This window comes from Eublepharis macularius, chromosome 5 (assembly GCF_028583425.1).
Source record: "Eublepharis macularius isolate TG4126 chromosome 5, MPM_Emac_v1.0, whole genome shotgun sequence".
Classification (NCBI taxonomy): Eukaryota; Metazoa; Chordata; class Lepidosauria; order Squamata; family Eublepharidae; genus Eublepharis; species Eublepharis macularius.
Window position 1 is genome coordinate 74,849,461 of NC_072794.1, and position 119,028 is coordinate 74,968,488.

Sequence of the window (119,028 nt, forward strand, 5' to 3'; positions counted from 1 at the left end):
ATTGAACTGTGAATTTCCACCACTCATATATGGTATTTTTATTCCTAGTAAACAGGATACTGATATTCTCAACAAAATCCTGATAGTATTTTGATGTAAACCCATCCTTTTTTGAGAGATTTTATTGCATCTTTAACTTCATATTCTGTAATAGTCATATCTAGTTATCTAGTTCTTTCCTGTCACCCTGTGTTAATTTTCTATTATTTATATCTCTTTATAAAACTTATTGTGGGCTCTGTGTAGTATATAATTGTTTATAATGTTTTATAAATTCACTCATAAGTTATCAAAATGATCAAATGCATGTTTTAGAAAATAAGAAACTGAACATGTTACAAATTTACTCTAAAGTTGCACAGGCTTCTAGAATTACACCAGTTTTCAGATTTCATGGGCTTCAAGATTGCACTAATTCCCTAGTTAAACAAACCTTCAGAATGCAAAAAACCCAAGATGGCTGAACCCTCAAAACTGCACAAACTCCCAAATTGTACAAACTTCCCTTATGTTGCACAATCTCTTAAATTCTAACTTGCAGTTAGGTAACAACTACAACAACAATAACAACATTTGATTTACGTTGGTGATCATATCAATCCAACTAATGTGCAGTGTTCTCTGTGCAGAGTATACACAGGGTTATAGTGTATATGATGTGTTTAAGAAGGAAACCACAAAAGGTTAAAGAAGCATAAAATCTCAGTGAAATCACTAGGATGGAAGCTAATTAAATGTTAGGTAGGCAGGGCTTTTTTTCAGCGGGAATGCGGTGGAACGGTATTTGAAAATACTCGACAATAGTGCATGAAAATATTATTTCAAAGAATCCCATGTGTTTCTTCCTCATTTCCCTCTTGAGAGTTCCGCCACCTCTTTTCCCAGGAAAAAAAACCCTGTAGGTAGGTAAATGCAGTATTTCAAGGACAAAAATGGCAAGGGGGTGATACTAAATCCTTCTTCCATCAAGCACATTCCCAGGTAGCCTTCCTTTCAGGGTATTAATTAGATCACAGACTGTAGGGGGAGGAGGAAGGTCAGTTGCCCAAAGATTCCCCATGTTCATTCATTCACAGTGTCAATCCATTTCCTGAACCAAGCCAGAAAGTTTCAGCATTGCAGTACCAGTGTCCAAGGACTCACCAACATGTACGTCTATTGACCCTGACAGAAAATACTGCTTTTTCTGTCCACTGCTTTTTTCAATCCACACTGCATCAGATTCATTCTTGCTGTTAACCCTCCCTCTATTTCCAAATAATATTTTATTCAAACAAACGCATCTTTATTTTTACCCAGGGAATGAACAATAAACATGACTCAGAGACTACTGGTAAAGCTTGATGTGCTGAAGAAGTATACAATGAAAAGACTGGCTAAATATGAAAAGCTGGAGGTAAGTATAATACCCCCAAAGACAATAAAGGCCTTTCGGTCATGGATCCAACATTTCATGAATGCAGTCATGGACTCAACAGTTCAATCCTGGATCCAACATTTTATATTCAAAGTCTTGCTGAAGCATGGCATACCCACCTGATTTTTAATGAACAGCCAGAAGGCTATTCATTGTTTAATGCTCTAATGTAAACAAACAAACAAATACTCATATTCTAATAACAGCAAAGCAAAATGTTCCATACAATTATTAGAATTGCAGGATAGTACTGAATGTTTGTTCTTGGCCCAGCTGCACCCTCATAGATACAAGGTGGAAAGGTGGCAGAATCAGTAGCTGTTCTTTGATATTTAGGATATCAGAGTTTTCCAAAGATCCTCAAATTGCATACTTTTTTTACTTGTACATATTGGGGATATTTGTTAGTTAAGGTAGGCCCTTTTTGCACGGGTGATTTTTGCTGGTTTTGATACCGTATCTCTTTGGATTTTCTTCCAAATTCTGGATGATTAACTCCCCCTTCAAATTTCAATGCGGAGTTTCAAAAGTTCTCTTCCAAGTTTTCTGCCTGCACTTTTTTTGTTCAGAGAGAAAAGTCGAAAGAGAATCCTAGAACTTCTGCATTGAAATCTGAAGGGAGAGTTAATTGTCTGGTATTTGAAAGAAAACTCAAAAAGGTATGAGGCCAAACGCGGCAAAACTCACCTGTGCAAAAAAGGTCGTAGTGAAGTTGCAGAATCAGGAAAGCATGGAATCCATGTGTGGTGAAATACTCAAGCCAGTATATTGCAACAGATAAAACCAACTTTTCTTGAAGCTGATTCACATTCGCTTGCATGTTTGTAGCAGTGGAAGAAAAAAATAAAAACCTAATCTAAACAACACTATTTCCTATTACAAGTGGCCAGCTCATCCAGTTGCACATGAATGGAAGTATGAAATTATGGATGCGTCTCTGGCATGCTTACACAGGTGAGCTCTGCAAAAGCATCTTGCTTCTTGCAAGAACATGAAAAGAAAGACAGCAAAGGCACAGAAAGAGAAAGAGGAGTCAGAGAGAAGCATCTGTTTCAGACAAAGAGAGGCTCCACACATATACACCATCTGGTTCTAGTACAAAGGGGGAAATAGCAAAACCTCCCTCCCATGTACAAGAATGCTGAATCACTTCTATTCCAATAGCATACTCATACACCCCAGGTCCTCATGCAAACCTGATACAGCTTGGCATTCATCATCAGTATTAGAATATGTATGTAGTTTCAGGTGGGTAGCATTGTTGGCCTGCAGTTGAAGAACAAGATCTGGATCCAATAGCTATTGGACCCAGATATTGCACTTGTATGTAGGGGCCTTAAGACTGTTCTTCCAGAACTGGTATCTTTTGAGGAGGAGTTAAGTCTTCTGGTGTTGATGTGAACTTCCATTCTGGTTGCTTCAAGTTTTTGGTTATGTCAAGACTGGTGTGTTGCTTTGACACTGGCTCATGGTTGACAGAAACAAAGTCAATGGTCTTTGTGCTTCTTGTGAAGTGAGATACTACTGTGCTGATATCATTTGCTATGTAATTTGTTTCTGCCCTGAATTTTTTGCAGAGCAAGATTATAGCCCAATTTTTATACATAAGTTTGGGGTAGGTTTGCCAGGTTCCGTTACGCTCCCAGCAGGAGGGGGAGAATATGGTACTTACCTTCTGGATGTTACTTGCTTGCTTCTAGGAAGTGACATCATCACACAAGGCAGGGAGTGCAGGCATGCTTCACAGTGGGCTGATTTGGGCTCCAAACACGTCAGCCCATTTGGGGCCTAAATTGACCCACTGTGAAGTGCGTGAGTGCTCTCAGGGTGGCACAATGATGTCAGTGACATCTTTGCACCAGCCCTGGGACCATGCCCGAAAGACCCATTCCCCTTCTTCCCCTGCCAGCCAGGTAAACAGTGGTGGGGGGTGAGAGGTGGGAGCAAGGGATCCCCGCTCGCATTGGGGAAATGGGAACCCTAGTTTGGGGTTGGAATGATACGTATGACACTGATGTGCAGACTATGCAAATTTTATTTCTTGAAAAAGATTTGAGTTTTGGCTCCAGGTGCTCTAGCTGCATTGCTGCAGGCTGAACTAGGTCTTCCCTAAATTAGGGCTCTTGTGCATGTTGCCTTAATGGTATTATTATTATTATTATTATTATTTCTCTCTCTACAGTGATAGCTAAGCAGTTTCAAGCTCAAGTTGTGGTTAGATTAGGTAGTGAATCATACTAATCAGTTATAATTTTAAATTTGTTTTCATGGGAAGGAAACTTGGATTTTATCGTCTGTTTAATGAAAATATATTTTGTTATGTGTATGGTTTCTGTATGATCTTTTGTATTTTCCTTCTGTGCTAAGATTACAATGGCCTATGGCTATGAGCAACTGATGATGCTGTTGACATAATTTGTTGCTATTTTGCAGGGGAACTTACAGACATAAAGGCAATCCAAACACCAGAATAAGTCAAAGGAATAATTAAAATACAGCCTTGAAATATATGTTGCACCACCATAAGCTACAACCTTGCAGTGAGACACAGGAGTCAATATAAATCTTGTTATGTGGGTCTTCATACACACATAGTATATAGTGTTGAACAAAGACCTGGGATCTGGGAGTTAAATCCCTTCTGTAAGATGAAGCTCACTGGATGATCTTGGGTTAGTCAGTTTCAAATATTTACAGTTCTTAAATGTGAGAGGTTGGTAGATCCAGACTTAAGTTATTTAAAGCAAAGTTCCTTCATTGATTTTACTTTACAGCTTAGGCGTACAGACTTTTACACAGCACTCTTTTCCTTTTACTGCAGACCCAGGGTACTCTGCAGAGTTAAAAACCCCTTTCCAGACACTGGACAGCAATTATTCTTCCACTAAAGACATAATCCTGTTCTTTTGGATGAAGGGCAGTCTCCTTTTAATACCCACTTCCTGGGCCAACCACATGCTCCCAGTTCTATCTTGTCTGAGTAATATTAGTGCTGGCTTTCCCACTTTAGTTCTTCAATTAAAAGATTTTTATCAACCGTAAGCTGTCACAGTAAGGGCAAACTTTTGTTTTCTTTTCCTCACACAGAGGAATCTCAGTCTGGTCAGATTCCAAGCATCAAATAAATAAAGTTTTTGTGAAAAGGGTTTTTTTCTGAGTATGAAGCCCAGTCAAATAAAAGAAACTCTAAAATATATCCTTGTAAAGACTTACCCAAAAGTGAATTACTTATATCACAGCCAATTCAGTAACTTGCAAGGATGAAAAACCATTTCCACACAATCTATGGTTGACAAAAGGTTCTCAATTAGTAAAGAGCTAATCTTTTATTTATAAGACTGAACTTCCTTAATTATATTCAGCAGGGCTTCACACCATAGCAAGTAAAAAACATACTTAAAGACACCACATTAATTACACAAAGCCAGAAAAAGATTATTATAGTCAATTTTTGGACACATAATAGATGTTTTGAATGTCTTTGTTTTTGAACAGAGTTGTAATAATAGTACTACCCATTTGTATCAATGTATAAGTGGATTCATTCACAGATATAATACACAATTTGATTTAATATAATTGTTTAATTTCTTTTCCAATTCATTTACCAATGGTTTAATCATAGTGCAGTGTTATTTTTGCTCTTTGCTGCTAAATTGGCAATAGCAGCAAAATAGACAAAGTTAGGATTTCTAATAGTCCCCACCAAGTGTGGAGTATTCTGGGCATTTTTGTACCAGTGCTCACCAGCTCTTGGAGGGGGGCAGCTCTCCTAAGTCCTGAATGGGCAGTTGGTAGAAATTGGTATGATCTTATACATAAGTATTGCTAACTTTTTAAAAACAAACAAACACAAATATTTATTAAATTAGCATATTATCAAAGGTCCCATAGAAATAATTTTTAGTGTTGAAATAGATTTATTGAGTGTTAGGTATTGTTTGTTTATTGAATATTGCATTATAAACAATGTTTTAGTATAATAAGTTAAAAGAGAAGGTGTTTCCTTATGTATTCTATGAGTTCTTCTAATGCCTCTGTTTCTATGATTTGGGGGTATGATATAACAGGTGCTGTATTTTGAAAAATAAAGCTTTTAAAAAACAAAGTTTGTCTTAAAAAATATTTCTGCCAGCCTTGTCATGTTCATTTTCAGTGAAATCCTAAGTAGTTAGACTAGAGTAACTCTGCTTAGGATTTCACTATTAGTGTGATAACACCTATCCTCTGGGGTATGAGGTAAACAGATTTGGAAAGAACAGGGTGAAAGATAGCAAAAGTTGATCTTTTGCAGCTCTGGGAAGGCCATACTTTTTCTGGGAGGGGTTAGGTTAATGCTGCTTTGGGATTAGTGACACTTCCCTGCTTGCTACCTATTCAACCTGTATAATTGTAAATAGGCTGGTATCAGTAATTCATAACTCTCTAGTGCTCCTTCTTTTCCTGAAAACTGACCTTGTAAAGCTTCTCTGGAATTTCCTAACTCTTGAGAACTGAAACATATATACCAATGGAAGCTCTGTCTGCTTTTTTTTTTTTTTTAAACAGAGCCGAAATCTTGGGAAAGTACATTTAAGCCCGTTTGTGAAAACTCCACTGACAGTTGAACTTAAACTGGATTATGAATTGTCTCCTGATAGAAAATCAAGATTTTTAGCTTCTACTGAGTCTGACTCTAGTCACATTTCAGCCTGCCATCAAGAAAGGTGGGACTACCTCTCTCGTTTTGACTGGTATTTCTTGTCAATTATTAAAATAAAAAAAATTTAAGCTTCTTATGTTTTGAATGGCAATGACAAGTGGGGGGTGGATAGGCGAGTTACCAAATGTTGCAAAATTGGCCCTGTACTGATCACGCGCAGGAATTCCTGGGCTTTGTACATCAGTCATCATGCAAGGAAAAACTGCTTTGTCTAGGAAGCTATTTGGTCCTGAAAAACAAAGAGTAATCTCAAATTCCTACAAGGTAATATTGATCTTTTCCATTACCTCTTTGTTTCAATTAGCTGATTTTAGAATGATGTGATAATATTGCTTGTTTTAAATCCACATACATGCAGCACAGTCTAAATTTGTTTCTTTATATAGTTTAAATGAGTAAAATATTTTTAAGATTAGACTACTATTAATGCTGTATTTGAAGGGCAGTAATACAAAATTATTATGTCTGGGAGAATGACACAGCCAATCCTTCTCTTTGGCATGCTGTTTCTATGCAGGAACTTTTTTCTCGTGGACCATTCCTATGTGCAATCCTGCTCATGTACCATAAAGTGATAAAGTGTACCTACCACATGGCTCCATTTTGCTCCAAGTCTAAGGGTTACTCTACATGTTACTTCTTTTACGAGTTTCCCATGGAGCCAACCCAAGCTCTGTGCAGTCACACAGCAGCTCTGAGGAATGTCTTCTATACAAAAAGTATAGCACAAATGGTCTCAGAAATCTCCCACTGGGGGAGGAAAAGCTCTTGCCTTCTTTCCTCCAAACTTTTTTCCCCATGCAAAAGCAGTGCCGGGGGGGAGGGGTTGCTGCCACATGTGAATACAATACCTCCATTTGGAGTAGCAGAAATAAGGAAATGTCTCTCTTCTGTACAGCCTCTGCCTCTTCTGCTACCATTGCATTGCTTTGTGTCACCCTTGCCTCTGCTCATTGCCTGATACCTGTTACCTCCCACCTGCTGCTCAAAAGCCACAGGAGCTCCTCCTTGTTCTCTAGGTATCTGTGGGCCAAGCTACAAGTGATGAATGACACTTGAACGGCAAGTGTATTTCTCCCTGTTCACTTGCCCTTCACTCAATCCACTTGCCGTTCAAGTGTCATTCATCACTTGTAGCTTGGCCCTGTGTCTGTCCAGGATTTGCCTGTATCGTGTAATCATGCCTGGGTAGACACATGGAACTGTCTGTAACACAAATAGCCCTCTCTCATGGCCCTTCTCCACTAAAGCATGTGAGGTTCAAAGGAAGGAATAAAGACGCTCCTCTTATCTCCATGTGTGCATGGGAACTGACTCCCCCCCCCACTTTTTTAAAGAAAAACTTCAGGTAACATATTGAACATGAATTGAGTTGGAGTTTCCCCCAATAAAACTTTACTTGGGTGCATGTGTAAAGAGACCTTGTGTTTAAAGATACCTGGGAAACAATAAGGGTTAGCTGTTCTGGCTCTTGAGCAGCAGGTGGGAGGTAACAGGTATCAGGCAATGGGCAAAGCAAAGGGTGAGACAAAGCAATGCAGTGGTAGCAGAAAAGGTGGAGGCTGCCACCTGAAGCCACTGCCTCATCTAGTTATAGAGCCAACCCTGGCATTGATCCTGTAGCAGTACCATGTTGATTGACGGCACAACTATAGTGTAGTGGTCAAAGCAGGTCACTTATGTTGCATATTGGAGTCTTGCTGATTGAGGAAACAACATCCACATACCCACAACAGCTCTGTGTGTATACATGCACTTGTGGGGGAGGGGGAATAGATAATTCCATGAACACAAAAATGCTAAACAGAAATTGCCCTAAAACTTGGCATAATATTTTAGTCTTTTTTCTGCTGCTTTGTTAGCCAATTTAATTGTGGCCAGGTGTATATTTGTTTCCTATTACATTTAAAAATTGTGTTTGTTTTGGTATTTTTAGGCCTAGATCTGTGTCAGCAGCACATATAACTAGGAAAAAATCTGCTCTTAGGCCATCCAGTGCTCCAAACAACCTGAAACCTAAACCAAGTGATCAAAAAGGTACTCCTATTATTTTTGTTTCATTTATTTGTATTTAATTCATTTTAAGCCAAGAATCTAGCCGTTTGATTGGCCAAAATCGTGTAACTAATTTTAGAAACTAGTTTCACTGGATTTTTATTATAATGAAAATACCAGTATTCATTTTTTAAAAGTGCAACTTTCTTGTCCTCAGTACTTCAGAAGACAATTGGAAAAAGTGCAAGCAAATTCTGTAAAAACATTCAGATTCTAGAAATTACCCAGGCAAAGGCAGGACTCTCTCACCAAACCCAGGTTTTACTTTCTTTTATCCCTGTTGCCCTTTAATACCCCATTTCTGTTGTCTTCCTTCCTTCCATCTTTGTCTATAGATTTTTTTAACACTTTCAAAATATTACAGTTTGTTATGTGTCACAGAGGTGCCATATGGGCCAGAGTTTGGGGCGCAAGTCTGCCCTGGTCTGATAGTCTCAAATGCAGCTGTGTTCCTTCTTTCTGCCTTGGGATATTTTTAGAACATTGTGGTCTTTGGTGGTCAACTAAAAATTATGCACATTAACCTGGAGGTTACCTGAACAAAACAGAAGAAGCACACATAAATCTGCCATATCAAATCAGATCCCATGTCCATCAAGATCAGTACCGTCTGTCTACTCAGAATGGCAGCAGCTCTCCTAGGTCTCAGGCTGAGGTTATTCACATCATCTACTGCCAGATTCTTTTAACTGGAGATGCCAGGGATTCGGCCTGGGAACTTCTACATGTAAAGCAGAAATTCTTCCACTGCCCCTCCCCGAACAGACATGCCTAGAAAAAAATGCTGTAATGATGGGGGGAAAGCAAAACAAGCTCCAGCTGAGAAGTAGCACTTGCAGAAGACCTGTTTAGTTGTTAGAACCAGGGCTTTTTTTCAGGGGGAACGCGGGGGAATGGAGTTCTGGAACCTCTTAAAAATGGTCACATGGCTGGTGGCCCCGCCTCCTGATCTCCAGACAGAGGGGAGTTGAGATTGCCCTCCGCGCCGCTCAGCAACTTGAGCATGCAACTTGTGACCTTCCTGATAAAACTCTCACTGTTTTGTGTGAACCAGGCAATGCTGGTATTTTCCAGCTTTAGTACATGTAGTTATGTACCCTAAAAAATTCTGTGTTTCTTTTCATGCATACCAAAACTGGAAAATACATGTTGCTCTATTCACACAAAATGGTAACTATACATGTCAAGGGATCACATGTAGCATGTGTAGCATAAGCTCCCTTTATACAAACATACAATAGCAATAGTGATGAAAGTATTTGGAAATAGATTACAAGCACCTTAAATGTATACGCCATCTGTATAATTCTGGATGGATGAATCAGATTTCCTTCCCCGCCCAGCTCTTTTGAGCAAGAGGTGATAAAACAATTAATTTCAATAGACGTTAACAAACTCCAATTGCCCCCAAGAGCTAGATGTAACCTAAAGCCAACAACTTTTGAAGCAGCATTAAAAGGACTCACTGCCACGTTCAGAAGGATTTTATTTTCCTTTTAAAAACATTTCTGTTTTAGATTTTTGTACCATCCAGCCTGATGAAGGGTTCTTGTGAACTTGAAAGCTCATGTGCTGTCATGGGACATTTGGTTAGTTATAATAAAAGGCATTATCGGGATTGTGTTCTTATTTTTGGAACTTTACCCTGGGACCCACACAGCTGCTAACAACTTCTGTCTACTGGGTAGTGTGACCAAAAGACCCAAGTCTCTGCTTGTGATGAGTTGAGCCTAAACAAAGCTTCATACAGTATTTATTTAGAACTGTTTAGAACTCATATAAATATTCAAAAGAGGAGGACTGGTTTTAACAGAATTTGTTGTGGTTTGAATCTAGACAGGCAAATTATCTCAGCTATTAAACAGAAATAAAGTATCTAAGTCCCCAGCCAGCCCTTAGTGGAACATATGGTATCAATTTATTCAATTTCTACTGACTTTACCTGTCAGTTGGAGAAAATCAAGATTTTTTAAAAAAACTGTTTTTCGGTTTCGTTTTCTCAGCCATGCCGGACGCTCCTCTCGGCTGGTCCGGGAGGAAACGACCGGGCACCCTGACCGGGCGGCTGATCTGCAAGGATTAGCCCCCAGGACTCCCAGGGAGGGAGCCAGGGTCCGGGACGCGGCGGGAAGAACTCCCCGAAATCAATGCGGGGAGGGAATTGCCCGTTTGTCCCTATGGAGGCCGGCAGATGTGCGCGGCGCCTCGAGTGCCGCCGGGCAACGAGAAACGGCAAGTAAAAGAAACAGGCGGAAGCCTGTAAACAAGCGAATCCCTTCTGTTCTACAAGCGTTTGTGAAGGAGAGGTTGATCTGAAGAAGACTCGCTCTTCCCCTTCGTGGAGTTCCAGAATTTTGTTGGCGCCCCCCCCCCCCAAAATGGCAGCAAAGAAGCAAAGTCCCGCTCTCGGTAAGTCAATCTCGGCCACCTTGCAGAAAGGGGAGTCGCTCGAAGAATTGGTGCGCAGGGCGGTGGTGAAAGCCATAAAACCCTTTGTTGACAAGCTGAACGAAACTGATCAAAGGGTGGGCTTAATTGAAAGCGAGGTGAAAACCATTAAGGCAGCAGCGGGGGGGGCAGAAAAGTCTGCTCTGGAAAGTGCATCACTTGTGAAGGCTACAAAAAAGGAGTTGAAGTTGGTGGAGAACCAACTGATCGGGCTACAAGTGGAACGAACGCAGACAATTTTGCGTCTCCAAAACGTGAAAGAGGAGGAAAATGAGGATCTGTGGGATTTGGTCTCGGAACTACTGGCGACACCCGCGAGGACGACTAAAGAAGAGGTTAAAAGCGCCATTTTGGAGGTCCGTCGGGCTTCTTCAAAATATGCAACAAAGCGACAGTTGCCTCGTGAGATCATTATTGACTTTTCAACTAAAAAGATTCGGGACACCATCCTATATAACTCATACAATGCGGATTTGGACTTTATGGGTTTGAAAGTCAAGATTTTGAAGGACGTTCCATTTCTAGTCCGGAAACGGCGTTTTAAATATAAAAAGTTTGCAGCTCTTCTGAGGGACCATGGAATAAAGTACAAATGGTTATTCCCGGAAGGAATATGGTTCAGATATAAAGATCAGGCCTATAAGATATTATCAGAAGATCAACTAAAGGATTTTGAGAATAAAAACCCAGAATTCTGCTGCACCAAGAACGAAGAAAAGGAGGAGCCGGAGGGGGGGGGGAAGAGGAGAGCATTGCAACAGCAGTTGCACAGAGAGAATTGCGTCCGGGACCCAGAAGGGGGAGGAAAGTTTAATCAGAATTTGAAATGTTTATTCTCTGTATGATTAACCACTCCATCATTATTCTATGGAGCTATTTTTGTATTATGACAGTATGAAGGGAAACATTGAAGTGTAGTGTTTAGTGTTTGTAGTTCATTCCCCCCCCTTTTTCTTTTTCCACTCCCCTTTGTCCCTTCCCTCTTCCCTTTCCTTGTGATAGTCTGGTGTAGTGTTTTGTAGTTATGAAAAATAAAAAAATTATAAAAAAAAAAAAAAAGATTTTTTAAAAAAACTCTATCACTTTCAGTGCAATCCTAAGCAAAGTTACTCCAGTCTAAGCCCATTGAATTCAATAACTCTGTTTAGGCTTGCACTGTAAGCCTACTAACTGCTCCACACGTCTTCATTCACTTTAAACCCAACTGCTTTCCCCCAAGTTTTCAGTTAGGGCTTTACAACAAAGCTGCTGATTCTTTCCCTTTTGTGATACCAACCAGATTTTTCACTACTCTGGGACATTTTATCTGTGGAGATACAGGTAATTTGATACAAAACACACTTTATTGTTCACGGCAGACAAGCAGACTTCTTAGCAAATTCCCTGTAATACTATCTTCTATGTCGAATCCTTATCTTATTTCTAAATTTAATTTACAGATCAAATAATAAGTTTATTGACCATATCAATGTATCTGAGAGTTCTATAGCTTGCCAGATAAAGATAGAATCAACCACACAGATGACATGTTTCCATGGAATCTAATGTAGCCTTTTTTATCACCCTGAGTGGTGGTGGAAAGTGCTGTCAGGTCATAGCTGACATGATGCCCACGCACCCACCCCACCCCACCCCACTGGGGTGTTCAAGACAAGAGATGTTCAGAGGTGGTTTGCCATTGCCCGCCTCTGCCTAACAATCCTGGACTTCTTTAGTGGTCTCCTATCAACATACTAATCAAGGCCAACCCAGCATAGCTTCCAAGATCTGATGGAAGTGGGCTAATCTGAGGAGTGGTTGTGAAATATGAGTGGTCACTTTTTTGTGTTCTGAGTTCTGGTTTTAGATTAAATCAGCCTAAGTTACACAACCTGTTTATTCCTTGATTTCTACATGCTTATCTGATTTACTCATTTTATCAGTCTTCTAACAACCCTTCTAAACACTCTCATGCAGTATCACCTGCTCCTCCACTTCTCCCCCATCATGCCTGTACAAAAGCTTAGCTCGACGCCCCTCCTTGTGGTAGCAATGGGTGGAACATCCGTACTGACACTTCACCCACAGTCAGCCTTTAGTTCCCCCTTTGAAGTAAGTTCATTTTTGATATGATTTAAAGAGGGAAACCCAGGAGTGCCATGATTCATGCTCTGAGCATCATGTTCTTTAGATGCAAGGCCTTCCTGCTCTCCATGCAAGAGAAAATCTTTATGTAGAAGCTGCCATGGGGAGTTCCTGTTTATAAGTGAAGTATTTTAATTAATTATATTTTAAAATGTCTCAGTGAAAGAACATATGTTAACTTCTGTGTCAAACCTCAGATAAGAGTCTACTAACCTGAGTTATTCTATGATAATAATGCTAAGAGATGCCTCTCACCTAATTATATCTCATGTAGCCAATGTGGTTTTTGTGTCCTCTTCCTGAATGTAGCTCTTATAGCATTGATCTAGAGGCTTCCCTGCCAGCTTGGTTTTATTTTTATTTTACCCCGAAATTTACCATTCCTTCCCATAATGACTGATGTTTCAGTCAGCTTTCCCCTGGCCTGCACTGGATCAAATGATTCAGTTCCCCTGTGGGTTTAAATGAGCCTGGTGGGGCTGGTTCCAACATGGGAAATGGTGGGGATTAAGACAACATAGCCCCCTACCCAGCACCATTGCCTCAATCTATAGTTATGGATCCTCACTGTCTCATGCAGTTTGACCTTGAGAGATCAAGTTTTCAAATTTCACCACATCTAAGGTAGGGTCAGCCACCTCCATGTGAGGCCTGGAGATCTCTTGGAATTAAATCTCATGTCCAATTACAGAGCTCAGTTCCCCTGGAGAAAATGCCTGCTTTGGAGGGTGGATTTTATGGAATTATATCATACTGAGGTTCTTCCGCTCCCTGCGATCCACCCCCAAATCTTCAGGAATTCCCCAACCTGGTACTGGCAACCCTAGTCTAAAGGCTTCTTCACACATTATAGCTTTTAGATGCAAACTTAAAATGAAAACATATGAATGAGCTGAACATGTTTGGAAACATGTTTGTTTTAATCATTTGTACTCCACCTATTCACATGGCTCAGTTTGGTTTAAAATCTATAATGAAAAAACCCCATATATCAATAACATTCAGAAGATGGCAGACTGAATATTGTAGCTGTTCTTACATGTATACTTATCAGGAAACCACCATGAGTTTGCTGTCAGACAACTGTGGAATTATCCTAAAGGAACTCCATCCTTATATTGAGTGCTTATCCCCTTTCCCATCAGCAAGATGATGTTGATGTGACAAAAATCTGTATTTTGCTGAAGGAATCAATAACTTATTCAAAATGCTGTTGTGAAATGAGGCAGGAAAAGAGACATTTGGGGAAGGATGACTTTTTACATATATGATGATGAAAGAGTGGACTGACAATGTTATTGTCTGCATGTAGCCTGGGAACCAGGAACCAAGTCATCCTCTGCTGGACTTCACAGTTCAATGATAAGGCATCTCCATCTCTTTGATGCAGGACCACCTTCCTATTATATGAGGGGAGGGCCAGGCTTGTGTGATCAAGATTCTTAACTCCGGATAGGCTATTGGACTTTGGGACAATGTGGGAATGATCTTTCAAAAGGGATACCCTTCCTTTATCTCTCTGTATGTGGGTGTTTGATTGCTCATCTGCCAGGACTGACAGGTGACTGTTGCCCTTCCACCTGTCTGCCGCCTTGTATCAGGCAGTTGTTGACATGCTGTTAAATTCCTCTTAGTTAGCAACCCTTTTCTACACTTTTCTTTCCTTAGCCTGCATCCTAATCCTTGTCTGCCTATTTCATATAGAGTTGTACCTTGTAGTAATAAAGTGATCTTTGATTAATAAGCATTGCAGTGATTCCTCTTGCACACCCAATGCTGCTGACCAAGTGCTACCTATTTACCTTGCAGCAGCTGTATCCCTGAGGCAGCTGTCTGGGATAGAGATGGGCATGAACTGAAAAAAAAAAACGAATCGCGAGGATCAAGGTTCGTTCCATCTCATGAACCCTGAACTTTAATGAAATTGACCCGGTCTGTGAACTGGTTCATGGTTCATGGTTTGTTGGAGCCCAGAACAGCCCCCTCCAGACTCAGAGAGCCCAAACTCGCAGGGAGTTTTCAGCAGACTCTCCTCCAGCCACCCTCCAAGTTTGGTGAAAATTGCAATCTGGGGCTCCGACTTATAGACCCCCCAAAGGAAAGTCCCATTTGATAAAATTGGAGCCATCAATGCCGATTGACTTATGGCTCCATTTGAAGTGATGGACCCCCAGATGTGACTAATGTCGGTGGCCACTCCCTCCTCATGGGCTTGGGGAGGCAGTTGGCTGCCTCCCTTCTCTGGGGCAGGGGGTTTGGCTGCCAGCTGGCAGCACCCCCCCTGTGCCCGCCCACACACCTCAATGGGCAGCCACCATCAGGCACAGGAGATGGATGATGTCGGTGGCTGCCCCCTCCTCTCTGTGGTTGGGGAGGGTAAGACTAAGTCCCCCAGATGGAGCCCAAGTCCCATGGATGGTGTGTGGGGTACCCCCCCCCAGGACAGGAAAAAGACTGATAGATACTTGTCCCTTGTGCTGAGAAGTGTTGCGTGACTGGCCGCCGACAAAATTCACCTACTGGACATGGTGGCACTGATGGACACCTCCCCCTCCTTGGGGGGAGCCTAGTCTAAGTCTCCTTGCAGGGACGGAATAGATGCCTCCCCCTCTTTGGGAGGAGGCTATGTTAAGTCCCACTGGGGTTTATTTGGGGGTCCTATTACCTCCCACAGCTTAGGATCTCAACAGCGTGAGACCCCTCCGACCTAGAAGACGTGGCTGCCAACCAAACAAAACCTGTGAGTCCCAACAATCGGTGACCTCCACTGTCTTGTACAATTTTATGCACAAAGCTGTCCCTCGTGCTGAAGAGCAGTGGCCACAGACATCACCCACCTGCTGGCCATGGTGGCATTCCCCCTAGGTTGGGAGGTGAGGGATACACTAAGTACCATGATAGGAGACCCTCCCACGGTCCTGTGCAGCTGTATGTGTAACATCTTGTGCTGAGGAACAGTGGCCACAGACATCACCCACCTGCCAGCTGTGGCGGCACTGATGGAACCCCTTCCCCCTGTTGGGGGTGGGGGTCGAGAGACCAAGTCCCATGGATAGGGGCAAGTTGCACCCAGAAGGGAAAGAGACATCAATCCCCCTTGCACGGGAGCCCTAACCCACCACAAAATAAAGAGATAGTAATAAAATCAAAAAGAAAAAACAATGTGAGCCCTTGGCCGAGGTGCCCACTTAGCTTGGCCCCAGAGCCAGATGCTGGCCCTGAGGCGGGGGTAGAGGTAGAGCCCTACCCTGCCACACACAGACACCTGACCTGAGCAGGCAGGACAGGTGCACAAAATAAAGAGATAGTAATAAAATCAAAAAGAAAACAATGTGAGCCCTTGGCCAAAGTGCCTACTTAGCTTGGCCCCAGAGCCTAGCAGTGGCCCTAAGATGGGGTGGGGGGTAGAACCCTACCCCCCCCCCACGGACACCTGACCTGAGCAGGCAGGCAGGTGCACAACATAGATAATAATTAAACCCAGAAGGAATGAGGAGAAAGAAAGAAAATCCAAGGAGGAAAAAAGGTAGGCTTCAGTCAAGCTAGGCCCCAGCCCAGAGCCAGGCAGTGGCTCTGGGCCTGGGGTGGGGTGGAGGAAAGAAGGCACCCCAGCAATGCCAAGACTAAACCTGAAGAGGCTTTTCAGTCTCTTTTAAACCAGCAGCAGCCAAGCTCAATTCCACTCTCCCCCTCTCTCATACAAATCCCAGCAACAGCTCCTCACTCTCCCACTGTTTGCTGAAACTGAAAGCACGAGGCCTTATATAACAAACGCTCACATAGAGCAGGATGAGATTGGTGCTTCCATGGCTACAGAAGGCTCGTCTCCCCCCTGCTCTTGCTGCCCATATAACAGAATGGGAGCTCCACAGTTGGAAAGGAGACCTGCCTATCAAGGTTAGGTGGGCTAAGATTGGGGTTTCCACGGCAACAAAAGGTCTGCAGACATTCCAGGCCTACGTTGCCTAGGGAATCAATTGATCGGTGCCAGCCTGTTTGGCTTCACAAACGGCTCACGACTCTGACGAATCGGGCCAAAAAGTTGTGGTGTTCGTGGAAAATGTGGCCCCAAGAACCGCATTTTCATGAACCACGAATCGGCCCAGTTTGTGCCAAAGTTTGAGTCATATTACTATTCGTGCCCACCTCTAGTCTGGGATAAGGAGACAATCCCATGGTATGTGGGACTGAGAAACTCAGGGTGGGGGCAAGACCAACAAAGTGAGGATCCAATGATAACTCTGCAGGAGGGACATTGGAGGAAAAGAGCATGGCTGCTTCCAAACTCCAGCCTTGCAGGAAACTGACATACTGCAGAGATGGACTGTGACAGCTATATTGTACAAATCAGAATTATTCCCATTTGTTTTACCTGTTCCATATATTTTTTAAGGGAAGCTGCAGACTTTAGATGGAGGCTTTGTTATCTTGAAGCTAAACCAAAAGCTAAAACCACTTCATTTCACCACAGAAGTTCAGAAAAGACGTGAAAGGACCTTAGATGTGAGTCTCCCATTACCAACATTTCTTAGTTATTTCCATTAAACAGTATGATGTACTGTATATATCATTTCTTGCGTTTGCTGAAGAAAGACCCTTTACTTTTTTCCATACGTTATTATGCTTGGGTCTAACATCTGATCTCCCGAGGTGAGGAGATTACAGAGGACATTTCAATGGAAGTTCTGTGATTGATTTCTTGACTTTCCCTTTTTTCATGCAGTTAGGAGTGGGAATGTTAATCTGAGCAGAAAAAACAGTTCTAGAGACAACGGACTGTTCTGGGTCACTTTATTGGGCTATGAAGCTTTGTACTGCTGAGGATATAGTCTTTTGTTTAGCATTCCAATACCTGATTATTACTCTCCTAGCAAAAAGTATACCTTGACAATGATTCTAAATTTAATTCAGGTATAGTACAAGAAGAAGATATTTTTAAAATCTTTATTTTCCTTTTGTGTACCTGCCTGGGCCTGCCGGCCTGGGCCGGCCAGCCTGCCTGCCTGCCTGCTTGCTTGCTACAGCCATGACTAAGTTCAGAGACTATAAGAATAGCAGCCCTTGTTTTTACAAAAACAGTTAACAGAGTAAAAGAGAACACTGCATGAATTCAGTTTCTTACCTACACAGGTACAGGCAGGAGAAGGATCAGTCTAATTGAAACTATTTTTTTATTCCAAAGTTTCCGTATTTATGTTTTCAAAAGGTTGTCTCTTGTCAAAATAATCTCTAAACTAACGGGCTTGTCTCACTAATTGGGCTCATAATCTTAACTAATTTATTGTTAACGTTCATATAGAATAGACAGTGCAAGCCTAAACAGGTTACACCCTTTTAAACCCATTGGCTTAAGTGGACTTAAGATGTAACTCTGCTCTGGACTGCATTGTAAAAACCTTGCAAGATTACTTTTACTCGTATATTCTTAGATATTGTGAACTAAATTTGTGCATGTCTCTTGAGATAGCATTGGCTCATATTTACTACTTTAATTTTAACAGAAATCTAAACACTGAAAGTTAGTGTGGTGTAGTAGTTAGAGTGTCAGACTAGGAGATCCTGGTTCAAATCCTTACTCTGCCGTGGAATTTTGCTGAGTGACCTTGGGTCAGCCGCACACTCTCAGCCCCTACCTTATAGGATTGTTGTGAAATAGTAATGTAAGCCACTTTGGGTCCCCATTGGGGAGAAAGGCAAGGTATAAATGAAGTAAAAATAAAATAAATGCAAGCATATAATTATTTATTGTCTATTAACTAATAAATGATATCTTCGATATGCTTTTCCTTTCACCTTGATAGAGTAGCATGCTTATTATTGCTCTAGTACTCCTTGAACTTTTAGTTTCCAAATAGCCTGCTTTCCATATCTATTAATACAGTTCAGACCTCTCTTAGAATTACCCAATAATTTATACCAACTTGGTTCTCTCTATTCTTGATAAAGCAGTAGACAACAAGCTTTCCTTTTACGTCTACTTCCTCAGGGGCCATTAATGGGCTAGATCAGTAACATTACCCTTTTCCTTTACACTACACCACTTCCATTTACCCCTCCTGATCTAAATACCTCCCATCCACATCTCCGTGACCCCATCTACGACCCTAACTTCCAACTCTAATGCTTCCCATCTTCCATAGAGAGCACCAGTGCCATCTTCCCTTCCTCAACTTTAAAGCCACCCTTGTCCAACTAGTTTTAGATGTCTCAACTTTGCACAGTCACCTTGGCCTATGCTTATTGATTTTATGTCATGTGATCAGCTCTCTAATTTGCCAATTAAGAAGATTGTTTTCATTTGGTCATATTTCATATCATTGTCTCTGGAAATGGCCTTGCGTCTTTACTCATATGATTGTTGTACAACTTTGTAAAACCTTATTGACACATGCAAATATTCCATCTCAACAACCAGGGTCACACAGACACTTCCCACCATCATTTACCTGCAGCAGCCATGAGACAGGATGGACATACAGTCATTATGGAAAAAGGTTGGAGAAAATAAATAATAAAAATTAAATGAATAATTATATATATATATATATAATGAATGATAAATGGCATCATTTGTACACCATTTTTGTTCAAGCAGGTGTTTTACATACATAATCTGAGAAACCCTGTCACACAAGTAAAATGTTTAGTTGTTCTTCAGTTTAAGGATCAGTACCAAGACTGCAAGACTATCTGTGGTGCCTATACTAAGAACTGGATTAGACCTGTTATTATCATATTATCCTTTGAATCCTGTATGTTCTTTGAAACAGTTTCTTGAGTCACTTTTCTTGATTCAAATGCTTATTAGCTTGGTTATAGTTCAACGTATGCACAACCTACAAAAATAAAGTTAGTTATTATAAAAAACTTTATTAAAAGAATGTGTAAAATACATTTCATAAATTGAAAAGGACGTTGTTAATCAAACAGAGAGAAAGATAAAACAAGGTGAGAAAGGTCATTTTTCAAAATTTGCTCCAAATTATTCCTTCTGTTGAAGTTCCACTCTAATGTTTAATTTCAGTGTTTCTGGTTTTCTGAATGTTGATTTAAACATTACAACTGCTGATAAATGTCTGCATATCTGTAATGGCACAGATCCTGTGCAGCATGTAGACCATTGGGGTATAAATTGTAACTTCTCCCCTTCTGCTGCAGTCTTCTATGCTTCCCTGAAATTGTACATACACGTGTCAGTGGATCCCCAGGGACACTCATGAGTTAATAAATTACCCACCATGCTAATAAATTACCCAAATGTACACCAGCCTGATTGCATGGAGAATGTCCACCAGTGTCAAGCAGTCACATGCATCACTCATAAATACTGCAGACTGTTCATGGAACTGTGCCATCTGAATCAACCCTCACACCCACCACTTAAGAACATAAAGAAGAGCCCTGCTGGATCAGGCCAGTGATCCATCTAGCCCTGCATTCTTTGTTTCACACAGTGGCTAACCAGTTACTTTGGAGGGCCTACAGCAGGGCATAAAGGTTGAGGCCTTCCCTTGATTTTGCCTCCTGGCACTGGAATTCAGAGGTTACTGCCTCCAAATGTGGAAGGTTCCCTTTGGTCGCCATGACCACTGATAGACCTATTCTGCATGAATCTGTCTAATCCCCTTTTAAAGCCCCCTGCAACTGTGGCTATCACTATGTGCTCTGATAGTGAATTCCATAATTTGTACTTGTTGAGCGACAAAATATTTCGTTTGTTCTGAATCTACCCATCATCTTCATTGGATGGCCTCAAGTTCTAGTATTTTGGAAGCCGGAGAAAAAGTTCTCTCTATACACTCTCTCTACCCCATGTTTAATTTTATAAACCCCTAGCATGGCCCCCCTTATTTGTCCCCCCCCCCCTAAACTGAAAAGTCTCAGACAATTCAGCCTTTCTTCATAGGAACAGAGTTCCAACTCTCTAATCATCTTGGTTGCCTTCTTCTGTATTTTTTCCAGTTCTGCAATGTCTTTTTTATATATGGTGACCAGAACCGCACAAAGTAGTTCAAACGAGGCTCCACCTTAGATCTATACAACGACATTATAATATTGGTTGTTTCATTTTAAATCCCTCTCCTATAATCCCCAGCACAGAGTTTGTCTTTTTTAATAGTGTGACTCAGTGAGTTAATATTTTTGTTGAGCTGTATCCACTAAGACCTCTCCCCCAGGTCTTTTTACTCTCTTTCTCTCTCAGCTTCAGCAAGTTCAGACCCCATGTACTTAAAGTTGTGTGTGTGTGTGTGCTTACATATCACCTTAAACTTACCTATATTGAACGTCATTTGCCACATTGTTGTCCCCTCACCCAATCTCTTTTATACTGATTCACTTCATCCTATTAAGTTCCCTATTACCTAACACATCTAAATCCTTCCTCCTGATACCACATTTTCATTCACGTATTAAGACCTATAATCTGTACCTATCTTGCTGGCCTACTTGGTTGCAACTAGAGGTGGGCACGGTCTGCATAACGGACCTAATTTTGCCACGAATTTACCCAGTTCATCGTTCGTGAACACACGGGCCGTGGGCATGTGTTTTTCTCACGAAAGCACCGAACTTTGGGGCTTTCTTTCCGTCTGTCCGTTGGCCCGTCATGCCAGGATTCCTGCCGTCCCCGCTCAATTTCCTAGGCAACAGTGTGGAGCCACCTTCTCCGTTTGGAACACACCAATCTTAGCCCAGGAAACCTTGATTGGCAGCTCTGTCAGCCAAACAGAGATCACCAGCGTTTCTGCATAAAAGACAAAGTGCACGAAGCCCCGCTTCATTTTGCTGGTGCGGGGACGTGAGTTAGCTTAGCAACTGCTTGCTGTGGGGAAGGGTTTTTTTTTGTGAGAGCGCGGCTTGTGCCTTAGGGCTTTGGGGCTTCGATTGCAAGAGAGCTTACTCTATTCTCCATTCCTGTTTAATTTTTTTCTCCTTTCAATTCTGGTTTTCTTGAGAGCACTTTTAAAAAAATCCTTTTACCACACTATTAGGTTACTCTGATTTCTTTCCACTTTCGAGTCCTTGGATTCTTCTGGGGCTTAATTCCCCCCCCCATCTCTTCCTTTTTTCTGGGTTGCCGGTGAGTTCTATTGTGCTCTGACCCCACCCACTCGCAGACCCACAGTAGGTGCAAGGCAGCTTTGGGCGCTGTCTGCTTGAGTTCTTGCCTTCTTTCCCCCACGTTCTTTCTTGGCTGCTGATGAGATGCAAGGGGGGGGGCTGCTACTGGCCTCTGTGAAACACCCACTCTTTGATGACTGGCAGCACGCTTTGGGGGGGCTCTCTGTTTCACTTCTTTCAAAGCCTTTCACTCCCTAAATAGTGGGTGACTTTGGGGGAGCTTTCCTGCCTGGCTTTTGAGGTGCAGGGGGGGGCTGCTACTGGCCTCTGTGAAACACCCACTCTTTGACAACTGGCAGCACGCTTTGGGGGACTCTCTGCTTCACTTCTTTCTAAGCCTTTCACTCCCTAAATAGTGGGTGACTTTGGGGGAGCTTTCCTGCCTGGCTTTTGAGATGCAGGGGGGGGCTGCTACTGGCCTCTGTGAAACACCCACTCTTTGACAACTGGCAGCACGCTTTGGGGGACTCTCTGCTTCACTTCTTTCTAAGCCTTTCACTCCCTAAATAGTGGGTGACTTTGGGGGAGCTTTCCTGCCTGGCTTTTGAGATGCAGGGGGGGGGGGGGCTGCTACTGGCCTCTGTGAAACACCCACTCTTTGACAACTGGCAGCACGCTTTGGGGGACTCTCTGCTTCACTTCTTTCTAAGCCTTTCACTCCCTAAATAGTGGGTGACTTGGGGGGAGCTTTCCTGCCTTGCTTTTGAGGTGCAAGGGGGGTGCTACTGGCCCCTGTGAAACAATCACTTTTTGACGACTGGCAGCACGCTTTGGAGGGGCTCTCTGCTTCACTTCTTTCTAAGCCTTTCACTCCCTAAATAGTGGGTGACTTGGGGGGAGCTTTCCTGCTTGGCTTTTGAGGTGCAGGGGGGGCTGCTACTGGCCTCTGTGAAACACCCGCTCTCTGACGATCGGCAGCATGCTTTGGGGGCTCTCTGTTTCACTTCTTTCTAAGCCTTTCACTCCCTAAATAGTGGGTGACTTTGGGGGAGCTTTCCTGCCTGGCTTTTGAGATGCAGGGGGGGGGCTGCTACTGGCCTCTGTGAAACACCCACTCTTTGACAACTGGCAGCATGCTTTGGGGGACTCTCTGCTTCACTTCTTTCTAAGCCTTTCACTCCCTAAATAGTGGGTGACTTTGGGGGAGCTTTCCTGCCTGGCTTTTGAGGTGCAGGGGGGGGCTGCTACTGGCCTCTGTGAAACACCCACTCTTTGACAACTGGCAGCACGCTTTGGGGGACTCTCTGCTTCACTTCTTTCTAAGCCTTTCACTCCCTAAATAGTGGGTGACTTGGGGGGAGCTTTCCTGCCTTGCTTTTGAGGTGCAAGGGGGGGTGCTACTGGCCCCTGTGAAACAATCACTTTTTGACGACTGGCAGCACGCTTTGGAGGGGCTCTCTGCTTCACTTCTTTCTAAGCCTTTCACTCCCTAAATAGTGGGTGACTTGGGGGGAGCTTTCCTGCTTGGCTTTTGAGGTGCAGGGGGGGCTGCTACTGCCCTCTGTGAAACACCCGCTCTCTGACGATCGGCAGCATGCTTTGGGGGCTCTCTGTTTCACTTCTTTCTAAGCCTTTCACTTCCTAAATAGTGGGTGACTTGGGGGGAGCTTTCCTGCCTGGCTTTTGAGGTGCAAGGGGGGGCTGCTACTGGCCTCTGTGAAACACTCGCTCTCTGATGACCGGCAGCACGCTTTGGGGGGCTCTCTGCTTCACTTCTTTCTAAGCCTTTCATGCTTTGGGGGGCTCTCTGCGTTGTCCCCTCCTTTGCATGGGCACCTGCTGTCCCCTCTGGCCAGGGGGGAATGGGTCCCCTGAATCATGCCCGCCTCGCGAAGGCAGGAAGGTGGTTGAGTTCTGTTGCTGATGCTGCTGTCATGTTTCTGTCCCCCCCTCTCAGGAACCACGCTGACCCATCCAAGCAATGTCTCCTGTCCTGCCCATCCCCCACATTCTGCAAAGGCAGGACGGCAGATCCGGTCTGCCTCCCACTTCACGAGGGACTCTCCTGTTACTGCTCCCTCCTTGGTTACATACACGGTTGCGATCGAGCAGCCAATTGTACCATATAGAGGTGGAGTCGGTTGTCGACGTGGCAGCTCCCCTGTCAACGGGACTGATGGGACCTCTTTCAGCTGGGTGGGAAAGTGTCATGCTGCAACTGAGGACCTCGGCGGCGAGGCAGGAAGGTGGGTGGGTGCAGTTGGGTGATGTCGGCTACTGTGCTGCTCTCTCTTTGGTTAGCCTGGTTGTGTGATCCCGCAGCCAAAGGATACAGTTGGTTAACAATGTGGAGGATCCACGACGGGACCTCTTTCAGCTGTGTGGGAATGTGTCGTGCTGCAACTGTGTGTGGACCTTTCCGGTGAGGCAGGAAGGTGTGTGGGTGCAGTCGGCTGCTTTTGGCTATTGTGCTGCTCTCTCTTTGGTTTTACAGCGGCCGACTGCATTGTGTGAGGATACATTTGGTTGACAATGTGGAGGCTCCCCGACGGGACCTCTTTCAGTTGGGTGGGGATGTGTCCTGCAACTGTGGTCCTTTCTGGCGAGGCAGGAAGGTGGATCTGCTGCCGCTGCCGCAATGTCCCTTGGTGGGACCCTTGGCTAAGGAGGACAGTCAGTAGCTGTGAGACCTTCCCCCTCCTCTCCCTCCTCATGACGACACGTAGTGTCCCTCGTGTCCTCCTCATGATGACACGTACTGTCCCTTCCATCCTTTCTGGCATGGCAGGAAGGTGGGTGAGGTCGGCTGCCGCTGAGTTTACACTAAGATGGAGCTTCAGGTGTGGTCACCTGGTAGCTGTGGGATCAGGCTTCCCCTGGGCAAATGTGGCCTCCTTCCCCCCCCCCTCGGTGAGAATACCAGCGCGCTCTATTTTGGCCTGTTGGGAATGGGGGGAACCTCCCCCTCCTCCTGACGACAAGCCCTGTCCCTGGTATCCTCCTCCTGATGACAAGCCCTGTCCCTGGTATCCTCCTCCTGATGACAAGCCCTGTCCCTGGTATCCTCCTCCTGACAAGCCCTGTCCCTCATATCCTCCTCGTGATGACAAGCCCTGTCCCTGGTATCTTCCTCTTAACGACAAGCCCTGTCCCTTGTATCCTCCTCCTGACGACAAGTCCTGTCCCTGGTATCCTCCTCCTGATGACAAGCCCTGTCCCTCATATCCTCCTCGTGACAACAAGCCCTGTCCCTGGTATCCTCCTCCTGACGACAAGCCCTGTCCCTCGTACCTTCTAAGTATCTCCTCTTATTCTTTATAAACTCAACTACTTCCATTATAATTTGTATGTTGACAAAACAGTCTAAGGCACGACTGTTATCCCTCCCATCCTTTCTGGTGAGGCAGGAAGGTGGATATGCTGTGAGGGAGGGGGCTGCTGTGCCCACATGTCCTTCCTTTGCTGACGCCGCCACGTTTGGGGAAGTGGGTATCATTGGTGACCATCCTGCTCCTGTGAGCGCAAGGGCCCCTCCAAGTGGGGAGGCTACTTCCGCTCCCTCCCCCCAGGCATGGGGGAGGGGGCTGCAGTGCCCGCATGCCCTTCTTTTACCGACACCGCCACATTCGGTTCAGTGAAGTGAGTGTTGTTGGTGACTTTCCTGCTCCTGTGAGCACAAGGGCCCCTCCAACTGGGGAGTCCGCTTCTGCTCCCTTCCCCCAGGTGTGGGGGAGGCGTCCGCAGTGCCCGCATGTCCTTCCTTTGTTGACGCCACAACGTTCAGTGAAGTGGGTGTCATTGGCAACCATCCTGCTCCTGCGAGTGCAAGGGCCCTTCTGAGGCTCAATCCTCAAAGTCCAGTGACAAGTAGGACAGTGGCCCAGGTCAGAGCCTTGCCCCTAACCCAAGCAAGCAGACACACCATGTCACTGAGGTGGGCCTCGTTGTCCACTGCCCAAAGAGGCTCCCTCTGAACAGGGTAGCATAAGTCTCCTTTCCTTGAGGTGTGGAAGACATCCTTTCCATCCCTCTCGTGCCTTCCATTCCAGCAAGGGGCCTTTGAATTGCTACATGATCTCCTGTTGTGGAGTTGGCTTTCACTGAAGTACATCCATTCATTTCCCATCATGGAGAGTTGGTCTCCTCGCCCCCAGGGAGGGCATCTATTGTTGATGCAGCCCCATGTAGTGGGTTTTGTGGGCAGCCACCCCTCCTGGACAGGAGCACAAGTCTCCCTCCTTCCACCAAGGGTGGCTAAGGGTCAGTCAGAATAGGGGAGGGGAAGTTGTTGTTTGTCTCTTTGGAAAAGTGATGATCGAGGAGTGTTACATGAGAACCCTTGGTGGGGAAAGTCTACTCAAGTGAAAATCTGTGGGAAAAACAAGGCCTTTCTTAATCGAACCGGTTCTTGAACCGGGCCGGTCCATTTAAAAGTTCATGGTCTGTGGTCCGTGGAAGTCCACGAACCCCAAACCAGAGGTCCGTGGCCGCCTCCTGGTCCGTGCCCGTCTCTAGTTGCAACTATTCCTGCCTGTAGCCACATCTTCTCCTCTTCCCCTTCATATGCTTGATTTATTCCAGCTACTTACTGTGAAAGGTGTTTTTCATATTATGTCTGCCTGGGGTAGGGGGGACCATATATACCACCCTGAGATCCTTGGGGAGAGGGCTGTAATTGATAGAATACTGTTTCTGATACATACAAAACTAGCTGTCATTTCAGGTGACAAAACAGACCCATCAAGTATTCAGATCAGCAATCAGGATGTTCAACGACTGGAGAAGGACAATAAAGTTAGATTCTGTACCAATGGACTTTGGTTATCATATGACCCACATAGAAGGTAATTGGACATATAGTGGAAATAATATTTCATGCTGGCTGGGAAATGAAGACAACCCTGAATATAAGATAACTCCCCCAAAAATCTTATACTCAAAAAGATTTTTATTGGACATTATGGTAACTTGTATGCAAATTTAACATAGCTCCCTCTTTTTGAGGAATACAAGGTCACAACTCCCTTCATACATGTGGGAGGTTGTGTAGATCTTTGGGTCTCAGCCATTAATTTAAGCCTGATTCCATCATATATGGAATTATACGGCACATATATGTGCCAGGTTCCTTCATTTTTAGTCAAGTTTATTGTATAAGGTGCCTCTTAATCATATGTATAAACCATATTTCCTCAGGAAAGACTTTATGTGACTTTTAACAAATGTTATATGTTTTGAATGTGTTGTGTAGCTATTTCTTTTCATGTAATCTATTGGAAGCTTTTAGCAAAGATATTTGTATTTTTATCACTAAGATCAGACCAGGAGGGATGTATTTTTAAGTGGATTTATTTTACATGAGCATTGCATAAAAAGCAACTTGAAAGTCTGTCAGCTTCTTAAAACATCTGTATATAAAACTGGCCATAATAAGAGTAATTGAATTGAATTGGTGTCTACATACTTGGTTGATATTATTTTAACACTTATCCTACATGAGTATCCAGGAAGTACAGGTTTGATGGACCCCTCTTCACTCCCCCATTATGATGTAGATTTTCCCACCAAAAGTCAGTTTGTCTGCTTTTGCTGAGCAGCCCTCAGTAGCGTGTTAATTTTTGTGGTTTGAAAGTCTATTAGTCTCACCCTGACAGTCAGATATAATTTTGGCTGTTTAGCCCAGACCAGGAACTTGATGAGAAGCAGAAGCCCTCTTCCTTTTTGTTGGAAATGGCACTGGAAATTGCATAATGTTCAAAAGGAAATAACTTTATTTAACAGGCAGGGATTGAATAAACATAGTCAGGAAATGAAAGTGCTGAGGTAAAATTTTGTTGGTAGTACAGAATACACTTTGAGTAGCAGGCAAAGTAGTTTCCTTGAAGTTTAGTTTCTTATATTCTTTGTTCTTAGCAGAGAGTGGTGTTTTACTTAACACTTTAGTTGCAGCAACAGTGTTTCTTCACAGAGGGTCCTACGACTGTTCAGGTTTCCTGGAGTTAGTTTAAAACTGTTTTCCCAGGGTTTTCCTCAGAGCCAAGCCCCTTTTAGAAACTGGGCAGGAATTAATTTTCTTCTCCTAAGAAGATATAACACTTCTTCTTTTGGCTTGAAAGGGAGTCTAACCTACTACCCAGTCACTCTGGCCAAAACACACTCCCAGTTCTAAGGTGTCTGTGTCAAGGGGGCTTCAGCTGACACTTATACTAAGAATTCTTAAATAGAATTCTTCTTCAGACAGTGATGTTAAGGCAAAAGTTTCCTCTTCCCTCATTCTAGAGGGAAACCTATCTAACCTTCCCTGTCAGACTCACTCACAAACTGTCTCTGAACAATCCTGTCAAAAACCAACTGTCAGCCCTTCAGCCAAGTTCTAACTGACCAGTCAGAGAGCAGGGAGCAGCCGGTGACTCAAACTCTCTATTCTAAGCAAGAGTTAACTGTTTCTCTCCCATTTCTCTGATTGCTGCATTTAGGAAACCTCCTTTCAAATGCATTCTGTCACAACAGGCATTACATTGTATAATTTTTCTCAGGGTAAGATTGAAGATTTGCATCAAATAAATTATAGAGGCAATTGTCAAAACAAAATATCCAACTAACTAGATATTGTTGATTGAAAAGTAAAGGTGTTTCAGGGTTAAGTAAAGGTAAACAGGTCAAGGGACAGGTATTGGACAACAGATACCTTCCTCTATTTTTAATCCATAGTCCTTATGTTTCTTTGTGGTATAAATGTCTTTCAACAAGGAGATGAAATACAGGCTCAGAAGTCTTTTTAAATTTCAGAATGTAAAAGGCAATCACAAAATAATAATACATAGGGGTAAATGAAATAATAATATATACATATGCAAAAGAAAACTCCCATAAATTTTCTTTTATTTCTTATTACATTGTTTAAGACCTATTTAGCTGCCATAGAAATCTCTTTGTTTGTCAACCACTTGCCTCAGAAAAAACTCTCCATATTTTTACCAGAGAAGGCAGAACCTTCTAGGTAAATCCAGCTTCTTTCCCCTCACTTCTTGGTGGTTTAAAGGACAATCCATTTTGTTTTGTTTTGTCATCAGGAAAAAATAATTTTCATATATTATTTTTTTGTCATGGATTATAAGTAGCCTGCTTAATACTGAGGGTCTGTTGGGATATGACCCTGTATTTGAAATCATGGAATGTCCGGTGTGGCCAGACCTTACGGTGACCAAGCAGCAGCGCTGTTTTCACAAGTTTCCACTGACAATACCATCTTTGACCATTTGGGTTTCATTGTGTGTTCTGCTCCATGCACAAGGACTTCAGCCTGAAGAATGCTATATATGTTGTGATTTCAACAGGTCCAAGCCTGCTTTGTATACTGCAATTTTGTAAGTGCATATTTTTGTCACTTATTGTATACAGTGGAAGAATGTCAGGTAGCTGAGGCTAATCTACAGTATTGTTCTGTGACATACACAAGGATTTAAAGATAATGTGCTTGTGTTTCAAATGTGATGGCTAAGTACCTAACAGGAGTCAGTAAAGTACACCAGTTCAAACAATAATATGAAATTGACTGGTGACTCTTAAGAATTTACTGCAGCAGAGCTGCAGAATTGCAAGAGCCAAAATCTGAAATTTCATGAGGCTCCAAGGTACACATGGAACTGCGTGAGTTCTGAGGTTGTCTGTGAGAAGACAAAATCCAGATATACATGACAGCTTTTTAACTATTGCAAAAAGGATACTAGCCGTGATGACTAAAGAAAACCTCCACATTCAGAGGCAGTGAACCTCTGAATACGAGTGCCAGGAGGTAACTTCAGGGGAAGGCCTCAGCCTCAATACCCTCTTGTTGGCCCTCCATAGCAGCTGGTTGGCCACCATGTGAGACAGGAGGCTAGACTAGATGGACCACTGGCCGGATCCAGCAGGGCTGTCCTTATGTTCATTTTTGTTACGTTTCCACATGATGTTGTTCTGCATTTGTGCACAGACCCTTAACAGCCCATTCCCTTCTAAAAAATCTGCTTAGTTTTAAACCTGCAAAAAACCCCAGTGTTTCCTGGGCAAGAAGCTATGGGCTCAAGCAGAGAACTCTCTTGCGTCTGAAGGGGAATCATAATCTAAATGCTTGTCATAGATGCAGAGGAGTTAGCCGTGTTAGTCTGTGGTAGCAAAATCAAAAAGAGTCCAGTAGCACCTTTAAGACTAACCAATTTCATTGTAGCATAAGCTTTCGAGAATCAAGTTCTCTTCGTCAGATGCCTGATACAGAGACTGGTCAAATACAGAAGAGGAGGAGAGAGAAGAGGCAATTAGGGGGAGGAAGGGGGAGGGTGCAATCAAAACATTCCTTTGCTAGTATATGTAAACATCTCCTTTTAGTGTGTGCATCAGTTGGCTTCAAAGGAGTTTGCCCTTTTAGTTTGTAGCAGCCAAACAGCTAGACCATCCAATTCCAATGCAGTATGGGCCTTCGATAACCACAGCTCTCCCTGCCAGATGCATCTAACAAAGAGATCTGTGGTTCCCGAAAGCCCACGCCAGGTGCCACTGAGCTCCCCCAGACCCCACCTCTGTAAAGGAAATCTGTTACCTGTGGTAATGTGATAACCATTCATAGTCCCTATTCAGTCCCAGCTTGACAGAGTCAAATTTGCATATGAATTCCAGTTCAGCAGCCTCCCGTTGGATTTTGTTTTTGAAAGGTTTCTGTTGAACTACAGCAACCTTTAAGTCTTTGATGGAATGTCCTGGTAGATTGAAGTGTTCTCCCACTGGTTTCTGGACGTTTCCATTTCTAATGTCAGATTTGTGTCCATTTATTCTTTTGCGTAGAGGTTGGCTGGTTTGTCCAATGTACAGAGCAGAAGGACATTGTTGGCACATGAGGGCATATATCAGATTGGAGGATGAGCAGCTGTAAGAGCCAGAGACAGTGTAGTTGATGCCATTGGGTCTCGGTCGAGAGCATTGGAGCAGATACGGTTGTAACATAAGTCTTGGCTGTAGACAATAGACCGAGTGGTATGTTTAGGGTGGTAGCTGGAGGCATGTAGATATGAGTATCGGTCTGTTGGTTTCCGGTATAAGGTGGTATTTATTCGTCCATTATGTAGTTGTACAGTGGTGTCCAGGAAGTGTACCTGTTGTGTAGAGTGGTCCAGGCTTAGGTTGATAGTTACAACCATATCTGCTCCAACGCTCTCGACCGAGACTCACACTTAAGAGATTTACAACAAGCATTTTTGGGACTACAGTACCCACCAAATGAAGTGAAGAAACAAATCAAAAAGGGCCAGACTAGTACCCAGAAACAGTCTACTCCAGGACAAACCTAAAGGAACTAACAACAGAACACCACTGGTTGTCACCTATAGCTCCCAGCTCAAACCCATCCAACGTATCATCAGTAAGCTACAACCCATCCTGGAAAATGATACCTCTCTCTCAGAAGCCCTGGGTGGAAGACCTTTCCTTGCCTACAGACAGCCCCCCAACCTTAAACGACTTCTCACTCACAACCATGAATCGGCCAGCAGAGTCACCAGCACAGGTACCAGGCCCTGCAACAGACCCAGATGCCAGCTCTGCCCCTATATCTACCCAGGGAATACAATTACAGGACCCAATGGCATCAACTACACTGGCTCTTACAGCTGCTCATCCTCCAATCTGATATATGCCCTCATGTGCCATCAATATGCAAATTTGACTCTGTCAAGCTGGGACTGAATAGGGACTATGAATGGTTATCACATTACCACAGGTAACAGATTTCCTTTACAGAGGTGGGGTCTGGGGGAGCTCAGTGGCACCTGGCGTGGGCTTTCAGGAACCACAGATCTCTTTGTTAGATGCATCTGGCAGGGAGAGCTGTGGTTATCGAAGGCCCATACTGCATTGGAATTGGATGGTCTAGCTGTTTGGCTGCTACAAACTAACAGGGCAAACTCCTTTGAAGCCAACTGATACACACACTAAAAGGAGATGTTTACATATACTAGCAAAGGAATGTTTTGATTGCACCCTCCCCCTTCCTCCCCCTAATTGTCTCTTCTCTCTCCTCCTCTTCTGTATTTGACCAGTCTCTGTATCAGGCATCTGACGAAGAGAACTTGATTCTCGAAAGCTTATGCTACAATAAAATTGGTTAGTCTTAAAGGTGCTACTGGACTCTTTTTGTAAATGCTTGTCAGTTACTCTTTCATGTGTTGATAAATGCAAGGGCCCCATCCCCTGCAGAAATTAACATATCAGGAGGGAATTGTCTGCCTTTTGGACAGAGGAAAGGGGATCACTGGAGGATGAGGATTTTTTTTAGATTGTAAAGGTACTGTGTTATTCCTATCCAGCATTATTCATGCTCATGTATTTTTTTAAGTGAGGGGTTCCTCAGAGGCATCTCTGCAAATACGTGTTTTTTTTAAAAAAAAAATTAAAAGAGAATGTTATTTCTATGTAGTGTTACACATGCTGCTATTCCGCCCACAGGGTGAATAAAGAATCAAGTGGTTTATGTGAGAACAGAAGGGGGGGGGGTTCAATGTGCATCAGGTATGTATGAAAGGGAAACCATGGCTAAAAAATTGAGAGAAAACAGGTAACATCTCCAAAGTGAAGGTGATTTCACACAAAATTGCATCAGCAACCAGACAACTACAGAAAAATCATCCCAGTGTGGAAACACCCAGAACAGTACAGTAGCTTAACAGAAGGTGTTATCTAAATAAATTATTTCTAGACAATGCCATTTTGTGATGACAAATGGTATTATGACCCTTTATTTAAATGCCAGATGTCTGCTTTTTATTCATGTTTGTTCTAAAGAAAAGACACTCTTTCTGAAGATATTTTAATGACTGAAGGAGAAGGGATTAAGAAGACTATTGTTGACTCCAAGGAGGAAGCTTTGAAAGAGAAGAAAAGCTTCATCCCTCTGAGCATTGAGGATGAAATTGAGAGACCAAATGCCAAAATAATCAGAGTTGACTTGCCAAAAACAAAACCACCTACTCCAATGGTAATATTTTGTTTCCTACCACCTTCACAACTTTCTTTATATGCTAGTAAGTTATTAATATGATATTCCATTCTCCATTTGAAACATAGGTACCAATTTCCAAGTTGCATGAATAACTCTGATTTTCATGATGTTATAAATTGATCACAGTAGTAAGATGCCTTCTGACACTTGACTAATGTGCATATGTCTAACCTCATGAGATGTGCCCGTTTTCATAGGAATATAGTTAAAGTGTTGCAGTATGCATTTCTGCATAATTTTCAACTGGTTCTATGTCATGTTGCAACTCAGAAACCACATTACGAAAACAATGGAAATTGACAGTTTTTCAGTGGTTTAGGTTCTGCAACCTTATCTAATAAAGCTACAGGAAGGATTTTGGAGTGTGATGTAAATCATGTCAGAAACAATTTCCAAGCTGGGTATAGAGGACACTGAACAAATAAGTGATGCAAAAAGAGAGAAGTTCTGATATACAACAGGAATTCCTTTTATATTTCATTTATTTTCTCCATAGATTGCTTTTCAGTTATTATAACCTCCAAGGCAGTCTCTGATAAAAAAAATTCAAGATTAATTTTAAAAGCCAGCATAATGCAGTTGTTAAAAGTATTCACCTAGGAGCTGGGGGACCCAGGTTCAAATCCCCACTCTGCCATGGAAAGTTGCTAGATGACCTTGGGCTAAATCATTCTCTCAGCCTAATCTACTTCACAGGGTTGTGGTGAAGCTAAAATGAAGAAGGGGAGACCAGTGCACACTGTCTGTACTCCTTGGAAGAAGGGTAGGATAAAAATGTTATAAATAGATGTCTAAAAATAAATCTAAAAATCAAAAGGAAAATAACAGCAACATCAGAACAATGAAAACAGGCATCAATTTCTGGAGAATACCAAAATATGGAAATAAACAGAAGTGCAGAAGTGAAAAGGGTCAGTCCCCTCTGTAAAAAGAAGAAAAACTGTGCCTACTGAACCTCCAAGGGGCGGCAGTTCTAGAGAATGAGACTGCCACAGAAAAGTTCTACTTCTTTTTGGTACCTGGTGCAGGGCTTCATTGGCGTATCTGAATGCAAAGAGGGGAGAGGGAAGAACAGTGCTGACTACTGCCTGCCTTGTTCCATCTGACTATTAAACATGTATGCTAAGAAGAGGTTTCAGGTTCTGAAGAAAAAGCAGTGGTGTGTATTCTGCCATGCTCTCATCCATGATCAAAGCCTTTCTCTGACTTAAGCTACTCTTCTGCTGACAAAAGAGCCATACTAAGATGGAGGAAGGCTCCTTAAACTGGAGAAATGCTTGAAGCTTTGCTGAGTGGAGTGGTAGGTCACAGACCAGTATTGTGATTCTTCAGCAAAATACATGTCATGTTAATAGGCGCTCAGCATAGCCAAGGCAAAACACAAACTCCTTTTTACTGGGAAAAAAGGCTGATGAACTCTAGTCCTTAAGCCTGACTTTTGCCTGTTGGCAGATATCTTTGTCTTAAGGACAGTTAAGACACACTATAAATAAATTGGAATATATCAGTTACTAAGGCTAGATACTTCTCCCTCCACCCTATGATAATAGAAGGCATTTTTGAATGACAAGAAGGCTGAGAGACCAGAATTCTGAAGAATTTTTCAAGGACTGGGGGAGATTGAAGGAATATTTGGAGAAAAAGTGGGACATGAAGGGGGAATTATGGCAATTTGAAAGTTATTAACTGGGAGAATTATTAGAGATAGGGATCTTTACCATTTAAAGTGAAGTTTTAATTATTGTTAAGTTTAAGTATTGAATAGATCTGATTTTAATGGATATTATTAATTTATTAAGGAAATACGGGATAATATCATATAGAGGGAATAGATAAGTAAGTAATAAAATAAGATATGGGTTGGAAAACTGTTAGAAGTCTGAGGAAAAGGGGGGAGGGAAAGGGTGGGGGGAAATTGATATTTAGGTTTTTAAATAAAAATTTTATTTGTAATTTGTACTCACCTAATAAAAATTTTCAAAAAAAAAAAAGAGAAGACAATAGAAGGCATTTTTGGACATGCTATCCAGGGATACTCCCAACCAGCTGCAACACCCTACACATCATCTATATCCATCTAGCCATGTCATTATTTATATATTGGAAGATCTTTTCTAATAATGAATGATTTTTAAAAAAAGAATTGATTGGAGGGGGAGGTAGCTGCTATAGCAGGAGGGAGAAGTGGGAAAAAATCCATACTGGGAGTAGAACTCCAGTTATAGCTCTGAATCCTGCCCTATATTATTTCTACAAATGACTATATCTGTATTCAACACAGTCTGATCACAGCATATGCGACTAAAGCTACAAATACTGAAATGCAGCAGGACCAGTGCAGTGACTGGGAATGCCAGGCTTACATGTTTAAAGCCCAAATTCCCACAGACGCCTGCTTTCCCTACCTGAAAGAATTTTGCAAGAATAAGAACCGAACAATTTGTGACCACGAAATGCTGCATTATATACAAACAACAGCAACAAAACCCTAAAAACAGCAGTGGGAGATGGATTTGAGCCATGGCTCAAGGAAAGGGGATTACCCTGTCTCCCCATCTCATTTTCCCAATCTGAGTCATTGCCACTCAAGGGAGGACTGGGGAAGATTATTTAAATCAAGAAAGAGACACAGAGGAGGGGAAGATTAAATTCCTCTCCTCTGTGCTACAATTGAATTTTAGTATTTTAAAAAATACAGAAGATCTTGACTGCAGATCTCTTACATCCTTCTTGAAGGAAGGGTAGATTAAATTTACATCTAAGAAATAGATGCTATCTTTAAACTATTCCAAGAAAAGTACAAGCTTAATTGATAATATGGTTTTCCTTAGCAGGGTTTGTATTTGATCTGATGCTATATATTTCTGAATTCATCATAAGCTGAAATCGCATGTGCATTATAAAGTGTCAGTTAATGCACTTTATCACCATTCACATGTCAACCTTTCCCCACAGTAAATGTCACTACACCCCCTTTCCAGGTAGTAAAGGAGAAGACACTGCCTTCTTGACTATCCTGAATGCTGGTCCAATAAGCTTCTGATGTAATCCCCTAATAACTCTGTTGTCACTAGAAAAGTCAGTTGAAGGTCAGAAAAGCTTGCCCACATATGAAAAGGGACTCTCCCAAACACATAACTAAACTGGCAGAGGGAGCAGAGAACTTAAAACGTATTTCAGATGCAACATATCACATACATGATCTCTGAGATCAAAATTCCAGGAAGGTTGAAATGCCTCTGGTCATCCACCTCCTAGCATGACCATCCCTATTTAGAAACCTGATGCAACAAGTGCATTTAAAAACTGCCTGCTTGTATTTCACAAGCACAGCTACTGTGGAAAAGAGGTTCAGACAAAAGTACTTTAAGTGGCATGTGTTATATCCTTCTGCTTAACCAATTTGGATGAAAGATGTTTACATCTCTCTCTCTCTCTTTCCCTCTTCTCTAGAAAATGAGTGAAACATGTCCTGTATTGTGCAACAATGAAAGATATCTACAGAAATTTATTTTGGATAAATATGTTGACCAGTATGGAGATAAAGCATCTCATGATGCACGTGTGGTGTTTACACAGGTGAACCCAATTCTACAAAACAACTATAATGAAACTCTTGCAATACTTCGAAGTCAAAATTTTGCTTCAAGAGTAGCAACAAAAAAGAAGAAAAAGCCCATATTGTTCAGCAAATCCCAAATCCTCAGTGCTGACATTTTATCGTGGGAGAAAAAATGTTGTACTTCCATGCATTCTAAAATTAGGAAACCAGTAGGGCAGAAAATGCCTGGAAGCTTCACTCAGGCTAACATATCTATCATGAAAGAAGCAGCAAAAGAAAGAAATGTTTCACAACCCATTCATAAGAAAGATGAATTTATAGTATGTGGAGTAAATCTTAAAGTTGATATAGGACATGAAATTGTGTCAACTGGTGGGATTTCAGGAACAAAATCCCAAATCCTGGACTCCTTGAACAAGCCAGTAATTCCTGCTGAAGAAGTCTCTAAGAAAAGAGTGGTTTATGTGGACTACATACCTATCTCAAAGCCAGTTAAAATGTATACTACATATGGTGAACTCTCTTGTCCTGACTCCTCTCTTCCAGTTAACGGTTTTTCAGTAATAAATGACTGTATTGAAGGCAAAGCAATCCAGAGAGACCAATCTGATATTAACCAGGATGCTTCTGACAAGAAAGCCTTCCTAGACAAAACTAGCGTAGATAATACGGCATTTTCAGGGTCCCGCTACTCATTTTCATTCGATGAAAACCGTGATATATCAAGCAGTACAATATCAACAATATCATCAAGAGGGTTTCAATCAGAATTAAACATGAGCTTTAAGACCCAAGAACAAAACCAGGAGTCCGTTATATCCTCCAGTTCTCAAGTTATAAGTATACCAACAGCACAATACGATGCCGGTGAATTCAACAGGGACCTGTCTATGCAGAGGACTACTGGTCATTGATCTAAATAGTGATAAGATTGAACCTCTGGCTGTGAAATGGATTTTGTGTTGTATGCAGTCCCTTCAGTCCTGCTAATAAACCTGTAGAAGAATTTATTTATTCATTTATTTAAAATATTTCTATATCACCCAATTGGACCTCCAACATGGCTTAAGAAACCATTTAAAATTTCAACATTAAAACAGCATTTAAAATAAAGTATATAAAAATAAACAGTTCAATTAAAAAAATATAAACACAAACACCCATAACCAAATAAGGGAGGAGGATCAATAAAAGTTTCTGGGGGAATGCCAAACAAAATGAAAGTCTTTACCCAATGACAGTAGACAATGATAGCAAGAGACTGACAAATCTGCCTGGACAGGGAGTTTCAATGTTTTGGCACCACAACCAAGAAGGCTCTTTCTCAGGTAGCCACCCATCTGAGAGTGCACCTTAAGCAGGGCCTCCAAAGATGACCAGAGTGGCCAGATAGGTTCATATGGAAAAACATAGTCAAGATATGCTGGCCCCAAGCCCTATAGGGCTTTAAAGATCAATACCAGCATATTGAGTTGGGCCCGAAAGCAAATTGGGAGCCAGTGTAGCTAGAATAGGACTGGATCCACCCCACTCCACACTCTGCCACAGCATTTTGTACCAGCTGTTGCTTCCAGACAGTCTTCCAGGACAACCCTGGCAAAATTGTTTAATGTGGTCTCCTTGCTGGAGGGAGGCCGTCAAATTTTGAATTCGGATATTAGCTGTGAGGCTTTGGGGAGCTTTTTTGCTGATAAAATCTTGTCTCTCCGCCGCGACTTGCCAGCCACAGTTGATTCAGTGAATGAGCTAGAGACCTCTTGGTCATCTTCCGGGCCAATATTTGATCATTTCAGCCCACTCTCTGGGGAGGAGATTGACAGGACCCTGTGATCAGTTATGCCCACCACATGTCTCTTGGACCCATGCCCATTGTGGCTGGTAAAGGCCAGTGCTGAGGAGCTGCGGTCCTCACTGGAGGCCATTGTTAACCTATCCTTAGGCTCCGGGGTTTTTCCTGGGCCATTAAAGGACGCTGTGGTGAGGCCTCTTTAAAGAAACCATCGCTGGACCCCACTGACCTGGTCAATTACTGCCCGGTTTCAAACCTCCTGTTTCTGGGAAAGGTGATTGAGCAGGTGGTGGTGGAACAGCTGCAGGGCTTCCTAAAGGATGTCTCAGCTCTAGACCCCTTCCAGTCCGGGTTCCATCTGGGACATGGCACAGAGACATTGCTGGTCGCTCTCACAGACGATCTTCGTAGACATCTGGATCAAGGTGGCTCGGCGCTGCTGATATTATTGGATCTGTCGGCAGCATTCGATACAGTCAATTACGATCTTCTGACTCACCACCACATCGATACAAGGGACTGCCTTACAGTGGCTTGTCTCCTTTCTCCATGGTTGGGGACAGAGGGTGGCGATTGGGGAGAAATTGTCATCCTGCCACTCTTTGGTGTGCAGGGTCCCACAGGGAGCAATACTCTCCCCATTATTGTTTAACATCTATATGCGCCCTCTTGCCCAGTTAGTGCAAAGTTTCGGACTTGGGTGTCATCAATATGCAGATGACACCCAGTTGTATCTGATGATGGACGGATGGCCCGACTTAGCCCCAGATATCCTGGAACATGCTTTTGCAGCCATGACTGGTTGGTTGAAGCAGAGTCAGCGGAAACTGAACCCAACAAAGACGGAGGTCCTGTACTTGAGCCATGGGGGATTAGGTCTGGGACTCTGGCTACCAGCCCTTGATGGGGCACCGTTAGTGCCAGTTCTGAGGGTTAAGAGCCTGGGGGTGATCTTGCATGCCTCCCTGAAAATGGAGGCACAGGTCACAGCAGTTGTCAGGTCCTCTTTTTTCCATCTGCAGCAGACCAGGCAACTTGTCCCTTACCTGTCAACCCGTGACTTAACTACAGTGATCCAAGCAACAGTCATCTCTAGGCTAGATTACTGTAACTCGTTCTATGTGGGGCTGTCCTTGAGCCTAACTCGATTACAGCTGGTACAAAATGCAGCGGCACGTGTTATTACGAGAGTGCCAAATAAGGTACATATAACACCGTTCTTACGCGAGCTGCATTGGTTGCCAGTGGAGTACTGGATAAGATTCAAGGTTCTGGTATTGACCTATAAGGCCGTGTGTGGACTGGGACCAGCGTATCTATGGGACCGTCTCTCCCCATTCCCTGGAGAACACTCTGATCAGGGGACAAACAGCTGTTGGTGGTCCCTGGCCCCAAGGAGGCCCGCCTAGCCTCAACTAGAGCCAGGGCCTTTTTGGTCCTGGCTCCCACCTGGTGGAACCTTCTGTCTGCTGAAATTAGGGCCCAGCATGACCTACTATTTTTTCGGTGGGCCTGCAAGACGGAGTTGTTCCACCAGGCATATGGCTAAGGCTGGGCCTCTGCCGGCCTGAAAAAAGGGATGTATAAAATCTTAACCCTCCCTGTGAAGCCTGTCCACCATCCTGTTTTAAAAGTGTTGTTTTTAATGTACATGAATTTTTTAATTGCATTTTTAGTATGTTGTTATTCGCCCTGAGTCCACTCGCGGGGAGGGTGGAATAGAAATCTGAAATAAATAAAACCCCATGTAGAGTCCATTGCAGTAGTCCCATCTTGAAGTTATCAGGGCATGTACCACAGTGGCAAGATTTTTGCCATTCAGAAAGGGCTACAGCTGGTTCATGAAGCTGATGAAAGGTACCTCCAGCCACTGTTGCTACCTATTCATCCACAGGAGACCTGAATCCAGAAGCACCCCCAAGCTACGGATTTGCTCATTTAGAGGGAGCACAATCGCATTCAGAACAGGAGATATCCTTATTCATGGGTTAAACCTTTCCCCCATCAGTTTTGTCAGGATTAAGTTTCAGCTTGTTATTTTATTTTTATTTATTGAACCAAATTTATATCCTCCGTTCCTGCCCTGGCTAACAAATTAAAACATACATACTAAAATCACATAATAAAATGATAAAAATCAACCCAAACACATCATTAAAACAGTTAAAATCAGAGATTTAAAAACAACAATTAAAACATTGGGTATGAAGGGGGATCACTGAGGGTATGCCAAATAAAGAAGTCTTCACCCACTGGTGGAAGCTGACAACAGAAGAGAACAGACTCCCTTCCCTTGGGAGAGAGTTCAGAGTTTTGGTGCCACAGCCAAGAAAGTCCTCTCCTGGGTTGCCACCCATCTAATCTCAGAAAGGGAGATCCACGCATGAGCTAGCTACGAGAAGACGTGCCTCTGACCTGCTCCACCAAGTTAAAAGATTTATGGCCCTAAAGGGATACTAAAAGGTAATAAATCGCTCGGGAGAGTTAAAAGGGTGCCTCTGATAAGGAGGAGACAAGAAAGAAAGCTGGAACGCTAAAGGGAAAGGAAAATTAACTCAGAGAAAACAGCAGCTGGGTGTGCGACCAGAGTTTCCTGCTGCAAGCTAACTATAGCTATATACAGACTAAACAACCAAATCATGGCTCGAAACATCCGAGAATTGTCAGAAAAGCTAACTAAATTTGAAGATAGAGTGACAAAAGACCTAGAAACCTTGAAAAAAGATACTGAACGGATAGCACAGGAGATGGGCGCAGTGAAAGAGATGGCTGAAGAGGCAAAGAAAAAAGCCGACATTAATGAGAGAAGGATAAATGAGTTGGCAAAGAACTTAGCAGGGCAGTCAGATCGTCAAAGACGGAGGAACATGATTATATCTGGTATTAGTGAAAAGATAACACCAAGGCAATTAGAAGAAGTACTTTGTCAGTGGTTCAAAGAAAATGGCACCCAGGTGGAGAGGGAGGAGATTGAAAGAGCGCATAGGCTGTTTAGAAAACAAAGAGGAGGAGAACCCAGACAGGTGATAATTGCTTTTGCAAGAGAAAAATTAAAAGATGGAGTCTTTAAAGTCCTTAGGAGGGTTAAAGACCTGAAGTTCAAAGGAAATAAAAGTTTTGTAACCCATCACTTCAGTCAGGGTACATTGCAGGAAAAAAGGTTGCTGAAGCCTTACGCACAAAGACTTCATAATGAAGGGATTGACTTTACATGGGGTTACCCAATAACCCTGATTGTGTATTGTCGAAGGCTTTCACGGCCGGAGAACGATGGTTGTTGGGGGTTTTCCGGGCTGTATTGCCGTGGTCTCGGCATTGTAGTTCCTGACGTTTCGCCAGCAGCTGTGGCTGGCATCTTCAGAGGTGTAGCACCAAAAGACAGAGAATTGTCTTTTGGTGCTACACCTCTGAAGATGCCAGCCACAGCTGCTGGCGAAACGTCAGGAACTACAATGCCGAGACCACGGCAATACAGCCCAGAAAACCCCCAACAACCAACCCTGATTGTGTTCCGAGATGGTAAGAGATATAGAGCCAGGAATCCAACAGAGGCGATTAAAATGCTTAACGAGCTGGGACTGGACGCCAGCAATTTGGAAGAGGATGATATGGACCAGGAGAGTAACGCAGACGCTGGGGACGGATCATCAAGGTCAAGCAGCTCCAAGCGGCCAAGAATAAACTCCCGAGACGAAAGAAGTTAAAGGGAAGTAACCACCCTATTTGGGCCAAATCTAACTAATGTTATAGAAGAATGAGGTGGGGGAGGGGGGAGGATGCAGGATCTCCAGAATGTGGAGAGAACGGGTGGAAAACCGCAGAAGAAATTCTCTTTCACAAGGGAGGGGGGGATGGGATTGGGGAAATAACAGAATAAAGGCTAATAAACTTCGGCTACGGGGGCGGGGCACGAAGTCATCCAAGGATCATGGCTAGATTAATTAAAATACTTTCACTGAATGTGAATGGCTTATCCTCAAATCTTAAGTGATATAGGCTAGGTAAGATGGCAAGAGAAGAAGCTATTAACCTAACGTGTATCCAGGAAACACACAAAGCTAAAAGGGATTCCAGATCACTTCTTAATAACCCAGGGTGGATAACCCTTGCTGAATCTAGAGGGACCAATAAAGCAAGGGGGGTAGCAATATTAGCTACTAAAAATTTGAATGTAGAGGTAGTAGATAAGCTGGAAGATAAAGATGGTAGATATGTATTAGTTAGAGGTAAAATAAATAAAACATACTTTACAATCCTAAACTTATACACACCCAATAGAGGTCAAAAGGGTTTTTTAAATAAAGTAATTAAAAAGGCTAAAAACATCATAAAATATGGGAAAAGTACCGTAGATAAATGGTGATTAAAGGAAGTATATGATGCATGTTGTCAAAAACCCACTCCTACCTTCTTCTCAAATAGGTTTAGAACTTCTTCCTTTATAGATTTCATTCTAGTTAAGGAATCAAGAACACTCTCTGTTGAAGCGGTTCGGACTTACCCAATTTGGATTTTGGACCATGCCCCAATAAGGGTGGAGGTGCACTTGAAGATGGATCGGAGTATGAGACCTTGGAGATATAATAACTTAGTAATGGCAAAAAAAGAGGATAAGGATTATATAGGAAAACAGATTAAATTATACTTTAAGGAAAACTGGAATACAGTAGCTACCAACACCCTGTGGGATGCAGCGAAACCAGTAATAAGAGGTTATTGTATAAGGAAAGAAATAGATATTAAAAGGGAGTGGTACCAAAACAGACAAAGGAAGATTCAGGAATTGGAAATGCTTCAACAACAACAAATGAGGAGGTATAACCCACAGGTGTAGATCCAAATAAAAGAATTACAAAAGGAATTAGATAAGCTAGATTCCATAACATTATGGAAAAAGGAAACATTAATTAATCTCAGAAAGTGGGGGCACCTGAAACAGGGCCTCCAAAGATGATCGTAAAGGTTGGGTAGATTCATAAGGGAGTAGGCAGTCTTTCAGATACGTTGGTCCCAACCCATATAGGGCTTTAAAGGTCAACACCAGCACCTTTAACTGTGTCATGAAACAGATTGGGAGCCAGTGTAGATGGGCTAAGGCTGAAGTGAAATGGTCCCTACAACCCACTCCAGTCAACACCCTGGCAACAGCATTCTGCACCAACTGAAGATTCTGAACACTTCTCAAGAGCAGCCCTACATAGAGCACATTGCAGTAATCTAATCAAGATGTAACCTGGGCATGAATCACAGTGGACAGATCTTTTCTGCCCAGGAGAGGCTGCTATTTCATAAGAAATAGCTCAGACACAGGCCTTGATAGGGACAGGAACTTAATGCTATGCTATTAGGTACCATCTGCTGATGTAGATATGTGTTTATTAGGGAGTTTCCACACAGATAAACATGCCATGGAAATTTGTCATGCTTTATTTCAGATAGATTTCATCTCTGTGCTCAGCTTTATGCTTGTTTAAGATTTTTCTGCTACTAATCTGTATTGTATCTGTTTCCTTGAATGCCCTAACTGTTCATCATTGTACTTTGCTCAGTGAATGTCCCAGCTGTTGATTATATTGTATTTTCACTCGCACTGTTGTAATCCACCTCGGCTCTCAATGAGAAAGGCAGACTATAAACAAACAAATAACCAGATGAAGCTGGAAAAAGCCACTTCTGGCCACAGCTGCCACCTACTTATCCAGCAGTAGGCTGGGGTCCAAGACCACTACAAACTACGACATGTTCTTTCATGGGACATGCAACTCCATTCAGAATGGATGACACCTTAAATTCCTGGTCAGACCTTCTGCTCACCAGTAGCACTTCCATCTTGTTGGGATTTTCAGTTTATTAGCCCACAACCACTCAAAAACTGCCTCCAGGCACCAGTTCAGGGTTTCTACACCCTCCCTGGAATCAGCTGGAAGTGCAAGGTAGAATTGAGTAATTATCCACATACTGGTGACAACCCAGCTCAGATCTCCTGATGGCCTCACCCAGTGGTTTCATGTAGATGTTAAAAAGCATAGGAGATAAGATGGGGCCTTGCAGAAACCCACAGCCCAAGGGCTGAAAACAGTCCCCAGCACCACCTTCTGAAACCACTGAGATGTCCAGGAGAATTAACACTCTCTCTATCCTGCAGGTCATCCACCAGGGGCTGCCAAGGCTGTTTTGGTCCCATAGCTAGGCCTAATCCATTCCAAAATTGCCCCAGGCACCAGTTCAGGGTTTCTACAGCCTCCCTGGAATCTGCTGGAAGCACAGGATAAAGCTGAGTGTCATCTGCATATTGGTATCAACTCAGCCCAAGAATTGCTTTGTCCACATTTGTTGCCATGTTCTAGTCCACAATAATTGCAATCAGTGGCAGAAAATATCTCATCAACTTAAATATATAATAATTTACTATTAACTATACAGTCATTTTTAGGATGAATATCAAGACTGGGCTTGAGCACGGTGGACAAAATGGATCCCTGCAGGACTTCGACCCCAAATGTCTAATTCAGCTCTAAAAAGTAGTCAGGGGGTCTGATATAGCTTGGAGCCATACTGGGGAATGGGTTGCTATTAACATTGCCTCTGTGCACTGTTTCTCTGGCAGGAAATGGTTTTCTAGGTTGCTTTAACCCTGGGTAGCGTAAGGAGTACAGGTAGTTTTATTTTACTTTATTTATGCTTCTTCTTTCTTCCCAATGGGAACCTAACGTGGCGTACAATCTTTTCCTCTTCTTCAGTTTATCGTCACAACAACCCTATGCGGAAATTAGGCTGAGTGTGAGTGACTGGCCAAGGACACCCAACAAGCTTCCATGGCAGAGTGGGGACTCGAACTTGAATCTCCTGGACTCTAGTCCAATGCCAGAGATAGTAACAGTATGTGCTGCTTGCGTGTTATGTGCTTTGCTTGCTGTGGATCCAAAAAAATAGCAGCAGCTGGAACACCAGTAAGCTGGGCAAAGGTTTACTATCAACCCCACCCCCCCCAGACACACACACACATCTTAGATTCTCCACTGCTGAGATAAGCCAGGAGCCACATTTCATCTAGCCCTATCTTTCTTGTATTGCAGTCTATTTTGAACAGCTGTGGATAGCATCAGATTAAAAGGCGAAGTATGAGCTTCTAAATCAATCAGCCATTGGTTGATTATGTATCAAAGGAAGCAGCTGTGTAAACAGATTCAGATCAATGGAATGATGGTTTCCCGACTAATTGTGTGCCCACATTATGGTCAGATATTTTTTAATTCCTCTTCTTGTGTTTGTTGTGAGTTGAAGCAGAGCTTTATTGAAAGTTGAAGAAACATTGTATCTACCACATTCATGATGCCTCCCAATCCAGTTACTCTGCCAAAAGAGGAAGTTGTTCTGTTTGAGCAATTTTTCTTTAGTTTTTTTTTTTTTAACCAGCTCTAGCCCACAAGGCTGCATGTGTCTGTCCTATCAACGGAACAACTCCAAGGGCCAATGTGCATGTCCTTGTGTCTCGCTGAAAGGCATGGTCTAGGAGTTCCATGCTTGAAATATGATTCCTAGTCACGTGCAGGCCTTAGTTAAATTAGGACTAGAGTGCATGGGGAGAGAGGCTTAACCCCCTCCCCCCTTTCCTGTCCTGAAATGGCTCCAAGGCTCGGCTGCTTGCCTGGTCGATGGCTATGCACAGCAAACGTTAGCAGCTCCTAGGGATGTATCAGATGAGGAAAACTGTGCAAGGGAGTGGGTTGAGCTATCTCTCCTTGTTGTCCCACTCAGAATTTGGCCTGCACTTATCTAGCAATTAATTGAGCACATCAGATTGGGGGAGGTGTGTGGCAGCCAGGTGGGTGACACAAGGCCTTTCTGACATATGAACTGGCACTCAGTCATGTTAGAGGTTATGGTATTTTATATATTTAGTTTAGCAATTTAGCAGAGTAACATATAGCAGAGCAATTTAGTCAGAAGCGTTTAAAGCCTTACAAACGTGCATTAATTAATCCTCAGACAAAATTCATAGAAAGATAGAACTTACAGTTTATTGTAGCAGATTTCTCCATAGCAATATCTTCTGGTAATAACAAGGGAAAGATCCTATCTAAAGAGTTACATTTTCTAGTCTAATACCAGGGCCTGAAACTAGGCAGCGAGGTTGTAGGTGCAGGTTTGCGGACAAAGAGAAGGGCTCCATGAGGAGCATGGTGGCTTTACATCTTTTCTCTTGGAAGAGCATGAGGGAAGGTGTGAAATCTCCCAAGAGGCACAGAGGCAAGAGGAGGAGTCAGTAGGCGTTCCCACCTTAGACAAGAGAGTGGCAGATTGCTAGACTTATACATTACATTCAAAGAGACATGCAGCACCCCCCAGTGTCCAAAGGCAGGCTGAGTCGCCTATTCCAACAAGTCAGACCTGGGTCACCCCATAAGTTGGGGTATAAGGCGCTCTATACAGTCCTTTATTTTCACCATATAAACTACCGGCCGCCACATAGGTCAGTGCTGTCTACTACGACCAACAGCAATTCTCCAAAGTCTCAGGAGGAGATATTTGGTATCACTTAATATTAGAATACCTGAGAATAGAACATTCAGTGTATAAAAGTAGGCACTCTACCACTGAGCCACAGCAGCCCACTGTTGCGTGGTGTGATGAGGCTGCAGAGAGATGGAGGCTAGATAAGAACGACAAAAACAAATAAACGATTCCCTTCCCGGACCCCCACCCCACCCCGATTGAGGCAGATCTGACTTGTCTAGGGCTCTCAGGCATCCTACAAAACACCCCTTTATAATAAGCACACGCTCAGGGAAACCCCCTTCGATACCATTACGTCACGTGTTCAACAACCGAGCCCTGGTCTCAAGAAAGGGATTCAAGAGCTGAGGCCCGGGTTCACATGGCGAAAGGAGCCCCTTTCGGAAGTCCCTCCCCCTTACAGTCTTCAGGATGCCTGGCTAACCGGCTTTAGGCAGCCCAGTCTGTGCAAGCCGCTGCAGCTGGACAACGGCCTAACCCCGTTATGGGGCGCTCCACTTCAGAGGAGCTGCACGAGCAAGGGCGGACGCACTGCGCTGCCTCCCCGGAGCGCACCAGCTGCCGGAGACCGGCTCCCCTCGCCCAGGCTAAGCCGCCCACCGCGCGCCCTCCTTCCCAATGAGCGCAGGCCGCTGTCCCCGCGCGCCTCGCTGCCTCCGCCCAGCCGCCTGCCGCTGGCTCGCTGTTGGGCTCCGCCCCTACCCGCCCAGCCTGACGTTCCGCTTGCAAGCATGTCGGCGGCCGCGCACAGACGTCAGGCTGCTGGGCTGAGAGGAGAAGCCCCCGCCGCCGCCTCTGCCGCGCCAGCAGCCCCCGCTCGCGGAGATGAGGAGCCGGGCATGGCGGCGGCCCCGAGCCTCACCGTCTGCCTCAGGCTGCTGGCCGCTGCCTTCTACGGTTTCAGCTCCTTCCTCATCGTGGTGGTCAACAAGAGTGTCCTCACCAGCTACGGGTAAGCCAGTCCTCCCGGGCAAAGTTCGTCGCCGCCGGCGCAAGCGGGAGGAAGTTTGGGGCAGCGCCGACGCGTGCGCCGGGCGGGGAGGCAGGTCGAGGGCAGAGCTAGCCTTTCGTTGTGTGCAGCAGGCGGCTGCTGGGAGCCGCTCTACGCACGGCTTTTACAACGGCTCGACCAGGCTGGGGAAGGCTCTGCCCGTGGCAAATAACGGAGACAGCACCTTGGCCACGGTCTCGGGGGGGGGGGCGTTTCCAAGGCCACTTGTAGGTGCTTGCCCTGAAGCTGCCAGGCGTCCCTTTCGAGCCCTAGAGCTCCCCCCCCCCACCGCCCCGCGACCTCCAGGGCCTCATAGAACAGATGCTGCTGCCCTCGGCCCCATTCATGCACTCTAGGTTCAGTAGCGCCTTAAAAGCAAACTAGATTTCCAGGGAAGAACTGGAGCTCTGACTCGCGAAAGCTCACACCCTGGAAATCTAGTTGCTTTTTGAGGTGCTGCTGGACCCAAATCTTGCTCTTCTACTGCAGACCAAGGCGGCCACCCCCGAAACTGTCTGGAGCTCTGCAAACCTTCGTTTGTTGCGCTGCTCCGTTTTCAAGCGGTTCCTCTTCCTTTTTGGGCTTTCACTCGGCGTGTACGTGTGTGTACTGTTTGAGCAGATGCATGTTGAGGAACCGATGCCATCCAGCCTCTGTGCAAATACCGTGGGACGTGTCGGGACTGAGCATGCAGGGGCGTTGGTTGCCAGTAGCAAAGACAGTTTTAATGCCTCCAAATTTCTTTACTTCCATTTTGGTCAGGGAATTGTGGCACTCTTTGCTACATGAAACTAGACATGCTGTTTTTGCCTGTCATCAGCCATGTTTTTAAGGGCACAGGAAGGTCTGTGCTATTTTGTTTAACTTGGTTTTGTTTGTTTGTAGATTTCCTTCCTCGCTATGTGTGGGACTAGGTCAGGTTAGTTGGAATCTTGATTTAAAATTTTTCTATCAGGGCAGGGAATGGAGGAAAACAAAATAGTGATCTCTCTTGCTTCTTCCACAGATGTTGGCTACAGTGGTTGTCCTCTGGGTGGGAAAGGCACTCAGGGTGGTGAAGTTTCCAGACTTTGACAGAAATATACCTCGAAAGGTATGGTATAAGCCGCCCCCCCCCCATCATCTGTGAATCATCTTACTAGAAGCATAATATCTCTTGTGCATTGTGTGTGTTTGAGCTAGGGGAGGGTGCTCTAAATTGTTTCATTGTATTTATTCTGCAGGAAGAATACAATACAGTGTACAACAATTCAAAGAACTCATTAAGTATTAATTTGCTACTGTACAACTTGAACAAACTTCAAGTTCTGTTTGATAATACTGAAAGGTTTGAATTTCTTCATCTTCACAGAATTTAGTCTATTAAGCAAAAACTCCAGATGACAGATTTGTTGCAACAACAGGATTTAATGGCACAATGTCCTATTGCATTGAATGCAAGATAATCGGAAGTGCCATTATGGATCTTAATTGGTAAAGGGTTCAGTGTGTTAATTTTAAGTGTTGAAAATGGTATCCAAAAAGCCAAGTTGGGAGCCCATGAGAAATTGCATGTGGTAGATGAATAAAATATTAGAAAATCCTCTCCTGTAAATAGTTCTAGTGGGATGCTGCTGATCCCGAGGCTAGCTCAGCATCCTTCTCACCTGTCTTGAACTTTGCCAGTCTACCGCTACAGGGCAGTTGCCTTGGCAGCTGAGGGTTGGGGTGTAGCAAGTAGGAAGCTGCTCACCTATCCCAGAATTTGAATAATACAATGCTGGACAGTGTTTTGATCCTATGACCCTGAGCATCGGGGGACCCCAGGAAAAGTGCGCGCTTATGTTTCAACATAAAAACCCCCTGAAAAACCCTTTTCTGTACATTTTTTTTTAAAAAGTCTAGTTATAAAGGGTTTTATCCCACCTTCCATTATGTGTTGTAACATATGGATGGATGTGCTTTTCCAGGTACTGGTGAATTTTTGAAGAACAGAAATGTGATTCTTTGGAGCTTTTAAAGAAAAATATTTTTCCTCCTGTCTATGGTTTCCATGGACAGCAGGTAATAAATGTAGGGAAAATTCCCGAAATGAAAAACTCTCTTGGATTGTTCATTGGATCTCTTGTAGATTAGGGTGACTATCCAAAGAGCCTATTTGGAGGAAAAGTGTTCCAAGACTCAGTTGTAGAATATGCCCTCATTGGATTTTGCTAGAATTCTTAATTTTTACTTTTTCGTCTCTGTGCTCCATCACGGAGGTTTTTTGGGAGGGGAGTAGTGGGGGTGAAATTGGGGGATATGTACATCCCCCAATACCAATTGTACACTCACATTTCAGGCTACTGTTCGGTGCGCTGCTCCCCTTTGAACTCAAAAGAATCCTGGCAGGAGGGTGTTGTTATAAATTGGGATTGTAGGAAGCACTTTTCTTCTGGTTCTTAATCTCTCTCTCACACACACACACACCGTGCCGCCAACACATTCTTAGTGGTCAGTTTAAAAGCTTATAGCATCCTGAAGTGGAAAGGAAAATTGGGCTTGGGATATGCATCCACCTTAAATCCTAATTTCTCTTTCCCGGAAGTTATGAGCTGTTATGGACTCAAGATCAACACTCTCTCCTCCCATTTTGTCCCTAGATGTAAAGTTTCCATACATTTTGAAATGGGGAGGGGGACGACGACACCAATTTTTGCCCTGCCAAAAGCATTGTGGAAAATTGAAATGTATGTGATACTTATTTTCCTGTCAAACCTAAAATTATTTTGCTGCTTTACATAAAATGTATCACTTATAATTAAATTATAAAATCTTGTTAATTGACACATTTATGGAATTTAGAGGTATAAATGTGTTAGTTTTTTCCAGCAAAATTACAGATATACCTGATACCTACAGAGTTCATTTAATGTATTTTAATTTTTGTGTCTGAGAGGTACAAAAAGACGGAGTTAAAATTAGGAAATAAATTTTATATAAAAGAAAAGGAAGTATATTATTGGGACAGAAATTGTCTCATACGGTCACAATAGGTCTACCAGCATACTTGGATATCAAGTTAAACATGATAGCACAGAACTCTGTAATATTTTATCAAATACATTATAGCATATTAATTGTTGCCCAAATTATTCACTTTTAAACAATAAACTTATCCTTGAAAATGTGTTGTATGTGCTTATAGTATACAATATAGGAATTATCATTATCTACTATAAGTTAACTTAGAGAATTGTTTTCATACTATACATTCTGAGAAAAGTTTTGTGTAAAAAGCATTTCACTTATGCCAAAAGTAAAAAAGGAGCTTTTTAAAGTGTCTCCCTAAATCTCCATTTTTTTTCCATCATAAAAATAGGAAAAACAGTCTTCTTGGGGGTGACTTTTTCTTGTCCCCCGCCCTTTTTTCTGGGCTTTCACATTGCTGTGCTTCCCCCTGCCCATGCTTCCTTGCCCTTGACATTGTTTCTTGAAGGCAAGTAGCATGCTCAATGCTAGTCAGGCTATTAGGGTTGGGCAGGTTCGTCCCCCTTTTTTAAGTGTTCCCAAGTTCAGTATTTTATTATGCATTCACATACAAGTTTATTTGAAAGTAAATTCTATTAAATTTAAGGGACTTCCTCCCAGTTAATTGTGTATAGAATTAAAGCCTTATGGTGAATCCTGTGTGCACTTACCTAGGAATAAACATAAAGATCCCAGTGTGACTTACCTCTAAGGAAGCTTGCATATCTGGTTTATTTTAGTCATCTTCATTTGTGGCTTTCCCAGTTTCTGAGATCCAGTTGAAACACAAATTTGGGCATTATAAAAGAAACTCATCTGTATTTGGCATAATGTTTAATGCTGATTCCTATGTGTAGAAATGGATTACCTGATTTAATAAACCTTTTTTTTTTTAAAAAAAATATTCCCTATCCATCTCATTAGGCCTACCCTGAAGACAAAATATTTTGATGTGATTGAATATACCTTTTGTTTTCTCAAATGGTATCTCTAAGTTAAATGTGTTCTTGAGAAAAGGAAGGATGTGTGTGTTCATGTTCTAAAGCTATAAAACCACACTGGTTCTAAGGCTGTAAAACTATATAGGTTCTACAGGCAAAGACTGTGTGCTACAAATAAAGCATTATTGTGCTTTTCCTGAGGGAAATATTATATACCTAGCAAAAGTGTTCCAATTATGTAACTATGTAATCATATGAATCTCTAGCAGACACTGCCATTTGTTTAAATATTCTTTTGTTCCTCTTATAATTTTGTAGACATTTCCACTACCTCTTCTATATTTTGGGAACCAAATCACAGGACTGTTCAGCACAAAGAAACTAAAGTATGGATAACTTTTTGTCTTATTAATTAGGTTATAATTTTCCTTAAGTCTTCAAGTAAGGACAAAATATCTCTGGTTTGGATCCTACCTAGTGGAACTAGGACACAGAGCAGAATTTTGCTGTGTCCTTCCTCCAGCTACAGCCTGCTCTAACCACCCTTAAGTCATACCTCTTGTAGACTCTCAGAAACAGCATAGGCAAGAATGGAGGAGATCTTCAGTGCATGGGAGACTCTTTAAAAATCATCTCTTCTATTCTGCAAGTGCAAGTTTTTCACCAGTAGCAAAGGTTTAGGGCTGCCAGTTCAAGCTTGGAAATTTAGCGGCAATTCCAGGGGGAAGTTTGGGGAGGGAACTCAGCAAGGATATTCCATAAAGTCCACCCATGAAGCTGCCATTTCCTCCAGGGGAATTGATCTCTGTAGTCCGCATATCAGTTGTAATTCCAGAAGAACTCCGGGCCCCACCTGGAGGTGGCAATCCTTGTTAGGTTCCAAGCCCAGCATGTTTTATTATTTCTTAGATAGTATTTGCAGATTTGGTAGAAATGTTACTTGCAGAATAACCTTTCTTTTTGCATCATAGCTAAAGAAAAAAGGATTGACATAGATATAGAAGGGCAAAAGTGGGCTCAGCTGGCGTTCTTATGATATTACCTCTTAGCCTGAGGAGGGCAAGTGTAAAGCATTTTTAAAATGCGGAGAGCCCTGGAGATTCAGCAGTTTTTGCAATTATGGGAATGTTGAGATAATTTGCCAGTCACTGTGTAATTCTGTAAAGATTGCAGCTGCTAGGGCATTCTACCCATATAACATCAGCTTACCAGGATGTTAGTACTGCTAGGCTGTAGTCTTATGTGCTATGATTTGGGAATACAATCCAGTGATACTTACTTTCAAGTAAACGTGTCACATCAGGCTGGGACTCTTGCTTTTCCCTCTCCTGTGCTCTCCACATTGTCAAAAAATTCAAACAAAATACAGTTATTTTCCTACCAAGATATTGGCAAATAATTAGTGCAATAGATTATTTATTCCTTGTTACAGACTTATCATGAACCTGGTGATAAAAGCATTATTCTCTCATGTTTCCAGTAATGTTTGCTCTCTGTTTCTTAGTGGCATCTTTGTTTCTGGGCACATTCATGAAGCCATTCTTAAAAGTTTACTATATCTAACCTGTGAGAAATTTTTCTGTTTTCAAAAAGACCAAAGCATCTATACTGCTATTTGAAAAAAAGTAAACAATATGCTGCCCAAAGGCATTAGCTTTAGCAATAAACTTAGAAAGGTGAATAGCAGTGCCACCTTAAGAAGAGTTACTTCCTTCTAAATCCTAAGTCCAGCGGTCTTAGGAGGGTGTAACACTACTTAGGATGGCACTTTAAATAGACTGTTGCACACTGAAAGTCTCACTTGCTCCAACAGAATAAACTAGAAGCAAGACTGCTCATTCATCATAACTTCTTAAGCATGATATTGCCAGGAGCAACAGTTTAAGTAGATTGTAATTTTGTGTGTGTGTGATTGGCCTTGTCCAAAACTGTCCCCCTTTTTCTGTTTCAGCCTGCCAATGTTTACGGTCCTGAGAAGGTTTTCCATTCTGTTTACAATGTTTGCTGAAGGAATTTTACTCAAGTAAGTTATGAGACTGTGCAGTAGACCTCCACTTTCTGGACCACATGGAAAGTGCAGCCTGTGTGCTCTCTCCTATAGATCTTTTGTTTTATGAGAAGTCAACTCAAGGTGTCAAGCCTTGGATTCTTCCCAAATATCCACTGACAGAAAAGTCTCCTTCAACAGAGCATGGCTTTCTTGCTTGCTTCTTCTCCCCACCCCCAACCATAGCTCCAAATACTCCCTGAAATGCTCCTGCAGTGGGGACAGGAGTCTGGAGCAGGGCAGAATTGGTTTAAAGCACCTTCCATCAGTGGAAATCCTCCACAGGATCCAGCTTATCTTGATTTTGTACCATGGCTTGTTGATCAACCCCTTGATAAAAGATCTTTATAGATGGCACTTTATAGACCAGTGTTTGCTCCACATGTTTTTTCTTGGTTTACTAGTCAAAGTCCTGTATGAATGTTGGAGAACTCTGTGAAGGTAGTCTCTAATGATGTGCTGAGCTTTGATCTGAAGCTTAGAATGATTAGAGCTCGCTTCCCCCAAGAGGCAGGCAACCTGCTTCAAAGCTCAGCAAGATGAGACAACTGCCCTCCAGTGAGTTTTCTTACTTTGTGCTGAATTTTGAAGTGGCGGTCCTTGCTTCAAAGTGTAGCATGATATGATATTGCTTATTGCAGTGAATTTTGGAACAAGTACAAGAAAGAGTTGGAGCAAGTAGCTCCACAATTCACACAGCAATGAGAGACCCTTCATTCCTTTCTCAGTGCAATATTAAATACGCTTTTTTCCCTCTCCCAAACTGAGGGGAGTAGGAGAGGGAGTTTCTCATGCAGAGCCCTCCTCAGTGGAGAGTGGATTTGTCCTTACCATGGGTGTGGACTGTGAGCTTAGGTACAAAAAGAATTACTTCAGGATTCATTACTTTAGTTTTAAAACCTCAGAATTTCATTTGGGTAAGCCACTCCTCACAGCCCCAGCTCCCCAGATGTATTGTGGGGATTGTAATAACAGTGACTTTATTCACTGCTCTGAGTATGGCGATAATCTGTCCAGAAGGCAGTATATAAGATAGGAGTTGATTATAAGAGGAGATAGAATGGGTGAACAAGATCTTATTTTGAAACCGTATGTGTTAAATATTTCTGTATTGTGGTTTGTTATTTTGTATGTTTTATATATATATATATATATTCCCCACTCTTTTGCCCATTGAGGACCTAAAGCAGTTTACATCAGCATCCTCTCTTCTTCTGTTTTAGCTTCACAATAACAACCCTGTGAGGTAGGTTAGGCTGAGAGTGTGACTGCTAGGATAGCTGGTCCCCCGCCTCTTTTTTCCTCCTGCGGCTTAGAGTCATGACAGGAGAAAACTTTTTTACATGGTCATCAACAATGTGACATTTCTGGGAAAAACCTGAAAGTGGCATCCATCTTCTGTGGGAATTGCTAGGGATTCCTAGAGAGATGTGATGTCACTTCCAAGTTTTCCCTTGAAGTGACCTGAAGCCTTTGGCCTGATGGCTGTCCCCCCATGCTCCCTTGGGCTCATGCTGGTTGCCAGTTCATGCCTGGCAACCCTAGTGACCGGCCTGTGATCACCTAGCAAACTTCCGTGGCAGAGTGGGAGCGGAACCTGGGTTTCCCAGATCCTAGTCCACCACTACAACATACAATTTGTTATACATCAAGTATCACATGATGGGCTGCTTGCAAGATTTCTTCATAGCAGCTGCTTATTTATCAGCTGTATTGTATCTGAGTCATTCATTCAGAACCCAGAGAGTCTTCATGTCATCCTAGCTTGTTTCTTCAGCAATGCAAATGGCTACAGGGGAAACATCCAAGAAAGACTTGTATAGTTTCACCCCCCATCAGAATTCTTCTTGATTATTTTTGCTTCATGAGCTTTCACGAGAGCCAGCATTGTCTAGTGGTTAGAGTGTTGGACTAGAATCTGAGAGGCCCAGGTTTGAATCCTTACTCTGCCATGGAAGCTTGCGGAGTGACCTTGGGCCAGTCATACACCCTCAGTTTAGTCTACTTCACAGGGTTGTTGTGCGGATAAAATGGAGGAAAGGGGAATTGTGTAAACAACCTTGGGTCTTCATTGGGGAGAAAGGTAGGGTATAAATGAAAATAAATAAAACTCTCAAGAGATCATGAACTATTTTAAGAATTGTGGCAACTCTGACCACCTGCTGCAGTAAAGAAAAATACTTGATTTTTTTTCCCGTCAGGAAAAAATTTTCTTGGGGAATTCAGATGACAGTATTCGCAATGATAATTGGTGCATTTGTAGCTGCAAGGTAAGAGTCAGAGCTTTTAAAAAAATAGCTTGGGTTTTGTTAACAGTTTTTATGCTAATGAATATTTCAAGAAGCTATCACAATAGAGAGTCTGCCTGGTTAGTGCAAGGTTAATAGAAATTTGGTTGATGTTCTGTGGGAATAAGTTGAAAATACACTATTGGCTAAAGTAACTTCCTAGATCAGTTAATATGCTGCTGCATGCTTGTACCAAGATCAGTGCATTGACTCTGAGGTATGCAGATGTTACTGGTTTATTTTCAAATTGCATGTCTCTTTTGCTTCTTCCTGGCAGATGATTCTGGAGCTGAGGTAGAAAATATCACAAGGCTTGAAGATACTGTTTCTCCAGCCCTGATTAGGATTAAGGGTTTAAGGCTGGGAGTAAGCCCCACTGAGGGGGGAGAGGAGAGGGATGCAAACTTCTTAGGGATGCTCCTTGAGCTTACCTGCTCTTCAGCTAATTCATTCAGCTACCTCCACCTTCCCTCTGGCTTTCTTCTAAGCTATTGCGAGCATTAACGTCAATTAATTAGTACATCAAACTTGCTTTATTGTAGGGCCCCGGGCTTAGGAGTACTTGAAAGAAATGTAAGCTTGCCCCTTCCTGGTGGTATCACTCAACGTTTACTTGGGTCCTCATAGACATTGGTCATGGTGTAGGCTTCTCTGCATGAAGATTTTCTTCCTGTTTCTGCTCTACTTTTGTCATACGATTGGTGCTGTCACCTGTGGTAGAGATGATGGTATACTGAAGAGAAATGAGAAGCTGCAGCCCACAAACTTCTTTCCAAATGATTAATGCTGGCTGCGCTCACAAGTGACACAATTGATCATACATTCGGTGTGCATGGAACCTCTAGTGCAGGACATGCTCCTCTATGCAGCCCAGTACCTTCTTCCAACAGTCGCACTTCAATCTGTTGCAAGTGTGATCTTTGTACAGGTGCCTGTTCTGCATGTAGCTCATGCTTATTTGGTATTTGTGTGTGAAATATATTCTCTGCGACTTTGAAATCTTCTTTTCCCTCTTAGTTCTGACCTGGCATTTGATCTGGAAGGTTACATTTTTATATTGATTAATGATGTCTTGACAGCTGCAAATGGTGCATATGTAAAACAGAAATTAGATTCAAAGGTAGGTTCATTTCTTTGTGAAATAATCTTACCCTGATTGACTAGTAATCGGGCAGATGTTGATCATTTTTCTTCAGAAAATGTATTGATTCTCCAGTATTGTTGATCTGTTCAGTGTCTTAATCAAAATTATATTTAATTCCAGATCATTTTATTTGATCATGCTTATTTCAGTTATACTTTACAAAAAGTAGGAAATAGAATGCTAACTTCTACTGCACCTATGCTCTTTTTTATTAGTATTAGTTCACCTCTCTGCATACCTCCAAGGTCACTGTCCCCATCCGCCATGCTCCTCACTTGGGATGAGATGGGAATCTGTGAGAGAGGGCTTGAACCCAGTTGCCCCCTCCTCCATATCATTTGGCTAAAATTCTGCTGCCACTCGAACTTGTCTGCTCTTCCCTTCCTGTTGGTGCGTGGAGTACTTCTTAGGCATGCACACACAGGGCTGTCTCTGTGTGCATGCCTAAGAAGCTACACACTCCCCCATTACTCTCTCTGCTAACTCTCTAGCCCAGTTTGGAGATCTGGTTTATTCATGCATAAGCTAGGTGTTTAGGTGTAAGAACTTTGGTAACAGTCTAGAATCTTTAAAAAGGAAAAAAAGTCCTTATCCAACTAACATACATCCCTATTTAATGGAAGCAAAAGTGTACAGGAAAAATGGTATCAGAACAACAGCACAAATGATACAAAATAAGAAAAGAATTAAAACATGAGGCTAGCTAAATTTTTCATGTCTCTGGCTTTACCTTGACATTCCTTTCAGAGGAATGGTCATAAGAAAAATTAGAACTCTGAAACTGAGGCTGGTCGATGTAAACCTCACTCCATTTTTCTCCATTCCCTGGTTCTTGGCTTGCACACCCTGTCCAGTGTAGGCTAAACTCTTTGCTTCCCATCTGAGAATTGATCACTTTGACCTATCCTGAAATGGGGACTGAGTCACCATGTTTCCTGCCACTCACCTTTATCCAGTCATAACAAGGTGCATGTGCAGCACATCCTTGGTCTTTAGAACCCTAACTCCAGATATCAACAGAGATCTATCCTGCCTCTTCTTGGCAAGTGAGCAAATGGTTATTAGGTGTTCTACCTATTGGTCTCCATAAATGGTGACAAGACAGTTCTTTGCCTAATTCCCATATGGGTGTGTTTTCTCTTGGACTGGGGTGTTAATCAAGACAATCTGCATTTCTCTGTTGTAACAGCATGCACATGCACTCGCAGGTCCAAACAAAGACTGTAAGAAAAGTCATGCAGGTACAGACCAAGGTCCACATAGTTTCATCAGTCACTGGCCACAGTTGCATTTGGCTTTTTGATTCAAGTGGCATATTCAGCTATAAAACCATTCAACAAAGGAGTCTGAAAATGTAAAATTAGCATGGTTCATTAGTGTTAAGATAAACATAATTGTGTGCCATCGAGTTGCAAACTGGTGGTTTTCAAGGTAAGAGAGGAGCAGAGGTGGTTTGCCATAGCCTTCCTCTTTATATCAACCCCTGCCTTGCTTGGTGGTCTAAGTACTAACAGTGACCAACCCTTCTTAGCTTCCAAGCAGTGATGAGATTGGATTAATCTGGGCTATTTGACTGCTAAGCATTTTATAATCAGAGCAATTGGACCTGTGCAGTTTTGTAAAATACAATGGTAAGCCTGTGTTGCAAGGTTATTACAAGTGCCTCACATCTGTATACAATCAGCATATTTGTATTAGGTTAACTAAATTATGTAGTAGATGAGTGCAAATCCCTGCTAACCAGTCTTAGTGAATCGGAAACCAGCCTTGAGACTGTGGGCTTTTCTGCACACCCAACTTATTCCTGGTTTTCTTGACAGTCCGTCCCCAAAGCCTGGAATCAGATTGAGTATGGTTCTTCTGCATGTCTGTCTTTTTTTATTTGCATTTTTACCGTTGTGGAGCTGGTTTATTTTGTTCTGCACATGCCTTAAATAATCAGGATTTTCAAGGGCAGGCGTTGTTGTCAGTGGCATCACTGCTGATGTCACAGCAGTGGGGTTGATTTGCTGCAGGGAGAAGAAGGGCTGTGAAGAAGGAATGCAAGGCTGCCTCTTGCAGTGCCACCTTAAAAAGAGTTGCATTCTCCTAAGCTCTTTGACTTAGAAGGGTGTAACTCTGCATAGATTGTCACTGTTTACTTCACCACAGTTATTAGGGAGCCAGCATTGCATACACAGCAGCCCAGTAACGGACTTTTTATGTACAAAGTTATATCTGTCTCCCTTTAATTGCTGTGTTAGTAGACCAGTTGAGAAAGTGACAGAGACGTGCTTTGATAATCAAATTAATACAATTTTGTTTCATATATTTTTGCTTAGAGCAGGTATTAATGTGTTAATATATAAATGAACAGTGTAACTAGTACAGCATATTCTATCACACATTTGTGTGTGTAGTTCTCTGTGTAAGCTGGCATTTATTTTTTCAGCCAAGATAAATACATAACTTTTTTCTTTTCCCCAGGAGTTAGGAAAATATGGCCTCCTTTATTACAATGCACTATTCATGATTCTTCCTACTTTGGCCATTGCCTATTTCACAGGAGATGTGCAAAAGGTAAGGATACTTGATTTTCTTTACAAAAATTACAGAATGGAAGTTTTAAATCAGAATTATATTGCTATACTTATATTGATTCGTACAATTTTTTTAAAATGAAGTATAAAATGTGGTAATGTGACAAAACTGTCCATGACATCTGTTACAGTTATGTGCTGCAGCTGAGCATGGTGAAGCCCCCAGACACTTCTTGCTGCATAGTCACACTACCCATGGATACTGTTGCCTTCCTGTTGTGTGTGTATGTATGTGTGTAGCTAAGGGGGACATGCTCATTTAGAAATGCATGCACCAGTCAAACGGATAGTAGGATACCAGCAGTATACTGGTGGAGTTTGTATTCACAGTGTGTGTGTGATGTGCATCTTATGCTACCGGTTTTTGAATAAACTTTCTTCTTTCTGTCCTGGCAAGCTCTTAGCAGTGAAGGTGAACAAAGTCCACTCTGTTGAACATCCAGGAAGTTCAACATTCATTGGGCTAGGAAATCATTGGCTTTGTTGTGTGTACTTATTTTAAGGCTACACCTCTCTCCTTTTTACATACACCATCCTCTGTTAATATGTACTGGTGGTGTTAAGGTAGTACCAAAGTATGAGCTCTGGGGAGCTTATGAAGAGAGGCTATGCTATGCATAGACAGTTGGGTTTCTTTAACATACCAGATTCAACAAGAGAACAAGTGTTGGCAAAAGTAGTAACCTAGATGTTTGAGCTTCAGTAAAGAACATTTGTAATGAACAGAGGGTTGTTTATACCAATAAAACATCAGTTATTCACCTAAGTTCTATTTCCTCAACATAGATATTACCAAGTTCTATTTAATGTATGTGAAGGCCTGAAAAATAAAACTGGTGAAGTTTTTTTTCCTGACTGATCTTTCAACTTTTTCAGTGGGGAGCTCTGAAAAATCCTCCGATGAAATATTTTCTCTCTTGGAATGAAGTTACTGTTTCTCAAGCTATTGCCAGCATCTTTGGATATTAAATTATAACATTATAACATTGAAAATACTCAACTCTTGAATAATGTATTATCATTAAACACATTTTATAGCATATTGAATGTTGCCAAAATTATTTACATTTAAATAAAGTATTCTTGAAAATGTTGTATATGTCTACAGTATATGTAGGAATTGTCATGATGTGATGCTGTTAGACCAGGGTTCTCCAACACGGTGACCATGGGCACCATTGTGCCTGTCAACACCTTTCCTGGTGCCTGCCAAGTGCTTTTAGAAAGTGGGTGGGGCCAGGTGAGGTTTCTGCCAAGCATGGCTTCTGATGAGCCATTGGAGATTTGATTGGCTTTGCAGATTTTAAAAACATTGCTTTGGCAGAAGTAAAAGAAGGGTCAGCCACAGCAGCTTTGTTGTGGCTGGCTCTGCCTCCTGCAACAGCCATTTTGTGGCTGTGCCCACCACATTGTGTCAGAATCCAAATGTGCCTTCAGGGTCAAAGATGTTGGGGACCTCTGCTGTAGACATTCTGCAAAATTCTTCATTCTATGTATTTTGAGTAAAGCCTTTGTTTTTCATTCCAAAAGCAAAAGTTTTTTTTTCAGAGCTCCCACAAATTTTCCTGTTTTTAACATTGAAAAAAATAGGGGAAATTCCATGGGGATTTTTTTTGTCTAACCTCATGACTTCACATCTCTTAATTACTACCCCTACTCTCTTTTCCTCTTTGGGAAAAAAACAACCAAGGACCAAACTTCTGTAGCTTGCGCTAGTCAGACAGACTAAAAGAAATGTTTAAATAGCCCATAACTTTCTTCTGGTATGAATTCTTGCTTTGATATGACTAACCTTCCAGCTTAGTCATGTAAAGTATTAAATGACAGAATGCTCTGCTGGAATTTTCCTTTTCTGTTTAAAGATACTTTATCTGTTTCCAGGCAATGGACTACAAAGGCTGGGCAGACTCTCTCTTTCTCATACAATTTACACTGTCATGTATAATGGGGTAAGGATACTTTGTCTTTTCTTCCAAGAAATGCTGTCAGAAACCCTATGAAGTATGCATTCTCCTACTAATATGTATGGCTGCTTTTTATCATAAAGCAAAGCAGGGTAGACCTGTCAGCAAAAAATAATTGCTTTGTGAATTGATACTGAACGGTATTACTAAGAAAAAGGAGGCTGACTTCAGTCTTGCATGATATGCTTGTTACATAGCTGTATTGTATTCAGTTTCCAGGAGTGTATAATCTCTTAACAGTTCCAGGCATAACACATCTGTGCTAAGTTGTCCTGTATGCCCTTGTGCCTTGCTGGTGTAGGTTTACTAGTCAACACTCTTTGCAAGAATCTATAAAGGAACATAATGAGATGGTGTGCTAGAAACTGGTCAGTGATCCAGAATGCTTCTTCAGATGTTGACTTTTTCTTCTTTTTAGGTTTATTCTTATGTATTCAACAGTACTTTGCACTCAGTATAATTCTGCTCTTACAACTACAATAGTTGGATGTATTAAGGTAAGCTTTTCAAATCAGTATATTTTAACAGATAATTGTTTTTGTTTGGAACTTCCCAGTGTAATGTGGGATATTAACAGGGCATAATTCACCTCTTGCATTTTTTTGAGCATCATCTCTGTTATAATGTGTTATAGGGAAGAAACAATGTATTTTATCCTGACCTTCCTCTGTGGAGCTCAAATTAGTTGTACATTGCTCCCATCTGCTTCATTATAGAGAAGAAATAAGGAGCAGAGTAAGGGATCTCTTAGAAAATGTGGCTTGTGTTGCCTTGAATCTAGAAGAGTTTATATCCTGAGCTGAAATCTTTGTGTATGCAGAAAAAATTCGTGTGTATGTGTATACACACATGCATCTCCGTGTTCTTGGGAAAATTTGACCTTTGAGAATAGAAGAAGGGATAAAGTTTGAGTACTTAGCTAATAAAAGCCCTGCATTTTCCTAACATTCTTAGCAACTTGCTTGTTTCTTTTTTTCCCCTTTCAAGCCAAGGTTAAGGGATGTATGTGGCATCTCCCTCAGAGTCAGGGTTGTGTAGTGGTTAGGGTGTTGGACTAGGAACTGGGACATCTAGATTTGAATCTCCACTGTGCCATGGAAGCTCACTGGATGACCTTGGGCCATTCACTCTCTTCCATCTAACCTGCCTCACAGGGTTGTTGTGAGAATAAAATGGAGCAAAGGAGAATGATGGTTTAAGCTGCTTTGGGTCTCCATTGTGGAGAAAAGTAAACATCTAAATTTGTCTTATGGCAACCTCTTCAACATCATTCCCAACCTACCAGTCAAATAGATGTTTAATTTTTTTGTGTAAAATGGGTTTATCCTGTTTTCCTTTCCAGAATATATTAATAACTTACATTGGTATGTTCTTTGGAGGTGATTATATTTTCTCATGGATGAACTTTATAGGTTTAAATATCAGGTAAGTGGAATAAAATTGTTTCTTCTTGTTTCTGAAAGTGTACAAATAAGCAAGCTTACCGTGGAGTGGGTGGCTAGTTATACTGAAATCCTAAACAGTTTGATTTTTTTCCCCGTTATGCTTCATAATATATTTCTGTTTGAATGTCAGAAATTTTTGGTAAAAAAAACTCACTGGGGGCAGGGGGAAAGCTATATTTAAATAGATGTGTTGTAGCACAGAACAGTTTTGCCTCCTCCAAGATGAAATGTGAGTGACTGGAAAAAGGTTTTAGATGTGATTCTTTCCAGGATAGGTCAGATATCAATTTGATATTTAAATTGCACCATTTTGAAGTCTGAAATATAGGCTGCTATTTGCATAAGGACATTCCTGGCTTCTGGTAGTGAAACAATTTACAGTTGTTGGCTGGTTAATTGATCTGTGGTTAATTGATTCATTTTCCCTGCTAGCTCAACTCTGGCATAAATACAAAACGATAGTTTAATTTTACTAACTGTAATTAATTGAAGATGGGCCACTATATTAACAATGGTTAGCTATGCTTTATGGAACCAGGACCTGATGTTCATTCATGAACTATAATTAATCTTAGTTATACTTGTTTTTGCTCTAACTTGGATAGCCTGGGCAAGGCTGATCTTGCTAGATTTTGGAAGCTTACTTTGTTGGGAAACCACCAAAAAAAACTAGGATCAGGTATACAGAGGTAGGCATTAGGCAACCGCAAATCACCTCTGTTACTCTTGCCTTGAAAACCCCAGCAGTTTGGCTGCAACTTGACAGCACTTTCCATCACCATAGCTGAATTTAATGTATGATTGTGGTAACCTGGCTTCCCTCCCGCCCACCTTGGCATTAGAGATACCTGGAAAGAACAGCTCAAAATCAAAATTGCTCTGCTTTTACCACCTCTCACAAGCACCTCTCAAAAGTACAGGAACACTAGCAAGCTCCATTCCTACATGCAGCAATCAAAAGAAATGTCACTTGTTTTCATCACCCAAAGCCAGCTGGCAGAAGGGTAGGTATTGGATGTGGTCTTGCTGCCACTGAGGTACAAGGTTGGTTTCCCTGTAGTAGGGTAGGTAAATTTCACCACCACCAGAATCTGTACTATTGCACAATGATTACCAGAGGTGCTGCTTCTACAGCCCATCTGTCCTAGCAGGATTGTATATGTGGATATTGTTTGTGACACTGAGATACCTTGAGACACTTCTTGTGCAACTGCCAAGAAAGTCCAATAGTAACTTGAGTGGTACAGGACAAGAAGGTTCCCTGTGGCACTGCCAGGTCCCCTGGTCCAGGTTCCTGGTGGTGGTTACCAAAGCAAACACACTCGGGGACAAGAAACATTTGCACCCCAGGGTAGAACACTGCCACCAATTTTCTGTAGCTAACCTTAAGTTCAGAAACTAAGGAAATAAAGTCTCTAGTCGTACCGGGTGTTACTAAGAGCCAGTGTAGTAGTTAAGAGCGCAAGACTCTAATTTGGAGAACTGGGTTTAATTCTTCACTCCTCTTGAAGTCAGGTGGGTGACATTGGGTCAGTCACAGCTCTCTCAGCCCTACCCACCTCACAGGGTGATTGTTATGAGGATAATAACACAATTTGTAAACTGCACTGTGTGTGGTTTTAAGTTGTCCTGAAGGGCAGTATATATATTGTGTTGTTGTTATTAACCTGTAAGTCAGCCTAGAAAGGTATAGCATTTGCCTGCCAAGTTCCAACAAAACAGTTATCTGGTAGCAAGGCCAAGGTGCTGGATTCAGATTGAAACCCAAAACCCAACAACACCACACAATATTAATAATTTGTTTATTAAAAATAGTGCATAAAAGATACGTATAGAAAGTGTGCAAGACAGGATACGTAAAACCAGGGCTTTTTTCAGCAGGAACACGGTGGAATGGAGTTCCGGAACCTCTTGAAAATGGTCACATGGCCGGTGGCCCCGCCCCCGATCTCCAGATAGAGGGGAGTTTAGATTGCCCTCCGCGCTGCTTGGTGGCGTGGAGGGCAATCTAAACTCCCCTCTGTCTGGAGATCAGGGGGTGGGGCCACTGGCCATGTGACCATTTTCTCTGAGGGCAACCCACTGAGTTCCACCACCTCTTTTCCCAGAAAAAAAGCCCTGAGTAAAACAATAAAGACCATTTAAACTAAAAATTCTAACATACTTAGCAGATTTCCTCTGTCTACTAAACAAGATGTTATCTTGCAAAGTTAAGTCACAATCAGCAGAAAAGCTCCAAACAGAGCACAGTCGCCAGCAACCTGTCCAAGTGGTGGTCCAAGAACAAAGAACCATATAGAAACTATCCCATATTGAGCAACAAGGGCAAATGCTAGGAACCAATCAGGTCTTTGCTAAGACATGTGATCATTGCTCTTTGCGCTGCAGTTGAGTCACGTCACACATCAGAGCAATTGTCCTCAACCTGGGTTCTGAGAACTTAACAAGATAGAATGCATGGAATGAACCTCTTTCTGGTTGCTCAGCCGTGGTGCTTGCATGACCTAACTTGCACTTGTGTTCTGCATAACCTGTCCAGGCTTATGTCTTTGAGAACTGCTTTTCACTGGGTTTCAGCAAGTTACCCAGAATACTCCTTTGGGCCTAGCCAGGCAGGCTTACCTTAGCATATGTTTGGTCAAGAAGCAGGCATGCTCTTGACACCCTGTCTCTGGCACCTCTGCTACCATCAGCTTGGGCTGGGTAGTGTGTTGCCTCTAGGCCTACTTTGCTTATGACTGGCGTGCGGGGTGAGTTCCAGCAGAAGTCAGACGAAGTTGCCAATAGTGGGGTGAAACCTTGGGGGGAATGATTCTGTTTGGCTCTTGTAAGTTTGGATGTGTGTGTGGAATTGGGATGCCTTCTCATTAGATGTGAAGAAAAGAATGTAAGAACCACACTTTCTCCGGGAAAGAGGATGGGGATTTATGGCCCTGCAGAAACCTCAGCCAACAGAAAGCAAATTGAGGGAAAACTTCATGTTAACATGTGTAAGTAGAATCACGGTTTAACAGATTTAACCATAGTTAAACCAAATTTCATGTTACGTTTGAACTGAGTAACTCTTGGTGTTCCTGTTCAGAGATGATTTACTCTGAATATAGAAAAACATGGTCCATCTCCCCCCGTGAAGTTGTAATCTCCAGTGTTGAATCATCTCTCTATACAGTTGCCTAATTGATAAACGTATTTATTAGTTTGTTGCTTCCTAAAATGAGCAGAAATTCATTGTAAGACACGAACAGTGCAAAATGTGAAGAAATGCAGGATTCAATCCAGAAAAGACAAATGTCATAGTTGAGGCTATTTAATGATGGTACTGGCAACCCTTTAATTTTCTCTTTCCCTGTCACAAAGTGCTGTATTAGTACAAAACAATAATAAAGCTGTCTAGAAGTACATTCCTGATACTTTCCATACCACCTTCTGCTATTTCATAGCATATAAAATTGGAGCTATGTTGGGATGTTGGTAAGAGTAAAAAAATATTGATCTAGGTTATGTACTGTAATTTACAGAGGATTGAGAACTGAAAACATACATATCTTTCACCTAAAACCTGTTTTTGCAGTATTGCTGGAAGCCTGGTGTATTCTTACATCACTTTTACAGAAGAGCAAATGAACAAGCAGTCTGAAGCTAGCATCAAGATGGACATTAAAGGGAAAAGCTCTGTATGACAAAGGGGTTACTAAATGAAAGTAATTCATACTAGTCAGCAATGATTGCTGATAAATCATTAGACTATACTGTGTGAATGGAATAGTATGGGCACTTTGCACAATCTGAAGATTGCTGCCTTTTTAAAAATACAGGTATTTATAATTGACTATACATGAAATATACAGGTTTTTGGTTAACTCTAAACCTGTGAAAAATTTTTAAAAATTATCGCATCACACACTGAGAACACTGATAGACAAAACTTCTTATGGAGAGAATTTGTCCTAAACATTTCAGAACCAAGTGGGGCTATGAGCAGGCTTTTTTTTTCACCTGTTCAAAAAGATGGATTGTCCTTGTAGATCCATCAGATTTCAGCAGAATGCAATTCACAGTAAGGTTAACGTTGGCTTATTGCAAAAATTGTTAATATAGGGCGCACCTAATTTCAAATGACATCAGTGGTCCCTTTGCACACTTAAAAATCTGAGCATTGTTTGTTATCTTCATTGGTATTTAAGTATACTTTCAAGTTACCAGAGAAGTCGCCCAATAGAAATTCCTGCCAAGGAGCTTATAATCTTAGGTCCATTGTTTTAACAAGGGTCTGAGTAACAGTCTTATGGAGTAATGCGAAATGCAAACTATAGCATGTCCTGCTACTAGGATTTTACTTGATTAGGCTTGCACATTTTTTGTCAGAAGTTCCTCTTTCTGCTTAAATGGATAAACTAGTTGTCTCCCTTGGAAAATAAGTGTTTGTTACAGGCACCTTTCTTGAAATGTCCTCTTTGAAACTGTCAATTACAGAAATGTACTCAGCTGTCTTTTACTTGCAAATTTTGTTCATTAAACACTGTAAAGACCCCCCCCCCCCCAATTACTGGAAAAATAACATCAAGAAGACAAAAGCAATGACTACTGAGGAATTACACAATTATAAAGTTGACAATGAGGAAATTGAAATTGTACAAGATTTTATATTCCTCAATCATCAACCAAAAGGGAGACCGCAACGAAAGATTGAGACTTGGAAGAGCAGCTGTGAGGGAGCTAAATAAGATCCTTAAAGATGTCTCTCTGGGAACCAAGACCAAGATAATCCAAACTATGGTATTCCTTATTGCTATGTATGTATATGAAAGTTGGACAGTGAAGAAAGCTGACAATCACACACACGCGCGCGTTCTGTAAAATGCATTCACTTTGACCATTCCCCATTCTGGTACCTGATGATGTGGCAGCACTTCACTGTGCTTATTACTTTGAGAAATGGAGACTGGTTGATCCCAGTAGCTGCTGGCCTCTAAGACTAATGGTGACAGCCACTCCCCTGACCCATGTGCCTGAGCCACTTCAGTTACTCATTAAATTCCTTGCCATTCCTCCCCAGAAAACAGAGAGAAGTAAGGGAAAGAACCCTAGTTGCACTGTAATACGTATTTGTATTCAAAGCAGTTTGTCTTGGCAGTGCCTGTAACTGGAGAGCTTCCTTCAGCCATTGGCATAGCATTTCAGGTAGTGGTGCGAGAGGGACATTGAAGAACACAAACAGCTGTTTCCATTCACTGTTGACAATAGTGGCCTAGATAGACCAATGTGCTGACTCACTATAAACAGTTAAGGAAACAAAAGTATATGGCAGAAAACCTGTCCCAGTAATTCTGTGAATCTTGGCATTAAGGCCATGGTTCATGCAGTCACTTTCAATGTAAAAATGGAAGATTTGTATTCACTTACCGTGAAGCTTCTTTCTCCATGGTTTGGAATGGGTGAGTCGGAACTGATGGGAAGTAGCTCCTCCTCCTTAGCAGGGTCGGTCGAATCAAACGATCCTCTCTGGGAGGGCTCTTCCCCAGCGCGCCAGTTGTTTTCCAAGCCCTCGATACTCTGCCACCACCGAGATGTCCACTCTAGTTGTAACATTAACCTGGTAACATAACTACAACACATACAGAAAAAATAACCATCAACCAAACTGTTTTCCCCCCAACATAGGGTGGGTACATCTGACCCACTCCAGACCATGGAGAAAGAAGCTTCACGGTAAGTGAATACAAATCTTCCATTCTCCCATGGTCTGAAGTGGGTCAGTCGGAAATGATGGGATATAGTCTAGCAGTGTTCTAATGGGCGGGTGATCTATGTTTACATAACATGCTGTAGCACCCTCCTCCCGAACGCTGCCTCCATAGATGCCAGCTTGTCTACCTTATAATGCTTAACAAAGGTGTGTACAGATTTCCAGGTAGCTGCCCTACAGATTTGTTCTAAGGACGGAAACGCCCTATATGCTGCTGACGTGGCCGCCCCTCTCAATGAGTGGGCCATAATTCCCTCTGGAGGTGTCAAATGTCTAGACCTATATGCAAGGGAGATGCAGTCCCTAATCCATCTGCTTAGTGTAACTGTAGACACTTTCTCCCCCAAGGAACGTTTCCGGAAGGAAATGAACATGTTCTCTACCTTACGAAGGGGCCTAGTCCTATCTAAGTAGAAACTCAAAGCCTGTCTAACGTCTAATGTGTGCCAGACTCTTTCCTGTTCGTGTTTAGGATTGCTACAGAAGGAAGGGAGAATAATGTCCTCCCCCCTATGGAAGGCTGAATTGACCTTTGGGATGAATGCAGGATCTGGCCTAAGTACCACTTTATCATTGTGGAAAATGCACAACTCAGGGTTCACAGAGAGTGCCCCAATCTCCGAAACCCTCCTTGCTGAGGTGGTTCCCACTAAGAATATAGTTTTGAAAGTCAGTTCCTTAAGCGAGCAGGTCGCCATGGGTTCAAAAGGCGCCCTAGTGAGAGCAGTCAATACCACATTCAGGTTCCAAGTAGGGAATCTATGAATCTGCGGTGGATTAAGCAATGTAGTTCCACGGAGGAAACGCTTAATGTGAGGGTGTCTAGTCAGTGAAATTTCCTCCTTTGATCCCCTAACCGCAGAAATAGCTGCTGTCTGCCTCTTCAGTGTGCTGGCGCTCAGCCCCTTGTCCATTCCTTCCTGAAGGAAAAGTAGTATCTTGTGTACCGATGCTGACATTGGATCAATCACTCCCTTCTCACACCAAGTTCGAAATGTCTGCCATGTCCTGTTGTAGCTGTTATGTGTAGACCCCTTTCTAAAGGCCAACATCGTAACAATTGCACTGTCCGCGTATCCTAAGGATGACAGCTGCTTGCACTCAACCTCCAGACTGTTAGTTTCAGCAAGGCCGGTTCCGGGTGAAGTATTTTCCCCTGTGAGAGTAGGTCTGCCTGATCCGGTAGACTCTAAGGTTCCATTATCGACAGACTATTTCCTGAAACCACGCCCGTCGTGGCCAGAACGGAGCAATTAACACTACCTCCGCTTGTTGATGTATTATCCCTTGCAGCACTCTGTCCAGTATGCGTATCAGAGGGAACGCGTACAGGAGCCCGGGAGGCCAATTTTCGTGCAGTGCATCCGTCCCTAACGCCCCGTACTCCTTCCATCTGGTCATGAACCTTGGAAGTTGAGCGTTGTGTGTTGAGGCGAACAGGTCCACTTCCGGTACTCTGTACCTCTGACATACCTGTAGGAAAACCTCCCTGTTTAGGGTCCATTCCAACTGGTCCACCGTAGTCCTGCTCAGCCAGTCCGCTACAGTATTGTGGACGTCCGCGACATGTATTGCCTTTATGGACTTCAGATTTTGTTCCGCCCATAGCATAATCTCTGCCGCCTCCTTGTTCAGTGACCTGTATCTTGTCCCTCCCTGTCTGTTTACATCTGCCTTTGTTATCATATTGTCTGTTTGAATCAGTACATGTTTTCCTGCAATTATCTCTTGTAGCTTCCACAATCCGTTCTTGACCGCACGAAGTTCCAGCCAGTTTATGCTGTTTTGTCTCTCCTCTGCTGTCCTTGTTCCTTGGGTCATGTTTCCTCTTGTGTGCGCTCCCCATCCTAGCAGGCTCGCGTCTGTTGTCATCACGATCCTTTCGGGTTCTCTGAGAGGAACTCCTACTTCGAATCTTCCCGGTGATGTCCACCAGTTTAACTCCTGACTCACCGACTGTGTCAGTCCTATGCGTTTGTGTTCTTTGCGTGCTATAGTCCTCTGATACGGTCTGAGGAGCATCTAGAGTGATCTTGTGTGAAATCTGGACCAAGTCAGTGCATCCTGACAGGACACCATCATGCCCTGTAGCTTGGCTAGCTGCATCACCTCTGTCTTCTTTTGACTCTGAATCAGTCCTATCAGTGACACTATCCTGAGTTGCCTCTCCTTCGAAATGAATGCCCTGTCTCTGACCGTATCTATCGTCACTCCCAAATGGGCTATCCTTTGTGATGGTATGAGGCCGCTCTTTTCCCAGTTGATAATGAAGCCGTGCGCCTCTAGACAGTCCGTTGTTGTCTGAATCGCTTCCTCCCCTTCTGTGCGGGTGCGAGTCTTTATGAGGACATCGTCCAAGTAAGGATACAGCATGATTCCTTGCATCCTGAGAAACGCTATAAGGGTCACTAGAACTTTCGTGAATACCCGTGGAGACGATTTTAGTCCGAAGGGTAGAGCCCTGTACTGGTAGTGTTCTCCGTTGTACGCAAAGCGTAGGTACCATCTGTGAGATTCCCTGATGGGTATATGGAGATAAGCCTCTGATAGATCTATGGAGGCTAGGAAGTCGCCTTGTTGGATGGTCTCCAGAATAGATCTCAGAGTCTCCATCTTGAATTTGCGTGATTTTATAAACTGATTCAACCAACGTAGATCCAGTATTGCTCTGGTTTCCCCATTTTTCTTTGGTACAACGAAGAACACTGAATACACCCCTTTGTTCCAGTAAGGTGACACCACTGGTTCTATGGCTCTGATTGTCAACAGGTGTTGTATTGCTTTCTTTATCTGAAGATGCTTTGTCTCTAAGATGTTCTTTTTTACATGAACGACGCGATTCGGGGGTCTGTTTTGAAATTCCAGTGAGTAGCCCCTGGATACCGTTTCCAGCACCCATCTGTCCGAGATTGTCATCTTCCACTGGGTAGAGAATTCCAGAAGCCGACCCCCAATCATCGTCACCCTCCGTTGGGCATAGTCATGCTTGATGTACTTTCTTCTGTCCTTTGTTTTGACGGCCGGATTTTGCGGAATGCGAACAATCTATCATTCCTGCCTCTCGGCTGCCACCGGCTCTTATAAGGTCTGGAAGCCGGCTGTCGAAAGGGACGCTTGGAATCACGAAAGGAATGTTTATCTCTCGGTCTGGTCTCCTTCCTCTTAGATGGTAAGACCTTCTTCTTTTCCGTGTCCTCTACCAAGTATCTCTCAAGGGCTTCCCCGAACAGTCTGGCCCCCATGAACGGGATTGCTGCCACTTTGCTCCTCGCTGGAGGGGCCACATCCCAATTTCTCAGACATGTATTCCTTTGTGCTGCTACATTGAAACCCATCATCGCCCTGGAGGACATTTGGAAGGAGTCCAATGTTGCATCTGCTGCAAAAGCCACTGCCAAGGCGATCTTCTTCACCTCGTTTTTTATTTCTTTAGGTACCTCACTGCCTGTAGCGGCCAGATTAGACGCCCAAGTAAAGGCTGCTCTAGCAAACAAGGATCTGTGGCAGATGCCTTAAGCGCTGCCGTTGAGGCTTCGAAATGTCTTCGTAGTGATTGCTCTGTTTTCTTATCCGATAAGTCCTTGGGCATTCCTTCCACATCCATGGGCAAAACTGAGGTAGTGGCCAGGCTGGTGACTGTGTCATCGACCACAGGTAATTTCAATTTCTTTGTGGCCTCGGGAGCCAAGGAATACAATTTGTTAAACACAGATTGGTAAATCTTAGGTTTAGAAAGATTTTCCCATTCAGCCTTTAAGATACTGTGGAAAGATGCTGGTAGAGGTACCCCCGACTGGGTATTTCCTGCCTTTGGGAGCACACTCTCTAAACCCTGGGGGAAAGCTGGATCAGATTCTTCCCTTCCTACAGAGGTTTGAGAAATTTCTAATGTTCTCAGCACTTTGGTTAGTAGTTTAGGAAAAACCTCCAGTGGGAAAAGCCTAGTCTGTATGGCTCCTTCACTTACCTCCTCTTCCTTAGAAAGTTCTCCCTCATCACTATCTGAGTGGGGATTAGATATCTCAGATTCTGACTGTAGTTCTTCAGATAGACTTGAGTCTCCCTCTAAGTATTTCTCTTGGATCCTAATCCTTTTGGCTGTAGAGAGAGACTCAGATGATCTGGGCTTTGGTCTCTTAGATGGTCTAGAGGCAGTGCCTCCCTTCTTTGATGTCTCTGAGCCTTTAATGGAGTCCTTAATTTCCTTGAAGCCATTCTGCATTTCCGTTCTGATCCAAGCTAGGAGATTCTCCTTAGCTTCTGGACCAGAGAGATCTAGCTGTTTGCATTCCTGGCCTCAATGTGCTGGGACCCGGGGAGGAACGATTAGATCCCGGGGAACTAGATAAATCTAGGCCTTCAGCAATCACCGCAGCTGTGCTGGGCCCTTCCATCCCCAGAGCGGTTGCTGTCCCGCCAAAATGCTTCCCTCACATAGAGGAGAAGGGGGGGAGCAAGAATGGGCACAGAAAGCAGAAACAACGAGGAAAGGGGAAGAAGAACAGTTCTGAGTTCACTCAGTTCCCTCCAAAAAGCCCTCCTGTTATTCAGAGTCGTCTTCCCTCCTTCCCGGTGACCCGCAGGGTCACTTACCGGGCTTCTGTGGCACAGGGAAGACTTCTCCCGTCGCCGCTTCTGCGTGCTTCGTTGGGAGCGTTACTTCTTGCAGCTGCAGTGAGCGTGCTTCCTTTGCTGCGTCTTTTGCCGCCCCCTGACGCTCAGCGTTCCGCAGCTGGCGTTTTTTTTCTTGTGCCCGCAGCACACACGCCGCCGCTGTATCTCCGCCTCGGCCGTTCCTCTCCCCCAGTTTGACTTCTCCCGCTGCGCTGCTCCGCTGCTGCAGCGCGAGCTGCACACCCCTTCTCCGCTTTTCCCGGTCATCCAACGGTCGCGCGGGGGGGGCACGTCGGGGTGGAGGGACAAGCCCTTCCTTTTCCCCAGGCCGACCAAGTCTTGACAAACGATGTCTTCTTTCTTTTCTTTTCTTTTGGGATCGTTGCTCAGAGAGCAACAGATTCGACTACCTGCAGAAGCAGGGCCGGCAAAAACTGGCGCGCTGGGGAAGAGCCCTCCCAGAGGGGATCGTTTGATTCGACTGACCCTGCTAAGAAGGAGGAGCTACTTCCCATCAGTTCTGACTGACCCACTTCAGACCATGGGAGAATTGTATTACATTGAAGCTTCACAATGCATTGTAAACTTGCCAACAGTTTTTCAGCCATAGATTCAGAAGAAACAATCTTTAGTAAAGTTTGCAGTACAAAATTTAGATTTACTCTGTTGGAAAATACAATCTAGAGCTGCTATAGCATAGCGGTTAGAGTTACAAATCAGTATTCTGCTGGTTCAAATCCACTCCTGCCATGAGCTCAGTAGGAGGCCTTTCAGCCCTGTCACCTCAGCTGTATTGTGGAGATTAATAATAATACTGACTTTGTTCACCCCTCTGAGTGGGGCACTCATCTGCCTAGAGGAGCAGTATATAAGTGCAGTTATTATTATATTAAAATTAGGAGCTGGTTGCAAGGCTGCAATCCTAAATGCATACGATATTTGCATTAAAATCAATGGGCAGGAAGGCAACACACAAATTCTGTAAATAAGTGAGGTTTGCTTTCACCTAAATGAATTTAGGGCTAGTGTTACATGACTAGCTACAGATCCAAGCATGTCTCACAAACAAACATGCAACACACCAGCCATTGTATTGCAGAACTGCTATTTATTTCAAGTGTTCATAGCTTTCTCTTGGGGTATATGCAGTTTAGTTTTTTTGGCTTGTCCATAACCAATGTACCTGTTACCTGACAAAGTTTAATATCTTGATTCTACTACTACTACTATGGTCAATTGAAATCTGATCAAGGAAGTTGCAGGAGTATTGTTAATAAGAAACCTGGTTTTCTTACATAGACTGTACTGAAGAGCCTGTCTTTCATTCCCCTCCTCCTCTATTTTTTACTCTTCCACTCATGATACGTATGAATTATATTTTTGTAACACACAGGTAGTGCCTGTTAAAAGCAAGACTCAAGCCGCCATGTGTGAGATTATGTACCACAGTTACTTGTCAGTTGCTGGTCCATCTCTTTTCCTGTATTGCTAGAGTCCTGCCAAAAACAAGTCCACAAAAATTGTTTATGCAAATAACTTTTATGTAGATGTGTTTATATGCACAGTCTCTTCACAGTATCTGGGGTCCTTCTGAATTGAGTGCATACACACATATACTTCAAATTGTTTTGGTAAATCTGCTGTACTGAGGCAGTTGCTCTCAGGGTATTTTTTAAAATGCTTTTTTTTATCTGCTGCATAGATTTACTGTCACATAAATAATTCTGAATTCGGTAGGTATACACATTTTTAGTGCCAAGTTCCAGAATGTATTGTATACACTGGGAAGGTGAACAAATTACTGTTTTTTTTTTCTATGCTATTAATTGCCCTTTAAATATTTTCCTATATAGAACGCATTTACAAAAACAAGCATTCTAGCAGCAAAGGTCAACTTTTTCAAAAAAAAAAATTGTTCTGTAGGCTTTATATATAAATTGTAAGTCAGATGGCACCAATGGAGTTTTATGTGTACATGTATTTTTGTACTTGCTTCAAATAAATTTTCAAAGAATTTGTCATTTCATTTTTTAAAAAATCACCATGCATGTAGAGTGGAGTAGGGCTCTTGCAGAAGATTTCAGCTACTGGAAGGGACAGTTCTTCCCTACTTCTGCAGACCTCTGACAGTTCACCTCAACCAAGTGATGAATTCCACTGATTCCAGATTGGGTTGTGGAGGACCTAAATATGTTGAAGACCACTCTGTTGAAGCATTAGTTGATACTGGAGTAAAAGTCTAAGCTGTGGCTACACTTAGAACAGTGTCCCCTCCTATGCTCTGCCATATGCCACATAGGTGGTAAAGCTGTCTAGTATATGCTCCCTTTTACTTCAAATAAATACCTCTTTGGCAACACAAACCTTTTGGGAACCAGAGCTCATTATTATTACAATGTATTCTAACAAGTTTGTAATTAAACATCTGTTTATTTGCTAGAGTTTCTGTGTTACCTGAGAACAGTATTTCGTGTAGAGTCACGTTAAGATTAATCCTAAATATTGTCCAAATATTCTCTATATAAGCATCAGTGATACAGGAGTCAAGAAACACGTTCCACTCTTAAAATATTCAACAATTGTATTTATATAAGCATATGTTTAAAAAAATACTTTAATAAGCTTTTCCAGAATTGCAGACAGGGAGCTAGGGAAGAGTCACAGGGATTACCAACAGTGCAAAAGTACTATGTGAAAAATTTATAAAAACTAATTTGCAAATTTTAAAACTTCGTTCAAAATATCACTTTCAACCATTTATAAAGCCCAACAGTTAGACCTGTTGAATTGAAGGTTTGAACCAGACTGCACACAATGCACTTCATGGATCAGGACATACTGTCCAGTTGGACACAACAGTGCTTAAAAATATACAAGTACTGTACACAAGCTGCACTGACATTCAATCCAATTTGGAAACAAGTGGAAGTTTTTAATTTGTTCCAAACTGTATTGAAAGTTTCTTGAACAGGTTACTATATTACTAGACTTTTAAATAGTACTACTAGTGCAATGTCTTATCAAGTTATAGTGGCCGCATTTTTAAAGAACATAAAATATTGTATATAAACACCTGCATAAAGAAAATGCACATTACAATTAAATACTTAAAGAACAGCTGAGCATTACATATTGATTACGGAATGTCAGGACTTTTCTTAGGCATACCTTTAAAGGTAAGGTTAAAGATCCAAGTAAAATTTCTGAACATGTACACAGTGCTATATTTTACTTATAAGCCTGAGAACAATATACGTAAAAACTTTCCTATGGACTGTTTTGCAGTCATCTCCAACTTGCAAAATATATAGATAATTAACAGAAAAATAGGTTGCAAAGATTTCTAAAAGCATTGCACTGCCTTGCTCTGAAACATTTTCTGAAGACAATTGTTGATACAAGGCTATTGAAAACTTTGGATTCCCATACTAATAAAACTGGAATTTGTCAACCATGGAGCTCCCTAAAGCAGTGGGATTTACAAGAGTAAGAATTTAATCTATACATCTGCAAATGACACTTAACTGAAATACGCTGCTATTAAGCTGTGGACATAATAAATATAAGCCCTGTATTGTGAATTTACAGAATTCACCCATAACATTTCATGGAAACGGGGGCTAAATTAATCTTTAAATAATTCCAGTGATGTCTACAATGAAATTATATCAGATGACCTTAAAAAAGCTATTTGGGATTCATAATCAAGGACCAAATATGCTGAATGACTAAATATTTTGCCAAGTCCATCATAATAATTAGACCAACTTGAAACAGAGTGGCCAGAACTTTTAAAGCAAACCCTGGGACAGCTAGATTACTTAAAGTATTTGATTCAACACAAAAGCAATATTCTTATTAGTCGCTTTACATGGCTGTATGAAGCTATCAGGGAACTGTTGCTGTAAACCTCCATCATGGAGGATATGCCGAAGCACATTTTCAAATTTTTCTAACAAATTCCTTTTAAAAAACTGAACATATTACCAGTCCTTATACTACTGCAGATTCGTGTGTGTGTGTGTGTGTGTGTGTGTGTGCGCGCATTCACATATGAAATAATGACTATTCACAAGACTATTCTGTTTCCCAAGAAGCAGCATGAATCCCAGTAAATTTCCTTGGATACTAGTTCAAGCGCTGGCTACAAACTGTGCATTTGTTCCTTATCAAGGCAGTCAGAACCATTTGACCAATTTCCTAAATTTACTGTGCTCACTGAAATGTAAAAATAATAATGTGATGTTTGAATTTGGCTAACAAGATTTAGCCACATTAAAGCATTTAGCTGATTTTAAGGTTCTGTTATCATAAAAAATAAATTTGGATTTTTTTAAAAAGCAAGAACACTTGTGCAATCAAAGCATCATGCCTAACTCTAAAACTCCAAGTCATTTATCCCAAGAGACGTTTTCAGTATTCCTAACTGGGTGTTAATTTTAAATATTTAACATTTTTACTGCTTTCTGAAACATGATTTGATTACTTTTAATAAAAAAGCTTTAGCAAAATAAAATGAAGCTGACAGACTCTTCTGAAGATCTCATAAAAGTTTACCATACTGTACAAGTCATGAAAATTACACTCTTGTTTTTAGAAATGACACCTCAATCATGATGTAAGTATGTAAAAATCTTTCAAAGGCTACAAAGAATCTGGAAAAATACGGAATGTATTTTTATATCCAGATAAGAATATGAAAAGACATCACTGATGTCAACAATTTTACATATACAAACCTGACTTGGTTTATTTTTAAATATTTCTATATATATATAAAAATAGTTTTTCATACACAACTTTCAGGATTTACAGGTATTCCTTAATCATCTGACAGCTTCTCTTCCTGTGGACAGGAAAAAAAATCTCTACAGCTACTTGCTTCAGCTTTATGAATTGTTACCTTTTCATACATGATCTTAAAAATCTCAAACAATATTTGAATAGTTTAGTGCTTTGAAGGCGATCTACAGAGAACACCATGTATATCAGATGTTTCCTTCACAAGACTAAGCAGAAAGCTCTGTTCAACAGAGCATTCTCCAATTCACTGCATCTGCACTACAAGATTTTAAAAAAGCATACTGTAACTTCATTCCACCAGAATTCAGAAGCAATGAAAATGTATTCAAAATTTCAACAGGATTAACATAAGAGAATTTGAATCAGTAAGGTAACCTATGAAACCTGAAAATTTCAGACACCCAAGAAATTACTCAAAGAAATAAAACCAAACACTCAGTCATCCACAGTCTCCTGTTCTTCAAACTTTCCATGAGCCCCTGGTTCTTGGAAAATTTCTGAGGATCCTGGACTCTCCTTTCCATTACTGCTGACTCTTCTCCTTTTCCCAGGCCTTTCATTTTTTCCCTCAAAATCATTTTCATTCCTTGTATTTGAAAGAGCAAGTTTTGAATGATTGGAAATATCTTCCATTTCATAACCATTTGTATCAAAATCCCCAAGTGGCATTTTTTTGCCAGTTGTTGGTCCATTCATGTGCAATCCTTCAATTTTCACTTCTTCTTTACTGCATAATTCACCAGGTCCATTAGTAGATATACCTGTATTAGAAAAAACAACAAAAAAGTAACATGAATAGTCAAATCAGTGTATTTTTACAGGAAAATTCTAACAGTACATAGCTTATACAAAGATTTGGCTTGGATGATTCCCCTCCCTCTGCTTTGCTCCCTGAAAAAACTTCTGAAGGTCAGGTAAGGGGACCCTTAAGGATAGCATGAGGTGTGATGTGTGTGGTTGCAGAGGAAAGGGGGAAGCAGGGGAATACCACCCCTAGCTCTTGCACAAATGGAATAGTTTATTTTTCTATTTATATGCCCTTTTTCAATACAAAGATGTCTGTCAAGTAGCTTACAAGATCATGGCAAAACCCACCAAAATTAATATATATTCACTAACTTAAACAGATATGAGACACAAAATTAGCCAACAGCAAGATAAAACCACATAGAAGTCCAATAAACTACTCCCTATATAACTCCCAACCAACTAGCCAAGTGTTTGTTGGAAAATAAAGGTGTTTACTACCCTCCTAAATACAAGCATTCCTTTTCAAAACCTCAGAAGTATTGAGTTTACCCTATTATGTGTTGCCAGTCATCTAAATTTGAAAGGCAAAGCACATGCAACTGAGCCTCATCCAATGAGCTCAGTTTCTGGCGAGGCACACATCAGAAAAGGTGCTCCTTAAGATGCAAACTGTTGATCAAACTGGAACAAACCAGGCGTACCAGTAAGCTCCAGAAAATACTAAGGCACCTGCATTTTGGACTAATTGAAGTTTGAGAACTCTTCAAGGGCAACTCCATGTAGATACATTATAATATAATCTAGGCTGGAGGTCTTTAGGGTCTATGAAATTGCAATTAGGTCAGATTTCTCCAAAAAGGGCCACACGTGGTGTACCAGCCAACTTGTGCAAAAATAAGGGAAGTGGAAATTTCCTGATTACCCCTTATTACTGCAAAATTTCAAAGGGTTTCCCAACATTCAAGAGCAACTGGGAACCGCAGAGAGGACTGGCAGAGACTTCTGCAAACTCTATTCTGCTAGCACTATTTTGGATCCAGGTCAATATAACATTCCCTGATGAGTTTCCAGAATGAGACAGCACTAGTGTGTGAAATCCAACATCAATATATCTTATTAGTTAACATCCCCATCTGTGGATACTTAAATCAGTGGACTGGGGCCATGTAGACAGAAGGGGCACTTGCACAGACAATGAAAACCTACTGTGTGGGGGAAGGAGAAGCCACGCCAGCAGAGCTGCTGGAAAGCTAGCCCTTCTGCAGTGCTGCCCCACCCATCAGAAGAGGTTGCTGCTGCCTCCCTACTGCCAAGGCCGCAGAAGCCAGCCCCACCACTCATTTGCCAGCAGGAAGACAAGAGGGAGAAATAGCGGATGCTACTGCTGCTCACCCATGAGGTAGCAGCACTTCAGACGGGGGAGGGAAGAAAGAGAAATGCTGTCATCCTCCTCTGCTGCTGAATCCAGCCCTGCCACTCCTGTGTGTGTGGAGGAGGAGGAGCAGGAGCTGCTGCTGATCACTCCCCTCCAAAGACACACAAACCCTGCAGGCAGGCCTCCTGGAAAGCAGGAGGGGCTGCTGCTTCCCACTGTTTGTGCCGGGTGGGTGGGTGGTAGCACTGCCAGCACGCTGCCAGCAAGCAAAAGGAGTATGTGTGATTCCCCTGCCCCAAGTCTCAAAGGTCCCTCCTTGTTCAAGTATAATTCGCAACACTGGTTTACACAATATTTAATACTTGTAATACAACTTTAGCTCTGAAAAAGAATTATCTTTAAGAGTCCAATCACTACCACAATCTCTGTTCATACATAAAAGAGAAAAGAAAAAATGGTGATTAAAGATTTTAAAAGATTTTAAATTTTTGACTGCAGCACGCAGAATTAAGGGAAACAGAAATGATGAAATGGTAGATACCATTTTGATTACTGTTGCTGGCTGTACTATCTTCTCTTTCTGAATGGCTGGTACTGCTGTTAGAAGTTGTGGGTGGAGGGGAGGGAGCCCGGCTGGATGCGGCGCTTTCACTTTCATCTAACAGGCGGTCCATGTAATCCCTTAAAATGCAAAGGAAACATTTTGCACTTCAGAAGGTGCCCTCAGAACAAGTGGATTGATTTAAATTATGGCAGTTTAAATCACCAAGGGAAAAAATGTTCATTTAAATAAACTCAAATGTTTTCCTATTACTATTTACATGCATAATAATTTGTGCAAATGGTAATTACAAAAACCTTTTGCTTTAAAAATGAATAAAGCACTTAAGCAACTACAAAGAGTACAATTTTAAAAAATATTTAACTTCATATTATTCCTACGTTAGAAAATGATATATTACACATTGCTTATTTCTGGCAACATTAATGCTCATGACTGCAGATGGGGTCTCTTTTACAACCTGTATTTATTATGAGTTTTTGCTGACACTAGTTGGAATCAACAAGAAGTTGCTTATATATGTTTATCAACCTTGACAACCATCAATGCAACATAACTTGAATAGTTAACACATTTGTATAATTGACTTCCTAATTTAAATTACATGTAATCAATATATATCATAAACTCAAAATTCACTGCATAATAATGAAGGCTATAAAAATTTGTAAACATGTGGGATATGCTTTCCTACAAGGTAACTTCATTTATTGCACTGCATAATTCTAATAAGGAAAACTGATGGCATTTGAAATTGAAAGTCTAGAGTACACAATATATACAAATTTATTTTAGACTTTGTAGTAGCATTCCTTTTGCAAAACAAACAAATAGAAGAGTGGGTACAAATATGCTATTAAATACTAGAAGTAACAAATCAAATTTCACTGGAAAATATTTATAGCGAGTTGGCTCCTAAAGAATGTGAGTTGAGCTCTGGTCCCTGAACAGGTTTTCCCCCCTCTCCCTCTGCAGTCCACCATGCTCTTTCAAATGCAAGCCCTAGGGATCAGTGGACTCTTGGGAAAAGTGTGAACAGGTGAGAGGGCCCCACCCCAACCTTATGGGAAATTACTTGGAATCCAATCCATTAATAACTATTACCATATTTATCTAAAAGGATGGTAACACTCAATGTAATCTGATCCTCATAAAAATGTGATTCACAAAAAGATTTTTTAAAATTACTGTACATATTTGTAACTTGTATGCAAATATAAGATGACCCCTCTTTCCAGGCACACCTGGAAAAAAAAGTTCACTTCCTTTTGGGCAAATATAGCACATGCTTCTGGATCCCACTGCAAGCTACTTCTCCTTCATAATGCCAAATTGCTTAGGAGTATGCTCCTAAACAAACAGGGGTGTGGTTTTTTTGCACAATTTTTGCTCCCTTCATGACATGATACCATGGGTACCACAGCATCACCATGTTATGCAGAGTGGAGAGTGCTAAGGATTAAGAGCATTTGCAGGTCTAGAACAGCACTTTTCAAACTATTAAAGTGTAGAACTCACAGTGAACAGTGCAAACTACTCAGCAAACATGCTGTTTTCATTTCTGAGTGGATGGTCACACAGCAAAATAAAGAAAAAAGGGAACACGTAAACAGTGCTTACGTTACACCTGGATGCAGATTGTACTTCTTTTTACCAAATCGTGTTTGCTGAGCAAAGAAGTCGTATCGTTCTGATTTTTTCCACATGTAATAAAATGCTACACATTCACCAACAGATCTTGTTCGTACCTACGAAGAATAAATAAGGCAATACTTACAAGTCCAGTTCAATGCATGTGTCCTGATTTCATTGTAGGACTTTATCCCAAGTATGCACACACAAGATTACAGGCTTAATCAGTTTTCTATCTAGCCCGTCTTTATTCTGTCCTTCCTCCAAAGAGCTCAAGACAGTGTATATCATTCTGCCCTCCTCCATTTCTCTGTTTATAATACTTATACTTTCAGAATACCAGATCTGTAGTTCCGTGAAAACTCAAATGTGATATACTTAGATAGGTGCACGGTATGCAGATCACCAGAAGTATTAAGTGCACTTACAGAAAACAGCCAAAGAACAAGCTTCCCTGCCCTCTCACTCACAGGCCAGCACACTGCTTGCTTTGTAAGAGAGGCAGCCTAGATAGTAGCAAGCAGCATTCTCCTGTCAGGAAACATTCAGTGTTACAGCAGCTATGTTGCCACACTATCAGCTACATAGCTACTTATTTCTATAATAAAAAGGCTAGAATATGAAATATGCTTACCGAAAAGAGCACTTGCTGTGCTATAAACCAGGCATAGTACAATGGTGCAATTTTTTTTAAAAAAAAGATTGCTTCTAGAAAATAGCTAAGACCTTAGCTAAGATGTACAGAGCATCAATATTTGGAAATAGCTTACATACTGTATTCATGAGATCTTTAACAAATGAATTAAAGGTTTTTATAGGAATAAGAGAAAACTGTAACAGTTTTTTTATGTATTATGTATTTTTTATGCATTATACAACTTCTCTAAAACTCATTAAGGGAAATTTGCTTCCTGATTTCTGTAGTAATCTATGGCAGTCACCTTTCCCAGTTTTAGCTGGAATTTTGTACTCATTACTCAATTAACTAACCTTGTTTGCTTGTATCAAGTGAAAATCCTTTCCATAGGCCTTCAAACCTTGTTCAAAATTTCTACATTCTTCTTCTGTCCAGACAGATAGCTCTTCTGAATTAAAGAAATACACAATGCATACTTTCATGACATATACCAAAATGATATATATTTTAAAAATGGTCTACTCAAAATTCTATGATCACAATGTCCAACCCCCTTCCACAAGCCAGGGATAATAAAGTCTGGCCCCTTTCTGGACACTGAGTGACAACTAAAACCACTATCAGCTAGGTTCTTCAGCTAGGTGCTGATCAAAGATTAGTCACAAACAAGTTGGTCCAAGATTAACAAGGATTAGAAAGTTATGAGATATATTTATATTCAAGACAGAAATATGAACAGACCTCAGATTCATATTTTATTACCTTAAAGTCCATGTTACTACTGCAAAAAAAAAAAAATCTTAAGGGTGTTGCTGCAAATCCCTTACTCCAATTTCCCTGCACAGCTTTTCCTCCTCAAACCTCTTCCATCTACCAATGAGATGAGATACATTCTTGTCTTTTTTCCAGATTCATTCTAAAGATAACTAGTTATCAGTGAATAGGTATTTTTATAAAACAGGGTAAAGTTTGTTTTATTCATTTGTAAATAAATGTGCAGATGCTGAGAGGTTATTGAAATATACCAATAGGGCAGCGCAGACTGAGATGTCAGTTGTTATATATATCCCATTAGTATATTAGAAGATGGGTCAAACCTAGATATATCTGGATTCCAGAACTTTTGGATAGACCTATAGAGCTTTGAAGCCAGGACTTTCATATTCTGTTTGTGCACTAGTCATTATATCAAACTGCCTTACATATTGCTTATACCAATCTTCCTCCAAGAAGCTCAGAGCATTTTAGACGTGATTCCCAAACAATCTGCCATAGTTACTCCCTTAGCTTTGATGCTGTGAGCCCTCAGAATGTCTTCTTTCAGCTATTTAGCTTTTACCTCAGCTACCAGGCTTAGAGTTGCCAGGTCCCCTGGGGCCCAAGCCGGAGGATGAGAGGGTGGTCATGGGGGTGGCACGTGCAGGGGGAGGGGGGAATACCTCGCCCTGGAGAACATCATTTCCAGTGCGACAAGGAAGTGAAGGTCCCCATGCAGGGCCAATTTGATAAAAATTGGCCTGCAATCGTTTTCATCAACACAACTAAAAAATGGTAACATATACTTACCTCGAGCTGCTTTCACATTAAATCTTAATCTTCTCAGTGCTTCTTCTGTATCAAAATTGCATTTTACTAATTCATACAAGGCCTGCAAAAGGAAAAAAAGTCTCAGTGACTGCCTTATCAAGCTTTCTGTTGTTCAACAATAATTGAGTATAATATAATAAAAAGTAGTCCAATTTTTTAAAAAATATTTAGTTTAAAGAAATAAATTATGGCATGATTTGACATGATACAAATGAAATCTGAGCTTGCAATATTCCTGATGTCTTCGTGCACAATTAAAGTTCCACTTTAGCATAAGCCATGGTTCGCCATTATGTCCAAATAGTCAAACTATGGTTTGAGGTTCCTCTCCAAACCAGGATTGCAAGCTATAGTTTGACTATCTGCATACAACTGTAAATTATAACATGTGCTAAAAAGTAAGTTACCATATATTTATTTAGAAAAAAATTATGCTGCCTCTCCAGAGAACCTACTTGAGGCATTATACAACATATCTAAAGAAAAAAGCATTAAAAGCTGCTAATGGAAACTCAACGTTAAAAGAAAATAACTAGAGCATTGGAAAAGATAATTGAGCAGCTTAAGATAAATAACAGGTTTTCAGACCAAAAATGCACTATAAAATGGTGTTAAAGATCAACCCGTTAAATAAAAGCCTGAGTAAACAAACATTTTCACCTGATGCCTAAAAGAGAGGAACATAGACACAAGCAACCCTGAAAGAATGACATTCCATAGACAGGACGGCACTACAGAAAAAGCTGCCCTGGTTGCCACTCACCTCGCTGCTTAAGGTAGGAGGAGGAATATGGAAAGAGGTGATCTTTCAGCTACCCCAGCCTCAACCGTTTAGGGCTTTAATGGTAAGACCCAACACTCTGAAGCATGCCTACAAACCAATGTCCAAACTAAGGCTGGAGCTCACTACTTTGAGGCACCCTCTTTTGGTTGAAAGGCAGCATAATGGACAGCCAGTGTAGATCTTTAAGCACCAGTGTGAGACAATCCTTATAACCTCCCCTGCCAATAGCCTAATAGCTACATTTTGGACCAGCTCAAGTTTTCGGACCATTTTCAAAGGACCATCCAATTCTAAGCACTCAAGCACAGTATGGATGGGGACTGGGAGAAGGTGAGCATGGAATACACAAAGAGCTTGTTCACATAGCACCAAATTGTGGTTTGTTGTTACATTTGGAATACAACAAGCCATAAAGTATCTTATGGCCACAAGAGTTCCAGCAAGTTTCATATACCTGTTCATTGTCTTTAATATGAGATCCTTCAGGAATTGCATCTATTCCTCTCTCATCACCAGTTCGTCTGGAAGCTTCATTGAGGAATTCAATCACTTTCTCTTCAGTCAAGTAATCAGGATTCCACAGCAACTGGTCATCATTTTCATATACTAAATTAGAAAAAGTATACATTACTGTTTCTCACTGTTCAGTGCAAAGATTTTATCTTTAAACGCTGAGCAGTGTTCACTCCTTGAACTGAGACCTGAAAACAGCTATCCCTCCTTTAAGAGAGCCTATCAGTACTAAATAATTTACAGGGTTCTTTTTGTAATATACTCTCCACCAAGACATAAAGACTCCTCTTAAGAGTTTAATATTTATTATTTTATTAAAATAAACTCTAGTCTTTTTAATAAAGCAAGATATCAAAATATAAATGATCGTTAAGATAAAACCTGCAAAGATGGAACAGATGAAGGCAACAAGAAGTCTCCTAACATGTTTCAATTAAATCTAAGTTTTAATCAATCAGGTTTGCTATGAAATGTATTAGTTTCAATAAACACACATTTCAAGAATAAATTTCTCACCTAGATCTTCATGAGATTTCTTTCAGCAAAACACTGATCTGCTATCTGGGTTAGCACTTTTATATATCTTATGCAGAAATCTAAGATTTTTTTCATGTTATAACATAGATAAACTATGATTGGTTTAAGATTTAATTATTTATTCATATTTTCAATCATGTAACATTCTACTTAGCCAAAAAGTGACACTATGACCAGCTGCAAGATAAGATATATAAAATCATTATAGATAACAGGAAAAGTGAAGTGAGCAGATCACTGGTCCATTCTAACAGCTAGAGAACATTTATCTGCTACTGTCTACTATTTTTAATTGGCTGTCAACAACGAAAGAGTGCCTGTGCAGTTATACAACATGCCAGAAAAAACTACAATAAAGTTAATACAGAGTTCACTAAAATAACTGAAACTTAAGCTAAGTTATTTAGGAAAAGAATAATCACCAAGTTTGTCTGAGCTTTTAAAATCTGATGAAATTACTACAGTAACATTAACAGCAACTAAAAGTTTACCTCTCTCATTCTCTTTGTATTTAGATATTCCAGCTGGAATTTCGGCTTGAAACATGGAACCCACCATAATTTCCTGTTTTGAAAAAAAAAATGAAATTTAATATTCCTTTGTAATCATGGACAGCAATAACAAGAATATAACTAAAAGCCAGAGGGAACAGAAATATTAAAAAAACAGATGGCAGAATAAAACTAACCATTATTTCTATAACCATTATTTTCTATAAGAAAAATGGTCTTACTTCATGTGAATGTACCAAAATTATTAAAAGATTAGTTAGATTGGATGGCAAAACAGCAATATAATTTCAACTGTCAAACTTCTCAATTTAAGGAGTACTGAAGTATATCAATGCCTTTTAAAATGAGAGCTAGCTGTCACGCAATGCCAATTCACACCTCAATGAACTCTTATAGCTAACCCTCCCCCTCGTCCCATAAATTTGCAGATAACAGAATGCTTCATGATAAAACAGATACAACAGTTCAGTACTTTATATACTCAGTAGCTTCCAGGCATACAATTTCAGGTTTTCTGTGTATGAAAAGTTACGGACAATTTCCTATTTAATTCACAGTTACCGGTTTTATTCAGGCTTTATTCAGGCTCCCCTGTCACGCAGATTAATGTTTTTCCCACCTAATAACATAACATTTGATTTATATACCGCCCTTCAGGACAACTTAATGCCCACTCAGAGCGGTTTACAAAGTATGCTATTATTAATGGACACGTGACCTAGCAACCCCCGCTCTCCCTCAGTTCTCTTGAGTTACCGCAAACCCACACTAGTCACTATCAGAGAGTTCACAGTGAGGCAAAGGGAGAGATGTGTCTGCACAGAAGAACTCAATGAACAATAGTTACAGGTATGTACAACCCTGTTTTCATCTTCGTTCTTCTCTGCATCCCCATGTTGGGAGATTACCAAGCAACACACAACAAGGAGGGGGCCCTGAGATCCAGAATAGGTCGCAAACCACCGTCCTTTTTGGACACAAGGAAAAACCTCGTTAAAAAAAAAAACACTGGATGCCCTTAGCATCATGGATCTCCTGAATAGCCCCTTTCTCAAGAAGTGATTTCAGCCTCAAGTTCTTGTAAGGTATTATTCACAGCCAAGGAAGGCGCAGTGCAATCAGGAGTTGCCACAAACTCCAATCCATAGCCATCTTTAACAATAGCTAAGACCCAAGAGTCAGTTGTTATAGACTCCCGCTGAGAATAGTAGGCTGACAGTCTCTCAGTGAAATATAGACTCAGGTTGGGTGTGGCCGAAAGCCATCAGAGCTGCTTTGATGACCCTTGACTGCCCTTCTGTTGTGATGGCTGCTGAGAAGGCTTTTGCTTATATTGTCCCTGTCTCCTAGACTGTTGAGACAATTGATAAGATTGTTGGAACTGACCTTGTGCCTCTTGGTATTGCCTTTATGGCCTATCATACTGTTGGTAGAAGTATTGGTGTCTAGGAAGGTACCTGGGCTTGTACACACGCACAACATCCAAAGATTTAGCCATCTGGCAATTCTTTTTCTTTTGGAACAGAGTGTTGTCTGTAACTGCAGCGAACAGCGTTGGCCCTTCAAAGGGTAGTTCCTCCACTCTGGTCCTGGTCTCAGATGGTAAGGTGGTAGATCTGAGCCAGTAATGATGCCTAATCAGTACAGCACCTGCCACACCCTTTGCTGATGTCTCAACAGTGTGCTGTCCAGTGTTCATTTGCTGCTTGAACACTCTTATGGCCTTGGTTTGGAATAGATTAAACATTGCTTTCTTATCTTCCAGGTTGGTAACAAAATCAGACAACTTTTCCGATAAATACAATTGGTAGTCGCCCATAATAACTTGGTGGTTACCAATGCACAGATTAAGGGCTGAGACTGAGTACTGTCTCCTACCATATACACCTATCTTCTTGCCTTCTTTATCCACTGGTACAGAGTAGGAACCCTGCCTTTGTTTTTGGAACTCTTCTGTTACTAAGGAAGAAGGCACTGGGTGTTTGAAAGCAAGGGCCATGTATCCTGCTTTACCTTGTATATGGCTTCTACTCTCTTGGAGGTAGCAGGTTGTTCTGCTGGTTTCTCCCAGGTTTTTAGAATCACCTCATCAAGTCCCTCCACAATGGGCAATCAATCAATCAATCAATCAATCAATCAATCAATCAATCAATCAATCAATCAATCAATCAATCAATCAATCAGTCAGTCAGTCAGTCAGTCAGTCAGTCAGTCAGTCAGTCAGTCAGTCAGTCAATTACGGTCACAAGACCAGCCAAGTAAAATAAAAAGAGTATTTTTAAATACTTAAAATAGGCAAATACATAAAAGATAAAATCATATATATGTATATATATATCTAACAGTAAAAACTCACTCATTTCGTTAATTCACTTACCAGCAATTGACGTTTCCTTCGTCAATTCCTTCCTTTCTGAGTGCTGTCACACAGAATTTTGCAACTGCGTAAGATACAGTTCTCTGGCTATCCTCTAAAAGATATACCCGAAGGGTTTCGGGACTAAAATCCATGTAATACTTGTGGTTTAAATCTATAGAGTAGTGGGATAATTAATTGTACCCTTTCTTCTTGATAGAATTCGCAATGCAAAAGTATGTGCGTGATATTTTCGACCACTTTATTTGAACAGGGACAACACCGCTGCTGCAAAGGCAGGTGGGAGAATCTCCCATACAAAACTGCAGAGAGGAATGCATCAAATCGTGCTCTGGAGAAGGCCCATCTACATCTTTTGTTTGTAATGTCTGCAAGATATGGGGATACGGTGTAATTCAGTCCTTTTTTAAAGCTCTTATAGCTTAGAGGAAGCACTGCCTCACCATTTTGGGACTCTATATTAACCAGTCTTTGGGTGATTAAAGCTTTTGCTTTGTTGAGTCCCATATCAAACAGGGCTACCGGGTCCAAGCCAATCAGTTTATTTTTATCAGCTATCTTTGAGCACCATGTAGGATAAGGGTCAGAAGCTAACAACAAGGGAATTAAACCCTTTGGCTCAAGATGAATTCTTAGCCAGTAATAGATGACATGTTCCCAGATTTTTATTTCAACTCTGGGAAACCAGCTTCTTGCCTAAGAATGACATTAGGAGTACATCTAGGTGCATTAAACAGAGATCTGAGAAATTTAGATTGAACTTTCTCTCAGATCTTAACATTAGCAGTTAGTCCCATTTGTGATCCGTATGTTACGCTAATGATTTTGTTTGGAATACTTTCAGGGCTGCAGGTATAAAACCCGCACAATAGGGAATCCAACAGAAGCTGGCGCGTCACTGTAAAGTCTGCCCAATAGTTTGCCAGATGTCTTGGGAGCAGAAGATGACACATCTAAGTCAAGCGCCTGCATCATCCTGGCCATTTGCTCAGCATATTAGCGTAGGTCTTTGTCAGGTGATCCAGAAGCTGAAGCCCTATTCTCATCTGGAGATGGTTATGATGTTTCAGGTCCGTTGTCCGATGGTTCCAGGCAATAGTCAGCATCCTCATCATCTGAATCATATGACTCCCAGAGCTGAGAAGGAGGAGGAAGCCAAACTCTCCCCGTCGACGTCCTCGGTTTCTTGGCACCAAAGCCTTGAGGACCCCCAGACCAATGGCAGTGGCATGGTGGGGGAATGCAGCAAGACAGATTATGTTCTCGCTGAATTACTCATCTTGGTTCCAAAGAGTGTCTGCACTCAGATTTGTGGTCGCTGTGTTGGCTTGGAGTTGGGGATCGTCCTCTGGGAGACATACCTTGGATCTGACTTGATGACTCATTCACCAGAGTGGGCTCTACAAAAGGAGCGGACTTGGAATCTGTGCTCAGTCATCCAAGGTCTGGAGTCGGTTGCTAATGAAGCCGGATCTACCCCATGCAACTCACCCTCTGACATTGAATGGCTGGAGGAATGGAGATGAGGTGACGGAGTTCTAGGAGGAACTAGGATGACATAGTCCTCAGACCGATGTTCCTTGGATCGACTCCGATGTTCCCAGCTCCATTCCCTGTTCCTACTCAACTTAGATAAATGCTTGGTCTTCCTCAGCTCCTTTGTGGATCGTTCCAAAGAGGGCCTCAATTCTGGAGAAGTGCGTAGACCCGAAGATTTCAATGCGGTCGGATCCAACCTCAGAGTCGATCTTACAGAAGTCACAGATCCCGCTCTGGAACGCCGATCGGCATAGCCGTGGGCTTGTCAGCTTTCTTAAGAGAAACAGCCAAGCATTCCTTGAACCTTGATTTCGTTCTCAATGCAGAATCAGCTCCGGAGAAGACTCTCTCCCATAAAGCAGCTTTTAGCCTTTGGGCCTGCTCATTTCTGGCCTTAGGGTTAAATTGTTGGCAAAAGGTACATAAACCAACTTTATGCCCCTCACTAAGACACACAAGACATAAGTCATGCTGGTCAGACCTGGTCATTTTTGTACCACACTGGGTACACTGTTTAAAGAGCGATTTCTCTGACATGACAAAGAACTCACCACCACCACTTGACTGAGTTCAGCTCGAGACTTGTGGTCCAAAGTTGACAAAAGTAGATTTGGAAGGATAGTAACGAAATCCAAAATCCAGTCCGAAGTCAAATCACTGAAGAACTCCGTCAGAATAAAAATCAAATAGAAGATAAAACGCACAAGCTCTGAAGCAAAGTTCCTCTATTCGTGGTGGTTAAGAGAGAACTGAGGGAAGGGGTTGCTCCCCTAGGTCATGTGTCCATTTTAGGTGGGGAAATGGTTAATCTACATGACTGGGCAGAAGTGGCCCCTAACGGAGCTCTAAAGAAGCTAGTAAGTTTCTCCTTTGGCAGGCCTGTGCATGCACAGTCCCAATGTGGGGATGCAGAGAAGAACAAAGATGAACCAGTGGAGATGCCAAACAAACGGCTGCAGGCTATTCGAAGCAGGCTTCTTTATCTTCACTTCATCCATGGTCATACAGGACTGTTTCCATACATGGCTGCATTTCTCACCTTTGGAGTGGATTACCATTTTTTCCAACATGGAAATGGCTACCTATCACTTCAAGCCTCAAAAATGGGAAATTTCTACTCAGTTTTGCAAAGGCTGAGGCTTGGACCTTTCAAAAATCCTGAGCTTTACTTTTTAAAAGTCACCACTGTGACACTGGTGCTGTTGTTGTAAAGGTGTGTGTGAGGAGGAGAGGGGATGTGGATAGTATGATTCTCATTTTTCTGAGCCACAAAAAGAGAAACAATTTCCCATATACTTGAAAAGGAGATCAAAGATTCATAAAGCTTAAGGGGCTATTTGTAATTAGCACTCTGAAGAGTGGTGTATGTGAAATGTAAGATTAGAAACCTGTTCCTCACCTCCTACTTCAGCCTCCAACTGGAATGCTAGAATTAGACAGCATCACAGCAAAGGCCAAAATGAACTTGGCTTGGAGAGATTCAAACCCCCAGTTTTCAGCTTAGGAGAGTTCTGAAGCTCAACAGCACTCTCAATAGAAAGGTAAGCAGCAATCTCCTTACCTCTTTCTTCATTTCCCAACAGGAGCATTACAGGCAATTTGCAGGATGGCACCTTCTTAAGGTGGGGTCAGGAAGGCTCCCATACTTCTTTCATTCCACAGAATGTATACAGCAGAATTGTTCAGGACATTTTTATATAGGGCATAGAATTGCACTTTTAATTTCAAATATTTTAGGCAATTTCCATTGCCTTGTTTATTGAATGTATGATACCATTTTTATAGTTTTTTACTTATTTGGTAACCCAGATTTATTGCATATTATAGAAGACCTAAAATATTTACCTTTTTCCAGTCTTCTGAAGGGATATAATCTTCGTCTTCTTCAGATTCCTCTTCTATTTCACTATCTATACAACAAAATCATCAAGTTACTTAAATGGGAATAGCTGCCCTAGATCGTATTCCTCCAAATAAACTATAACCTATTTACAGGTTTCTCAAAGCCAAGTCTGGTTGGTTTAACTAAGCATAGAGCTATGATGTCACAACCAACTCTATGTGACTAGATGTGGTAGGGACCTCCTTACTAAGTAACCCTTGAGAACTGCAACAAGCAGGATTTCTGCTAAAAAACCCTAACATATTTCTGCACAGAACTTTAAAGTATCTGAATTATTTTTGCTACAGTTTATATTCACATTACTTAACAGCTTCATTCTGAAAGTCAGAAAAAGCATGTCTTCTGTTCTTTAAATCACACTAATGAACACTAATGTAGCCACACAGTTGATGATGGTGACATTAAAAAAATAATTCTAGCAGCTACCAACACTTTTGTTATTTATTTTACTGCTACATAATCAGAAAACAGTTAAGAATTCAAATGAAAAAAGAAACAAAGTTAGAGTCAAATCTTTAGTAAACAATATTATAAAAACATAGCTGTGACAAAATGGTATGAGAAGTAACTTAAAAAGAGGCAATTCAAGAATGCAAATCCTATAATACTGTGAGGGGAAAAATGAGAAACATGCTTCTGAACACATCATCCCAAAGGTTAGATAGGGACAAAGACGGACTTGTTCACTAGCTAATGGAAATCAGGAACAAAACTTGTTATCTTCTGGGGATACAGAATTAGTTAAGCACTTCCTTCATTAACTTTGGTACCCGTTTCTTAAAGCACCAACGCATCTTCAGAAAACAAAGCAAAAGAGACAATAAACCATTTGTTAACCATGACCCCCAAACCATTGTCTTCCAACTTGATCCTATGCTTTCTTATGTAATGAAGGAAGCGAACCCAAAGCATTGCCTCGGCTTACTTGGGATCCCACTAGCCTTCAGCTACAGCCTGCATTTCTGATCATACTTGTTCCTAAATAAGTAGAAACGAGCTAAGCAGAAAGAAGCTAGGGTAGGAGAAATGTTAATTATCTTTACTGGCATCCATAGAGAGCAGAAACCTTAATATTATTGTGGCAAATGGCCCACAAGTAACACATAAAAGACTTCATACTTTTCTATCTGGTTATCCAAAACATAAAACATTTGAGCTGATAAAAAACGCTTTTCACTTGCCACAAATAAAGGGTATACTAACTGGTCCTGAATTCTGTGTCTCTGTGCTTGGTTAACTTTGTGACACTGTATTTTGAAAGTAACGACTAAAGAATGAATATGAAAATTGCACTGTAGGAAACAGTATGATCACAGCTGAGAGAAGCACATATACAGCACTACGCTTTTATCTTTTTCTTCAACGTTGCTTCAAACAGCATCCTTCTATGTATTGCAAGATACCTTTAAAAATGGTAGTAGCTTTAAAAAAGCTACTTAAAAAGTTTTATAAATAAAACTTTTAAAAAGTTTTATAAATAAGATGGGCCAAGAGAAAGAATTTTAAAAAAACCTAGTGTATAAGCATAAGCCCTTCCAGATCCTGCACCATCATCTATCACCAGATCTGTCCAAATTTCTATTAATAAGTTTTGGCATTCTAGCTATTCTCTCACACCCAAGAATTCAATACACAGAGTTCAGATTTGCAGCCAAGTCCAAAATTGTAGCTCTCATAGTTTAATAATGCTTCTAGTCCTCACGAGAGTCTACCAAAAACCACACATTGCATTCATTTGGGGTATAAGAATATGCAGACGTAGAATAGCAAGAATTAAAATGTTTAACAACTGGTTTAGATTACAGGGCTTAGTACTTGAAGAAAATACATACTTGCATCAAAGTATTTACACCGACGTGGTCGAATTATCTCCTGTACAACAGATGGTGCAGGGTCATCATTGGAGGACTGGGTTTCATCCTCCTGACCAGATGAATCCTTTATGGGCTCCTCCTTACAGACAATGAGACAAACAAGGCAGAGTTACTCTTAAGTTCAAAAAAATTTTAGCACTTCACTGTATTTTTATCCTACCCTTCCCTCAAGATGTTCTGGATAACATACAGAGTTCCCTCCTCCACACACATGCCTCACAACAACCTGTGATGTACCATTAGGCTGAGAGAAAGCTACTGGCCCAAAGTCACCCAGTGAACTTCATGGCTAAGTGGGAATTTGAACCTAGGTCAAACTACTAAAATCTCACCAGCTTAAGGTTTTTTTTTAAAATAATTTTATTCCCACCCCTGTTTCATTGCCAGAGAGAGACATTTTACATGTGAAAACTAAAGAAAGACTTGTTAGTACTTATTGTAAGTTGTACCATTTGCCATAGTTTGTCACTAGACAAGCTACTTTTTGACAGACAAGTAAATGGGTTAGTTAATGTGTTTGTATGTACTTGTATGATATATGGGAAAAATTAAGTATATAAAAATGCAAGTTTCTCAAAGTCTGAGACAGGACAAAGATACCAAATGCCATTAACAGCCTGATCAGAAGCAACAAATCTGCTTACTTCTCTGTCAGTGCCCTGTTGCAATTGTCCTGCAGCACTGAGTAATAGCCATTCAGTTTATCATAGCCATCATAACTCATGAAACTACAGAACATTCCAATGAAAGTGGCAGGAATAGAATCAAGGCTCTTTAATAAAAGCAGATGGAACATGTTGCAGATTCACAGGAAAAAAGGCTTTAAGGTGACTAACAGAAAAAAAGATAAGTTTACATGTGAAATGCCTTATTTACATTATGCTTATTTTATGCTAAGACACTGGGGGGAGGGGTTAAAATAAGTAAGACAATTAAAATAAACTAGATTATTTATGTCATTTATAGTTCACTTTTTTCACAGAGGTTCAAGGCAAATTACACCACTTAAATCAACAGGAATGGGCTATCCAATAAAGAATACTAAAGAGGCTTGGATGGTTTATAAATCCTAATGTGTTTATTCTAATTGAAAACATATAGTACAGGTTACGGAGGAGGAGAAAAGATGGCAATGTGCTTTTGTGGCAATACTTAGCAGCAGAAGAGCATGTAACCTTTTCTGTATCACTTCATTTGCATTATTCTCTGTGCTGTGCTAACCTGCAATCTATTCTGCAGTAATCTTTACAAAAACTATGAAACCTTTAGTGCTCTATATTCTTATCCAAAATGCTTTACATTCTTGGTACCTATCATAATAAAAAAAAACAGCTTGGATCCTAAGGCGTAGCAGCTTCTCCAACAGTATGGCTTTTCCATTTGCAGAAGTGGGAAGGGCAATCGTTGCTGTTTCCCCCTTCTGTTGTAGGATCCCAGTTTGCCCCACCACTCTATTCCTTCAGGTCTACCAATCCAAAGGAGTATGATTTCAGGGGACAAAGCAAACTGCAGTGAGGAGGGGGTGATGAGAAAGTTGCTTTCCTCTAGCAAAATTCAGCTGGCTCTGCTTAGGATCTGTGCAATTGTTTTAATCACAAAACCCTAAAATAGCTATATAATTTGGCACTTACCCACACTGCCTCAGGCAAACAGCAAACACAAACATACAATGATCTGAAAAATTAATTGCCCTTCTTTCCACTGAGGACACTCACTACCTTGCCCTTCTTCAACTAGAGGACAAGCAAGGTGTTATTCCTAATTGGTTTAAAGGCAGGCCTGGTGGCTTCCATAGGGATGCACTCACTGCTTTCGATGGGACTATACAATGATTTATTGGACCTGGATTGTATTTGAGATTGAATACCTACTTCCTTTGGACATTAGATGACAGAAGGAAAGAATGTGCTGTCAAGTCACAAATGAATCACAGCAACCCCCCAACCATGGGATATTCAAGGCAAGAGATGAGCAGAGGTGCCTTCCTCTGCATAGCAACCCCAGCCTTCCTTGGTGGCCTTCCATCCAAGCACTGACTATGGCAGATCCTGCTTAGCTCCCAAGCCCTGATGAATATGGGCCAAGAATATTCACCAAAATCAAGTAACAAGTAACCAGCTGACCTGTCCTTAAAATTTAGTGGCTTTTTAATGTCATACTATATGCCAAATATACCAGGCATCTCCAAAAGGTAGCATGCAGGCTGCAGAACAGCAATTTGCACAGCCCTAGAAGACCTTGGGAAAGATGATGAGAGAGAATGCTCTCACAAAACTCAAAGACCTGGGAAGGCTCAAGCAACGGGCCTCATGCAGCTCTCTATGCAAAGAGCATTAGAACCAGCCCTGGCCTTAGCAGGGGAAGGAAGCAAATTAAAAATATGAACAGGGAATAGATCTCGTAACAGGGGCTGCCAACCTTTTCTTTATATTCATATACAACCACCACAGCATTGCACTGGACTTCTACAGCACAATCCTATGGTTGTCAGTTCTAGCTTCTCCTGGCCTTTAAGAGACAAACACAAACTGGAGGTAAACTTGGAATCAAAAGCACACTCCAGGTTTAAACACTCATCTTTAATGCCAACTGTACATACCAACTTGCCACAGGCAAATGGCAGTCAATAGCATGGACCACACTTTGAAATGCATAAGTCTAACTCACTTTATTTTCTCCACTGAAGCCACTGTTGTCATCATTATCTTCACCCTCACCCTCCTCCTCCTCCTCCTCCTCTTCCTCTTCTTCTGGTAGCGGTACAGTACCATCATAGCCATAAAGGCTAAGTAGTTCATGAATTGGCATATCACCTTCCTAACAAGAAAACAGGAAGTTATCATAATTTCAATCTATAAAGTGTTTTCAGTGAGTTATTTTATACCAGTGTTGTAATCTCCAGGTAAATGAGACAACAGCGGAAACTGAAACTGCTCAATAGAGAGCAGGTTACAGGCTGCACACATGATTTTATCTGTCTCAAAGGTTACTAGCCCTTTAAGACAAAATTCATAAGCCATGCTTGCAGTTTGATGTAGCAATGGCATGGCAGTCTATGAACATATGGAACTGCCATATACCATTGGTCCATTTAGCTCAGCATTGCCTATGCCAGTGACTCCCAATCTTGGTTTTGCAACATCCCACTGTATTGTCAATTATTTCAATAAGTATTATGAAATTTTCAAAAAAGTCTCACACCAAAATTAATTCATTTTAACTTGAGATATATATGCCATGCAGCACATTTTTTCTGAGCAATTTTCAGAATTGCAAATGTATTGACTTGGACTTTAATGATCTTTTCTATTCTAATGATCCTTTTCTTAGGGGGCACCAATCTCTATAAATTGAATTTCAGGGAACATAGCACACTGCAACAGGAAGAGGGAGGATGTGAAATTCCATTCCTCATACAGAACTTCTATTAGGCTAACATATGTAATTTCAAGAGCTGACTATTGTTTCTTAATTGAACTAAATATCATTGTTTTCTTTTTATACTACATATAATTTCAAATTTATTTATCCTGTTTAGAAGGTAGGGCATCACAAAACCAAGCCCCCCACAAAAGCAGAATATTACAACAAAAAGGTTGGCAATCCCTGGTCTGCACTGACTCATGCAGTCTTTCCAGGGACTCATGCAGCAAAGGGTCATTCTCAACTCCTGCTTCTTGAGATCCTCTTAAACTGTTCAAACCAGGAACTGAACATGGGTTCTTCTGAATGCAAAACACGTGCCCTACTACTAAGGCACGCCTTTCCCTTCCACCTCCATTTTTCAAAAAGAAGTGGTCACAGCAATCTCTCTCCCTGGCAGGACTCAGACCTGTTTCTCATACAGTCTTCTTTCATACTGAAATACCAGGCAACTACCATTCCTATCTCCAAGGAATGCAAGAGGGAGTAGTCATTCAGTGTGGCACTCTTCCTGATGTGGGAAGGCACAGCAGTAGCCAGGGACTGATTGCTGCCATACTTCTGGACTTAAATGGAGGTGGGTAAAGAAGAAAAAAATGGCAACCTCTTCCTCAGCAGTTAGTAGCAAGGTTGTTTAACACACAAGTTATAGTTACCTACAAATAAGGGAGTCTGTAGAAAAGGAAATGATTATAATGTTCAAGTTAAATTGTTCAATAATTATATAATTTTTGAACCTAATACCAGTTGTAAGCTTCTTTTGAACATTGTCTGGAAATTTCAACCTGTTCCAAATGGAGCAGCCAGGTTATTGTCTGGGGTGGGGCACTGGGATGGTATCACACCAGTGCTGAAAGATCTCCACTGGCAGCCCATATATTTCTGGGCACAGTTCAAAGTGCTGGTTCTTACCGTTAAAGCTCTAAATGGCTTAAGGTCAGGGTACATGAAGGGCCAACACCTCCCATATTGTCCAGCCTTGGCTCACAATTACTGTTCTCTGTTCCCCTGCTTTCAGAGATACAGCCGGTGGCAAGCAGAGACAGGGTTTTTTAACAGAGGCACCTTGCTTATAGAATGCCCTTCTTTTTGAGGCTCACCTGGTGCCTGTATGCTCTTTTAGGCACCAGGCAAAAACATTTCTATTCACTTTAACACTATTTTAGCCTAGAAGCTTATCTTACACTGTTTTTATAGTCAGTGGTCTGTTTTTATGGTCTATGTTTTTATGCTAAGCTGAGTTTTTAATGCTGTATTAATATCTTTTAATTAATATCTTTTAATAATTTGATTTTATTATTTTTATTTTGTAAGCCACATTGGACAGGTTCCTAGAGAGGTGGCATAAAAATTCTCTAAATTAATAAATATCACTTCAAAAAAATTAATTTACCATCTATTGATTTGGACAGTGTTGTGAACATGGTAAACTGATGCCAAAACCTGAAATCACTACATAAAGACAGCAACTGTGTTAACATGTTATATAGGCTTTGTCTGGCCCACATGCACAATCAAAGCCTGGGAATATTTTTTTTAAAAAACAACAACGTATCAGTGCAGCTATAACCTGAAACTGTTACATGAACAGCAACAAAAATAAAGAGAATCCCATTTACTTTTCAATTCATGATTTTTTAGGCTTATATATGAGAACTGATCAGGTACCGTTTCACAGCATGTTGGTGATACTTTCAAAATACTGCAGAATAAGTGCAACACCTGCCCCAAGTATAAATCTACATTCAATAGAACAATATGCATGTTACATAGATAATCTACAGCTCTGGTCATCACACGTTCCCCAATGCTATTCTCAATATTCACCCTCTACAGGTGATTGTATGCAATATCTCTGACACGTCCTGGTACTATGTTTGCCTGGCTCCTCCTAACCTCCTCTGTCAATTCCAGGAACTAAATAGTTGTGTCACTTTAATAAGAGATACACATTTCTATGCTGCTACTTACCATATAAACAAAATGGAGGGGGGTGGGGGACGGGACGGAAACTGAAATGTTCTCATTATTATGCTTGCCTTCCCATTGCCCTGGATCATCAACTAGTCTTCCTCAACCACCCTTTGATTTATAAAAGAGTTTGCCATTCTAGGAACTCATTAACAAGCAAATTGTCTGCCTCCAATCTTTTGTACCTGGCTCCCCTGACTGAAATATATATTATATAAATCTAAATGCATATATTCATTTTAGCAGAACACAGCCAAGCTGATTTAAACTTTTGCTGACATGATATAGCTTTTAACATCTGAAATCTATGTCCCCATCTCTTGGTCCAAGAATACTTTCTTTTAAAAAGTTACAGAAATAATTTATGTACAGATTTTTTAAAAATCAAAAGTTATGATAAAAGAAATCTAGATGAAGATGAACAATTCACATGGCTGAGAGGTACATTATCACTCCATCTGCATGGACTTTGTACTAGATGTACGCCATAACCTCTGAACACACATATAAATGCATGAAGTTTCCTTATACTAAGTCAGTACATTGATTCATTAAGGAGAGTATCATCTGCTCTGACTTGTAGCAGCTCTCTCAGGTCTCAGATAAAAATCTTTCACATTACACATTACTTGATTCCTTTAAATTGATATGATGGAGACTGACTCTGAGGCCTTCTGCAAGCAAAGCAGTTACAGCCCCTTCTTGGCTTTCTATTACACCTATTTTTGGCTACTGTGGAATATTAAATACGGAACAGAAACCCTACTTGCAGCCACAACGTTAGGCATATTATTCTACTGGACTCTGTGTTGAAGCAATCCCACATGTGCCAATGATCTTAGGTTAATAGTTTGTTACACCTGACTAGAAGGACTTACACCAAGTGTCATCACTTAGAGCATTTCCACTAGGACTTTAAAACTAAACGGTTCCTCAGATATCTGTAGCTTGCATGAGTTCGCCAAAGTGAAATACCATGAAAACACACAGGAATGAAATTTACTGCAAAAATCAGAACAGAATTGTAATGATTTCAAGAAATGGGTGCATGTATCTTTAAATGCTTGGTTCGAGCTAGGTGAAGAGTGGGGGTGAAAGAGAGGAATGAGTGAGCGATATGATTGGTTGACTGAGATTGTGGGTGGAGTGAATGCAGTTTAGACTAGGAGAGAGAGAGAAATGTTGCAGTCAGAAGAAAGCAGGCTAGCTGTGTGCTGCCTGAATATGTTGAAGTGTTTATGAGAGAAATATAACCTGTGTGGAACCTGAACTGAGCATGTTTGTGAAAGGACACTCAGTCAGGGAAAGAGAGGCCAGCTGTGTGAATGAGAGTAAATGAAGTAACTTTAAGAACTAAGAACTACTTTTATGAAACCAATACGCTTCTTGAAGAATAAACATTTATTTTGTTTTGTTATATCCCAGAGTGTTTTGTTATATCCTGGTGGCACCAAACTACCCAAAGGGTGTAAGGGAAAGATTAAAAGAAACATCTACCCCAACCACTTGTTATGACCTTTACTTTCCTTGGGGTAGATGTTTCTTTTAATCTTTCCCTTACACCCTCTGGGTAGTTTGCTGCCACCAGGAATATATTATTCCAAGATATTTTATTTAAATTTTCCCTTTTGGTAACGTTCCTAAGTGTCAGGCTCCTTCGTGGTTCTATGTGGCCCTGAGGATAGGAATGGGATATAACAATGACAGCTACTCTGGGATATAACAAAACAAAATAAATGTTTATTCTTCAAGAACCGTATTGGTTTCATAAAAGCAGTTCTTAGTTCTTAAAGTTACTTCATTTACTCTCATTCACACAGCTGGCCTCTCTTTCCCTGACTGAGTGTCCTTTCACAAACATGCTCAATTCAGGTTCCACACAGGTTATATTTCTCTCATGAACACTTCAACACATTCAGGCAGCACACAGCTAGCCTGCTTTCTTCTGACTGCTATTCACAGAAATATTAAACCTGCTCAGGCAGCACACAGCTGGCCTGACTGAGTGTCCTTTCACAAACATGCTCAGTTCAGGTTCCATATGGGTTATATTTCTCTCATAAACACTTCAACATATTCAGGCAGCACAGCTAGCCTGCTTTCTTCTGACTGCAACCTTTCTCTCTCTCTCCTAGTCTAAACTGCATTCACTCCGCCCACAATCTCAGTCAACCAATCATATCGCTCACTCATTCCTCTCTTTCACCCCCCCTCTTCACCTAGCTTAAACCAAGCATTTAAAGATACATGCACCCATTTCTTGAAATCATTACAAGAATGCTCCTACATAGGAGCTAAAGTCACATAATGTGAGCTGTAAATGATGGTTAGCCAGTCAGAGGTCCCCAGAGTAACATCAACAATTGACAGACCAATCCTTTTGCTGCAAAATTCCAAAACCAAATACCTGACATTTCCCCATTCACTTGAAGTTAGAACGCAAATAAATATGAGACTAAGAATTTGGTTTAAAAATATTTAAATATTTCTAATGTTTACCCTGGTAAGATCTTCAATCTCAGAATTGAAGTTTGTTTCACCTTCCATCATTTCTTCCTCTTCTAATGTTCTTTCATCATCAAAATCATGAACCAGCATGTCAGCCGTTGGGTCAAATTCATGGTCATCAGATGTTGCCGACCCTCCTAGAAGTTGATTAATAATCTGAGTATATCACATCATAGACTTGTTATGACTATTTATCTTATGAGTTAAAATTCTCAAATCAAAACTGATCTAGAAATGAAATATTTCTGTACAAGCAAGACTTAATTAGGGGTTGATTTTTAACACTATTTTAGCTTGGAAATGTTGTTTTAATCTGTTTGTGGCTGGTTTTTATGATCTGTTTTTTATGCCAGGCTGGGGCTTTTTAGAATCTGCTATCTTTTAATGTTTTGTTTTTATTATTTTTATTTTATTAGCTACCTAGATCATGTTCCTGGAGAGACAGCATAAAAATGTTTTAAATAAAAATAAATCTCTGAATAAATAATCAAACAATAAAAACAAATTACTCAGGTAAGATATGTGCTACTTTAAAACTACAAGCTTGAAAAACAAAAAACAATAGTTGACACTAAATGCTTACAAACACCACCCTTTTCTGTAAAGCAAGACACAAGCAGGTTTTCATCCCTCTATTGTTTCCCAGTCGAAACTAACTGAACATCTTCATATGCATAAGGAAAAGAAATCTGTGACCTCAGTATGTTGGATTTCAGCTGGAATAGCATGCAGAACAAGGGGATGGTATATTCTACTGCACAAATAGCTTCTCCAGCCCCCAACAGTGTATGACATTTTGTTTTTCAAGTGTATCTGCATTATTAGACACTAACAACAGTTTAGAACCAAAGGGCCTCTTGTGCAAGCAGAAGGCACTTGTGTTCATACAAAGGGGATATTCATCTGATTTCCCTTAACATTTCTTATCTGCAGGACCTCCTGTACCACCTTGCATGTTGTTCCAAAGGATCCCCTGACTATTGGGAACAGGTGGCTACAGCATGAGGAAGGGGCAGGAAACCCTAACGCATCAGCAGAACACCATTAACCATTCTTTGGATCCAAGCCATCACATGTAAAGATTTGATGAAGTGATCCTAGACTGCATTAGAAAAGAAAGGTAACACCTGCCTGCTCCTTAACTTCCTGTAATTTTCTGGCCTACTCTTTTTATAGACAGGCAGATTTGTACTGATACCCCTCCAATCTCACACTGGGCATGCTTCTATAGTCTTCACAGGATGGACAGAGTGTGCTGTGTTCCATATTAAAGTGCAAGACCTTTGGCATATTTTGGAATTAGGGTGTGCTATGAAGCATTTTTTCTGAATAAACTGGGTAGGTGATCAGCAAAACAAGTGCCACACGTCCATCATACCCTCCATTTTTTCAGACAAAAATGCAACAGGAGTCTCTAGCAGGCTATCACTGTTGCACGTGAAGCCCTCCTCCACCCTTTGAAGTGAAGCTTCTGTGCAGGAAAAGTCAGAAAACTTAAAAGTGGGGCTCTTAGGATGCTTGTTTATAATATGCTCACTTATTGTCAATACTCTTCAAATTACAAACTCTTCAGATATTCAAGTTTGAATAATACAACTTTGCATTTGCCAGAATTAGGGCAACAAAAAACCTGTCTATGCTCATTAATGAAAAGAAATCTACAGTCCAGAACATTCTAAACTGTTATATTAATTAGAGCAGATATTACTATACTAAATCTAAAATAAGCAGAACTATTTCAAAGAGAGACTTTTGGGGGTGCATGCACTTTGATTCAGCATAGCCTAACACCTGCAAAGCACACAGGGACTATATAATCATTGTTAGTACAAACAGAAGAATGGAAACATATCAGCCCAAGTGGCACAACTCAGAATACTGGATAAGAGAAAAACTCAGTGTTACTTGGTATCTTATTCCCACTAAGTTTTAGAACACGACACTAAACTAGTTATGAAGACAGCTGTTTCATCTTAGACAACATAATATATTTATGTTGAACTGAAAACTGAAAGGCAAATTCTATTCAAATAAATTATTTGTTAATATTACTAGGCATTAGTTATTAAGTGCCCTGACCTGGATGGGCCCGGTGAGCCGGATCTCGTCAGATCTCAGAAGCAAAGCAGGGTTGGCCTTGGTTAGTAATGGGATGGGAGACCTCCAATGAAGGCCAGGGTTGCAGAGGCACACAATGGCAAACCACCTCTGTTAGTCTCTTGTCATGAAAACCTCACCAGGGGTCGCCATAAGTCAGCTATGACTTGAGGGATCTCTCCACACACAGTTATTAAGCAAGCATGATTTATGGTTCTCTCTTATGCAAGAATAGCATGAAAGGCTTCAATCTCAGGACAAGGACACAGCTTGTTAATTCCTGCAACTGCTGTAACCTGATAACCATTCATAGGAATAAACTTTTCTCCCTTCACATCAGCCTTGTGTTGCATTCTGAAATACGTCAGTCTTGATCCCTTCTTGAACCACAATTTTAAGTGATGTGGGGCAGAAAATTTTCCAAAATTGTGGTATATTTTTCTGTGGAAGAACTTCCACCCCACATACATAAACACAGTCTGTTTTTCTATAGTTATCAGAGCCGTTGTGATGAAAATCAATCAGGCTAGATGGGCTAAATACGAGATATGAAGCACAGTCAAACCCCAGAGCTTGTATATGCTGTATTGCCATTTTGCTAACATTTAAATATTAAAATTATTTAAATTTGAATTTAAAAATTTCCAGAAAAAATCTGATTCAAATTTTCCTGAAAAACCCAATCACTATCAAATACAGAGGTGTGTTAATGGAAACTAGGCCAAGAGCAGCATGACAGTCCCACCTGCCTTGCATAGGATGTCAGTTCACACTGCTATCCTCAGTGGAGTTATGCCCTTCTGAGCCCATTAACTTCAATGGCCTTAGAATGGGGTAACTTTGTTTAGGACAGCACTATTAGATCACTACAGGTCCTTTCAACACAGCACAACGGTGTTAGATCCAGCAGCGACTATAAATCTTATAAATTACATCAGTAGAGGAAGCTTGAATTAAATGTCACTTTTCTCTCAAGGTTTTTAAACATCAGAATAAAACTTTACCTGGGCTTGCCGACTCAACAGAAGGCTATCCAAAAAAGAAGAATAAGATCATGTTAACAACAGTCAAAAACAACCAACATTCTTTATCAGTACAACTGAAATATTCTGAATTACTCTTTAATATTTCATATTTAGGTAGAAGGAAAACTCATTCTGTCTACCCAAACTTTTGCTATTTAGTTCGATAGTTGTGTATATCTGCATTGTTTTAAGCTCCTACTAATGAATTTTGATCCAGCTACTGTCTTTGGGCAACTATATTTTTGTTACTCTGTTTTACTGCTTACTTTCATAACATTGTCCTGTTTTTTAATTTACTCAAATGGTCTCGAATATCTTGTTAGGGTAGGATGGCAGTACATACGTGTTTAAAATAAATTAAAATATAAAATCAAGCATATAATTGCCTAGAATACAAACAGCATATTACATTTTGGACAGGTCATAGTTCCTCTACATTTTGTTTCAGCTCTGATGACAAAAGCTGTATATATTATTACAAAACAATCTATTTTTCAGAAAATTTTGCCAATTTTCTTCTTACTCTTATCTGTTCAAATATCACTGCAACTGTTGATGCATTCTCCAGAACTGTAACAAATGTGCATAAAAGAGCTGAAAAGGGGAAAATACCACAAAACCCCCTGCATATTATGAAATACCCTATTGTTTGGCCTTGGTCAAAGATGATCAAGAGAGCAGGAACAGACTACATGAAAACTCTCAAATCTTCATTTTGTACAACTCACGTTTGGCTGCGCACAGAAATACAGTGATTTGGCAGCATTTGGTAAAAGATCTTTAACAGATGCTATTGCAATTTTCCAACTTTAGAGTTATTTGTAGACCATATAAATATGGAAGCGGCCACACAAAGCACAACAATTGGAGAGTATTCCATCATTTATTATTGTTTGTGTGATGTCAATAACACCACAAGCTCTTAGAGTGTAATACTGGAGTAGCAGCAAGCTGGTAAGTCCACCACGTATAATGAGATTTTGTATCTGATTCAGCCTGCAAGTTGTTCATTCATACTTACAGCTTCAAAGACTATTACAATGTGCTATATCTGAAGCTGCCAAGGAAGACTCACAAGGAACAGTTGATGTGGCATTCTGTTTGTGAAAGGGGACCACCAAAAACACACAATACTAGTTTCACTGTATTCAATTCAATTCATTTGTTTTGAGCCTGCAACAATGCCTGTTACTTTCCCACAGGCATTAAAACAATCAAGAGCTCCCTCCATACATCAGGAAAAGAGAGGAAAGGCAGATCCACTCTCAATCCAGTTCAGTAGCCCCCTTGAAAAGATGAAAATGGAAAACAAGATGGCTGCATTAGGCACTAAGTTTTATATTAGTTTTGTATTTTTAAAAATTGTTACCTATTTAAAGATTAAGTCACAGACAAAGTTAAAAACCCAAATCTCAAGCTACATGTATGTAATCAACATTATTTTTATTTATGTCAGTGGTTATTTATCTTCTATGAACTGTGAACCACCTGTCCATTTTGTCAACTGATTCACTATGTATCACTGATAGCAGAAAGTATAACTAAAAGATGGAAAGTGTCAAAACTCTTTATATGATTGTCACTGTTCAGACAGTTGGTAGACTGCACATAAACATTTCGCCTCCAACATGCTAAAGATACAATGGACAACTATCAGACCAGTACTTCAGTACAAGGTTCATTCAGTTCAGGCAGTAACTTTCTCCCTTTCTCTGCACTCTCCTAGAAGGGTCTGCACAGCTTCATAATAATTACTCCTATCCTCAGGCTAAATACATATTTTTCTATAATATCACTGGTGCCCAAACTCTTCAAATCTCTCCATGATATACTTCCCCCAAGGTCACCGTGCTTCATGAATTGGACAATGCTGCTTTATACTTGCCTATACACAGGATTAAGCAATATCAATGACTATTTTTCAGCCTCAGAAAACCATTTAACATTCACTTAACATTCGCAAGGTCAAACACAAAAAAGGAAGATACATACTCAAAAATTTTAATGTTTTTATAAAAGTGCATTCATTTTATGCTAAAAATGTCAACTTTTAAAACACAAATCACAACAGATTTTCCTAAACCATGAAGTATTTCTAAATAGTATTTTTAAAACTAATTTAGTAAAGCCAAGCTACAAGATCTTCGCACAGAAAAACAAAAGCATATAGGCAGGATGTTACAAGGTCACAATAGTTTCCTCAATCTTAATACCTGAATATTTTGAAATACTATGGTTTTAAAGGACAAGAAAGTTAACTAGTTTTATTGTCTTTCTTACAGAATGCAACAGTGTGATTTTGCCTGAAGCAAATTATGACATCTTACTTTAATACATGCTTACATGGTTGCCAATTACAATTTGATTCACATCTTTATGAGCTCATTTTGACAATGATCTATTGGCCAACAGCTTTGTAGGCTGGGGTTAAAGACCACATTTTTATCTAAAAAGAGTAAACCATAATCTGCAGCCTTTCTTGACTTCAGGATTATTATGTTATATATGTATCCTGTCTTTCCATAGAACTCCCAGCCTGACAATCACTATACTAGGTAGCTTACAGGGAATCCTAAACAGAGTTGAACCCTTCAAAATCCACTGAAGTCTATCAAGCTGGAGAATATAATTGCCCAAGGTTACCCAGAGCACATTAAACTTCATGAAGATTTAAAGTACATAGTTCCCACATCCATATTCGAGTATTCTAGTCACTATTTTGGTTCCCCTCTACCAACGGCAATCCTACAATCCAATCTTCATTTTTTAGGTAATTATAATCTTCATGGTTGAAAAAAAACCAAATTATCCTAAAAATTAAATACAGATTTTAGACCTTCTCATTTTTATTTATTCAAGTATCTAATACCATGGTGGCAACTACTCATGAATTCTAGAAAACGTGTTTATTTGCTTCACTAATACTCCGCCTTTCTCCCCAATAGGGAACCAAAGTGGCTAACATTATTCTCCTCTCCTCCATTTTATTCTGACAATAACCCTGTGAGGCAGGTTAAGCTAATTGGGTATGTCTGGTCTCAATCACCCAGCAAGCTTCCCTGGCAGAATGGGGAATTGACCCTGGGTCTCCCAAATCTTAGTCTGACACTCTAACCACTACACCATGCTGGCTCTCAAAATTGTCAAAGCCATAACTATGATGAAGCCATAATTATATATGACTACGAAAGAAATAAACATTTCTAGAGCGACTATATACCCACTCATTCTACCCAAACACACTCATTCTACCCAAAAACAACATAGTGTTGTGACACCTTAACAGATTTATTGAAACAAACTTTTGTAGATTACAGCCCATGGCATCAAATGTATGAAGAAATGTATCTCATAAAGTGGGTGCTAAGCCATGAAAGCTTTATGCTTCAATGAATCTGTTGAGTTGCCACAAGACTTTTAGTTGTTGCTGTAAGATACTAACACTTGAATTTATAACCCAGGAAATCAAGTTTTCTCCTATAGCTTCTGCTTACAGGAAGCCATGCAGACATTTAAGTGCTGAATGTATCAAAATGAACAAATGCTTTTGAAACCCAAACTAACCTATCATAAGGAAGATTATAAAAAAGTGTAACTGAAATTCATGTAGCTTTTTTGCAACTAAATAATTTCAAAGTGTTTTTTCAGTTTGTCCATGGACTAGTTTTCAACTAAATCAGTCCCCAAGTCAGTTTACTGAAGACTTAATAGATACAATAAGTTCATTAAGGTATTTACTGAGAATATTATACGCTTCTTTTCCCAAACTGGCTTACAAATTTTAAAAATGAAAACAGTAGGATAACTAAAAATCTCAAACATCAAGACATCCATTACTGAAGCCACTATTATTGTAAGATTGTAATTGACACTCAGTCATTTCTTGACATCACCAGCGCTTCAAAAAAGAATTATCTTAAAAAGCACTTAACTCATATCAAATATATAGCATGAATAAGTCATTGGAGGTGGGGAACACTGAAAAAGCTCCTATGTCCCCCCTCTCCCAGTTTGGAATGAGTGAAATGAAAGACAAAATTGGGGAGAGCATTGTTCACAGGTATCAGCTGGGTAGTATTAAAGTAATTACCAGATATCTAAGACAGGCCTTGGGACTCTCCTGAGCTTGGCTGGCATTTTATTTCCCCTATACGTATGTATGGCTAGTTTTAAAGTTCTCTTTAATGGCAGAGAATATGTTTTCCAAAATGCGAGAGGTACCTTAGCAGCAATTTTCTCTTGCCTGGTAAATAGGTACAAGATTTCAAGGCTAGGGCCTCTTCAGTAGCTTATCTTGGGGGAGGGGGAAGTGCACACTGGGCAACAAAACTGCTAAACTGTTACACAAGCTTAACCTGCACGGTATAAAATTTTTTATGTGAGACAACCCGCAGAATTAGACAATAACAATTCATATGTATACTGTAGATATATACAATATTTTCACACATTTTTCTTTAAACGTAAATCATTTTGGTAATAATCTGCTATAATGTGTTTAACAGTTATATAGTTCAGTTTGGGGTGTTATAAAGTTTAATATCCAAATAAGCTGGTGGCAATCCTATCTATATGAGTGTGTTTCTGTCCAAAGACTCTGTCACATATGAAGCGACTTTAGACTATCTTTTCCAAGGCAAACAGTCTCTAACAGTAAAATGACTGAGCCCTGTGTGGACAATGAAAACAACAACAGGCCTCTACTTTTTCATGAGAATTTCCATGTATACAGAAAAACATGAATTTGTTAAAAAATAAAATAAAATTACAATAAAAACTTGTTAAGAACTGAAAATGCTCCAGAAAGGGATGAAATGTTGAGAGTAGTCAAGTTTAAGGAGAAATTGGGGGTTGGGGGGGCGACAGCAGCCTGCTTATGTCCCTGGGATAACAGAATCCTAAAAAGGAAGATGGGGTGAAATTTCCAAATTGACCCAACTGTCATGGTCTCTCACAGACCTTCAGCTTGTACTTGGGAGCACTAAAAAAAAAATCTAACTACAAAACCTATCATGATCTCTGCTCAGAAAATAAAATTATTTCGAAAGTTAATCAAGGATTAAAAACTTGCTTTCATCACCACAATCCTTATTGATTTTTTTGTAGTCCTACAGCATTTAGTTCTTGCAATACCAATGTGTAAGTGTTAAGGTCTGTGAACACTAACAGCATCTACTCAAAGCATACACAGAATTGCATCATGTGCATATAGAATTGTTAAAGTATGAGGGACAACAATTGGCATCACAGGAAGATACTACAGAAAAAAATTGATTAAAATGCACAGAATTTCCCTGTTAGCTCTTTAAACTGCCTGAAGGCCATCTGCATTTTGTGTTCTCTATATGAATAATATAGTAATATCAGCTGAATTGCCCAAAAGATACATATTTTAGGGCTGAAGCCCAAATCATAAACCTTGATAACTTTGACTACTATTTTGCAAAAGCAGTTCTTCATATGGTACCTGACACACTATACAATGCCTGTACATTTAGCAACAACATTTAGCCAACAGCAAATTGTCAGCTCCTCTAAGAATTTAAACTCACAAGTATAATGGAACTTTTTCAATCGAGTCTTATGTGTAACTGGCAGTGTTATAAGCAACAAATAAAATTTTAAGATGTTTTAATATCTAAAATGCATCTTCATCAACCCTGCAAACAGAATGCATAATAAGCATTTCTGCTTCTATCTCACATGAACTACGGATTTGTGACCTACTGGTCACAGAAAATGAAAGAATCAGGAAGGCACCACTCCTTTTCTTATTGTAGAAGCTGAAGCAGGTGGTTTCACTAAGCCTGAAAAGTGTATGAAATCACTCGTAGCTTTACAGTAAGACATACCTTTCATATGAAATGTGAAGTTTCTTTTGTAACAGTGCATTTGAATTGCAATACCAGCCCTCACATTACAAAAAATAATTATTTCTCACTCTCATTCATTCACACACAAACACCCTTACCTCACAAATACATCAGTGGGTCTGACAACAATTAGTCATTAAAACTGTGTTTCCTATCTTTGATCAAGAGATCAGTATTGTTTAAAAGTAGCTTCATAAATAAAGCCAAAAAGTACATAACATGTGTTGCTAACCCGCACATTCCTAGTTTACTCATTTGTGGCCTACAAAGGATGAAAAAATTAAAACTGGTTGACCTAAAGACTATTATTCAGCTGCAGGCCAGTACCTGCAGACATTGTGTAGACAATATGTGGTTCCACATTGTTCTCCTTATCACACACCTGAAGAATACTGTAGTATGGGCATTTCCTCGCCATGGTCCACACAGACAATAATTTACTCAGCAGCACCCACTCAAAAAAGGAAATTGGCTAAATTCCCATGTATAAGGCCACTGTGCGTGCAGTGTTCAAGTGAAACACTAATGCCACATATTTTTAGGGGCATGATGGGAGTGCATCACAGTCAGATCACTGGGCTCAGGTGAGCAATTCCCCTAAACCAAGTAACTTCTGACATTTGTGTTCCAAAAAGTGATCTTACTTCAATCCCCTCCCCCATATCAACTTTACTTTCCATTTTAAGGAGGAAAAATAAAACCCTTACAAAAGCAACCCCTTAATAGCCAGCAGAAGGTAATGACAAGACTATGGCTGAATGTGAGATAACCACATTCAAATCCAGGCTCAACTATACTGGGTGGTCTGAGGAATTGCATCTCTCAGCCTAACCTATCCCATAAAACTGTTGTGAAGCAGACACAACTCTTTTAGTCCCGTGGGTTGAGACAATATTGAAGGAATAAATTAACATTTGAGACAAATAATATTCCAGCCTAGAAGCAGCACTTAGCTTTAGAAAATGCTTACAAGGATACACAACCTCTGACAGAAAACTGGTCCCAAACCCACACGGCCACTTCCTCTAGCAGGGGCAAGATTTTCAGAGCAAGAGGACACTCGCTCTCCTCCAAAGGCGATGACCGGGGAGGATATTAATATGGCTCTTTCAACTCACTTCCCTCTCAAACCAACAAAACCATCATTTCACAAATAACATCTCTTCTCGCACATTTGATACGATTTCCCACTCGTATTGAAAGTAAGAAAGCTAAGGCAAACCCTTCCTGTCCCAAACAGCAAAAACTTAGCCCTGTTCTTCCCCCCATCCCCGAAAGAAACCCATCCTCCTCCCTCCTCTCGCAGGGTCGCCCTCCGTCTGCCCAAGCCCTAGAAGGCCAGTGAGCCCTCCAGAGATCTCCCGCCCACCAAACGGCAGGCGTCATTCACCAGGCCCGCCGAGGGACCTCCTGCCCGCCCCCAGCCACTAACTTGTGGGAAGTGAAAGCGACGAGGCAAGCGGCAGCAGCGGCGCAACAAGTTCCCTGCCGGGCCCAGACTCGACTCCTCTCCTCCCGCTTCTCCCCTCGGCCTCCACCTCGCCCCCCTCTCCCCGCCCCGCCGCCGCCCGCGGCTCTCCCTCACCTCCGCCATCTTCGCCGCGCAGCTGAGGCGGGCCGAAAAAGGAGAGGAGAGTCACATCGCAGCCGCGGCGGAGGAGGAGGAAGCGGCGCAGAGAGGCGGCGGGAGCGGCGGCGGCCACCGTCTCTGAAGCTGCAGGGGGGGAGGAGGCGGAGGAGGAAGAGCCTCGACGTCATCGCGCAAGGGGCGGGCGCGCCCGCGACACCGCCCCCTCCCCCTCCTCTCGCTGGGTGAGCGCGAGCAACTAGGCGCGTCACGAGGCGGCGGCGGCCCCTGGTGTCTGGCGTTCCGTCAGTGCGGCGAAGCGCGCCTCCCCGTTCTCACCTGCGTCAACGGTTTCTTCCGCACGTGCTCAGAAGGGATGACCGAGGTTCTCGAAGCCTTCTCGGAGTCGTCGTCGTCCCCTTTTGACAAAAGCCGCCCCTTCACTCGGGGCTGAAAAAGCCACCTGTGACAAGGGGGCTCGCCAGAAAGTAGAAACCGCGCTGAAGTTCCCCCAGCCAACCATAACCAAAGCTGCGTGGAAAAGTCCTGAGTTTACGTACCGCCGGGCTGCTTGTTCTCTGGCTGGTAGCTTTGCATCAGCCACAAGCATAATGTTTTTTGACTCTGCAGAATACAGCGTCCTTCCAGATTTAGGGAGTGGGTAAAAGTCGGACCCAGATGATTTTAAACGGATCCACGTGAATTCATATGATTATTATATTGAAACAACAAAAAAGCTATCATAGATCAGAGTCCAGTAGCACCTTTGAAACTAACCAACTTTGTAGCATAAGCTTTCCAGAACCACAGTTTTCTTCATGAGATGCAACACAAGAACCACAGTTCTCTGCTTCAGATGTGGTTCTCTTTTTTTTTTTGAAAAATTTTATTGGGTTAGAATCCATTATTTTTACATTTACATTCAATTTTCCCCAATTTTTTCATCTCTAACCCCCTCCCTTTCCCCCCCTTTTTGTTGACTTCCAACAGCTTTCCAACCCTTTGTCCCCTTTCCCTTACTTCTATTAAATTCCTCTATCTAAAACAAATATATATTCTCCATTATTCTAAGCAGTACATCCTTAACTATTTTTAACATTGTATGCCCAAACTGTAAGTCTTTGTTTCCATCTTAGATAAACAATTTATCCCATTTTTCAATTTCAAATATTTCTATATATCATAAACCATGTAAATCATACATTCATTTATATCAAACAATTTGACTTATTCTCTATATATTACTCATTCTATCTTTTTGTAATAATTCTATATATCTCTCATAACGTAGTCAATCAATTTGACTCATCTGTATCTTCAGACATTCAGTTTGGTACAAAACTTACCAAAAAAAAGAAAATATTGTTAGTTAATCAATCCTTATATTTAATCCTTATAGTTAATTATTTTCTATCTATGTTCTGTTTGTTAACCTATATATATCTATATATATGTCAATCTATTAATCTGACTGCTTATTAATTCACATTTATCTCTTCTCCCCCCGGTAAAGTCTCCCCCCTCTACTTCAGTACTTCAGTAGTTCTCAAACTGCCACAGTTTTCCTCCCACCTCCCATTTCTTCTCCAGGTATTGTTTCAGCTTCTCCCAGTCTGTGTTGAACTGCCCTGAGTCCAGATCTCTCAGTTTTCTTGTCATCTTATCCATTTCAGCCATATACAGCAATTTGTAAATCCAATCTTCAATAGTTGGCACTTCTTGTACTTTCCATTTTTGCGCATACAAAAGTCTAGCTGCTGCTGTCATATAAAATATCAACGTCCTGTGTTGGGCTGGAATTCCCTCCATTCCCATGTTCAGTAGCAGGAGTTCTGGGTTCTTATTAATTTGAAATTGTAAAATTTCACTCATTTCTCTTATTATTTCCCCCCAGTACTGCCTGGCTATCTCACACGACCACCACATATGATAGAGGGAGCCCTCATGCTTCTTACATTTCCAGCATTTATTAGAAGTATTCAAATTCCCTAGCGCAATCTTCTTTGGTGTCATGTACCAACGATAGATCATTTTGTAAATGTTCTCTTTAATATTAGTACATGTCGTTGTCTTCATTGTAGTTTTCCACAAGTATTCCCATGCCTCCATTGTTATTTCTTTATTAAAGTTTATAGCCCATTTCACCATTTGTGTTTTAACTGTCTCATCCTCGGTATACCATTTCAGCAGTACTTGGTATACCTTGGATATTCTTTTCTTATCTTCTTTAAGAAGGGTCTGCTCTAGTTCCGAATTCTCTATTCGTATACCTCCCTTTACAGAGTCCGAATTATATAAATCTCTGATCTGTCTATACTGGAACCAGTCGTAGTTAGGTGATAGTTCCTCTTGCGTCTTTATTCTGAGTTTGGATGCTTCAGTTTTAGTTATTTCTTTGTACGTTAAACATTGTTGTTCATTATCAACAGCTCTCGGGTCTATCACCTCATATGGAACCACCCACAAGGGAGTTCCTTCTTGTAGATAAATTCTGTACTTCTTCCAGATTATGTATAGACTTCTCCGTACAAAGTGATGCAGGAACATCGAGTTGACCTTTACTTTGTCATGCCATAAATATGCGTGCCATCCAAATATTTTTTTATATCCCTCTAGGGCTAGTAGTTTCTTGTTCTTTAATGTCATCCATTCTTTCAACCAAACTAGGCAGATTGCTTCATGATAAAGTCTCAGATTGGGCAGTTGCATTCCGCCTCTTTCATTTGCATCTTGTAAAACTTTCACTTTCACTCGAGGCTTCTTGCCTGCCCAAACAAAATCTGATATTTTCCTCTACCATTTTTCAAATTGTGCTTCAGATGTGGTTCTCGAAAGCTTATGCTACAGTAAAGTTGGTTAGTCTTAAAAGGTGCTACTGGACTCTTCTGTTTTGCTACTACAGACTAACATGGCTAACTCGTTTGGATATTATAGATCATGTCCTAGTCTACAGACAACACTGAACAATCGCGTACCCTCCAATCCATGGTACAGCCACAGTGCAAAAACATGCTTCAAAAGCATGGATCCTCTGGATTTTTACATGGGATCACCAAACCTCACCATACAGTCCCATATCATGTCCATTGCCCAAAAAAACTCAGACTGGGTAAAGGCTGGAATGGGCAGTAAACAACAGGGCTGGATCAAGGGGGGAGGGGGGGTAGTCTGCCCCCAGCGCCACCAAAGAGGGGGTGCCAGTCGCAGTTGCTGGCCACCCAGAGTGCACTGGCGTCTTAAGTGGCCGCCTGCACCGTTTGCCTGCCCAGGAGGACAGGGAGCATGCAGCAAGCTGGCTGCCCCCTCAGCTGGGCAGGTGAATGGCACGGAGAGCTGGGAGGCTGCCTGTGCCACTTGCCTGTCCCACTGAGGGGGTGGCCGGCTTGCACAGCATGCACACGAGGGCAGCCAAAATTGGATTGTCCCGGTCGCCGGGAACCCAAGATCCAGCCATGGTAAACAACTAATGCTTCCACAAAAAACAGTGCGATGTGTTAAAGATGCTGGGGAACAATATTTTAGAAATGAAAACATAGAAAGATGCTTTTATTAACTCTTTTCTTGCAAAATGCTCCCGGAACACACCAGAATGGCCGCTAGAAAAAAATGCCACAAAAAACAGTGGGAAGCAGTAAAGGCACTGTAGAATAAGATTTTAGAAATGAAAACATGGAAATACCATGCTTTTATTAACCCGGGAAGTAATGTCATCACGCAGGCCATGGCTGCCCTAGGAGCATTCCAGCACTCCGGTGGGGGGGGGGCTAATTTGGGAACATTGCACCGCCCACGGGAACATTGCACCGCCCAGGAGCACACCCCCAGGAGGCCTGTGCCTCCCCCACCAGCCAGGTAAGCAGGGGTGGAGAGTGGGAACGGGGGATCCCCGTCCACAGCAGGAGACTGGCAACCCTACTAGTTTTTCAACAGTGAGAAGCATTAAAGACAGTGGAAAACATTATTTTAGAAATGAAAACACTAAGCTGGCATATTTTATTAACCCTTTCCCTGCCAAAATGCCCCCCGAACTCCACAGAACAGTCTGGAACGGACACTAAATAAATGATAGTACAACAAAAAACAGTAGGAAGCATTAAAGGCACTGTAGAACAAGATTTTAGAAATGAAAACATGGAAATACCATACTTTTTTAACCCTTTTCCTGCAAAAATGCTTCCAAAACAGCACAAAACAAGCTGGAACGGGCACTAAAGAAATGCTAGTACCACAAAAAACTGTGGGAAGCATTAAAGACAAAGTAGTCTGGAGTAGAGATGGGCACAAACCGAAATACGAACCAAAGTTTGGCATGAACCAGGCCGGTTTGTGGTTCGTTAGAGCCCGTTTCTGATGAACCAGCATAACTTTAGGGTGGTTTGTTTGGTTCATTTTTCAGTTCATCACTGCAGACAGCTTGGCACCACCAATCAATCAGTTTCCTAGGCAATGGGGGATGGGCCAGAAGTGACCTGCTGCTGACCTGGAAGTGGTGATTTGCTGGCCCGGAAGTGATGTTTTCATGAACCAAATGAACCAGTTCGCGAACTGGGTCAGGTTCATGAAAGTTTGTGGTTCGTGAAACGTGACGAACCATGAAGCACATGGTTCATTTTTTTCCTGGTTCGTGCCCATCTCGTCTGGAGTAGGGTTACCAACAGTTCTGGAGAAAATTGTCTTGTACCTTTAACAGAGGAAATTGACAGTTGAGGTTTTTCGTGGTTTGGAATGGCCAGGAGCCACTTAAGGACTGGGTATATGTTTATACAAATATCAGTTGTACCCTTTTTCGCAGAAAAATCTTGAACTAAACATGGAGGTTAGAATCCATCTAAACTAGCTATCAACTCTTCCACTTGCTTAGAATTGCACAAAAATTGTGTGAAATATGGGGTTGCCAAGTTCCACAAAAAGATAGGGATGAGCTATGGGTGAGTTCTGGAAAGGATAGTTTACCATATTTTCAGGAGGGGAGAACAATGGAGAATTAGATTAGAACAGCAGGCAGCAGGGTTTCTGCAGTGGCTCGGGGCTGAAAGTGCACCCAGTCCATGTTTTCTGCTCCCCTCCCCCCATTGCCTAGAGGTAGCCTAGGGCTTAAAACTTGGCTTTGAGTCAATAGGGGTCGCCTGGCTGGAGGCTCCAACTAACAATCAAAAAGAGATGACCTATTAATATATATAATCAACCAAACAAAGGAAACTGCTTTAAGCATTGCTCCCCATAGACCAATTCAGTCAGTGGGTCAAAATGGTGAGTGCAACAATGATGGAAAAAGTGTGTGTGTGAACATTGAACAGTGGATGAATGTGAACAAAACCAGTGATGCAAAAACTGATAACATTTTGGATGGAAAGCTGCATGAAGCATTGGTATTTGAAGAGGGATTTGACTAAAGCATCAGTAAGTGCTTAGAGAGACAATTCAAGCATACAGGGGAGAACAACAGAGCAGATTTGAAGAGCAGGAGACTGGGTAAGGCTGCCATCGTGCAGGTGGGGCCTGGAGTTCTTGAATTACCACTGATCTCTAGATCAGTTCCCCAGGGGAAAATGGCTCCTTTGGAGGGGAAGACTTTATGACATTATTCCTCGCTGAGGTTTCTTCCCTTCCTAAACCATGCCCTCCTCAGGTTCCACCCCCAAATCTGCAGGTAGAAGCAGGAGTCAGCAACCATACAACTGTGGAGGCTGAGGATGGTGGAGCAGCAAATGTCATATGCTAGAATA

At 41.4% G+C, this 119,028-nt stretch overlaps 2 protein-coding genes across 5 annotated transcripts; one reads left to right on the forward strand and one right to left on the reverse strand.

Moving 5' to 3' along the window:
* Positions 1 to 47,431: 47,431 nt before the first annotated feature.
* Positions 47,432 to 75,467, forward strand: SLC35D1 (solute carrier family 35 member D1). Of its 2 annotated transcripts, XM_054979778.1 has the most exons (13): positions 47,432 to 47,658; positions 48,583 to 48,616; positions 48,704 to 48,790; positions 51,945 to 52,012; positions 53,578 to 53,649; positions 55,875 to 55,943; positions 56,979 to 57,081; positions 59,572 to 59,664; positions 61,566 to 61,633; positions 62,067 to 62,145; positions 62,991 to 63,073; positions 65,965 to 66,083; positions 66,665 to 75,467. In XM_054979778.1, exons 1-13 carry the CDS (start codon positions 47,438 to 47,440, stop codon positions 66,715 to 66,717), a joined length of 1,149 nt encoding a protein of 382 aa, XP_054835753.1. In that variant the 5' UTR covers positions 47,432 to 47,437; the 3' UTR covers positions 66,718 to 75,467. The 2 variants fall into 2 exon arrangements, with proteins under 2 accessions (XP_054835753.1, XP_054835754.1); XM_054979779.1 differs by lacking the exon at positions 65,965 to 66,083.
* Positions 75,468 to 76,016: 549 nt separating this feature from the next.
* MIER1 (MIER1 transcriptional regulator) lies at positions 76,017 to 113,443 on the reverse strand. 3 transcript variants are annotated; one of them, XM_054980746.1, is made up of 13 exons: positions 113,321 to 113,414; positions 105,842 to 105,866; positions 102,732 to 102,877; positions 97,506 to 97,655; positions 94,797 to 94,917; positions 92,907 to 92,971; positions 87,125 to 87,197; positions 86,038 to 86,189; positions 84,779 to 84,860; positions 83,566 to 83,660; positions 82,564 to 82,691; positions 80,923 to 81,062; positions 76,017 to 79,017 (listed from the first exon to the last, which is right to left on the reverse strand). In XM_054980746.1, the coding sequence occupies exons 1-13, from the start codon at positions 113,327 to 113,329 to the stop codon at positions 78,692 to 78,694; spliced, it is 1,512 nt and encodes a 503-aa protein (XP_054836721.1). In that variant the 5' UTR covers positions 113,330 to 113,414; the 3' UTR covers positions 76,017 to 78,691. The 3 variants fall into 3 exon arrangements, with proteins under 3 accessions (XP_054836721.1, XP_054836724.1, XP_054836722.1); XM_054980749.1 differs by lacking the exon at positions 105,842 to 105,866 and having other exon boundaries at positions 113,321 to 113,443; XM_054980747.1 differs by lacking the exon at positions 97,506 to 97,655.
* Between the last annotated feature and the right edge of the window lie 5,585 nt (positions 113,444 to 119,028).

Excerpts from the sequence above, each read along its gene's own strand:
- SLC35D1 (XM_054979778.1), top strand. The coding sequence starts at position 47,438 with ATGTCGGCGGCCGCGCACAGACGTCAGGCTGCTGGGCTGAGAGGAGAA. Across the intron at positions 53,650-55,874 it reads GCTGAAGGAATTTTACTCAA|GAAAAAATTTTCTTGGGGAA; the intron begins GTAAGTTATGAG and ends TTTTCCCGTCAG. Across the intron at positions 66,084-66,664 it reads AAAACTTCATGTTAACATGT|TATTGCTGGAAGCCTGGTGT; the intron begins GTAAGTAGAATC and ends CTGTTTTTGCAG.
- MIER1 (XM_054980746.1), bottom strand. Across the intron at positions 84,861-86,037 it reads ATATTAAAGACAATGAACAG|GCCTTGTATGAATTAGTAAA; the intron begins GTATATGAAACT and ends TTCCTTTTGCAG. Across the intron at positions 83,661-84,778 it reads TAATGTGAAAGCAGCTCGAG|AAGAGCTATCTGTCTGGACA; the intron begins GTAAGTATATGT and ends TCTTTAATTCAG.